The 144,179-nt window shown below is 46.7% G+C and overlaps 2 protein-coding genes across 2 annotated transcripts; both read right to left on the bottom strand.

The window, feature by feature from the left end:
- Positions 1–24,477: 24,477 nt before the first annotated feature.
- On the bottom strand, positions 24,478–34,223 carry LOC129041472 (putative zinc finger protein 735). The gene is made up of 7 exons (XM_054497042.1): positions 34,083–34,223; positions 33,756–33,937; positions 33,530–33,629; positions 31,017–31,143; positions 30,444–30,539; positions 24,794–25,538; positions 24,478–24,712 (listed from the first exon to the last, which is right to left on the bottom strand). The coding sequence occupies exons 1-7, from the start codon at positions 34,221–34,223 to the stop codon at positions 24,478–24,480; spliced, it is 1,626 nt and encodes a 541-aa protein (XP_054353017.1).
- A 30,072-nt stretch (positions 34,224–64,295) lies between these two features.
- LOC129041403 (putative uncharacterized protein FLJ44672) lies at positions 64,296–136,775 on the bottom strand. The gene is made up of 20 exons (XM_063668342.1): positions 136,472–136,775; positions 129,442–129,558; positions 123,589–123,699; positions 111,272–111,455; positions 109,867–109,925; positions 107,352–107,436; positions 88,886–89,029; positions 88,423–88,489; positions 85,552–85,609; positions 84,961–85,065; positions 79,107–79,469; positions 78,850–78,973; positions 77,386–77,478; positions 77,141–77,264; positions 76,261–76,459; positions 75,708–75,801; positions 75,334–75,398; positions 74,851–75,055; positions 69,741–69,863; positions 64,296–66,601 (listed from the first exon to the last, which is right to left on the bottom strand). The coding sequence occupies exon 20, from the start codon at positions 65,353–65,355 to the stop codon at positions 64,411–64,413; it is 945 nt and encodes a 314-aa protein (XP_063524412.1). The 5' UTR covers positions 65,356–66,601; positions 69,741–69,863; positions 74,851–75,055; positions 75,334–75,398; positions 75,708–75,801; positions 76,261–76,459; positions 77,141–77,264; positions 77,386–77,478; positions 78,850–78,973; positions 79,107–79,469; positions 84,961–85,065; positions 85,552–85,609; positions 88,423–88,489; positions 88,886–89,029; positions 107,352–107,436; positions 109,867–109,925; positions 111,272–111,455; positions 123,589–123,699; positions 129,442–129,558; positions 136,472–136,775; the 3' UTR covers positions 64,296–64,410.
- Positions 136,776–144,179: the final 7,404 nt, after the last annotated feature.

Raw genomic sequence — 144,179 nt, 5'->3', positions numbered from 1 at the left:
CATCATCTCAGCTCACTACATCTGCCTCCCAGGTCCAAGCGATTCTTGTGCCTCAGCCTCTGGAGTCGCTGGAATTACAGGTGCCAGCCACCATGCCCAGCTAACTTTTGTATTTTTAGTAGAGATGTGGTTTCACCATATTGGTCAGGCTGGTCTCCAACTCCAGACCTCAGATGATCCACCTACCTCAGCCTCCCAAAGTGCTGGGATTACAGGCATGAGCCACTGCACCTGTCCTAAATCATGTTTTTCAATACCATTAAAAAGAGCATCCATAGCCAGGTGCAGTGGCTCATGCCTGTAATCCCAGCACTTTGGGAGGTGGAGGCGGGTGGATCACAAGGTCAGAAGTTTGAGATTAGCCTGGCCAACATGGTGAAACCCCCATCTCTACTAAGAATACAAAAATTAGCCATGTGTGGTGGTACGCACATGGCTACCACCATGTGCTGGTAGTCCCAGATATTTGGGAGGCTGAGGCAGGAGAATCCCTTGAACCCAGGAGAAGGAGGTTGCAATGAGCTGAGATCTTGCCACTGCACTCCAGCCTGGGTGACAGAGCAAGACTCTCTCTCAAAAAAAAAAAAAAAATAATAATTGTCCAGGCACAGTGGCTGATGCCTATAATCCCAACACTTTGGGAAGCTGAGGTGGGAGGGTTGCTTAAGGCCAGGAGTTCAAGACCAGCCTCAGCAACAAAGTGAGAGACTCCAACTTTACCAAAAAGAGGATAAAAATTAGGTAGGTATGGTGGGCATGAGCCTCTAGTGCTAACTACTCAGACACAGGTGGGAAGGTCTCTTGAGCCCAGGAGGTTGGGGCTGTAGGGAGCCATGATCCTGCTACTGCACTGAGCTTGAATGACAGATAACTCCTAAGATGGTTAAAACAAACACATGTACAATAAACCATAAACTCACCATGTCTGGTTATTCTGATCATTAAGTCTTGAACATTTTTACCAATTGGATGCTATGAAATTTTTTAGGCCAGGCGTGGTGATTCCTCCGTGTAATCCCAGCATTTTGAGAGGCCGAGGTGGGCAGATCACTTGATGTCAGGAGTTCAAGGCCAGCCTGGTCAACATGGTGAAACTGTGTCTCTACTAAAAATACAAAAATGAGCCAGGCATGGTGGCACACACCTGTAATCTCAGCTACTTGGGAGGCTTTGACAGAAGAATTGCTTGAACCTGGAGGGCGAAGGTTGCAGTGAGCTGTGGTCAAGCCACTGCACTCCAGCCTGGGAAATGAGACTTTGTCTTAAAAAAAAGAAAAAAATACTTTAGAAGCTGCGTATGTACTCTACCTTCCAACTGAATATGTTGTCCATATCAAGGTCATCTAAATAAATGTAAATTTTGGAGATGATAAATGCTGACAATCTTCCAAAATATCCTGGGTAAGCTGTACACCCATGCTGCTAGCAGTATACTCACAAAAGCCAAAAGCTGGAAACACCCAAATATCCAACAGATGAATGGCCATATGATGGAATATTATTCTACCTTCTTTAGGAAGAAAATTCTTTTTCTTTTTTTTTGGCAGGGTCTCACTCTGTCACCCAGGCTGGAGTGCAATGGCGAGATCTCAGCTCACTGCAATCTCCACCTCTCAGGTTCAACTGATTCTTGTGCCTCAGCCTCCTCAGTAGCTGGGATTGCAGGTGTGCCCCACCATGCCCAGCTAATTTTTATATTTATTTATTTATTTATTTATTTATTTATTTATTTTGAGACAGAATTTCATTCTTTTTGCCCAGGCTGGAGTGCAATGGCACGATCTTGGCTTACCGCAACCTCCGCCTCCCGGGTTCAAGTGATTCTCCTGCCTCAGCATCCCAAGTAGCTGGGAATACAGGCGTGTGCCACCACGTCTGGCTAATTTTGTATTTTTAGTGGAGATGGGGTTTGCCATATTGGAAAGGCTGATCTCAAACTCCTGACCTCAGGTGATCCACCCGCCTTAGCCTCCCAACGTGCTGGGATTACAGGCATGAGCTACCACACGCAGATGTGTTCCACCTTTAAAAGGAACGAAATTCTGACACATGCTGCAACAAAGGTGAACCTTGAGACCATTAGGTTATGTGAAATAAGCCAGTAACAAAAAGACAAATACTGTATGATTTCCCTTGTATAAGGGACTTAGACTAGGGAAAATCAGAGACAAAACACAGAATGGTGGTTTCCAGGAGCTGGGGGAAAAAGGAAAGGGGAGTTGTTCAATGGTTATAGAGTTTAAGTTAGGGATCATAGAAAGTTCTGGAGAGGGATGATGGTGATGGTTGCACAACAATGTGAGTGTATTTAAGCTACTGAACCGTTTACTTCCAAATGGTTAGAATGGGCTGGTCCTGGTGGCTCGTGCCTGTAATCCCAGTACTTTGGAAGGCAGAGGTGGGTGGATGGATTCAGCTCACAAGTTAGAGATAAGCCTGGGGAACATGGTAAAACCCCGTCTCTACTGTAAAAATTTGACTGGTCGTGGCAGTGCAATCCTGTATTCTCAGCTACTCCGGAGGCTAAGGTGGGAGGATAACTTGAGCCAAGAAGGTGGAAGTTGAAGTGAGCCCAGATGGCACCAGTCCACTCCAGTCTGGGCAAAAGAGGCAGACCTTGTCTCAAAAAAAAAAAGGCTAGATTGGTAAATTTTATGTTATGGATAGTTTATCACAAGATAGCAGTATTGTTAAATTGAAAGAACTGACGGAGTCTCACGTTGTTGCCCAGGCTGGAATGCAGTGGCATGATCTTGGCTCACTGCAACCTCCACCTCCTGGGTTCAAGGGATTCTTGTGCCCCAACACTCCCCAGTAGCTGGTATTACAGGAGCGCACAACCACATTGGGCTAATTTTTATATTTTTAGTAGAGATGGGGTTTCACCATGCTGGCCAGGATGGTCTCAAATTCCTGACCTCATGATCCACCCGACTTGACCTCCCAAAGTGCTGGGATTAAAGGCGTGAGCCACTGTGCCCCACCAGTGCTGCCTTTTTATTAATTCCTGTACATCCTCAGTTACCAGCAAAGCCCTTTGTTACAGCAGAGTAGCCTGCCTTATGCATAGAAGGGTCTTCCGATGTTCCAGAGTATAATGATGTCCAGAAGCTTTGCCTGATCAATTCTGAGACATGGACATTCAAATTGCAATGTAAGTGAATGTGTCATAGTTTTCTTTCCAATGCACAGGGCTTCAGTATTCCACCTGGATATTTCTTGGGTCAAAGAGCTATGACGCGAGTTTTTTTTTTTTTTGAGACAGAGTTTTGCTCTGTCTCACCAAGGCTGGAGTGCAGTGGCACCATCTGGGCTCACTGTAACCTCTGCCTCCTGGGTTCAAGTGATTCTCCTGTCTTAGCCTCCTGAGTAGTTGAGACTACTAGTGTGTTCCACCACACTCGGCTAATTTTGTATTATTAGTAGAGACAGGGTTTCACCATGTTGCCCAGGCTGGTCTCAAACTCCTGACCTCAGTTGATCCATTCGCCTCAGCCTCCCAAAGTGCTGGGATTACAGACATGAGCCACCGCACCTTGCTGAGGTGAGTTCTATCTGCAACATACTTGCAGAGCATCTTCTGGGTGGCTCCACTTCAAAAATGGATAACACTTCCTTTATTTTCCCTGCTGTTGCTGTGGTTGTTGTGGCCTCATCAGTTTCCATGTCAGAGGGCGACACTCTTAGCCATGTTCATTTGTGGAATCATTAGCTCAGCTACTACAAGACAGTGGAAAGAGCTGAGGCATGGGGTGCAGGCCTATCCCTTCCTCTAACTTGCAGGGTCATCCTGGACTACTCATTTGTCATCTTCTCCACAAATCTGCTCTTCCTCCTCCATCAAGGCCTCAGTGTGTGCATCTGTGGGAGGCTAAATAATGGCCCCTGAAGAGATCAGGGCCTCATCCCTGGAGCCTGTAAATTAACTTTATTTGGAAAAAAGATCTCTGCAGATGTGATTAAGGATCTTTAGAAGAGAAGATTAGCCTGGAGTATCCAGGTGGGCTCTAGAAGATACAATTAGAAGTGTCAGTATTAGAGGCTGGGTATGATGGCTCATGCCGGTAATCCCAGCCAACATTTTGGGAGGCCGAGGTGGGCAGATCACTTGAGGCCAGGAGTTCGAGACCAGCCTGGCAAACATGGCAAAACCCTGTCTCTACTAAAAATACAAAAATTAACCCAGCGTGGTGGTGCATGCCTGTAATCCCAGCTACCTGGGAGGCTGAGGCAGACAATTGTTTGAACCTGGGAGGTGGAGGCTGAAGTGAGCCAAGATCACGCCACTGCACTCCACCCTGGGTGACAGACCAAGACTCCATCTCAAAAAAAAAAAAAAAAAAAAAAGGCTCAGTATAAAAGAGAGGGAGGGAGATCTGAGACAGACACATAGAGAAGGCAATGTGGGGAATGAGCAGAGATGCTGCTGTCCTTGAAGGCTGGGGTGATGACAGCAGCCACAAACCAAAGAAGGACAGTGGCCACCAGGGGGCAAGACATGGATTCTCCCTTGGAGCCCCGGAGGCCACGTGGCCTTGATGACACTTTGATTTTGGCTCAGTGATACTGATTCCAGACTGCTGGCCTCCTGAATTATGAGAGAGTAAATTTCTCCTAATTGAAGCCACTAAGTGTGTGGTAATTGGCAACAGCAGCCACAGGAAGCTCATACAGCATCAGGATCAAGTTACACATAGAGGAGAATCTATGAGTCCTCCATTTCTTCTCTGTCCATAGGGTCTTTTCCTCTCCTGTGGCCTCGCCAGAACTATAGCAGTCTCCCCGCAATCCCCTTTGTCTTCTTCTCCTCCCAGTCCAGCCCCCATGTTGCTGTCAGAAAAGTTTTTCTAAAATGTAGCTCTGGCCACATTAATCTGCAGTGGAAATCTGTCAGTGGCACAATAATGCCTGTAAGATGAAGCCAAACTCTTTGACCCGGCCCGAAAGGACCCCTGGTCTTCTCCCACCACTCCCCTCACACTCACCCATACACATACAGTCACTCCCCTCACAGACCCCCACAGGCACTCACTCCAACTCAAACACACAAGCAAATATTCACTCCCATATATTAACACAGAAGTTTTTTTTGTTTTTTTTTGTTTTCTGTTTTTTTTTTTGAGATGGAGTCTCGCTCTGTCACCCACACTGGAGTGCAACGGCGCGATCTGGCTCACTGCAACCTCCGCCTCCCAGGTTCAAGTAATTCTCCTGCCTCATCTTCCCAAGTAGCTGGGATTACAAGCATGCACCACCATGCCCAGCTAATTTTGTGTTTTTAGTAGAGATGGAGTTTCACCATGTTGGTCAGGCTGGTCTTGAGCTCCTGACCTCAGGTGATCCATCCACCTCGGCCTCCCAAAGTTCTGGAATTACAGGCATAAGCCATCATGCTCGACCCCATCCTTACCTTTGAAAGGACTGATTGCTGAAATCATCTCTCTGAAATTCCACATTTAAACATATTTATACTCCCAAATCATGTTTTTCAATACCGTTCAAAAGGCCATCTATAAAAATACATTTTTTTTTGAGACAGAGTTTCACCCTGTCGCCCAGGCTGGAGTGCAGTGCTGCGATCTCAGCTCACTGCAATCCCTGCCTCCTGGGTTCAAGCGATTCTCCTGCCTCAGCCTCCTGAGTAGCTAGGATTACAGGCATGTGCTACCACGCCCGGCTAATTTTTGAATTTTTAGTAGAGACGGGGTTTCACCATGTTGGCCAGGCTGATCTCAAACTCCTAACCTCAGATGATCCACCCATCTCGGCCTCCCAAAGTGCTGGGATTACAGGTGTGAGCCACCTTTGGGAAGATATCCAGTAGTGAGATTGCTGTTTGAATGGCAGTTCTGTTTTTATTTCTTTGAGAAATCTCCATAATGTTTTCTATAATGGTTGTAATAATTTACATTCCCACCAACAGTGTATAAGCATTCCCTTTTCTCTGCACCCTCACCAATATCTGTGGTTTTCTGACTTTTAATTTTATATTTATTTTTTATTTTTATAGATATGTGGATCTGATGTTGCCTAGGCGGGTCTCGAACTCCTGACCTCAAGTGATCTGCCCACCTCGGCCTCCCAAAGTGCAGAATTAGAGGTGCAAATCACCACACCTGACTGTTTTCTGACTTTTTACTAATAGCATGTGCTGGGTGCAGTGGCTCACACCTGTAATCCCTGCACTTTGGGAGGCCGAGGCAGGTGGATCACTTGAGGTCAGGAGTTTGAGACCAGCCTGGCCAACATGGTGAAACCCCATCTCTACTAAAAGGACAACATTTATCTGGGCGTGGTGGCAGGTGCCTGTAATCCCAGCTACTCAGGAGGCTGTGGCAGAAGAATCGCTTGAACCCAGGAGGCGGAAGTTGCAATGAGTCGAGATTGCACCACTGCACTCCAGCCTGGGTGACAGAGCAAGACTCCCTAATAATAATAATAATAATAATAATAGCACGTGCTGGTCTGCAGCATGACCTTAACATTGCTCCCATGGTGAGGTCGGGTCTGTGCTCCTCCCCCTTGATTTCAAGAAGGTCAGTGACTGGCAAAAGTGATTCAAGCTAGGTCATAAAAGGTGACACCATTTCTCCGTGGTCTTCCCAGGATGCTTGCTCTTTGAACCCAGCCTCCATGCCATGAGGAAGCCCAGATCACCGGGAGAGGCCACATTTTGGTGTTCCAATCAACAGTCCCAACTCAGGTTTCAGATGACAGCCAACATCAGTTTCCAGACATGGGACTGAAGATGGCTTTGCAAAGACTCCAGCCCAGCCACTGCAACAGCATGAGAGACCCCGAGTGAAAATCACCTACCTGAACCCATCAACTCCCAGAACCATGAAAAAAAAATCTTTCTTTTTTTTTTTTTTTTTTTTTTTTTTGAGAGAGAGTCTTTCTCTGTCCCCCAGGCTGGAGTGCAGTGGCGCAATCTCGGCTCACTGCAAGCTCCACCTCCCAGGTTCTCACGATTCTCCTGCCTCAGCCTCCTGAGTGGCTGGGACTACAGGAGCCGACCACCACACAGCTAATTTTTTGTATTTTTAGTAGAGACAGGGTTTCACCGTGTTAGCTAGGATGGTTTCAATCTCCTTATCTCGTGATCTGCCCGCCTCCATCTCCCAAAGTGCTGGGATTACAGGCGTGAGCCACTGTGCCTGGCCTTTTTAAAAAAATAAAAAATAAAAAAATGGAGTTTCACTCTTGTTGTCCAGGCTGGGGTGCAATGGTGTGATCTCGGCTCATGGCAATCTCCGCCTCCAAGGTTCAAGTGATTCTCCTGCCTCAGCCTCCTGAGTAGCTGCAATTACAGGCGTGTGCCACCACGCCCGGCTAATTTTGTATTTTTAAATGAGACAGGATTTCTTCATGTTGGTCAGGCTGGTCTGGAACTCCCAACCTCAGGTGATCCACCCGCCTCGGCCTCCCAAAGTGCTGAGATTAGAGGTGTGAGCCACTGCACCCAGCAAGATTGCTTTTAAGCGCCTAAAGTTTTGGGGTTATATATTATGCAGTAAGAGTAACGTAAACATCCTCCTTTCCTTCTAGCTTTTTGAATCTCTTACTCACCAAACCTAGTCTCTCTCTGAAGACCTGGTCTGCTTTAATCAATGTTTTCCCCATAGACCCAGCGAGAGGTAGGTGGAGTTATCTTCCTACTCTTCATGGCTGCTCAGAACCCACCTCCCGGGTTCTCGCCATTCTCCTGCCTCAGCCTCCTGAGTAGCTGGGACTACAGGCGCACACCACTATGCCCAGCTAATATTTTGTATTTTTAGTAGAGACTGGGTTTTGCCATGTTGGCCAGGCTGGTCTCGAACTCCTGACCTTGAGTGATCTGCCCCCCTCAGCCTTCCAAAGTGCTGGGGTTACAGGCATAAGCCACTGTGCCCTGTTAGTTTTCATAATTTTCTTTACTTCCCACTGTGGTGGGAGAACTGGCTTCAGAGAAAGCCATCCTGGACAGGTGAGGTGGCCCCACCAGGAACAGGTTTCCATCAGGTGTTTTGGAGGCAGTGATGCCCGTGCACCCTGGTGAGAAGGGGCGTGGCGTGAACATCAGGAACCAGACTTCACCCTGGAGAAGGAGAAGCCACAGGTGGGGCTGAAGAAGCAGTTCTCACAAGCGATCCTGTGGGCACTGGGGCCATACATACCATGCACCTTGGTGCACAAGTGTCAGTGTGGCTCAGAGTGGGGTGGAGGACTAAGGGTATTAAAAGCATCCAGGAATCCAGGGGAGAGCCACCGCACCCAACTTTGCTTTCACCCACAGGCTGATGCAGCCCGAGGAAATGTTACTCCACAACGACCTCAATGATACACACGGAACCTGTTTGCCAGGCCCTTGCCACAAAATGGGGGCTGCCAAGCCTTGTTAGAATGCCTGAGACTCAGAGGAAAAAATATATATATTTTTTGAGACAAGGTCTTTTTTGAGACAAGCTCCAGCCCAGGCTGGAGTGTAGTGGTATGATCATAGCTCACTGCAGCCTCTATCTCCCAGGCTCAAGCCATCCTCCTACCTCAGCCCCGCAAGTAGCCAGAACCACAGGTGCACACCACTATGCCCAGCTAAGAAAATAATTTAAACATTTAATTAGTTTGTTTATTTATTATTATTATTATTTTTTTTTTTACAGAGTCCCTCTCTGTCATCCAGGCTGGAGTGCAGTGGCACAATCTTAGCTCACAGCAACTTCTGTCTCCTGGGTTCAAGCGATTCTCCTGCCTCAGCCTCCCGCGTAGCTGGGATTACAGGCGTGTGCCACAACACCCGGATCATTTCTGTAGTTTTAGTAGAGACAGAGTTTCACCATGTTGGCCAGGCTGATCTCGAACTCCTGACCTCAGGTAATCTGCCTGCCTTGGCCTCTCAAATTGCTAGGATTATAGGCATGGGCCACTGCACTCAGCCTAATTTAAACATTTTAAAATCTTGTTTAAATTTTGAAATAAAATCTCAAGTTGGTTTTTAAAAAACTCTGTCCGGGTTGTGATGACTCACATTTGTAACTTCAGCACTTTGGGAGGCTGAGGTGGGAGGATCGCCCAGGAGTTCAAGACCAGCCTGGGCAACATAGGGATACCCAGTATCTCTAAAAATAATAATAATAATACAAAAATTAGCCAGGTGTAATGGCAGGTGTCTGTGATCCCAGCTACTTTGGAGGCTGAGGCAGAAGGATTGCTTGAGCCTGGAAGGTCAGGGTTGCAGTGAGCTGAGACTGCACAACTGCACTCCAGTCCAGGCAACAAAGTGAGACCTTGACTCAAAAAAAAAAAAAAAAAAAAGTGCTTAGTGCCACATGCTAGGAACCACAATGACGACAGATTAGAAGGTTGTTGAGTCAGGGCCCACCAAGAGCTGGTGGGGAGTCTGACTGTGGGGACCCTGCCCTTTTCCAAAAGGTGGAGGTGCAAAGAAGCTCATAAGGATCACGGCTTCTCACCCTGGCCCTGAATCCACTCACATCAGCAGCTCTCTGCACAGCCAACTGGACAGCTCACACCAATAAATTAAACCTCCTTATTTCTTGCTGGGCACAGTGGCTCACACCTGTAATCCCAGCACTTTGGAAGGCTGAAGTGAGAAGATTACTTGAGGCCAGAAGTTCAAGACCAGCCTAGGCAACATAGTGAGATCCTGCCTCTACAGAAAATTAGGTGAGAGTGGTGGCATGTGTCTGTGGTCTCAGTTACTCAGGAGGCTGAGGCAGGAGGATCTCTTGAGCTCAGGAGGCTGCAGTGAACTATTGCACTACTGCACTCTAGCCTGGAGGACAAAGCAAGACCTTGTCTCATAAAAAAAAAAAAAGAAGCAAGCCAGCAGGTCTAATCCAGACGTAAGAGGAGGGCATTGGCCAGGCACGGTGGCTCATGCCTGTGATCCCAGCACATTGGGAGGCCGAGGTTGGAGGATCACGTGAGACCAGGAGTTCAAGACCAGCCTGGCCAAATGGTGAAACCCCATCTCTACTAAAAATACAAAAATTAGCTGGGCGTTGTGGCACGCACCTGTAATCCCAGCTACTCGGGAGGCTGAGGCATAAGAATCGCTTGAACCTGGGAGATGGTGGTGGCAGTGAGCCGAGATGCCACCACTGCACTCCAGCCTGGGCAACGAAGCAAGACTCCATCTCAAAAAAAAAAAAAATACAAAAATTAGCCAGCTGTGGTGGCACATGTCTGTAATCCTGGCTAGTTGGGAGGCTGAGGCAGGAGAATTGCTTGAACCCAGGAGGTGGAAGTTGCAGTGAGCCAAGATCACACTGCTGCACTCCAGCCTGTGTGACAGAGTGAGACTCTGTCTAAAAAAATAAAATAAATTAAATTAAAAAATTTTATTAATTTGCAATTCTGAGTTTGCAAGAAGAGTGAACTGTGGTATGGTGACTAGCACACAGCATTTTAGAGTTCACAGCGTGCTCTCTGGGAAACTGTTTTAGCCAAAGTTGTGGCATCATCTCTGGCCACTCAACTTTATTCAAAAGACCTGGCTCAAAATGACTATTTATGGAAATCAACTCTAGCCTCGAAATACAAAACCAATGTAGTTCTAAAGATATTCAAAGGAAGGTAATTAAGTTTATTAAAAAGCAATGAAGGGCCAGGCACAATGTCTCAAGCCTGCAATCCCAGCACTTTAGGAGGCTGAGGCAGCAGAAGGATCAATTGAGGCCAGGAGTTTGAGAGCAGCCTGGGCAACATAGTAAGACCCTGTCTCTACAAAATAATTTTATTTTATTTTATTTTATTTTTAATTTTTGGTTTTTGTTTGTTTGTTTCATTTTGTTTTTTTGAGATGGAATTTCACTCTTGTTGCCCAGGCTGGAGTGCAGTGGTGTGATCTTAGCTCACTGAAACCTCCACCTCCTGGGTTAAAGTGATTCTCCTGCCTCAGCCTGCAAAGCAGCTGGGATTACAGGCATGCACCACCACACCTGAGCTAATTTTTTGTATTTTTAGTAGAGCCGGGTTTCACCATGTTAGCCAGGCTGGTTTAGAACTCCTGATCTCAGGTGATCTGCCTGCCTCGGCCTCCCAAAGTACTGGGATTACAGGCATGAGCCACCACCCCCAGCCCAAAATAATTTTTAAAATTAGCTGGGCTTGGTGGTGTATGCCTGTTGTCCCAGCTACTCTAGAGGCTGGGATGGGAGGATCACTTGAGGCCAGAAGTTTGAGGTTGCAGTGAGGCAGGATTGCACCACTGCTCCCCAGCATGGGTGACAGGGAGAGATTTTGTCTCTAAAATGGAAATAAAGGAAGCAAGGAAGGGCTTCTCCTCCAAACACTATGACTTCATCTTGGGCAGTTACATGATTCCAGGAAACACGGAAAACCTACCTTGAGTACCTTTTTGGATGTATGCTAATGGGAAAACAAATCTCATTAATTAACTCATAGAACGGCTAAGAGGAAAGAATCTTAGGGGATGTGTGGTTTCACTCCCTAATTTTAAACATGAGGAAATTGGGTACCAGAGATAAAGTAACTCACCAGGTAGAGAGAGAAGAGCCTCTTTTACCACAAGGGGTCTCTCATTGGAAAATGGGCAAAACTCGTTCCCTGCCTGCATTCTCCAAGATCCTAGCCCAACAAAGAATAGAAGTGTCTCCACTTCAGAGGACAACTGGTTTGTCCTTTGCCTTTTACACCCCTTTCAGCAAGCAGTATTTCTCAGCTTTGTGTTTGTGCAAACTCTTGAGTAGCACAAACTCCTGAGCTAAGAGACACTCCACTCTGTTTGCAATTGAGGGCAAAGGCTGGGATGCTTGGGCACAGCTCCAGGCTCCTTTCCCAGAAGACTGGGGTGGCAGAAAAAAAAAAGAATTTATTTTTCACACACTGAGTAGAGATGTGGCTCATCATGTAGAGGTAAATTGTTTTTTTTTTTTCTTGAGATAGAGTTTCGCTCTTGTTGCCCAGGCGGGAGTGCAGTGGCACCATCTCAGTTCACTGAAACCTCCCACTCCTGGGTTCAAGCTATTCTCCCACCTCAGCTTCTTGAGTAGCTGGGATTACAGGCACCTGCCATGACACCCAGCTAAATTTTGTATTTTTAGTAGAGAAGGGGTTTCACCATGTTGGCCAGGCTGGTCTCGAACTCCTGATCTCAGGTGATCCAGCTGCCTCGGCCTCCCAAAGTGCTGGGATTGCAAGTGTGAGCCACCGCGCTCAGCCTTAGAGTTGGTATTTTATAAAGAATAGAAGTTTACATAGCTCACAGTTTTAGATTATGGAAGTCCAAGAGCACGCCATTGACATCTGATGAGAATCAGATTTCCACATCACAAAATGGCCAAAGGCATGAGGATGACAGAAGGTGAACATAAGAGAGCTTACTTTTATAATAGACCCAATTTCCTGCCAGCTAACCCACTCTGGAAACAATGACATTCATTCATTCATGAAAGTAGATCCCTCAGAACCTAATATCTTCTTAAAGGTCTAATTTATAATTTTATAACGATGGCAGTTAAATTTCAACATGAATTTTGAAGGGGGCATTCAAACCATAGTGATGTGTTTTTATTAGATAATTAAATTATTTGATATTTTAAAAATTATTGATTTGCCATGACTTTTAATGGCAAAAACCGCAATTACTTTTGCACCAACAAAGTAATGTCTTTGTTTTTCTTTTCATGCTGTCTTTTCTTGTGTTTTCTTGGTTTTTTTTCTTTTGTTGTTATATGCTTTGATTCTCATTTCTTTTCTTTCTTTTCTTTTCTTCTCTTTTTTTTTTTTTTTTTTTGAGATAGAGTTTCACTCTCGTTTTCCAGGCTAGAGTGCAACGGTGCCAACTCAACCTCCATCTCCCAAGTTCAAGCAGTTCTCCTTCCTCAGCCTCCTGAATAGCTGGGATTACAGGCACTTGCCACCACATCGGACTAATTATGTATTTTTAGTAGAAACAGATTTTCTCCATGTTGGTCAGGCTGGTCTCAAACTCCTGGCCCCAGGTGATTTGTCCGTCTCGTCCTCCCAAAGTGCTGGGATTACAGGAATAAGCCACTGTGCCCCGCTTCTTGATTCCTTTTTCTTTTGTGTGTATACTACAAATTTTCATTTAGTTACCAAGAGACTTACATAACACATCTCATAGTTATAACACTGTAGCAATTGTACTTCGATGTATAGAAAGTCTCAACAGGTTTACTCGCTTCAATACAGGATTTATACCACACTTTACATTTTTTATATTGTGTATCTCATAATAAATTATTTAGGCTATATGTATTTTGGATACTTTTGTCTTGTAGCTTTTATCCCTAAGTTAAAAGTGATTCATGCACCACCATTACAGGTATCATTAGTATTTTACTCATTTTTCTCCACCTATACCTAAATAATGATATAATTTAATTCCAATATTTATTTTATATATAATTAATCTCACAGTATTCTAAAAATTATATTGTTTTTGCTTTGGAATATTATTTTCTTGTATTCATATGGTTTTATTGTAGATATTATATTTTGTGTAATAGCAATGATATATTAATAACATAAATAACTTTACCTAGTATCTTTTAAATACTTTAAAAGGTTCCATTTTCATTAGACTTTTACTAATTCTTCTAATGTTTTTTTTGTGGAAATTTACTACTATACATTGCATGCCAATAATTAAAAATGCCAGATTTTCATAAGTTCATAGTCATATTTGAAAACTGTAGTTATTTAAAGAATTATTTTCTGACACATCTATGCTAATATTCCATATTTTATAGGTCAACATGTTTTATTTTTGTTTTTAAGTCCATTATACTGCATTTTTTTCATACAGGTTTCTTTTGATGATTAAATTGTATTTTTGTTTTTAATGTTACATTTATGATGTGGAAGGTAATCTTCACTCTGTATTATTTGTAAAAATGTGGTGTTTAACAGGGCCAGGCATGGTGGCTCACGCCTGTAACCCCAGCACTTTGGGAGGCTGAGGCAGGCAGATCACCTGAGGTTGGGAGTTTGAGACCAGCCTGACCAACAGGCAGAAACCCCGTCTCTACTAAAAATACAAAATTAGCTGGGCGTGGTGGTGCATGCCTGTAATCCCAGCTCCTCGGGAGGCTGAGGCAAGAGAATTGCTTGAACCTGGGAGGTGGAGGTTGCAGTGAGCCAAGATCATGCCATTGCACTCCAGCCTGGGCAACGAGAGTAAATCTCCGTCTTAAGAAAAAAAAATGTGGTGTTTAACTCAAATATAAATCCCTGGGTTTCACTTGCAGCAAATTTTAAAAAACAAGTATAAGTCAGATATTTCTTATTTTTGTTTGTTTGTTTGGATACGGAGTCTCGCTCTGTCACCCAGGCTGGAGTGCAGTGGCAGGATCCAGGCTCACTGCCACCTCTGCCCCCAGGTTCAAGCAATTCTCCTGCCTCAGCCTCCTGAGTAGCTGGGACTACAGGTGCGCACCACCGCCTGGCTAATTTTTTGTATTTTTAGTACAGATGGGATTTCACCATGCTGGCCAGGCTGGTCTTGAACTCCTGACCTCATGATCCACCTGGCTCAATCTCCCAAAGTGCTGGGATTACAGGCATGAGCCACCATGGCCAGCCCCATAAGTCAGACATTTCTATTGCCTGTAAAAGTTACTTATGTGATATTTGTGTGTATAAATATTGATCCATTTTCTTTATTAATTATCTTGTTTATTTCTTTTCTCAGGTGGTTGTCAGTGTTCTATTGTCTGGATGAGTAGTCAGAAAGGCAGTCTAAAATTACTGTCTATTTATTGTTTGAATCTATGTTATTGTGTGAGAAAAACACTTGGTATTTGAAGTAAGTTTTGAAAAATGCAACTATTTTTTGAGAGTTGTAAATATTTGTGATTAAAAACATAAAATTACCATCTTAAACATTTTAAAGTTATATACTTAAGCTATATGTTTAGTACTTTTAAGTATATTTACATTATATGAAACAGATCTCTAGATAATTTTATCTTCAAAAAGTACAATCTAATTTTCAATAAACTGTCTTCTTCTCTCTTTTCCACGTCTGAAGAACATCATTTTACTTTCTGTTTTGTCTGTCTCTTTTTGGCTATCTTATTTTAGTCAACATATTTTTTCCTGTGTCTTTAATTTTAACAAATAAGTTATTCTCCTCTCAGTTCAGATTCATCAGGAAATTGAATCATATCCAGAAGAATTAAAACTAAAAGACTAATATGTTTGTTAAAGCAATGCAGGTTGTCATACTAATAAACCCTACAATTTCAAAGGCTTAGCAAAATAATACATTTTCTGCACACACCACCTTCCCCTTTGGTTCACTTCTGGTTAAGAAAACTTCTTCATGATTATTTGGAGATTAGATTTTTTCTAAATTTTCTATCCACATTCTCCTCTTTCTAAAGCCAATAGATCAAAAAAGATGCAAAGAAGACACATTTGCTTTTTATCCACACATCACTTCCAGTCACTATGCTGAGCAGAGTCAAAGTGAGCAGAGCTCAGAATAGCAGTTTTCTGGCAGGACAGCCACTTCTTGGCAAAAAATGACACAATAAAAGCATAAATCTTTCATGGAAAGCTAACATGTTTTCAGCAAATTAAGCATATGCACGAATAAAATTCTTGTGGTAAAATAAAGATTCATTTTGTTGATTATTATTGAGCTCAGGTAATAGCAAATAAAAAGGCAGCAAATATAGAGCAAAAAAATTTATTTGAAATAGAAAAAATGTGGATTAAGATATTCTGTCAATTAAAGTAAAAATATTTTTATCTCACACTAATCATCTTACCTATAGTCGTATAAAATCAAATGCTACCTTTTATTAACAATTGTACTTCATATAAGTATTCCATTTATATCACCCTTCTTCACTGTTTCAATGCCTTCTGCACTTCATATCAGTGAAAAACAGGCTGGCTGGTACCAGGAAAGGGATGTGGTGCTATTGCTACTTTAAGAGTAATGATGAAGAGCACTTGTCTGAATTGTTCCCATGTGGCAAACACTGTTACATGGTCTAAAGTAAACACATTTATTATTTTCTTCTAAATTTATTGATGAAATACAATTCTCAGCTAAGGAAGACTTGATCTCATTCAAATACATTTTGTGAAATTTGGTTGACATTTCAGTGTCTTTGACTTAAATGGCATATTGAAAATTTCTATGAATCCAAATAGAGTGTTATACATGAACAGTCTTTTATTAAAAACCTTTCTGGGTTGGGTGCAGTGGCTCATGACTGTAATCCCAGCACTTTGGGAGGCTGAGGCAGGCGGATCAACTGAGGTCGGCAGTTCGAGACCAGCCTGACCAACGTGGAGAAACCCCGTCTCTACTAAAAATACAAAATTAGCCAGGCGTGGTGGCACATGCCTGCAATCCCAGCTACTCGGAAGGCTGAGGCAGAAGTCTGACCTGAACCCGAGAGGCAGAGGTTGAGTTGAGCTGAGATCATGCCATTGCACTCCAGCCTGGGCAACAAGAGTGAAACTCCGTCTCAAAAAAAAAAAAAAAAAAAAAAAAAAAGCCTTTCTCTTAAGATTCATAAAATTTCTTCATAATATAGAAGAAATGTGTTAACTATGTTCCCAGTAATCAACTCTGAACACTGAGCATTCTCAGTTCCCAGTATTCACTCTGAGTCATTCAGAAAAATTGGTATCTCTGTAAGGAGTCAGAAAAACGTGTTTGGGGAAGGGTCACAACATTGCACATAAATGCTTTCTTCATGCACCTGTTAGGATCTTAATCTAATTGGTCTATCATTTGCATGGCTAGATAGTTACTGGATCTAGTCATACTATTTTGTGTTTTGTAGATAATGACATCTGTTACCTATAAGTTTCATACAACAATTTGCTCAGCTGAAACATGAATCTTTTGATAATTTACCTGAAATTGAGGGACTAGATTTGCAATTTCTAATCTTTCAATGTTAGAGCAAAGTAGAGAAGAGTAATGTGTGTATGTGGTATGCATTTTCTTACTTAACTATTAAAATTCTTCTCATATTGTCTTGGACACTTTAGACAGCCACCCAAAAAATATTCCCTACTGTTTTTTTTAGCCAGGATATTAGATTTCAAAAGATCAAGGACTTAATAATTGGGCTAAGCCAAAATCTTGTCATTGCTTCTTTCAAAGAGCATGGCAATTATGCCAAGACATTGAAAGATGTGGATCTGATGACTTTTATTTGATTTCAAATGTTTTTTCTAATTGTTCGCTCTAATTGTCTTATTGTGTTAATCTAAAAGAGAAACTATCTACATAACAATTTATGCATTCAAGAAATGTTCATGTTACGATGATCAAAGTTCAATATTGTATTATAGAATAGTAGAATAGTCTAAAATTAGAAAGTCAAATTATTATTAATAAATTCATTATTTTTTTCAACATTTTCTAGTGTTGAAATTAAAGAATTGGCAAGGCTTTTTCATGATAAGTTCAATTCTAGGATAGTACTCACTGGTCTGCATGGTATTTTTTTCCTTTTTTTTGGCAGGAGGGGATGGAGTTTTGCTCCTGCTGCCCAGGCTGGAGTGCAATGGCATGATCTTGGCTCACTGAAACCTTCGCCTCCAGGGTTCAAGCCAGTCTCCTGCCTCAGCCTCTTGAGTAGCTGGGATTACAGGCATGCATCACCATGCCCGGCTAATTTTATATTTTTAGTAGAGATGGGGTTTCTCCATGTTGATCAGGCTGGTCTTGAACTCACAATCTCAGGTGATCCACCCACCTCACCCTCCCAAAGTTCTAGGATAACAGGCATGAGCCACCACACCCTGCAGGTATCTATGTCATGAATTATGTAAATCCGAGTTACCAGAATGGTGCAGAAGTGCTAATGCAATCAGAATGAAAATGAATACGGCCTTGTTGGTAAACTATTGGTATCCCAGAGGCTGATCATTTACTTCAGCTGTGTAGACATTGCTTCATAATGCCAGGGAGCCCTTTCAACCAAGTTGCCTTTATTTCCCATTGATGAGGTCATGTTCTGGTCTCTGTTTTTCTTAAGCTGTCCCAGATGAGGGGTGATTATTTCTTGCATAAATGAGATCCCTTCTTTTTCCTCTGCAATGAGATCCTCCTATTCTCCTTACTGAAAGCAATATGTTGAAGGCAGAAATGGAGACAATCTACAAATATATACCTTGCCATGTGGCCACCATAAACACTTTACGACATTGCTTACCAAGAAGTTTGATTAATTTCAGGGAAGCAGGGATATTTTTCTATGATGTGCTCTTTCTCTTAAAGCACCTCCGATTAAGTTTAGCCTAATCAAGATAATCTCTCTTATGATAAAAAGGAAGCCAATACATTAGTAATATAAATACATTAATACTGTTTCGCCACAGTCACAAACATTTTGTGACGCTCAAGAGAAAAGGATTACACAGCAGGTGTGCACTGAAGTGGGAACCTGAAGGTCATCTGAGGATTTTCCCTACCCACCTGAATAGATTTCTAAAATCATCTTTCAGTTGCTTTTGCTGTCTTTCTAAGTAAACAAAGACATCATCTGCAAATAATAATTAATTGAACTGCTTTTCAATTGTGTTCATTAAAATAATTATCTTTTTCTTGCGTATATGAAGTATTTCTCATTTGTAATACACATTCATATATATACAAATATATAGCAATACAAATGTATCCATTTTCATTTTTGTTAAATTTTTAAGAATGGATGTTAAACGTAACTTCTTTTCTGTTTGAAGTGTTTTTATTGTTTTATTCAAGAGTATTATCTCTGGAGTTAAAGTTGATACTGTTTTAATACTGGCTCTGCTATTGTGAGCAAGTTATTTCTCTCTCTGGCTCTTTTCTTTTTTTTTTTTTTGTAAATTGAAAATAATAGTGACACCTTTGTTATTAAGTTACTTTGTCTATTAGTCCATTCTCACACTGCTGAAGAACACACCAAAGACTAGGTAAATTATAAAGGAAAGAGGTTTATTTGACTCACAGTTCAGCATGGCAGGGGAGGCCTCAAGAACCTTACAATAATGGCAGAAGGTGAAGGAGAAGCAGGTATCCTTTTCACTAGGTGACGGAGAGCAGGAAAAATTACCACTTATAAAACCATCCAAACTCATGAGAACTCACTCACTATCACAATAACAGCATGAGTATCATTCTGCCTCTGGCCCCTTCCAAATCTCATGCCCTTTTTATATTTCAAAACCAAACATGCTTTCCCAACAGTCCCCCAAGTCTTAACTCAAGTTAGCATTAACCCAAAAGTCTAAGTCCAAAGTCTCATCTGAGACAAGGCAAATCCCTGCTACCTGTGAGCCTGTAAATCAAAAGCAAGTTAGTAACTTCCAAGATACAATGGAGGTACAGGCATTAGATCAATTCTCCCATTACAAATGGGAGAAATTGGCCAAAACCAAAGAGCTACTGGCCCCATGCAAGTTTGAATTCCAATGGGGCAGTCATTAAGTCTTAAAGCTCTGAGATGTTCTCATTTGACTCCATGTCTCACATGTGGGCCATGCTGATGCAATGGGTGGGCCCTCATGGCCTTGGGAAGCTCCTTTATGGACTGGAATTGTGTGCCTGTGGCTTTTCTAGGTGCACGGTGCAAGCTCATGGTGAATCTGTTCTTTAGGGGTCTGGAGGATAGTGACCTTCTCACAACTCCAGTAGGCAGCTTCAGTGGGGACTCTGCATGAGGGCTCCAACCCCACACTTCCCTTCTGCATTGCCCTATCACAGGTTATCCATGAGGGCTCTGCCCCTGTAGAAGACTTCTGCCTGAACATCCAGGCATTTTTATACATCCTCTGAAATCTAGGCAGAGGTTTCTAGAGCTCAACTCTTGTCTTCTGTGCACATGCATGGCCAATACCACATGGAAGCCACCAAGGCTTGAGGATTGCACTTTCTGAAGAAAAAACCCAAGCTGTACTTTGGCCCCTTTTAGCCACAGCTGGATCTGGAGCAGCTGGGATGCAGGGCACCCAGCCCCAAGGCTTCATAAAGCAGCGGGGCCCTCCCTGGGCCTCGACCATGAAACCATTTTTTCCTCCTAGGGTTCCTGGCCTGTGATAGAAGAACCTGTCTCAGATCTTTGACATGACCTGAAGACATTTTCCCCATTGTCTTGGCTATTAACATTCAGCTTCTCTTTACTTTTGCAAATTTCTGCAGTGGCTTCAATTTCTTTCCAAAAAAATGGGGTTTTATATTCTACCTCATGGTCAGCTGCAAACTTTCCAAACTTTTATGTTCTGCTTCCATTTTAAAAATAAGTTTCTCATCTCCATCTGAGACAACCTCAGCCTGGACTTTATCATCTATATCACTATTAGCATTTGGGTCAAAAGCATTCAACAAGTCTCTAGGAAGTTCCAAACTTTCCCACATTTTTCTATTTTTTTCTGACTTCTCTAAACTGTTTCAACCTCTGCCTATTACCCAGTTCCAAAGTCACTTCCACATTTTCAATTATCTTTATAGCAGGGCCCCAAACTACCTGTATTAATTTTCTGTATTAGTTTGTTTTCACACTACTATAAAGATACTACCAGAGAATGGGTAATTTATACAGAAAGGAAGTTTAATTTACTCACAATTCTGCATTGCTGGGGAGGTCTCAGGAAACCTACAATTATGGTGGAAGGCAAAGGAGAAACAAGTACCTTCTTTACTAGGCAGCAAGAGAGAGGCAGTGCAGAAAAAAACACCACTTATAAAACCAGCAGATCCTTTGAGAACTCACTTACTATCATGAGAACAGCATGGGGGAAAATTACCCCCATATTCCAATCACCTCCCATCAAGTCCCTCCCTTGAAACATGGGGATTACTATTTGAGATAAGATTTGGGTGGGATAAAATTTTACAGTAACAAATTCAATACAAGTCACAGAATATAGATTTTTTTGAGAATCTCTGAGGTTTCCAGGTTTCTCTTTAATTATCCACCTTATTAAAATCATCCTTTTTGTTTCAATATTGTTCTTCTGTTCTGAAAATGCATACAAACTCACACACCAACACACTCACTTGCTACATAACTTTCTTATATGTATATATATATATATTTTTAATGGTGCCTTGCTCTGTCATCCTGGCTGGAGTGCAGGTCCACCACCTTGGCTCACTGCAACCTCTGCCTTCCAGGACCAAGCAATTCTCCTGCCCCAGCTTCCCTAGTCACTGGGAATACAGGCACGTACCACCACGCCCAGCTAATTTTTTGTGTTTTTAGTAGAGATGGGGTTTCACCATGTTGGCCAGGCTGGTCTTGAACTCCTGACCTCAAATTATCCACCCCATTCAGCCTCCCAAACTGCTGAGATTACAGGCATGAGCCACCGTGCCTGGCTGATATATCTTCAGAGTAATATATTTGTATATATAACTCTATGTAAATCAAAACTAAAAGTCTGTTTTTGTTTGTCAGCAGAGAGGCCACATGTACAAAAAATATACAAAACAATTTTTTAAAAATATTTAATCAAGACTCAGAAATGTATATTAATTATACTCACACAATTTTTATGACCATAAAATGACCCTATGGTTAGTAATAATTCAATTGCACATATTAAAATAAAACTGTATAATGAGATTGTAATACAAAGGATAAATACATGCTCGAGTTGAGGAATACCTCATATACGCTGCTGTGATCATTAACTAATGTATGCCTGTGTTAAAACATCTCATATATGCCATGAGTGTGTATGTACACTATCTACCCACAAAATTTTTTTAAAAATCTAAATAGGGTAAAAAAGAATACAAATTTGATCTATGAGAAAAAAATTATTCTACTTATTTGCAGTTTAAACCACTGGCAGGACAGGTGTGGTGACCCACGCCTGTAACCCCACCAATTTGGGGCACTGGGGCGGGTGGATCACCTGAGATCGGGAGTTAAAGACCAGCCTGGCCAACATGATGAAACCCCCTCTCTACTAAAAATACAAAAATTAGCCAGGGGTGGTGGAATGTGCATGTAGTCCCTGCTACTTGGCAGACTGAAGACAGGAGAATCGCTTGGACCCAGGAGGTAAAGTTTGCAGTGAGCCGACATCATGCCACTGCACTCCAGCCTAAGCAACAGAGCAAGACTCCATTTCAAAACAAACAAACAAACAACAAACACTGGCAAAAAAGAGATTACTAGAGATGTCATTCCCCTACATTAACAAATAGTATATTGTTACCATCTTTTACTTAGAACCTTAAGTAAAATGGGACCCATTAAATTTGATGACAAATGAACACTTCATTCAAAGCACAATAGTTTTAACACATTAAAAACAACTTTGTTTAATGAAAAAATTAAGTTGACAGATAATCTTTAAAAAATTTTTAAATTTATTGCATTTTATTACATAAATGTACAATTGATAAAAAACAATCTCTCCTATCTCTGATGAAACAACTGATCAAATACTTTCACAAACAATGGGAAGAGTCAACATGATGGAATCTGAGACTTGAGTTATATTATTATTTGCTTTTCAGAAGCTATTTTTTTAATAGAAGAAATAAGCATACCTCTAAGGTAATTATAAATCTCCAAAAAATCTACTTCTTTAACATGTATATGGTGTTAGCTTTGGATCTCTTTTACACTCAACACTGATTTCGTGTAATGTCTGAAGTTTCAGTGCCTTCATCTTTCTACTGTGCCTCCTCAGATGTTTATATAGACTTAATTTTTGATTTAATATATTTTCCCCATTTACTGGTTCTGCAAAAATATTTAGTATAAACTGGTGTTTTCTAAGCTGTAGGTTTTGAACAAATGTTTTTCACATTCATTACATGTTTAGACATTCTCTCCAATATAAATTCTCTAATGTTCAACAAAGTTTGAGCATCTTCTTCAGATCTTCAAATTTTTCCTTTAATATAAAATATGTACAATAAAATCTGTAATGGAAATAAAGGTACAGCAATCCTCTTTAAGTTTGTATGTTTGTCTTCAGAAGAACTAGTCTTTACTTTAAAGGCCTATATTTTCCAAAAGGTCTTTTTACAGTAATCACATTTATAATTTTTTTTTTGAGATGGAGTCTTGCTCTGTCACCCAGGCTGTAGTGTAGTGGCTCTATCTCAGCTCACTGCAACCTCTGCCTCCCTGGTTCAAGTAATTTTCCTGCCTCAGCCTGCCGAGTAGCTGGGATTACAGGTGCATGCCACCACATCTGGCTAGTTTTTCTATTTTTAGTAGAGATGGAGTTTCACCATGTTGGCCAGGCTGGTCTTGAACTCCTGACCACATGATCCACCGACCTCGGCCTCCCAAAGTGCTGGAATTATAGGCATGAGCCAACACACCTGACCTATAATCCCTTTATTAAGTATAAACTTTCTGATATTGAGTAAGATGTGACCTGATATTAATGGCTTTTCACATTCTTTGTATTTGTACAATTTTTCTCTAGTATAAATGCTTTCTTATACCATAAGGTGTGAGAATTTGTTAAAAGTTTTGCGACAATCTTCATATTTGTAGGAGTTTTCTTCAGTATAAATTATCTTACCTACCATAACGTGTGACTACCATTTAAAGTCCTTGCCACATTTAACACATTTCTAGAGTTTCTCACCAGTATGATTTCTCTTTTTTAGAAAAGTTTGAGGTGTGCTTAAATGCTCTGTCACATTTTTATGTATGCAGAGTTTCTCTCCAGTATAAAATTTTTTAGTGAGTAAGCATGGAGAACCAGTTAAAGGGTTTGCCACATTTTTTTCTACAATTGCAGGGTTTCTCTCCAATATCAATTATCTTACATTTATTCAGGTTTGAGGACTTTTTAAAGACATTACCATATTCCTTATTGTAGGGTCTCTCTTCAGTATTAATTCTCTTATGTATAATAAGGGTTCAAGACTAGTTAACAGCTTTACCACATTCTTTGCTTTTGTAGAGTTTCTCTCTAGAACGAATGATCAGATATTATGTAAGGCCTGAGATGTGCTTAAAGGTTTTGTCACTTTTTTTTATGTTTCTAGGGTCTCTCTAATATAAATTCTCTTAGGTTTTGGGAGGCTGACAAAGGTGGATCACCTGAGGTCAGGAGTTCAAGACCAGCCTGGCCAACATGGTGAAACTCTATCTCTACTAAAAATACAAAAATCAGCCAGTGTGGTGGCACATGCCTGAAATCCCAGCTATTCAGGAGGCTGAGGCAGGAGAATCGCTTGAACCAGGAAGGCAGAGGTTACAGTGAGCTGAGATCATGCCACTGCACTCCAGCCTGGGTGACACAGGGAGACTCCAACTCAAAAAAGTTTTTTTAAAATAAATTCTCCTAGGTTCATTAAGGTTTGAGGGTTGGTTAAAGGCTGTTACATTTTTTTACATTTATAAAATTTTTGTCCAATATGAATTCTCTTACCTTCAATTAAGGTTTGGAACTGGTTAAAGGCTTGGCCACATTCTCTACACTTGTAGGGTTTTTTTCTAGTATAAATTATTTTATGTATTATAAGGCCTGAGGGTGGACTTTGCCACATTATTCACATTTGTAGGGTTTCTCTCCAGTGTGAATTATCTTATGTTCAGCAAGACTTGAATGCCACTTAAAAGCTTGGTCACATTCTTCACATTTGTAGGGTTTCTCTCCAGTATGAATTCTCTTATGTTGCATAAGGGTTGAGGAGCAGTTAAAGGCTTTGCCACATTCTTCACATGTGTAGGGATTCTCTCCAGTATGAATTCTCTTATGTCTAGTCAGGTTCAAGGATAAGCTAAAGGCTTGGCCACATTCTTCACATGCATAGGGTTTCTCTCTAGTATGAATTCTCTTACGTCCAGTAAGGTTTGAGGACCAGCTAAAGGCTTTGCCACATTCCTCACATCTGCAGGGTTTCTCTCCAGTATGAATTATCTTGTGGTCAGTGAGGGTTGAGGATACGCTAAAGGCTTTGCCACACTGTTCACATTTGTAGGGTCTCTGTCCAGTATGAATTCTCTTGTGGTTAGTAAGTGCTGAGGAGCGCCTAAAGGCTTGGCCACATTCTTCACATGTGTAGGGTTTCTCTCCAGTATGAGTTCTCTTATGTCTAGTAAGGTTTGCGGACCAGCTAAAGGCTTTGCCACATTCCTCACATCTATATGGTTTCTCTCCAGTATGAATTATTTTATGTGTAGTATGGTTTGAGGAGCAGTTAAAGGATTTGCCACATTCTTTGCATTTGCAGGACTTCTCCCTAGTATGAATTACCTGATGTTGATTTAGGTGTGAAAGCATGCAAAATGATTTGCTATATTTTTTACATTTGAAATGTTTCTTTCCAGTATATCTTGTTTTATGTCTATTGGAATTTGAAAATTTACCAAAGACTTTGACATATTTATGAGTCTGAAATATTTTGTTTTGGGTAGTTGACAAACATTGGTTAACTTCATTATAACCTCCTTTGTGCACCTCACATTCACCCACACTTTTACAGCATTTTTTAAATTGTAATTTCTCATGTCCACATTTTCCATATGTTCTTGGTATTACTTTTTGGAGTGAATCTTTGATGCCCTGCTCTGGCTGAAGGTCTTGGGTGAAATGGGAACGTGTAACTGAAAGACATAAAAAGCACAAGTTACTCCACTTTCTGGACTCATATAAATGTATTCTACACATGAAATATATAAAATTATACAAGGTACATTAGCAAAATGCCATATCAAAATACCACAGGCCATAATTCCTTCATAGATGTATAAATGTAACAAAATCATAGTGATCAAAATACCTTTGTTGGAAATTTATAAATAAAGTAAGTGTGTGCATCATGTGAGCACAATGCCCAGAGCTGTATATAGAGAAAAGTCTGCTACATTTACCCAACACAGCCCTTCCTCATGCCCAGTAGAAGAACATGGTGCCTTTAATAACAACTTTAAGTCTTCTGAGCTCAAAAGTGAATGTTACAACCGCAGAAAGACTGCAGTATGATGGGCAGAAGATAGGTGTAGAATGTAGTTACTGACCATTAAGAAGAAATATGAAGAAGTCTTTTAATTGAAAAATAAATACAAATTGCAGACAAAACACATCCTGAGAACATGTTTGTGAGAATCCCAGAATCTCTATCAAAGACAATTGGTGTCATGCTATGACAGGAAGGAGCTGCATTATAAAGATCATGAAAGGTAGTTTTATGTTAGTGTCTAAATCTCAAATAAAGATTACAATGTATAGAAAACATGAGGACAACATGGTCCAATCAAAAAAATCGAAAATTTTGTAAAAGCAACTATAAAAATAAAGATGTATATCTTGATTTTTAAAATTTAAGATAATCCATATTATGCTCTATGAGAAAAATGGAAAACCAGACACCTAAATAAAATCAGAAAAATAAGAATACCAACAAAACTTGCAATAATAAAAATAAACAATGTGGAGGTAAAAAAGAATAACTGAAAAAATTTAAAAGTAAGAAAAAAGTATGTAAAAAATGAAGAAGCTAAACCAACAAACTAGGATATACACAAAAAGATTCACAACACAAATTTAAGCAAAGTTTCAAAAGTCACAAACCAGAAGATAATCTTGGGAGCTGCAAGATAAAAATGAGTTATTATTTATAAGCGTAGTCCTCTGAGACAATCAGTGAATTTGTAAACAGAAACCTTGCAGGTCAGAAAAGAACTGTGTAAAATGGTCAAAGGCTGAAAAAAATTTTCATGGTGAGAATAATAAAACAAGAAAAAATGTACTACAACATAAAGAAAAATAAAACTCTTCCATAATGAATAAATGCTGGAAAAGCATATAATCATTGCATGTGCCCTAAATAAAATGCTGAAAAGAGGTCCTTCCACTTAAAATAACATGATGAAAAATATATGTAATCATATGAAAATACATAACTTTCTGAAAAACATATGCATATACAAAAAGTAAAATTCTGTGGCATTATTGTGATGATGCAGAAAATATTTTTAGTTATTTTTTAAAATTTGAAAAATATAAGCATAAAAATAATCAAAACATAAAAAGATATAATTAGCAACATCAATAAGAAGTATAGGGTAGATATAATGAGGACAAATTTTTCTATGCAACTGAAGTCATTTTTTTACCAGTTTAAAATATACTGTTGTAACATTTAAGATGTTTTACAGAATCTCCAATGTAGCACAACAAAAAAATCTTTATAGACACACAAAAGCAAATGAGTCAATTACTAGCATGAGACAAAGATTGATATTATATAATGGTAAAATGAGTCCATTTACTAGGAATCTATAATTATTATGCCTATCTATATGTATATGCATATATAACATTAGGGCTTCAAAACATATAAAGCAAATATTGACAGAAATGAAGCAAGAAATAAAATAGCAACACAAAATTATAAACATTAAGACCTCCTTTTCAATAATAAATAAAAAATTTAAACAAAAAATCAATGAAAAAAACTGAAAACCTGAAGAATATTATATTGTGCATGAATTTATTTTGCATTGCTATAGAAAATAATCTCAGACTGGGTAATTCATAAAGAAAAAGTTTTTTTGATTCACAGTTCAGTAGACTGCACAAGAAGTATATGGCAGCATCTGCTTCTGGTGAGGATATGAGGAAGCTTACAATTATAGTGGAAGGCAAAGAAGAACCAAACATGTCACATGGTGAAAGATGATGTGAGTGTGAGGTGGAGGAGCCAGGTTCCTTTAAGTAACCAGCTCTCATGTGAATTAATGGAGTGAGAACTCTATGATTACCAAGGGGATTGTGCCAAGTCATTCATGAAGGATTTGTCTCCATGATGCAAACAGCTCTCATTAGGCCCCACATCCAACAGTGGAGATTACATTTCAACATGCGATTTGGAGGGCATCTACACCATATCACAAACCAAATAGGCTAAACAGACATGTACAGAACTCTCCAGTCAAAAGTAAGTGGATACACAATATTCTTATTTGCACCTGGTGCATTCTGTTAGAACACATAAGTCTTGGTAAATTTCAAAAGATCAGCCAGGTGCAGTGGCTCACAGGTGTAATCCCAGCAGTTTGGGAGGTCAAGGTGGAAGAATCACTTGGGGCAAGAAGTTTGATATTAGCCTTGGGAACACAGTGAGACCCTGTCTCTACAAATAATTAAAAATTAGCTGAGCATTGTGGGGTATGCCTGTACTGCCGGCCACTCAGTAGGCCAAGGTGAAAGGATTACTTGAGTCCAACAGGTTGAGGCTGCAGTGAGCCAAGACTGTGCTACTGCACTACACTCTGGGAAACAGATTGAGAAACTCTGAGTTAAAAAAAAAAAATAAGAAGAAGAGTAAAATCATACAGTATATGTTTTCTAACCCAAACTGAATAAAACTAAAAAGAAAAAAAGTAATACTGGCAAATCAAAAATACATGGAAATAAACACACCCTTCACTGTATTCTTGCACAGGGTCAAATAATTTAAATTAATTTAGTATTTTTTCTCAAGGGCCAACATATTTAAGTGATGACTTAATTTGTTAGGATGTCAATATAACCCACAGTGGTGAACAAATTTAATATAATCTGTGTCAAAATTCCAAAAGTACATTTATTCCTGAACTATTGTTTAAAATTTTTAAATTTTATTATGAACCAAATCTAGAGAAACACACATGAAAAACACAGAGGCACTATACTTCATAATTTCAAAACATAATAAAAAGCTGCAGTAACAGTAACTATGTGGTATTCACAAAAAGACAGATAAAGACATGATAGAGCAAAATAGAAAGCCCAGCAATGAACTCTTCTGTGTATGACCAAATAATCTGCCTCAAGGTTGCCATGAGCAGACAATGGAGAAAATATAATCCCTTCAACAGATAATGTTGAAAACTGGACATCTACATTGAAAAAATGAAGTTGAATGGTTTAATTGCATCACATACAAAAAATATTTTAAACAAAGTACTTAGACTAAAAAAAAAACTAAGAAACTCTTAGAAAAAGTGTATAGTGCAAAGACATGACATTGGTCTTGGCACATTTTCTTAGATATGCCATCAAATGCATGAGCAACAAAGAGGAGAACAGAAAAATTTAATTGGGCTAAACTTCAAAATTTCTGCAATCAAATAAAACATTTAATAGAGTGACAGTGTTGCCCAAGAAATCGGTGACAATATTTGAAAATCACATGTGATAAGACTTAATATTGAGAATATATAAACTACTCCTAGAAGTAGACAACAATAATTGAATTACCTGATTTAGAAATGGACAAATGAGCTGGGTGTGGTGGCTCACACATGTGATCCCAGAACTTTGGGAGGCTGAGGTGGGCAGATCACCTGAGGTCAGGAATTCGAGATCAGCTTGACCAACATGGCGAAACCCATCCCTACTATAAATACAAAATTAGCTGGGTGTGGTGGCACATCCCTGATCCCAGCTACTCAGGAGGCTGAGGCAGGAGAATCATTTGAATCCAGGAGGCAGAGGTTGCTGTGAGCTGAAATCACACCATTGCTCTTGTTGCCTGGGAAACAAGAGCCAAACTCCGTCTCAAAAAAAAAAAAAAAGAAAGAAAGAGAGAAATGGAAAAATGATTAAACTAAATTTTAATAAAAAAGATATACAAATGGGAAGAAGTATTTGAAAGGTTGCACAAAATTAATAATTTATAGAAAAATGCAAAACATAATCACAATACAAAACAAAATTACCTTACATCAATTAGGATGGCCACTATAAATTTTTTTAAAACACCAACTGTTGATGATGTAAAGAAATTGAAACCTATGTAAGTTGTTTTTTATGAGAAAAAAGATACAGCCATCATAAAAATATCATAAATGTTCTTTAAATAATTTAAAATGAAATTATTATATAATACAGCAATACCATTTATGAGTCTATATCTAAAATATGCAACACAGTAAAATGAAGACATAAAAGGTACCCTGCTTGCATATCCCCCCACAGCAAGTGGGGGGATAACCAAACCTCTAAATAAATAAATACATATAAAAAATTAAAAAATTTTTAAAAAATTTGTAAAAACTTTAAAATATATTTCAAGGCTATAGTAATAAAAACAGAATGGCATGTGCAGAAAAATGGATGACCACCAATGAAAGAGAAACTACTATTCTCACACATTTTAGACATGATGCAAAAAAAAAATTTAATGGTTTAGAGTTTTTCAAAAATATGCAGATATTAGTGTGTCCCCAAAAGCAATGGCAAAGCAGTCAGTTTGTGCAGTCCTTGATAACCTTTAAAGAAAACTTTGGCTCACACTGTGAACTTGAATAAAGATTATTGAAGCAAAAGTAGAATCCTTAGAGAATTTAACCACATGAGGCAGGAGGTGTCCCTATGTAGAAGCAAAAGAAAAAAATGACTTGAGCTTCTCAGAAACTCTTCTCATCAAAGCACAGCTCCCCAGACCACATTTTAAAGACTGGCTGCCTCCTTGATTTGTGTACCTCTCATCTGTCTGATCTGCTTCATTCACTCTCACCTACCTGGGTGTTTGGCTACCATCTCATTTCTCTTTATATGCTGGGACTCTTTATTTTGCCCCAGACAGGTGATCAAGTCTGGCTTAGAGACAGCAATACCTGTTTTATTAAGAAAAAAAGTAACATAGATCATGCTGAATTCTTTAATTGCCAAATTAGTATTATGCTTAGAGGATATAATAGAAAATTCTAGAAAATTAATATTGATCCATAATAGAACTTTCTAAATATTCAGAAAATATTTTAAATTTGTAGGTCCTTAATTTCACTACTCAGTACTACTGAATCAAAAATTGGTGGCAGCAACCGAATTCTAATGTGTGTGCAACGATATTTTATGCCATGGCATTTTTAGAATTCCCACTAACCTAGAGCAAAAGATACATAAGCTCAGGAAAGGCAAAAGTTCTGGTCAAGATAAAACATCTTGAAGAATTTGTTCTACAGCAATGAATCCCCAAGATTTTCTTAAAATTGGAGGTCTAAAATTCATTCATGCAAAGCAGAAATTACCAAAAACATCTTAGAAAAGAGAAAAGAAATATATTAGGAATTATGTATTGAAGTTATCCTCACCCAGGGAGACCAGGTTTCTGTAGTTCTCTAATATCGCATCTCTATATAAATTCTGCTGAGCACAATCCAGGCATTGCCATTCCTCCAGAGAGAATTCTATAGCTATGTCTCTGAATGTCAACAGTCCCTGGAAAACAAACAAACAAACAAAACCACTCATGAACACACAAGCACTTACCACATGGCCATAGGCAGAGATTTTTATTTGACTCAAGTTAAAAAAGAGAGTAAAAAGAAGTGGTTCTCACTTATAAGACTGACTAAAATTATTCAATAAGATAATTTTTAACACTGAAGTATTCTCTAACTCTGAGAAAAGAGGATAGCATAAGATCCACAATACCACTGTAGATTTGATACTTTTCTGGATGATACATTATAAAATTAAGGGCATCAACATGGACATGTCTTTTTCTTTTCTGTTTTTCTTTTCTTCTTTTTTTTTTTTGAGACCAAGTCTCACTCTGTTGCCCAGGCTGGAGTGCAGTGGTATGATCTTGGCTCAGTGCAACCTCCACCTTCCGAGTTTAATCGATTCTCCTGCCTCAGCCTCCTGAGTAGCTGGGACTACAGGCATGAGCCACCATGACTGGCTAATTTTTGTATTTTTAGTAGAGATGGGGTTTCTCCATGTGGACCTGGCAGGTCTTGCACTCCTCACCTCAGGTGATCCACCCACCTCAGCCTCCCAAAGTGCTGGGATGGCAGGCATGAGCTACTGCGCCTGGCTGGACATGTCTATTTTTGAGTGCTATATTTACATCATATAGAATAAGTTGTGTATATTTCTCAGATAGAACAGTCATGATGAGTTGGAAGATACCTCTCAAGTCTTTGTATGTGCAATAAACTAAAGATCTTGTGAGATTTTGTTTCAGGAGATTTCGGAGAGGAGGCAGCATGGGAGAGTCCTGCAGAGCCCTGACACACTCCACTCAGCTCCCAGGTACATGTAGGGCCCATAAGCCTCCCAGGAGACCCAAGAATGGATCTTTCTTGATCAAGAAAAGAGGCAACCCCACCCATACCCACACAGGCCCTGATGCCCACACACATCAGAGAACAAAGCTTTTGTGCCCACGGTGGGGCAAAGGGGGAATATCCCCTCCTTCCCCCTGTGGATCCCATAACACTTGCTCCTCCTGGTGCTCCACCCCCACCCCACAGGGTGCTGACTGCAACCAAAGTGCCCCATGGAAAGAACAGCCCATGGATGGAGCCCAAGAGGCGCTATGTCCCGAACGGGCCATGCTGGGTCTAAGGTGATATTTCCCAATCACAGAGTCTTTAACTTTGCCACCCACTGGCCCTGTGCTTCCATTTCCCTTGGTGGCCCAGGGTAACAATCCCACTCTGAAGGCTGGAGGACCCACGGAGGCCACCACCCTCAGTTAAATGGCTGCACTGTGAAAGGGGGTGCACAAGAGACACTCCCTGCCTTGGGTCTCTTGCCTCAGGACTGATGTGCATCAGGCCACGGCCAGCCCAGCCTGCTGGAGAGGGCTGCGTTCCCTGTGCTCTGTGTGGGGAATGGTGCTCACAGTTCTGGGTCACTACCGTTGACTCCCCCAAAACACGGGGGCAGATGTGCTCCATTATATAAGCCTTGGGTCAATCCCAGAGAATGAGCATCAAATTCACTCCTGTCTGAAGCTGGCTGCCCCAAGGCATTTGGGTTTTGGGGTGAGATAAGGGTCTGGAGTCAGCATCAAACTGTTCTGGTTTTGGAAACACATGAAGTTCTCTGTAGCTCTCTGAGGTACAGGAAATGGTGCTAGGTCTGTGCTTTAAAAAAACCTAAGAGGAGGGGGTGCCTGGGAGGAATCCTGAAGCCAAGGGTAAGGGTTTCACCTTTCCCACCTCCCCACCAGAGACATTCCACAAAGTCTCATGACAAACTCAGAATAGGCAAAAAAAAAAAAAAAAAAAAAAATGGAGGCGGGGTGCAGGAAAGTGGAGGGGAGGAAGAGGGTAATAAGAGATTACAGGGGATCATCTGGCCCAATCCTGAAACACCCCTGCCATATCATGCCCTATCAGTCCTCTCACACAGCTGAGGAATCTGAGGTCTGGAGGAGGCGCCCAGAGCCTGGACAGGCAGCTGGCAGCCTGGAACCCCTGAGGTCCAGGCAGATTCCGCCACAAGCCTGAGCCAGAGGCAGCGGGACCCCAGTTCATTCACTTGGAAATCACTCAAGTTGGCTGGGCCACTGCCCCTCCCCAGACCCTCCCCTTTCACTTATCAGGCAACAGCCTTCCTGCAAAGCTGCCAGGCTAGGGATGAGGATGCCTTGGTCCCCCTAGGAATTGGCTGTCCCCAGGGGGCAGGTGCCCGGCAGCCACCCACCAGGCCACTGCTCTCTGCTTACTGCCTGGAGCCTGGAGCACATGTGAGGAGCAGGTGGCTCACGGAGCGCTTAGCCCGGCCGCGTACTGTAGGCACTGCATTATGGGTACCATGGTACCCCTGCAGGTTGGGGTTGGCACACCCTTCCCCGGCTGACCCCACAAACCCTTCTCGAAGACCCACCACGTTCCACCTGACCTCGACAGCCAGGGGCCCCACAGCCCTGGGACATTGGCCCGCTACCCTCCTCCTTGCGTTCAGCACCCCTGGAGGGGAGACCCATTAGCTCGCCAGGTAGGAAAGCAGGGGGGGGCAGTGGTGACACTAGAGGGTGTCACCTTGTTGTGCCAAGCACTGGGGGGCTGGACATGAGCTCACACACTCACACTCACCCTCCAAAGTCCAACCTCTTGCTTTGGCCAAAGCTGGCCAGAAACTGGGGCCTGGGGACAGAGGTGATAGACATCTCCATGCCGGCTTCCTGCAGTGTCCCCACGGTTGGGTGTTGGTTCTGCCGCTGCAGGTGCCACATCAACCGCTGCACCCAGGTGGCTCCAGCCACCATCTTCAGGAACTGGGGGCAGCAAAACCGGGCACTGGCCCCACGGTGCCACTCACACCTGGCAACCACTTTCCACCCAGGCGCCCGTTCCGCCTCCTCAAAGCCTCCACCCACTGAACCCAGGCCTTTGCCTTGTGCTGGCTGAGTCTTTCTTCACCTGCTGCTCTCCAGGAGCTTTGAGGAGGCGCTGGCCACAGGGGTCACAGCCAGGCAGAGCACAATGGCGCAGGCTGAGAAGCCCAAGGCAGAGAGGGGAACTTAGCATCTTTAACTGGTGCCCTCCACTACCGGAAGCCATGCTGCCCCCCAGGCCTGTCTATGGCACCCACAGAAGGAGGGTTATGAGAAGCAGGCTGCTCATTATAACTCCAGTTCTGGGCCCCTTAGACGTGGGATAGAGGGGGACAGGCAGAGCTGGGATGTGACTGTAATGGAGATGGGTCTGTCAAGGGCTGGCTGGGAGCTCCAGCCTCCTCTCTCCTTGGTAGGGGGCCTGAGGCCCATCCGCAGCTCTCTTTGACTCCTTTTATTCTGCAGAACACCCAGACCCCAGCCTTCTCATGGGAATCATAAGAGGCATGAGGCCCAGGGTTCTTTCTGCCTCTTCCCAACCATGGTCTTTGTATTTCCCCCAAGGAGTGTCTAAATCCTCGAACAGAATTGAGGCCCAGAGATCTGTATGCTGTAGTCATTGAATTATGCCAAGGTTCTAGAAAAGTAACCACACAAAATGAAGTGCTTAATATTTCTGTGTTAAATGAATGAATCCCAACCAGAACCTTCTTAGATATCTGAGTGGGCACAGGATCCCTTTTCCAACACTCAGGGACCCTGATCTGTCTATATAACTGATGGCGACTAGCTGGAAAAAAGACCGTCACACTTTCTTTAAAATGGAAAACAGATTATTAATTTGTCTTGATGAATAAAACAGATTTGCTTTCTATGTGCTATTTTAAATACAGTGTAAAAAAGTGGCAAAGCCTTTATTGTTCACACTTTACTCAACATCAGATAATTCATACTAGAGAAACACTATACATGTAATGGATGTAGAAAGAGTTTGATTTAAAATATAAACCTTAGAAATAACCAGAATTCATACGGAATTCTTCCACAGGGAAACTTTTCAAATGCAATAAATGTGAGGAAGTATTTAAAAATCAAGACTAAATAAACATCGGAGAATTTCCATGAGAAAGTACAAAGGCACTAAAATTTTAAAACTTTACATTAAACAAGAATATCTAATATAGAGACTAATCTAAAGTCAAAACAATTAAATAATTTATTTGTATGTTTCAATGAAGCAAGGGCTTTGTATTTGGACAGGTATAATTATATTTCAAAGGATACTCATTTTGTATTGTCATTATTTGCGTTTTTTTTTTTTTTTTTTTAGAAACAACTATTATTGATGTAATTCAACTTTCAATTCGGTTGACCCTATCCCTGCATTCCTAGTGTTTATGTGAAAACATGTGACCTATTGTTGCTGCATCAGAGCTGGGAGAGGCCATTCTACATGAATTTCTCCATGGAACCTTCATGGCAAATGTAAAATTAAGAAATAAAAATAAAAATAAAACTTCCAGGCACTGTGGCTCATGCCTGTAATCCCAGAACTTTGGAAGGCCGAGTCAGGTGGATCACCTGAGGCCAGGAGTTCAAGATTAGCCTGGCCAACATAGTGAAACCTCATCTCTACTAAAAATACAAAAAATTAGCCAGACGTGGTGGCAGGCACCTGTAATCCCAGCTACTTGGGAGGCTGAGTCAGGAGAATCGCTTGAACCCAGGAGGCGGAAGTTGCAGTGAGCAGAGATTGCATCATTGCACTCCAGCCTGGGCAACAGGAGTGAAACTCTGTCTCAAAAAAAAAAAAAAAAAAAGAAGAAACAAATTTAAGGAGAGATCCTCTTTGTGGTTTACTTAAAGTCTGCATGAGGGAGGTGTTCTGGAAGTTATTCTTCTCTATTAAAGCAAGAGTGAAAAATCCTGAATTTTTGAAATAAATAACTTTACCAATCACCTCTCCTTAAAGGATAAAAAAGCTGGCCAGTCTATTAAAATACTAGTGTATTATAGTAAAAGTTTAAAGTCTTGAATATTATTCAGTGTGATAATTTTTTAAAAAATTACAGATATCAGAGAAAAGTAAAGATAACACCTCCATGAGAGATTTTTAAGTGTTTTAAATCAATGTTTCCTAAATAATTAACGTTAGTCTTTAAAAATAGAGAAAGGAAGTATCTAAGATAATTACATCAGAGAAAACATAATGCCTATTCAGTGTTTGTGACTGTATTTTGACCAAGAAGAATATAGTGGATTTTGTAATGCCTTACTTAGACTATGTGGGAACTTAGTTTTAATTAATAAACTAAATGGTTTTCAATGTTTTAACATTGATGTGCAATAAATGAAATGTTATCCTGCCACCAATGTTAAACTATTTTCTTTAATCAAGATAACAATATACTATTGAGTAACACAGTGAAATGACTTATTTAGTAATCATTTGTTCAGAGAACTTAAAACAAATAATTTGGTGACTATTGTTGTCAAAAGTTTTATTTCATTTTTTTTAAGCTTTTGGTAACTACAGGAAGATTATGCCAGTTATGATAAAGATCATATAGGAATGTGGTTGGCCAGGTACAGTGGCTCACACCTGTAATCCCAGTACTTTGGGAGGCCGAAGCAGGTGGATCAAGAGGTAAGGCGATCGAGACCTGCCTGGCCAATATGGTGAAACCCTGTCTGTACTAAAAATACAAAAATTAACCAGGCATGGTGGTGCACACCTGTAGTCCCAGCTACTTGGGATGCTGAGGCAGAAGAATCACTTCAACCCAGGAGATGGAGGTTATAGTGAGCCAAGATAATGCCACTGCACTCCACCCTGGGTGACAAAGTGAGACTCTGTCTCAAAAACAAACAAACAAACAAAAAAAGATACAGGAATGTGATTGGAAGCCATAATTTCTGAATTTTAAATTATTATTTATAAAAATTTACTGAATATTGGCTGGGCTCAGTGGCTCACGCCTGTAATCCCGGCACTTTGGGAGGCTGAGGTGGGTGGATCATGAGGTCAGGAGCTCAAGACCATCCTGGCCAAGATGGTGAAACCCTGTCTCCACTAAAGATAAAAAATATTAGCTGGGCGTGGTGGTGTGCCTGTAATCCCAGCTACTTGGGTGGCTGAGGCAGGAGAATCGCTTAAACCCATGCAGCAGAGTTTGCAGTGAGCTGAGATCACACCACTGCACCCCAGCCTGGGTGAGAGAGCACGACTCTGTCTCAAAAAAAAAAAATTCTTATCAAAAAGTGGGCAAAGGATATGAACAGACACTTCTCGAAAGAAGTCATTTATTCAGCCAACAAATATGAAAAATTGCTCATCATTACTGGCCATTAGATAAATGCAATCAAAACCACAATCAGATACCATCTCATGCCATTTAGACTGGTGATCATTAAAAAGTGAGGAAACAGCAGATGCTGGAGAGGACGTGGAGAAATAGGAATGCTTTTACATTGTTGGTGGGAGTGTAAATTAGTTCAACCATTGTGGAAGACAATGTGGCAATTCCTCAAAGATCTAGAACTAGAAATACCATTTGACCCAGCAATCCCATTACTGGGTATATACCCAAAGGATTATAAATCATTCTACTATAAAGACACATGCACTATAAAGACACATTCTACTGTAAAGACACATGCACATGTATGTTTATTGAGGCACTGTTCACAATAGCAAAGACTTGGAACCAACCCAAATGCCCAGCAATGATAGACTGGATGAAGAAAATGTGGCATATATACACAATGGAATACTAGGCAGCCATAAAAAAGAATGAGTTCATGTCTTTGCAGGGACGTGGATGAAGTTGGAAACCATCATTCTCAGTAAACTAACACAATAACAGAAAATGAAACACTGCATGTTCTCACTCATAAGTGGGAGCTGAACAATAAGAACACATGGACATAGGGAGGGGAACATCACACATTGGGGCCTGTCAGGTGGGTGGGGGGCTAGGGGAGGGATAGCATTAGGAAAAATACCTAATGTAGGTGATGGGTTGATGTGTGCAGCAAACCACCATGGCACGGGTGTACCTATGCAACAAACCTGCACATTCTTCATCCATGTCCCTGCAAAGGACATGAACTCATCCTTTTTTATGGCTGCATAGTATTTCATGGTGTGTATGTGCCACATTTTCTTTATCCAGTCTATCATTGATGGACATCTGGGTTGGCTACCATTCAGGACATAGGCATAGGCAAAGACTTCATGCCTAAAACACCAAAAGCAATGGCAACAAAAGCCAAAATTGACAAACAGGATCCAAGTATAGGTTTTAAATACCACATTCTGATCACTTAATTGAGGTGAGAGAAAAATAATGCATTAGTCCAGAGCATCAGATCAGGCAGTCAGCACTGTGGCAGATGGTGGAGACAGATTAAACATGATGATGGTGTCTTTCTTAGAGAGGTAGATGAGGCCTATTCCAAATATATGTGTGTGTGTATATATATACATATATATACACACATATATATACACATATATACACATATATATACACATATATACACACATATATACACATATATACATATACATACATCTATACATATATACATATACATATATACATATATACATATATACATATACATACATATATACATATACATATATACGTATATACATATATACATATACATGTATACGTATATACATATATACATATACATGTATACATATATACATATATACATACATATATACATATATATATGGCAGACTTATTTGAAATTTGGGGTAGAAATTGAAGTGAGCTCTCTGTAATCACTCTGAGGTCTTAGGATAGCTAGCTACAAGTGGTGTCATCACGTGAACAAATGTGACAGAGATGAGATGGGGACTTGGGAAATATAAGTTTCTTTTTCTTTTATTTTCTTTCTTTCTTTTTTTTTTTTTTGAGACGGGGTCTCGCTCTGTCACCCAGGCTGGAGTGCAGCGGTGTGATCTCGGCTCACTGCAAACTCTGCCTCCTGGGTTCAAGTGATTCTCCTGCCTCAGCCTCCTGAGTAGCTGGGATTACAGGTGTGCACCACCACGCCAGACTAATAATTGTATTTTCAGTAGAGATGGGGTTTCACCATGTTGGCCAGGCTGGTCTCAAACTCCTGACCTCAAGTTATCCACCCACCTCGGCCTCCCAAAGTGCTGGAATTATAGGTTTGAGCCACCGACCCGGCCTAAATTGAGACAGCTTCAGAATGTTAAGCAGTGATAGAGTTTGGATGAGAGTTTGGATGAGTTTCCTTGCCCAAATCTCACATTGAAATGTAATCCCCAATGTTGGTAGTGGAGCCTGGGGGGAGGTGATCGGATTGCGGGTACGGATTTCTTCTGAATAGTTTAGCACCATCCCTCCTGGTATTGTCCTCCCAATAGTGAGTGAGTTCTCAGGAGATCTTGTCATTTAAAAGTGTATAGCAGCCCCGTTGCCTGCTTTACAAGCTCCTGCTTCCCCTTCCACCATGATTTTAAGCTTCCTGAGGCCTCCCCAGAAGTAGATGCTGGTGTTTTGCTTTCTGTACAGCCTGTAGAACCGTGAGCCAATTAAACATCTTTTCTAATCAATTACCGAGTTTGAGGTGTTTCTTCATAGCAATTCAGGAACGGATTAATAGAGTTTATTTGCACAAACAGCAATTTATGAATCAGAGAGCACCAAGTTATGGTTTCTTTGGGGGCTCCAAGGAGGGTCTTGTAAAAAAAGTTTTTGTAAAGGGCATCAGAAAGAAAACCAAATTCAATATCTGATTGGTTACAGTTATATATTGCATTTGCACCCATCAGGTGGAAATGTCTTGGTCATGTAATGAGAGCTTTATTGGCAGCTTGTGCTTGGTTAAGCCTAATTTTATTTTCTCAAAGTTAGTAATTTACAAGAAATTCCTTTGATGTAGTTAGGTTTCCTTAGGAAGAATCCCAGGGCAGCATGGCCACTTCAGTGTAAGTGCCAGCTATTCAATTGTTTTAACCCTCCACAGAGGGCCTGGTTTTCCTCACATTTTTCAAATGTATGGCAAGCAAGGTCTCAAATCCATGACTGTTCTCCCAGCCTAACTGTTCTAGGCCCTGTGGAGAATTCTAACTTTCCAATTGCTTTCCCACATTCCCAAATGCCAACTGCTCTTCTCCAAATCACAACATTGTCAACTATTAGTCTTTTATTAAGTTTTAAAACAGACACAGCATTTTAATTGTTTATTTTTGTTTCACAGCATGGTGGATGGCTCTTCTAAAAATGTGTCTGTTTGTGAACATTTCACATGACAGGGAAGCAAAGGGTAATCACCTGACACTCTGCTGTAACAAGTCTTTGCGCATCTAATTTTCCCTATGCACACACACCTTACCAGAATATCTCTGGGTCGAGGTTTCTTTTTGGAACCTTTGCAGGGTGATGTGTCCTCAGCCACTGTCCTGTCTTTTCCTGGTTCTGAATATTACAACCATCTGGGGATTACCCAAGATACCCACAAGAGCCATGTCTTTTGGAGTGTCTGGTAAATATCAGTCCTTCTGTCATCTTCCAGAGGACAGTCTGAGATATTGGGTGGAGCCTCTCAGAGAGGCAGCTGGATGTCCTCATGCTGAGAGAAGTTTCCTGATATACCATTCCTCTAAAAAGCTAACTGCTTAAACATTAAAAAATAATTTTCCCTCAGCCCCAGTTTTTATTCCTCGCAGACATATTGGTGGTCAGCCAATCAGGTGCTGGTATTGAGGGGAAAAGGCGCAAATGCATCTTTCCCTCTTGTTTCTCTCACGCTTGTGAAAGGAGAATATCCCAAAGTAGAAGTAAAACCCACCCTGGTGAGGTAGTGTATGAACTTGCAAAGCCAAATACACATCAGACACACAGGGGGCAATGCATTGTCTTCTGAGAGGGTGGTGATCAAGTTCTTTAGTGAGCAGGATGTGGGGAGGAGATTCTCTCAAGTGATTGATACATGAAACCAATATGTCTGTGTTGCAGTGTGGTGATTCCTCAAGGATCTAGAACTAGAAATACCATTTGACCCAACAATGCCATTACTGGATATACACCCAAAGGATTATAAATCATGCTACTCTAAAACACATGCACACATATGTTTATTGTGGCACTATTCACAATAGCAAAGACTTGAAACCAGCCCAAATGTCCATCAATGACAGACTGGATAAAGAAAATGTGGCACATATACACCATGGAGTACTATGCAGCCATAAAAAAGGGTGAGTTCATGTCCTTTGCAGGGACATGGATGAAGCTGGAAACCATCATTCTCAGCAAACTATCACAAGGACAGAAAACCAAACACCACATGTTCTCATTTACAGGTGGGAGTTGAACAATGACAACACTAGGACACAGGGCAGGGAACATCACACACTGGGGCCTGTCAGGGAGTAGGGGGCTGGGGGAGGGATAGCATTAGGAGAAATACCTAATGTAAATGATGAGTCGATGGGTGCAGCAAACCCACATGGCACATATATACCTATGTAACAAACCTTCATGTTGTGCACATGTACCCTAGAACTTAAAGTATAATAATGAAAAAAAAATGTCTCTGTTCCAGTCAGCACCGCCTCTCCAGGTGTTCATCACCTTGAATATACTTGTTCACTTATTTCAACTTCCGCTTTTCATTAACCATATACTGTATTTCATCATTAGAGCTTGAAAGATAAAAAACACAAAGGTTTTCTAAGAGAAAAATAGGTAGATTTCAGAAAAAAATCATATTCCATTGGTTAAAAATTCTCGTGTACTGCTTTTATTTTGCAGAGTGAGTGTAGTAAGATTCTGAAGTCTGTTCTGTTTTAGCATGATTTCAGACAGAGTCGCAGGACTTGGTTTTGGGAATGCTACCTTGGAAAAGAAATAGAGAAAATGTCTCTCTCTTTATGCTGTGTAAAAATAAATACATTTCTACAAGAAAGTGTTACAGATTAACACATGAATTACAAACGTTCATGAAAATGCCAGCTACACTCTTGTGCAGGGTGGAGAATTTGTGACAGTTGGTAACTCATTTTTTTCTAGATGAATTTCTACTTCATAGGGAATATTTATATATATATGATAAAGAAGTATTTGCCACTATACATACACCTCTTTGCTCAGCTAACATATAACCTAAAGCAATGATTGTCTAGTACCAGCTTAGCCAGTAAATCGTAGATTTTTGTTGAGCTACAATGAATACAACAGTTTCATCTGTAATTTTTTCCAAGGTTATAAAAATATTTTAAGTCATGTGTTCATGGGAACAACTCACCAAGGCAAAAGCATTTTTCCAATAAAATGCATAAAGCTGTTTTCCTGAAAGCCAGGCAGATAATTAGCAGATTTCCTCCAAATGGAGTCTTCATCTAAAACAGATTGGTGGCCAAGCTTGGGGAAAAGTTTGAGAGAATTTGCCCAATGCTGGGTTTCTTCAGAGCTGTGTATAAATAGACGGGTGACCAAATATCCTAAAAGACATTGCCCTTCAACTTAGCAGCACAGGTAGTGGCCAAGAAAACCTAATATGGTTCCTTCCAACAGGTTTGCAGGGTATCTGTTTCTTCATAGAAATCTTGTTTAAAAGAAAAACTCAAATTTTATTATTGTATTTTTGTATGATTAATATTAAAACTAATTTTAAGAAAAACCTTATAAATAGGTCTATCTAATCTCAATCAACTTTGACAATAAAAGATAAGACTTCTATAAACCTTTTATAACTCTTTTAACTCTTTTCTCTTTTTTTATTCTCCTTCTCCAACTTTTTATATCCATTTAGTTTATCTCTCTTTTTTATTTTTTGAGACAGAGTCTTACTCTGTCATCCAGAATGGAGTGCAGTGCACCATCTCAGCTCACTGCAACCTCTGCTTCCTGGATTCAAGCAATTCTTCTGCTTCAGCCTCCTGAGTAGCTGGGACTACAGGCGTGTGCCACCACACCCGGCTAATTTTTTTTTTTTTTTTTTTAGTAGAAAAGGGGTTTCACCATAGTGGCCAGGCTGGTCTCAAACTCTTGGCCTCATGATCCACCTGCCTCTGCCTCCCAAAATGTTAGGATTACAGGCGTGAGCCACTGTGCCCAGTCGAGTTTATCTCATTTTCTTTGGCTTTTATTCTTTCAATTTTATGCAACCTTTAAAAATAAACTCTAAACTCACCAAAATTGCCTTTTAAGAAAAAATCACATCCTCATGTCTCCTTTTTAAAATAACTTTTTTCACCAAGAAACACATCTTATTTTCTTTGTACACTCTATGTAGAATTGTTTCTCTTCTTAACAATAGTTTTAGTTATATCTTAACCAGAATTTTAATTCTTAGTAATTTTAACTCATAGTGAAATTCTAAGAAGTAAGCAGTTTTAACTATTTTAGTCATAACTAACAATTTATGAGCACATATTTTATGATTTTTTAGAAATGTAGGATTTTAAATGGAAACATCTTTTTTTTTTTTTTTTCTTGAGACGGAGTCTTGCTCTGTTGCCCAGGCTCGAGTGCAGTGGCGCAATCTCGGCTCACTGCAACCTCCACCTCTTGGGCGGAAGTGATTCTCCTACCTCACCCTCCCGAGTAGCTGGGATTACAAGCAAGTGCCACCATGCCCAACTAATTTTTCGTATTTTTAGTAGAGATAGGGTTTCACCATGTTGGTCAGGCTGGTTTTGAACTCCTGATCTTAAGTGATCTGCCTGCTTTGGCCTCTCAAAGTGCTGGGATTATAGCCATGAGCCACTGCGCCCAGCAGGAAACATCTTTTAATGTGGAACAGGATGTATTTACTTACAGATCTAAATATCTTTTGTTTTTGTGAAATAAACCTTTAAGAAAACTTTATAAATAGGTGTATCTAATCTCAACCAACTTTGACCATACAAGATAAGATTTCTATAAACCTTTTATAACTCTTTTTCTCTTCTCTTTCTCCAAATTTTTATATCCACTTAGTTTCTCTCTCTTTTTTATTTTTAGAGACAGAGTCTCACTCTGTCGCCCAGAATGGAGTGCAGTGCACCATCTCGGCTCACTGCAACCTCCGTCTCCCAGATTATATATATAAATTTGAGATGGAGTCTCACTCTGTCACCCCAGCATGGAGTGCAGTGGCACTATCGCTGCTCACAGCAACATCCACCTCCCGGGTTCAAGCGACTTGCCTGCCTCAGCCTCCTGAGTAGCTGGGATTACAGGTTCCCACCACCACACCTGGGCAATTTTTGTATTTTCAGTAGAGATGGGGTTTCACGATGTTGGCTAGGCTGCTCTCGAACTCCTGACCTCAGGTGACCCACCCACCTCGGCCTCATTTAAGTTAATTTGATATCATGTAGATAATATACAAACACGTAGATAGACATATACATACATGTAGACATAAAATATACCTTACACATGTATGTATCTAAAAGCCCTAGAGATGCAGGAGTTCATTGTAAAAGAGTAGAGCTTCAGACCTGAGAGCAACCTGTCCACCCACAACTCTTGGGGCTCCATGAGGAAAAATAGAGGTACCCTGCCAAAGATGGAGAAGCCTCTGGTGATTTATCTGTGTTCTTCAAGGGGTCCAAGGCTGCTAGAAGTTTCCTTTAGGTTCTCTCACATGGTACCAAAAGGTTGCAAAAGGAAGATGAGATAGATAGAAGTAAACAGAAGAGTTAATTCTAGAAAAGGCAGTTTGAGAAGATTTAGGTTTCCAAAAAGCCAGTAAAGTTTTACATTATCCTTGGCAAAAATCATGTCAGCAAGAGAAGAGACAGAGGGAGCACACATAGTTAGCATGAGTTTAGGGAAAGAGGAATTGAGTTGACTGAGAAGCTTATATAAAAAAATCCACAGGCCTCAAATTAATATATACATAAATAGCCTGAATGTCAGTTATAAGTGGACTTTTGACTGTAGAGCTCTTAAATTTTTTAAAATTAAATTTTAGCCAAGTAAACAGCAAACATTACTTGTTTTTTTCTTTCTAAAGTTTACATCAAGATGAAATTTTGGAGGTGGGACATTTCTGTTTACTGGAGGTCTAGGGTAATTACTAGTTAAAGCTGTTTGTCTTTGGAAATTTTTAGTAAATGTTTTCTATCTTCCAAACCACAGTATATGGTTTTATTTATGTCAGGAGAGAAGGTTAAATGAAAAAAACAAAAGAAAACATTTCTGTCACACTCTAAATATGAACCAAAATTTTAAATTAAAGGTATACCTGAACTAGTGACTCAAAACCAACACAAATAAACATGTGTGAGACCAAATCCAAGAAATCATGCATGGCTTTAACTAAAGCTCCAAAGAGAGCACAAAAAGTGTAGCTTTTCCATGATTAAAACACCTATTAAAAACAGCTTCCTGCAAATGGGGTGCAATCTACATTTTCAGGCCACATATTCTAGTGTCTCAACTTCTCAGTTTACCATCAACCCACAAAGGCCAGTCAGAAGATGGAAAGCAATGGTCGGTAAAACAGAAGAACAAAAAATTTCTATGGGGTAGAAAAGCTTCCAAATGTGTACTCCAAAAGTCCGAGAGTTGTACAAATGATAGAAAACAAATAAATTAATCATTATAAATGTTTCTTGCCTAAGCTAGGGGTACTAACCGAGAAATAAAATTTTGAGGGTGAGTCTAAAAACCTTCAATTTTTTTTTCAATTTGATTTCAGCTGCAATGCTGTTTTGCTAATTACCTGGACGTTAACATTTCAAATACATGGTAAGGTTTACATCTTTGAGGGACTGAGAAAGGCCTGGGAAAGGTTAAAGTATATGTTGTAAATCCTGCAGCAAAGTCAAGCAGGCAATTTGAGCACGTAAAGGGTTTTCTTGAGGCGGAGAAAGAAGAGCCCTCTGAAAATGTTATGTAGTTATTATACAGGTAATAGTTATTCAGCTTGGTCTGTAACTTGTCTGTGGCTGGATATTGTTTATGGGTTATACTCTAATTCACAGTTTCTGATGTCATTTCACAATGTCTAAAAAATACGACCTATTGAATGTCTACTTTCATGAAGTTACTGACATAATTTTGAACACAAAATTTTAAAATTTTAAATATTTTTCTATGGAATTTGACAATAATATTTATGCTCTTTATACTAGCTAATAATGCTATCCATTTGTTCATATGATAACTAATCAAACTGCCTTAAATGTTAATGAACACTCTTTATGTTTACTTATTTGTTGTATATAAAAAAACAGTTTATTTTTTGACAGTTTAATGTCACCTAATATTATTTTTAATGTTTCAATTTCTCATTTACATGAATGTTTCTGTTATTTTAGTCTTACAGGTATTATTTAAACTGTCTGGGCAAATGCCTTGGAATAGTGCGTAACACATCGTGAATTCTATGTACGTGTTCAGGGCTGTTTCATCACATTTTAATCTGTCATACCCTTCTTCATTTACCCCACGAGAGGCACGAGCCGGGCCTCCACGGCCCAGCGTGAGGGAGGACCTCGGCCCGCACAGGCCAGTGTGAGGCAGGAGCTCACACCACTGGGCGGGTTGCGAGAGGCATGAGTCGGGCTGAAACAGGCCACTGTCAGGGAGGAGCTGGGCCTGTCGAGGCAGCCGGGAGGCAGGCAGGAACCTGGTCCCGGGAAGCCGCCGTGAGGCCAGGCGAGAGCCGGGCCCGGAGAGGCCCATGGGAGGCAGGAGTGGGGCCTGCAGGGGCTGATCTGCAGCCAGGCCTGCGTCTGCGCAGGCCACCAGGAGGCAGAAGGCGGGCCTGCAGAGCTTCGGCTGGAGAAAGGGCTGGGCCCACAAAGGCTGGCGGGAGCCGGGCAGGAGCTGAGCCCAGAGAGGTTGTTTGCTATGCTTGGGAGGCAGGAGTTGGGCCTGTCGATGCAGCCAGGAGGACCAGGAAGAGCTGGGCCCGGAGGGGCCGCCATGAGGGAGGCAGAGGCTGGGCCTCTAGAGGCCGACGGGAGGCAGGAGCTGGCGCTGGATGGGCCCACTCGAGGACGTGATGCGCCCGGAGAGGCCGCCGGCAGGCCGGACCTGGACATGGGGAGGCCGGCTTCACGAGTTGGGCCCCCAGGGGCCGCCGGGAGGCCCAAGTTGGGCCGAGAGGAGCACACTGGAGGAAGTCTGGGGGCCCGGACACGCCGTCAGAGTGCGAGGAGCTGAGCCCGGAGAGGCCACCGCCGAGACCTGAGCTGGGCCGGGAGAGCATGGCTTGAGGAAGATTTGGGCCGACAGAGGCCCCAGGAGCTGGGCAGGAGCTGGGTCCAAAGCGGTTGCTGTGAGGCAGGAGCCGGGCCTGTAGACGTAGCCGGGAGGAAGAGCTGGGCCTGGAGAGGACGCCGGGAGGCAGCACCAGGTTCTGGAGAGGCTGACTTGAGGAGGTGCTGGGCCTGCAGAGGCCACCAAAGGGGACAAACCGGGCCCGGGAAGGGCGTCGTGAGGAGCCAGCTGGGCCGAAAGAGACCGTCGGGAGGCAGGAGCTGGGCCTGTCGAAGCCGCAGGAAGGCAGGCGCGTTGCACTGCGGGGGGGCCGCAGGGAGGCCAAGAGCGGGGCGTGGAGACTCCAATGTGAGGCATGAGCCTGGGCCTGTCTACGGGCCCTCAGGAGGCAGGAGGCTGGGCCTGGGGAGGCCGACCGGAGGTCAAGCTCTGGGCCTGAAGAGGCCGACAAAAGTCAAACGCGGGGCCTGGGAGGGCCGCCGGGAGGCGTGAGCCGGGCTGGGCCTAAAGAGACCAATGGGAGGAAGGAGGAGCTGGGCCTGGAGAGGCCGACTGGAGGAAGTTGTGCACCTGGAGAGGCCGCCGAGAGGCAAGAGCTGGGCCGGGGGAGGCCGACTGGAGGACGACTTGGGCCCGCAGAGGCCGGCGGGAGGCAGGAGCTGGCCCTGGAGAGGCCCACTGGAGGACAACTTGGGCCTGCAGAGGCCGCCGGGAGGAAGAGCTGGGCCGGGAGCGGCCGACTGGAGCACGTTCAGGGCCTGGCAAGGATGCAAAGGAGCAAACGCCAGGCCTGGAAAGGCCGCCGTGGAGGCAGGAGCTTGGCCTACGCAGGCCACTGTGAGGCAGGAGCTGGGCCTGCAGAGGCCGCCGAAGGGCAGGAGCCTGGTCCGAGGAGGCCACAGCGAGGCAAGAGGTGGGCCTGGAGGGCCCACTGTAAGGTCGAGGCTGGGCCAGGAGAAGCTGCCAACAGGCAGGGGCTGGGCCTGGGGAGGCCACGAGAGGCACGAGCCGGGCCTCCACGGCCCAGCGTGAGGGAGGACCTCGGCCCGCATAGGCCAGTGTGAGGCAGGAACTCACACCACTGGGCGGGTTGTGAGAGGCATGAGACGGGCCAAAACAGGCCACCGTCAGGGAGGAGGTGGGCCTGTCGAGGCTGCCGGGAGGCAGGCAGGAACCTGGCCCCGGGAAGCCGCCGTGAGGCCAGGCGAGAGCTGGGCCTGGAGAGGCCCCTGGGAGGCAGGAGCGGGGCCTGCAGGGGCTGTTCACCAGCCAGGGCTGTGTCTGCACAGGCCACCGGGAGGCAGAAGGCGGGCCTGCAGTGCTTCGGCTGGAGAAAGGGCTGGGCCCACAAAGGCTGGCGGGAGCCCGGCAGGAGCTGAGCCCAGAGAGATTGTTTGCTTTGCTTGGGAGGCAGGAGTTGGGCCTGTTGACGCAGCCAGGAGGACCAGGAAGAGCTGCGCCCGGAGGGGCCGCCATGAGGGAGGCAGAGGCTGGGCCTCTAGAGGCCGACGGGAGGCAGGAGCTGGCCCTGGAGGGGCCCACTCAAGGACGTGATGCGCCCGGAGAGGCCGCCGGGAGGCCGGACCTGGGCCCGGGGAGGCCGGCTTCACGACGAGTTGGGCCCGCAGGGGCCGCCGGGAGGCCCAAACTGGGCCGAGAGGAGCCCACTGGAGGAAGTCTGGGGGCCCGGAGACGACGTCGGAGGGCGAGGAGCTGAGCCCGGAGAGGCCACCGTCGAGGACTGAGCTGGGCCGGGAGAGCGTGGCTTGAGGAAGTTTTGGGCTGACAGAGGCCGCCAGGAGCTGGGCAGGAGCTGAGTCCAAAGCGGTTGCAGTGAGGCAGATGCCGGGCCCGTAGATGCAGCCGGGAGGAAGAGCTGGGCCTGCAGAGGACACCGGGAGGCTGCAGCTGGGTCTGGAGAGGCCGACTTGAGGAGGTGCTGGGCCTGGAGAGGCCGCCAAAGGGGACAAACCGGGCCCGGGAAGGCCGTCGTGAGGAGCCAGCTGGGCCGAAAGAAGCCGTCGGGAGGCAGGAGCTGGGCCTGTCGAAGCCGCCGGAAGGCAGGCGCGTCGGACTGGGGGGGCCGCAGGGAGGCCAAGAGCGGGGCGTGGAGACTCCGCTGTGAGGCAGAGCCTGGGCCTGTCTACGGGACCTCGGGAGGCAGGAGGCTGGGCCTGGGTAGGCCGACCGGAGGTCGAGCTCTGGGCCTGAAGAGGCCGCCAAATGTCCAACGCGGGGCCTGGGAGGGCCGCCGGGAGGCGTGAGCCCGGCTGGGCCTAAAGAGGCCACTGGGAGGCAGGAGGAGCTGGGCCTGGAGAGGCCGACTGGAGGAAGTTGTGCACCTGGAGAGGCCGCCGAAAGGCAAGAGCTGGGCCGAGGGAGGCCGACTGGAGGACGACTTGGGCCCGCAGAGGCCGGCGGGAGGCAGGAGCTGGCCCTGGAGAGGCCCACTGGAGGACAACTTGGGCCTGCAGAGGCCGCCGGGAGGAAGAGCTGGGCCGGGAGAGGCCGACTGGAGCACGTTCAGGGCCTGGCGACGATGCAAAGGAGGAAACGCCAGGCCGGGAAAGGCCGCCGTGGAGGCAGGAGCTTGGCCTACGCAGGCCACTGGGAGGCAGGAGCTGGGCCTGCAAAGGCCGCCGAAGGGCAGGAGCCTGGCCCGAGGAGGCCACGGCGAGGCAAGAGGTGGGCCTGGAGGGCCCACTGCGAGGTCGAGGCTGGGCCGGGAGAGGCCGCCAACAGGCAGGGGCTGGGCCTGGGGAGGCCACGAGAGGCACGAGCCGGGCCTCCACGGCCCAGCGTGAGGGAGGACCTGGGCCCGCACAGGCCAGTGTGAGGCAGGAGCTCACACCGCTGGGCGGGTTGTGAGAGGCATGAGTCGGGCCGAAAGAGGCCACCGTCAGGGAGGAGCTGGGCCTGTCGAGGCTGCCGGGAGGCAGGCAGGAACCTGGCCCCGGGAAGCCGCCGTGAGGCCAGGCGAGAGCTGGGCCCAGAGCGGCCCGTGGGAGGCAGGAGCGGGGCCTGCAGGGGCTGTTCTCCAGCCAGGGCTGCGTCTGCGCAGGCCACCGGGAGGCAGAAGGCGGGCCTGCAGAGCTTCGGGTGGAGAAAGGGCTGGGCCCACAAAGGCTGGCAGGAGCCGGGCAGGAGCTGAGCCCAGAGAGATTGTTTGCTTTGCTTGGGAAGCAGAAGTTGGGCCTGTTGACGCAGCCAGGAGGACCAGGAAGATCTGGGCCCGGAGGGGCCGCCATGAGGGAGGCAGAGGCTGGGCCTCTAGAGGCCAACGAGAGGCAGCAGCTGGCCCTGGAGGGGCCACTCGAGGACGTGCTGCGCCCGGAGAGGCCGCCGGCAGGCCGGACATTGGCCCGGGGTGGCCGGCTTCGCGACGAGTTGGGCCCCCAGGGGCCGCCGAGAGGCCCAAGCTGGGCCGAGAGGAGCCCACTGGAGGAAGTCTGTGGGCCCGGAGACGCCGTCGGAGGGCGAGGAGCTGAGCCCGGAGAGGCCACCGTCGAGGCCTGAGCTGGGCCGGGAGAGCGTGGCTTGAGGAAGTTTTGGGCCGACAGAGGCCGCCAGGAGCTGGGCAGGAGCTGAGTCCAAAGCGGTTGCTGTGAGGCAGGAGCCGGGCCCGTGGATGCAGCCGTGAGGAAGAGCTGGGCCTGGAGAGGATGCCGGGAGGCTGCAGCTGGGTCTGGAGAGGCCGACTTGAGGAGGTGCTGGGCCTGGAGAGGCCGCCAAAGGGGACAAACCGGGCCCGGGAAGGCCGTCGTGAGGAGCCAGCTGGGCCGAAAGAGGCCGTCGGGAGGCAGGATCTGGGCCTGTCGAAGCCGCCGGAAGGCAGGCGCATCGGACTGGGGGGGGGGGGGCGCAGGGAGGCCAAGAGCGGGGCGTGGAGACTCCGCTGTGAGGCAGAGCCTGGGCCTGTCTACGTGCCCTCGGGAGGCAGGAGGCTGGGCCTGGGGAGGTCGACCGGAGATCGAGCTCTGGGCCTGAAGAGGCCGCCAAAAGTCCAACGCGGGGCCTGGGAGGGCCGCCGGGAGGCGTGAGCCGGGCTGGGCCTAAAGAGGCCACTGGGAGGCAGGAGGAGCTGGGCCTGGAGAGGCCAACTGGAGGAAGTTATGCACCTGGAGAGGCCGCTGAGAGGCAAGAGCTGGGCCGGGGGAGGCCGACTGGAGGACGACTTGGGCCCGCAGAGGCCGGCGGGAGGCAGGAGCTGGCCCTGGAGAGGCCCACTGGAGGACGACTTGGGCCTGCAGAGGCCACCAGGAGGAAGAGCTGGGCCGGGAGAGACCGACTGGAGCACGTTCAGGGCCTGGCGAGGATGCAAAGGAGCAAACGCCAGGCCTGGAAAGGCCGCCGTGGAGGCAGGAGCTTGGCCTACGCAGGCCACTGGGAGGCAGGAGCTGGGCCTGCAGAGGCCGCCGAAGGGCAGGAGCCTGGCCAGAGGAGGCCACGGCGAGGCAAGAGGTGGGCCTGGAGGGCCCACTGGGAGGTCGAGGCTGGGCCGGGAGAGGCCGCCAACAGGCAGGGGCTGGGCCTGGGGAGGCCACGAGAGGCACGAGCCGGGCCTCCACGGCCCAGCGTGAGGGAGGACCTCGGCCCGCACAGGCCAGTGTGAGGCAGGAGCTCACACTGCTGGGCGGGTTGCGAGAGGCATGAGTCGGGCCGAAACAGGCCACCATCAGGGAGGAGCTGCGCCTGTCGAGGCTGCCGGGAGGCAGGCAGGAACCTGGCCCCGGGAAGCCGCCGTGAGGCCAGGCGAGGGCTGGGCCCGGAGAGGCCCCTGGGAGGCAGGAGCGGGGCCTGCAGGGTCTGTTCTCCAGCTAGGGCTGCGTCTGCGCAGGCCACCGGGAGGCAGAAGGCGGGCCTGCAGAGCTTCGGCTGGAGAAAGGGCTGGGCCCACAAAGGCTGGCGGGAGCCGGGCAGGAGCTGAGCCCAGAGAGGTTGTTTGCTTTGCTTGGGAGGCAGGAGTTGGGCCTGTCGACGCAGCCAGGAGGACCAGGAAGAGCTGGGCCCGGAGGGGCCGCCATGAGGGAGGCAGAGGCTGGGCCTCTAGAGGACGACGGGAGGCAGGAGCTGGCCCTGGAGGGGCCCACTCGAGGACGTGCTGCACCCGGAGAGGCCGCCGGGGGGCCGGACCTGGGCCCGGGGAGGCCGGCTTCACGACGAGTTGGGCCCGCAGGGGCCGCCGGGAGGCCCAAGCTGGGCCGAGAGGAGCCCACTGGAGGAAGTCTGGGGGCCCGGAGACGCTGTCGGAGGGCGAGGAGCTGAGCCCGGAGAGGCCACCGTCGAGGCCTGAGCTGGGCCGGGAGAGCGTGGCTTGAGGAAGTTTTGGGCCGACAGAGGCCGCCAGGAGCTGGGCAGGAGCTGAGTCCAAAGCGGTTGCTGTGAGGCAGGAGCCGGGCCCGTAGACGCAGCCCGGAGGAAGAGCGGGGCCTGGAGAGGATGCCGGGAGGCTGCAGCTGGGTCTGGAGAGGCCGACTTGAGGAGGTGCTGGGCCTGGAGAGGCCGCCAAAGGGGACAAACCGGGCCCGGGAAGGCCGTCGTGAGGAGCCAGCTGGGCCGAAAGAGGCCATCGGGAGGCAGGAGCTGGGCCTGTCAAAGCCGCCGGAAGGCAGTCGCGTCGGACTCGGGGGGGGACGCAGGGAGGCCAAGAGCGGGGCGTGGAGACTCCGCTGTGAGGCAGAGCCTGGACCTGTCTACGGGCCCTCGGGAGGCAGGAGGCTGGGCCAGGGGAGGCCGACCGGAGGTCAAGCTCTGGGCCTGAAGAGGCCGCCAAAAGTCAAAAGCGGGGCCTGGGAGGGCCACCGAGATGCATGAGCCAGGCTGGGCCTAAAGAGGCCACTGGGAGTCAGGAGGAGCTGGGCCTGGAGAGGCCGACTGGAGGAAGTTGTGCACCTGGAGAGGCCGCCGAGAGGCAAGAGCTGGGCCGGGGGAGGCCGACTGGAGGACGACGTGGGCCCGCAGAGGCCGGCGGAAGGCAGGAGCTGGCCCTGGAGAGGCCCACTGGAGGACAACTTGGGCCTGCAGAGGCTGCCGGGAGGAAGAGCTGGGCCGGGAGAGGCCAACTGGAGCATGTTCAGGGCCTGGCGAGCATGCAAAGGAGCAAACGCCAGGCCTGGAAAGGCCGCCGTGGAGGCAGGAGCTTGGCCTACGCAGGCCACTGGGAGGCAGGAGCTGGGCCTGCAGAGGCCGCCGAAGGGCAAGAGCGTGGCCCGAGGCGGCCACGGCGAGGCAAGAGGTGGGCCTGGAGGGCCTACTGCGAGGTCGAGGCTGGGCCGGGAGAGGCCACCAACAGGCAGGGGCTGGGCCTGGGGAGGCCACGAGAGGCAAGAGCCAGGCCTCCACGGCCCAGCGTGAGGGAGGACCTGAGCCCGCACAGGCTAGTGTGAGGCAGGAGCTCACACCGCTGGGCGGGTTGCGAGAGGCATGTGTCGGGCCGAAACAGGCCACCGTCAGGGAGGAGCTGGGCCTGTCGAGGCTGCCGGAAGGCAGGCAGGAACCTGGCCCCGGGAAGCCGCCGTGAGGCCAGGCGAGAGCTGGGCCCGGAGAGGCCCCTGGGAGGCAGGAGCGGGGCCTGCAGGGGCTGTTCTCCAGCCAGGGCTGCGTCTGCGCAGGCCACCGGGAGGCAGAAGGCGGGCCTGCAGAGCTTCGGCTGGAGAAAGGGCTGGGCCCACAAAGGCTGGCGGGAGCCGGGCAGGAGCTGAGCCCAGAGAGGTTGTTTGCTTTTCTTGGGAGGCAGGAGTTGGGCCTGTCGACGCAGCCAGGAGGACCAGGAAGAGCTGGGCCCGGAGGGGCCGCCATGAGGGAGGCAGAGACTGGGCCTCTAGAGGCCGACGGGAGGCAGGAGCTGGCCCTGGAGGGGCCCACTCAAGGACGTGATGCGCCCGGAGAGGCCGCCGGGAGGCCGGACCTGGGCCCGGGGAGGCCGGCTTCACGACGAGTTGGGCCCCCAGGGGCCGCCGGGAGGCCCAAACTGGGCCGAGAGGAGCCCACTGGAGGAAGTCTGGGGGCCCGGAGACGACGTCGGAGGGCGAGGAGCTGAGCCCGGAGAGGCCACCGTCGAGGACTGAGCTGGGCCGGGAGAGCGTGGCTTGAGGAAGTTTTGGGCCGACAGATGCCGCCAGGAGCTGGGCAGGAGCTGAGTCCAAAGCGGTTGCTGTGAGGCAGATGCCGGGCCCGTAGATGCAGCCGGGAGGAAGAGCTGGGCCTGCAGAGGATGCCGGGAGGCTGCAGCTGGGTCTGGAGAGACCGACTTGAGGAGGTGCTGGGCCTGGAGAGGCCGCCAAAGGGGACAAACCGGGCCCGGGAAGGCCGTCGTGAGGAGCCAGCTGGGCCGAAAGAAGCCGTCGGGAGGCAGGAGCTGGGCCTGTCGAAGCCGCCGGAAGGCAGGCGCGTCGAACTGGGGGGGCCGCAGGGAGGCCAAGAGCGGGAAGTGGAGACTCCGCTGTGAGGCAGAGCCTGGGCCTGTCTACGGGACATCGGGAGGCAGGAGGCTGGGCCTGGGTAGGCCGACCGGAGGTCGAGCTCTGGGCCTGAAGAGGCCGCCAAATGTCCAACGCGGGGCCTGGGAGGGCCGCTGGGAGGCGTGAGCCGGGCTGGGCCTAAAGAGGCCACTGGGAGGCAGGAGGAGCTGGGCCTGGAGAGGCCAACTGGAGGAAGTTGTGCACCTGGAGAGGCCGCCGAGAGGCAAGAGCTGGGCCGAGGGAGGCCGACTGGAGGACGACTTGGGCCCGCAGAGGCCGGCAGGAGGCAGGAGCTGGCCCTGGAGAGGCCCACTGGAGGACAACTTGGGCCTGCAGAGGCCGCCGGGAGGAAGAGCTGGGCCGGGAGAGGCCGACTGGAGCACGTTCAGGGCCTGGCGAGGATGCAAAGGAGGAAACGCCAGGCCTGGAAAGGCCGCCGTGGAGGCGGAAGCTTGGCCTACGCAGGCCACTGGGAGGCAGGAGCTGGGCCTGCAGAGGCCGCCGAAGGGCAGGAGCCTGGCCCGAGGAGGCCACGGCGAGGCAAGAGGTGGGCCTGGAGGGCCCACTGCGAGGTCGAGGCTGGGCCGGGAGACGCCGCCAACAGGCAGGGGCTGGGCCTGGGGAGGCCACGAGAGGCACGAGCCGGGCCTCCACGGCCCAGCGTGAGGGAGGACCTGGGCCCGCACAGGCCAGTGTGAGGCAGGAGCTCACACCGCTGGGCGGGTTGCGAGAGGCATGAGTCGGGCCGAAAGAGGCCACCGTCAGGGAGGAGCTGGGCCTGTCGAGGCTGCCGGGAGGCAGGCAGGAACCTGGCCCCGGGAAGCCGCCGTGAGGCCAGGCGAGAGCTGGGCCCAGAGCGGCCCGTGGGAGGCAGGAGCGGGGCATGCAGGGGCTGTTCTCCAGCCAGGGCTGCGTCTGCACAGGCCACCGGGAGGCAGAAGGCGGGCCTGCAGAGCTTCGGGTGGAGAAAGGGCTGGGCCCACAAAGGCTGGCGGGAGCCGGGCAAGAGCTGAGCCCAGAGAGGTTGTTTGCTTTGCTTGGGAGGCAGAAGTTGGGCCTGTTGACGCAGCCAGGAGGACCAGGAAGATCTGGGCCCGGAGGGGCCGCCATGAGGGAGGCAGAGGCTGGGCCTCTAGAGGCCAACAAGAGGCAGCAGCTGGCCCTGGAGGGGCCCACTCGAGGACGTGCTGCGCCCAGAGAGGCCACCGGGAGGCCAGACCTGGGCCCGGGGAGGCCGGCTTCACGACGAGTTGGGCCCGCAGGGGCCGCCAGGAGGCCGAAGCTGGGTCGAGGGGAGCCCACTGGAAGAAGTCTGGGGTCCCGGAGACGCCGTCGGAAGGCGAGGAACTGAGCCCGGAGAGGCCACCGCCGAGGTCTGAGCTGGGCCGGGAGAGCGTGGCTTGAGGAAGTTTTGGGCCGACAGAGGCCGCCAGGAGCTGGGCAGGAGCTGAGTCCAAAGCGGTTGCTGTGAGGCAGGAGCCGGGCCCGTAGTCGCAGCCGGGAGGAAGAGCTGGTCCTGGATAGGACGCCGGGAGGCTGCAGCTGGGTCTGGAGAGGCCGACTTGAGGAGGTGCTGGGCCTGGAGAGACCGCCAAAGGTGTCAAACCAGGCCTGGGAAGGCCGTTGTGAGGAGCCAGCTGGGACGAAAGAGGCCGTCGGGAGGCAGGAGCTGGGTCTGTCGAAGCCGCAGGAAGGCAGGCGCTTCGGACTGGGGCTGTGCCGCAGGGAGGCCAAGAGTGGGGCGTGGAGACTCCGCTGTGAGGCAGAGCCTGGGCCTGACTACGGGCCCTCAGGAGGCAGGAGGCTGCGCCTGGGGAGGCCGACCGAAGGTCATGCTCTGGGCCTGAAGAGGCTGCCAAAAATCAATCGTGGGGCCTGGGAGGGCCGCCAGGAGGCGTGAGCCCGGCTGGGCCTAAAGAGGCCACTGGGAGGAAGGAGGAGCTGGGCCTGGAGAGGCCGACTGGAGGAAGTTGTGCACCTGGAGAGGCCGCCGAGAGGCAAGAGCTGGGCCGGGGGAGGCAGACTGGAGGACGACTTGGGCCCGCAGAGGCCGGCGGGAGGCAGGAGCTGGCCCTGGAGAGGCCCACTGGAGGACAACTTAGGCCTGCAGAGGCCGCCGGGAGGAAGAGCTGGGCCGGGAGAGGCCGAATGGAGCACGTTCAGGGCTTGGCGAGGATGCAAAGGAGCAAACGCCAGGCCTGGAAAGGCCGTCGTGGAGACAGGAGCTTGGCCTACGCAGGCCACTGGGAGGCAGGAGCTGGGCCTGCAGAGGCCGCCGAAGGGCAGGAGCCTCGCCCGAGGAGGCCACGGCGAGGCAAGAGGTGGGCCTGGAGGGCCTACTGCGAGGTCGAGGCTGGGCCGGGAGAGGCCGCCAACAGGCAGGGGCTGGGCCTGGGGAGGCCACGAGAGGCACGAGCCGGGCCTCCACGGCCCAGCGTGAGGGAGGACCTGGGCCCACACAGGCCAGTGTGAGGCAGGAGCTCACACTGCTGGGCGGGTTGCGAGAGGCATGAGTCGGGCCGAAACAGGCCACCGTCAGGGAGGAGCTGGGCCTGTCGAGGCTGCCGGGAGGCAGGCAGGAACCTAGTCCCGGGAAGCCGCCGTGAGGCCAGGCGAGAGCCGGGCCCGGAGACGCCCCTGGGAGGCAGGATCGGAGCCTGCACGGGCTGTTCTCCAGCCAGGGCTGCGTCTGCACAGGCCACCGGGATGCAGAAGCCGGGCCTGCAGAGCTTCGGCTGGAGAAAGGGCTGGGCCCACAAAGGCTGGCGGGAGCCGGGAAGGAGCTGAGCCCAGAGAGGTTGTTTGCTTTGCTTGGGAGGCAGGAGTTGGGCCTGTCGACGCAGCCAGGAGGACCAGGAAGAGCTGGGCCCGGAGGGGCCGCCATGAGGGAGGCAGAGTCTGGGCCTCTAGAGGACGACGGGAGGCAGGAGCTGGCCCTGGAGGGGCCCACTCGAGGACGTGCTGCGCCCGGAGAGGCCGCCGGGAGGCCGGACCTGGGCCCGGGGAGACCGGTTTCACGACAAGTTTGTCCCGCAGGGGCCGCCGGGAAGCCCAAGCTGGGCCGAGAGGAGCCCACTGGAGGAAGTCTGGGGGCCCCGAGACGCCGTCAGAGGGCGAGGAGCTAAGCCCGGAGAGGCCACCATCGAGGCCTGAGCTGGGCCGGGAGAGCGTGGCTTGAGGAAGTTTTGGGCCGAAAGAGGCCGCCAGGAGCTGGGCAGGAGCTGAGTCCAAAGCGGTTGCTGTGAGGCAGGAGCCGGGCCTGTAGACGCAGCCGGGAGGAAGAGCTGGGCCTGGGGAGGACGCCGGGAGGCTGTAGCTGGGTCTGGAGAGGCCAACTTGATGAGGTGCTGGGCCTGCAGAGGCCACCAAAGGGGACAAACCGGGCTCGGGAAGGCCGTCGTGAGGAGCCAGCTGGGCCGAAAGAGGCCGTTGGAAGGCAGGAGCTGGGCCTGTCGAAGCCGCTGAAGGCAGGCGCGTCGGACTGGGGGGGGCCGCAGGGAGGCCAAGAGCGGGGCGTGGAGACTCCGCTGTGAGGCAGAGCCTGGGCCTGACTACGGGCCCTCGGGAGGCAGGAGGCTGGGCCTGGGGAGGCCGACCGGTGATCAAGCTCTGGGCCTGAAGAGGCCGCCAAAAGTCCAACGCGGGGCCTGGGAGGGCCGCCGGGAGGCGTGAGCAGGGCTGGGCCTAAAGAGGTCACTGGGAGGCAGGAGGAGCAGGGCCTGGAGAGGCCGACTGGAGGAAGTTGTGCACCTGGAGAGGCCGCCGAGAGGCAAGAGCTGGGCCGGGGGAGGCCGACTGGAGGACGACTTGGGCCCGCAGAGGCCGGCGGGACGCAAGAGCTGGCCCAGGAGAGGCCCACTGGAGGACAACTTGGGCCTGCAGAGGCCGCCGGGAGGAAGAACTGGGCCGGGAGCGGCTGACAGGAGCACATTCAGAGCCTGGCGAGAATGCAAAGGAGGAAACGCCAGGCCTGGAAAGGCCGCCGTGGAGGCAGGAGCTTGGCCTACGTAGGCCACTGGGAGGCAGGAGCTGGGCCTGCAGAGGCCGCCGAAGGGCAGGAGCCTGGCCCGAGGAGGCCACGGCGAGGCAAGAGGTGGGCCTGGAGGGCCCACTGCGAGGTCGAGGCTGGGCCGGGAGAGGCCGCCAACAGGCAGGGTCTGGGCCTCGGGAGGCCACGAGAGGCACGAGCCGGGCCTCCACGGCCCAGCGTGAGGGAGGACTTTGGCCCGCACAGGCCAGTGTGAGGCAGGAGCTCACACCGCTGGGCGGGTTGCGAGAGGCATGAGTCGGGCCGAAAGAGGCTACCGTCAGGGAGGAGCTGGGCCTGTCGAGGCTGCCGGGAGGCAGGCAGGAACCTGGCCCTGGGAAGCAGCCATGAGGCCAGGCGAGACCCGGGCCCGGAGAGGCCCCTGGGAGGCAGGAGCGGGGCCTGCAGGTGCTGTTCTCCAGCCAGGGCTGCGTCTGCGCAGGCCACCGGGAGGCAGAAAGCGGGTCTGCAGAGCTTCAGCTGGAGAAAGGGCTGGGCCCACAAAGGCTGGCGGGAGCCGGGCAGGAGCTGAGCCCAGAGAGGTTGTTTGCTTTGCTTCGGAGGCAGGAGTTGGGCCTGTTGACGCAGCCAGGAGGACCAGGAAGAGCTGGGCCCAGAGGGGCTGCCATGAGGGAGGCAGAGGCTGGGCCTCTAGAAGCCGACAGGAGGCAGGAGCTGGCCCTGGAGCGGCCCACTCGAGGACGTGCTGCGCCCGGAGAGGCCGCAGGAAGGCCAGACCTGGGCCCGGGGAGGCCGGCATCATGACGAGTTGGGCCCTCAGGGGCCACCGGGAGGCCCAAGCTGGGCCGAGAGGAGCCCACTGGAGGAAGTCTGGGGGCCCGGAGATGCCGTCGGAGGGCAAGGAGCTGAGCCCGGAGAGGCCACCGTCGAGGCCTGAGCTGGGCCGGGAGAGCGTGGCTTGAGAAAGTTTTGGGCCGACAGAGGCCGCCAGGAGCTGGGCAGGAGCTGAGTCCAAAGCGGTTGCTGTGAGGCAGGAGCCGGGCCCGTAGACACGGCTGGGAGGAAGAGCTGGGCCTGGAGAGGACGCCGGGAGGCTGCAGCTGGGTCTGGAGAGGCCGACTTGAGGAGGTGCTGGGCCTGGAGAGGCCACCAAAGGGGACAAACCGGGCCCGGGAAGGCCATCGTGAGGAGCCAGCTGGGCCGAAAGAGGCCGTCGGGAGGCAGGAGCTGGGCCTGTCGAAGCCGCCGGAAGGCAGGCGCGTCGGACTGGCGGGGGCTGCAGGGAGGCCAAGAGCGGGGCGTGGAGACTCCGCTGTGAGGCAGAGCCTGGGCCTGTCTACGGGCCCCCGGGAGGCAGGAGGCTGGCCCTGGGGAGGCCGACCGGAGGTGAAGCTCTGGGCCTGAAGAGGCCGCCAAAAGTTCAACGCGGGGCCTGGGAGGGCCGCCGCGAGGCGTGAGCCGGGCTGGGCCTAAAGAGGTCACTGGGAGGCAGGAGGAGCTGGGCCTGGAGAGGCCGACTGGAGAAAGTTGTGCACCTGGAGAGGCCGCCGAGAGGCAAGAGCTGGGCCGGGGGAGGCCGACTGGAGGACGACTTGGGCCCGCAGAGGCCGGCGGGAGGCAGGAGCTGGCCCTGGAGAGGCCCACTGGAGGACGACTTGGGCCTGCAGAGGCCGCCGGGAGGAAGAGCTGGGCCGGGAGAGGCCGACTGGAGCACGTTCAGGGCCTGGCGAGGATGGAAAGGAGCAAACGCCAGGCCTGGAAAGGCCGCCGTGGAGGCAGGAGCTTGGCCTACGCAGGCCACTGGGAGGCAGGAGCTGGGCCTGCAGAGGCCGCCGAAGGGCAGGAGCCTGGCCGGAGGAGGCCACGGCGAGGCAACAGGTGGGCCTGGAGGGCCCACTGCGAGGTCGAGGCTGGGCCGGGTGAGGCCGCCAACAGGCAGGGGCTGGGCCTGGGGAGGCCACGAGAGGCATGAGCTCGGCCTCCACAGCCCAGCGTAAGGGAGGACCTCGGCCCACACAGGCCAGTGTGGGGCAGGAGCTCACACCGCTGGGCGGGTTGCGAGAGGCATGAGTCGGGCCGAAACAGGCCACCATCAGGGAGGAGTTGGGCCTGTCGAGGCTGCCGGGAGGCAGGCAGGAACCTGGCCCCGGGAAGCCGCCGTGAGGCCAGGCGAGATCCGGGCCCGGAGAGGCCCCTGGGAGGCAGGAGCGGGGCCTGCAGGGGCTGTTCTCCAGCCAGGGCTGCGTCTGCGCAGGCCACCGGGAGGCAGAAGGCGGGCCTGCAGAGCTTCGGCTGGAGAAAGGGCTGGGCCCACAAAGGCTGGCGGGAGCCGGGCAGGAGCTGAGCTCAAAGAGGTTGTTTGCTTTTCGTGGGAGGCAGGAGTTGGGCCTGTCGACGCAGCCAGGAGGACCAGGAAGAGTTGGGCCCGGAGGGGCCGCCATGAGGGAGGTAGAGGCTCGGCCTCTAGAGGCCGACGGGAGGCAGGAGCTGGCCCTGGAGGGGCCCACTCGAGGACGTGCTGCGCCCGGAGAGGCCGCCGGGAGGCTGGACCTGGGCCCAGGGAGGCCGGCTTCACGACGAGTTGGCCCCACAGGGGTCGTCGCGAAGCCCAAGCTGGGCCAAGAGGAGCCCAATGGAGGAAGTCTGGGGGACCGGAGACGCCGTCGGAGGGCGAGGAGCTGAGCCCGGAGAGGCCACCGTCGAGGGCTGAGCTGGGCTGGGAGACCTTGGCTTGAGGAAATTTTGGGCCGACAAAGGCCGCCAGGAGCTGGGCAGGAGCTGAGTCCAAAGAGGCTGCTGTGAGGCAGGAGCCGGGCCCATAGACGCAGCCGGGTGGAAGAGATGGGCCTGGAGAGGACGCCGGGAGGCTGCAGCTGGGTCTGGAGAGGCCAACTTGAGGAGTTACTGCGCCTGGAGAGGCCGCCAAAAGGGACAAACTGGGCCTGGAACGGCCGCCATGAGGAATGAGCTGGGCCTGAAGAGGCCATCGGGAGGCAGAAGCTGGGCCTGTCGAGGTCTCTGGGAGGCAGGGTGGAACTTGGCCCTGGGAAGCCGCTGTGAGGCGAGAGCTGTGTCTGAGAAGTCCCTGGGAGGCAAAAGCGGGGTCTGTAGGTGTTGTTCGGCAGCCAGAGTTGCATCCGTTCAGGCCCCCTGTAGGTATAAGTTGGGCCTACAGAGGTTTGGCGGAAGAAAAGTTTGTTCCTGCAGATCCTTGTCTTGAGAAAGGCTTGTGCCTACAAAGGCTGGCATTATCGGGGTAGTATCTTAGCCCAGAGACGTCTGCTGTGAGGTGGTAGGTTGGCTTGTTGATGCAAACACGAGAAACACGTGGGCCTGGAGAGGTCGCCACGCACAAGAAAGAGTCTTGGCCTCTAGATGCCGACGGGATTCAGGAGCTGGTACCGGATGGGCCCACTTGAGAACATGTTGCACCTGGAGAGGCTGCCGGGAGGCTGGATCTTGGCGTGGAGAGGCGGACTTCAGGACGCTTTGGGCCAGCAGAGGCTGTCGAGATGCCCAATCTGGGATTAGAGAAGCCGAATGGATGAAGTTTGAGGGCCTGAAGACCCGCATTGGAGGGCAGGAGCTGAGTCTGGCGAGGCCTCCGTGAGGCATGAGGTGGGCCGGGAAAGCTTTGTTTGAGGAAGTTTTGGGCCTACAATGACTGCTAGGAGCTGAGTAGGAGCTGAGTCTGAAGAGGGTGCTGTGAGGCAGCAGTTGTGCCTGTAGATGCAGCTAGGGGGAACAGCTGGGCCTGGAGAAGAGGCCGGGAGGCTCCAGCTGGGTCTGGAGAGGCCTACTTGAGGAGGTTCTGGTCGTGGAGAGGCCGCCAAAAGGGACAAAGTGGGCCTGGAAAGGCCCTTGTGAGGAGTGAGCTGGGTCTAAAGCGGCCATCAAGAGGCAGGAGCTGGTCCTGGAGAGGCTGATTTGAGGAAGTTTTGCTCCTGGAGAGGTCACTGAGAGGCAAGAGCTCCTCCTGGAGAGACGGACTTCAGGAAAATTTGGGCCTGCAGCCGCCACGTGGATGCAGGAGGCTAGCCCTGTAGAAGCTGAGATGAGCACCACTATTTCAGCCTGCAGAGGTCGCTGGAAGGAAGAGCTTCGCCTGTAGAGATCGACTGGAGGAAGTTCAGGGCCAGTAGAGGATGCAAAGAAGCCAACGCTACGCTTGTACAGGCCGCCGTGAGGCATGAGGTTGCCCTACAGAGGCCACTGGGATGGAGGGGCTGAGCCTGTAGAGGCTGACTTCAGGGCGATTTGGGCTGCAGAGGCTGTTCAGAGGAAGAGCGTGGCCTGGACATGCCGACTACAGGAAGCTGTGGGCCTGGAGCGGATGTCAAAAAGCAAAGGCCGCCGAGAGGCCTGAGCCTGGCCTATAGAGGACATTGGGAGGGAGGAGCTGGACCTGTAGAGGCTCCTGAAAAGCAGGAGTTTGGCCTCAGGAGGCCACGATGAGGCAAGTGGTGGGCCTGGAGGGTCCACTGTGAGGTAGAGTGTAGGCCTGTGTATGCCGATGTGAGGCAAGAATTGGGCTGGGAGGAGCCGTCTTTGGACAATTTGGGCCTGCAGAGGCTGCCAGGAGGCAAGAGCTGTGCCTGGAGATTCCGCCTTTTCACATGAGCTGGGCCTAAAGGGGCCATTGTGAAGCAGCACCTGGACTTGTCGTTGACTGCTGGGAGGCAGGCAGATTTGTGGCCTGGGTAGGCCGCCATGAGGCAAATGCTCAGTTTTCGGAGGATGCCGTGATGCAGGCAGAAACTCAGCTTTCAGAAGCTGCCGTGAGGGAATATTTGGTCCTGTCGAGGCTGCCGGGAGCCTGAAGGTGGGCCTGGAAAGCTTGACTTTAAGAATTCTGTGGCCTACAGAGGCTGCCAGCAACTTGGCAGGAGTTGGGCCAAAAGAGGTTGTTGTGAGGCAGGAAATGGGCCCATTGACGCAGCCGGGAGGATGAGCTCATCCTGGAGATGCCAAATTGAGGACATTCTGGAGAGGCTGCAAAAGGCAAAGGCTGTGCCTGGAAAAGTCACCATGGGGCATAAGCTTGGCCTAAAGAGGCCTTTCAGAGGCAGGAGCTGGGCCTGTAGAGGTTGCTGAAAGGCAGCTGCTTGTTCTGAGGATGCTACAGTGAGACACGAGCTGGATCTGAAGGTTCCACTGTGAGGCAGAGGCTGCGCCTGTAGAGGCCAACAGAAGGTAGGAGCTAGGCCTGAAATGGCTGATTTGAGTAAGTTTGCAGCTCTGAGAGTCCACAGGAGGCAGGAACTGGGCCTGGATAGGCGACGACAGGCATGAGTTGGGTCTAAACAGCCCAGTGTGAGGGAGGACGTGTGCCTGTTGAGGCTGCTGCCAGGCAGGCAGAAACTTGGCCTGGGGCAGCTGCCATGAGGCAAGAGCTGGGCCTGGAGAGGCTCCTGGGATGCAAGAGCAGGCCCTGCAAAGATTGTTCTCAAGTCAAAGTTGGGCCTGAACATGCCACTGGGAAGCAAGTAGGCCTGGAGAGTTTGACTTGAGGAAGTTTTGGGCCTACCGCAGCTGCCATGAGCTGTGCAGGAACTGGGCCAAAAGAGGTTGTTGTGAGGCAGCAGACTCAGCCACGAGGAAGAGCTGAGCCTAGAGAAGCCACCCTGAGGCAGAGGCTGGGCCTGTAGAGGCCAATAGGAGGCAGGAACTGAGCCTGCAGAGGCCAACTTAAGGAGCCTTTGGGCCTTCAGAGGCTGCCAGGAGGCAGTAGCTGGGACTAGAGAGGCTGAATTAAGGAAGTTTTAGGCCTGGAGATGACATCCCAGGGAAGGAGCTGGGCCTGGAGAGGCCACCATGAGGCATGAGCTGGGTGTAGAGGCCAGTGTGAGATAGGACCTGGGCCTGTCCAGGCTGCTGGGAGACAGGCAGGAACCTGACCAGGGGAAGGTTGCCATGAGACAAAAGTTGGGCCTGGTAAGGCCCTTGTGACTCATAAGCTTGGCCTAAGAAGGCCACCGAGTGGCAGGAGCTGGGTGTGTAGAGGCTGCTGAAAGACAGGAGCTTGGCTTGGGGGGGGCGCCGCAGTGAGGCAGATATTGGGCCTGAAGAATCTGCTGTGAGGCCGATGGGAGGCAGGAGCTGGGCCTGGAGAGGCCACCAAGATGCAGGAGCTGGGCCTGGAGAGGCTGCCAATAAGCATGAGCTGGGCCTAAAGAAGCCAGTGTGAGGCAAGAGATTAGCCTGGAGAGGCCAACTTGAGGAAGATTTTGGCCTGGAAAGCCTGTCAGGGACAGGAGCTGGGCCTGGAGAGGCCACCGTGAGGCATGAGCTGGGCCCAATGACAACAATGTGAGGCAGGAACTGGGCCTGTCGAGGCTGCTGGAAGGCAGGCAGGAACTTGGCCGGGGATGATCTCCGTGAGGCAAGAGCTGAGCCTGGAGAGGCCACTGTCACGCAGGAGCTGGCCCTGTTCAGGCCACCGGGAGACAGAAGTGTGTGCTGGAGAACTTGATGTGAGGAAGTTTTGGGCCTACAAAGGCCACCAGGAGCTGAGCAGGAGCTGAGTGGAAACACATTGTTGTGAGGCAGGAGGTGGGCCTGGAGATGCAGCCAGGAGGAAGAGCTGGGCCTGGAGAGGCCCACTTGAGGAAGTTCTGGGCCTGGAGAGGCTGCCAAAAGGCAAAAGCTGGGCCGGAATGGCCACTGTGAGGCATAAGCTTGGTCTAGAGAGGTCATTGGGAGGCAAGAGCTGGGCCTGTAGAGGCTGCTGAAAGGCAGCAGATTGGCATGGGGGGCTGCGGTGAGGCAGAGGCTGGGCCTGGAGAGTCTGCTGTGAGGCAGAGGTTGAGCCTGTAGAGGCAGGAGTTGGACCTGGAATGGCAGACTTGAGAACGTTCTTGGTCTGGAGAAGCCACCAGGATGCAGGAGCTAGGCCTGGAGAGGCCACCGAGAGGCATGAGCCATGCCTAAAGAGGCCAGTGTTAGGCAGGAGCTCTGCCTGAAGAGGCCGACTTGAAGTTTTGGGCATGGACAGCCTGTTGGGGGGCAGGAGCTGGGCCTGGAGAAGCCACCGTGAGGCATAAGCTGGCACTAATGACGTTAGTGTGAGGCAGGATCTGGGCCTATCAAGGCTGCCAGGAGGCAGGTAGGAAACTGTTCAGCGAAGACCTCCGTGAGGCAAAAGCTGGGCCTGGAGAGTCTGCTGGGAGGTAACAGCTGGCCCTGGAGAGGCCATTGTCACGCAGGAGCTGGGCCTGGAGAGGCCATTTTCACGCAGGAGCTGGGCCTGTCCAGGACATTGAGAGGCAGAAAGTGGGCCTGGAAAGCTTGACTTGAGGCAGTTTTGGGCCTACAAAGGCCACTAGGAGCTGGGCAGGAGCTGAGCCAAAAGAGGTTGTTGTGAGGCAGAAGTTGGGCCTCCAGGCACAGCCAGAAGAAAGAGCTCGGCTTGTAGAGGCCACCTGGAGGCAGCAGCTGGGCCTGGGAGACTGACAGAAGGCAGGAGCTGGGCCTTGAGGGGCCGACTTGTGGACATTTTGGGCCTGGATAGGCCACCCAGAGGCAGGAGCTGGGACTAAACAGGCTGTTTTAACGCAGGAGCTGGGCTTGTACAGGCTGCCGGGAGGCAGAAGGTGAGCCTCAAGACACCACTGTAAAACAGGAGCTGGGTCTTGGAGGGTGGCTGTGAGGCAAAAGCTGGCCCTTGGGAGGCTGATGAGAGGCAGGAGCCGGGCCTGGTGAGGTCAATTTGAGAAAGTTCTGGGCCTGGAGAGAAGGCTGGGAGGCAGGAGCTGGGCCTAAAGAGGCCGTTGTAATGATGGAGCCACGCCTGTGGAGGCTGCCGTGAGGCAGTAGCCTCATCTGCAGAGACTGTCGTGAGGTAGGGTATGGGACTAAATAGGACATTGGGTGCCATGAGCTTGGTCTGTAGAGGCTGACTGGAGAAAGTTCTAGGCCTGAAGAGGCTGCTGGGAGGCAGGAGCTGGGCCAAAAGAGTCAAACACATTACATTTATTAGGTACTTTATTTCCCCTATTATGTTGTAAGATATAATGAAATCATAGAATTCACCATAATGTAGCATCAGTGGCTGTGTTAAGCCTGTTTTCCTGTGACTAGATGGTCCCATCCTCTGAGCATGATGGGAGAAAGTGACAGATCATCAGGCATTAGATTCTCATAGGGACAGCGCAACCTAGATCTCTCACATGCACGGTTCACAAATAGGGTGTGAGCTCCTATGAGAATCTAATGCTGCTGCTGACCTGAGAGAAGGCGGAGCTCAGGCAGAAATGTGAACAAAGGGGAGTGGCTGTAAATACAGATGAAGCTTCCCTCACTCGACACCACTCACCTCCTGCTGTGTGGCTCCTTACAGCTCCATGGCTCAGGGGTTGGGGACCCCTGCTCAAGTGCATCCAAAAGGACCCTTCCCACACCACTCTTCATAGTGGTCAAGTGCAGCAACCACTTAACTCCCAAGGCATGTGCCTCAGCTGGCATTTCATCACAATCAACAGTAAGTGGTAGCTTGAGTCATTGTGAGGTCACTTCCTGGAAATCACCAGCATCCCATTTCCCATTGGCAAGGAGCTCAGCACTGCCCCTTGGATAACCAAACCTATGCCCAAATCCCATCTGTGTGGGTTTATCTCCTGGGACCCTTCCTAGCATATTAGTCAGAGTCCAATCAGGAGACATAAACCACTCAAAAGTTTAAAGTGGTAAAATTTAATACAGAGAATTATTCATTATAACGGGGAACAGCACAATGAGAGATTGGCTAGCACAAACTAAAGAGAACTCTAGAAAATAAAAGACTAGTACAGGCCAGACATCACGGCTCATGCCTGAAATTCCAGCAATTTCAGAAGCCAACGCAGGAGGATTGCTTGAGGCCAGGAGCTAGAGACCGGCCTGGACAGCACAGCAAGACCCTGTCTCTATCCAAAAAAAGAAAAAAATTAGCTGGGAGTGCTGGTGCACACTTGCAGTCCCAGCTACTCGGGAAGCTGACATGGGAGGGTAGTTTGAGCATGGGAGGTCAAGGCTGCGGTGAGTCATGATTATGCCATTACAGTCATCAAGCCTGGGTGACACAGCAAGACCCTGTCTCAAAGAACAAAACAACAACAACCATTTACAGACAGAAAGGAAATAGAGCTAATAAGCTAAGGAAAGATGTTAAAATGTGACAAATAAAGTAACATGAGGTCTTTTATCTATTTAAAACAATGAAAAAAACTTATTAAATTATAATACCCTGTGCTGGCAGAGGTGCAGTGAAATGGACACTTTCTTGTATTATGAGGGGTGTTTTAAGTAGTACATAGCCTTCCAGGGTAAAGCTTGGCAATTTTTTAAAATAATAAAGACAGGGTCTCACCTTACTGCCTCCTCCAACTCTTGGCCTCAAGCAATTGTCCTGTCTTAGCCTCCAAAGGGCTGGGATTATAGCTGGGAGGCACCCAAAACCTTGTCAGTTTACATCAAGGGCAAATAGAATGTCCATTCACCATGACTCACAGTAATCTTACTTCTGGAAATACCTTAGGGAGGCAATTCAATCTAAACAAAAGGTCAACTGTACAAACTCAAGTGAAAATCTAGGAGTGATTGAAGACAGAGTAGTTAAGTGAAATAAGAAACAGTTATAAGAAACTAAACTATGATATTTATAGGCATCTAGTAAAAGGTCACTTCATGTTAGCTGCTACTTTTTTGAGACGGAGTGTCACTCTGTCACTCAGGCTGGAGTGCAGAGGCCTGATCATGACTCACTACAATCTCAGCTTCCCTGAGCTCAGGCGATCTTCCCACCTCAGCCTCCCAAGTAGCTGGGACTACAGGAACACGTCACCACACTAGGCTAATTCATGTATTTTTCTGTAGGGATGGTGACTCCCTTTGTTTCCGAGACCTGTCTCAAACGCTTGACCTCAAGCCATCCTCCTGCCTCAGCCTCCCAAAGTATTGTGATTAATGGTGTGAGCAACCACACTTGGCCAGCTGCTACTTTTATCAATATTATTATTCCACCCTATTAAAAATTATTTGTCATTACAAATTATTATTTTAAAGGCTACAGAACAGTATGTGTCCTACAGCATAATTGTAAAACCACATACAGTTGTCCCTTGGTATACAGAGAGAATTCGTTCCAGCCACCTATCTCTGCATATATCAAAATCTATGCATACTCACATTTCGCAGTCATCCCTCTGGAACCCACATACAGAAAAAGTCCAAATATGAGTTGGGCATAGAGGCAAGCACCTATAGTCTCAGCCACTTGGGAGGCTGAGGTGGGAGGATTGCTTGAGCCTGGAAGGTTGAGACTACAGCACCACCACACTCCAGCCTGGACAACCAAGCAAGACCTTGTCTTGGGGGGGGGGGGAAACAGGTTAGAAATTATCTAATGAGGTTTGTTGGGTAAAACTCCATATAAGCAAAATATATATTAATGAAGCAAATCATGATAAATTAGTACAACGGACTTTTTGGAGTCTCTGACAATAAAGGTAAGAAAAATGCAAAACACAGAGATAGATGGTAAAAAAAAAGAAATTAGGGAAGCATTCTATATGTCTAATAAGAAGATGCTAGCCATGTTTGTGCAGCAGCAGTATGTCGCAATACGACATACCTTGGAGAAAAGTTAACCGATGAGGAAGTTGATAAAAATGATCAGAGAAGCAAAATACTGATAGCGATAGTCAATAAACCACGAAGAATTTCCATAAGTGATGTCAGCAAAGTGGGAATATTGTACAGTGTGTGTTGAAGTTCTTATACAACAGTTTATTTGCCTTTTTTTTTTGTGAGGAACATATATACTACAAGTTCTTCTTGCTGTCGAAAGAATATGTGTGAATAAGTTATTTGAACTTACTCTTCTGTTTTTCTACTTTTCCTGCCATCATCCCACAGCCTTTAGACATTTTTTACCTTTTTAGAAAATTGAACAAGCGCTTGTTGTCATGGTTCATACCTCTAGGATGGGAGGCAGGGGTGGAAGGGTCACCTGAGGCCAGGAGTTTGACACCAGCCTGGCCAATAAAGTGAGACCCCATGTCTACAAAACAATTTAAAAATTAGCCAGGTGTCATCATGTATACCTACAGTCCCAGCTACTCAGGAGGCTGAGGCAGGAGGATCCTTAGCCCAGGAGTTCAAAGCTGCAGTGAGCTGTGATGGCACCACTGTACTCCAGCCTGAGTGACAGGGTGAGATCCCATCTCCTAAAAGAAAAGAGAAAAAAAGAAAATAGATTAAGTAGCAAGTTCCATGTGCCTTACTTTGAATATTTCTAAACTAGAAGTTCTCAATCTTTTGGGGTCTAGCATCCTTTTACATTTTTTAACTTTATTGAAGATCTCTAAGACTTTTTCTTTATATAAATATATTAAAATTAGAAAATATAACTAAATTTTAAAAATATTATTACATATTAATAAAACCATTACATGTTGATATAATACAAATTTTTAAAAATATTTAATATTCATTACATATTAATAATAAAATCATTACATGTTAATACTCTTTTTTTTTTTTGGAGATGGAGTCTCGCTATTTCACCCAGGCTGGAGTGAAGTGGCGCGATCTCGGCTCACTGCAACCTCCATCCCCAGGCTCAAGTGATTCTCCTGCCTCTGCCTCTCAAGTAGCTGGGCAGGTGCCCACCACCATGCCCGGCTAACTTTTGTGTTTTTTCAGTAGAAACGGGGTTTCACCATGTTGGCCAGGCTGGTCTCGAACTCTTGACCTCAGGTGATCCATCCCCTTTGGTCTCCCAAAGTGCCAGGATTACAGGCATGAGCCACTGCACCCACCCCAATTAATACATTTTTAAAAACACTGATTAGTCAGGCAACAACACTGGGCAGCGGTCTCCTCATTCCCGGAAGTACAAACCCCACTGCACGGCTCTGAGGTTGCAAGGGCTGCAGAGACAAAAGGCTCTAACTTGAGATTTCATTATTTTATTTGTATTTCTGTTTGTACTGTGAGACAGGTCGTGCTCTGTCACCCAGACTGGAGTGCAGTTGTGTACTTACAGCTCACTGCAGCCACAATCTCCTGGGCTCAAGCCATCTTGCTGTCTCAGCTCCCCAGTAGCTGGTACTACAGTTGAGTGCTACCATACCTGGCTATTTTTTAAATTTTTTGTAGAGTGAGGGGTCTTGCTATATTGCCCAAGCTGGCCTCAAACTCCTGACCTCAAGAGATCTGCCCACCTCAGCCACCTGAGTAGCTGGGACTACAAGTATACATCACCATGCCTAGCTACATTTATTTTATTAAATTTTGAAAAACATTTTTGTAGAGAAGAGGTCTTACTATGTTGCCCACGCTGGTCTTGAACTCCTGCCCTTAAAAGATACTCCCATCTCTGCTTCCCAAACAGCTGGGACTAGAGGCATGAGCCACTGCACTAGAATGAAGAGATTTCTTTAATCTAGCATCCCATACTTGGTAGGATTGAGAAAGGCAGTAGTGTTTTTTAAAATTACTTAATAATTCAGTAAGAATCAAACTCAACCTTGACCCCTGCCTTCTCTCACACCCCACATCTAGTCTGTCAGGAAATCCTGTTGACTGTCTTCAACACGTACTGAAGATCCCCACCCAGCAACTCCCTGGCCTCCTCCCCTACTTCTCTCCTCTGACCATCTCTCACCACCACCAAGACCCTGGTCAAGACCACTAACATCTCCTGCCTGATGTTGACACAGCTTGGCCCCCATGCTTCTACCCACATCTTCCCACAGCCTTTCTCAACTCAGCAGCCAGAGAATGCTTTTATATCAGGAGACAGATCACGTCGCCTCTCTGCTCAGAACCCTCCCACAGTTCCCATCTCAGTCAGAGTAAAAGCCAAAAACCCCCAGCAATAACCTCCCAGGGCTTATGTGATATGTATTGATCCCTTCCCCTAATTCTCTCCCTCTATCCTTCTGCTCCACTGGCCTCCTTCCAGAGCCTTAGACACACCTCAGACACTTTATTCTGTTTTTCTGCCTATAATCCTCTTCCCTCAGCACCTTGGCCAACTCCTTCCCCTCCTTCAAGTCTTTGCTCAATTTTCACTTAGGAGGCCACCCCTGACCATTCTATTTAACACTGCCATCTGTCCCCATGCCCACCATGCTCATGTCTTCTCTTTTTTTCTTCTTTCAGTCCCTCTCTCTTTCACAAGATCTCACTCTGTCACCAAGGCTGGAGTGCAGTGGTGCAATCGCAGCTCACTGTAACCTCAAATTCCCAGGCTCAAGCGGTCCTCCCACTTCAGCCTCCCTAGTAGCTGGGACTACAGGTGTATGCTATCATCCCTGGCTCATTTTTCTTATTTTATTATTTATTTTATTTTATTTATTTTATTTTTTATATATTTTATTTTATTTTATTTATATATTTTATTTTATTTTATTTTAAATTTTGAGACAGAGTTTCACTCTTCTTGCCCAGGCTGGAGTGCAATGGTGCAATCCCAGCTTTACTGCAACTTCCACCTCCTGGATCCAAGTGATTCTCCTGCCTCAGCCTCCCAATAGCAGGGATTACAGGTGCTTGTCACCATCCCTGGCTAATTTTTGTATTTCCAGTACAGACAAGGTTTTGCAATGTTGGCCAGGCTGGTCTCGAACTCCTGACCTCAGGTGATTCACCCACCTCGGCCTCCCAAAGTGCTGAAATTTCAGGCATGAGCCACCGTGCCCAGCCAATTCTTTTATTTTTCATAGAGACAAGGTCTCACCATGTTGCCCAGGCTGGTCTTGAACTCCTGGCCTCAAGTGATCCTCTTGTCTAAATTCCTGAAGGGCTGGGATTGCTGGCATTAGCCACCATGACTGGCTTCATGTTCATTTCTTCTTGCTGCTGCAACAGTTTGCAGTTTCTTACATTTAGTGGCTTAAAACACCACAAATCTACCATTTACAGTTCTGGGGGCCAGAAGCCCAAAATAGGTCTATTAAGGCTAAAGTCAAGGTGTCAGCAGGCTGCATTCCCTCTGGAGACTCTAAAGTGTTCCCTTAGCTTTTCCAGCTTCTAGAAGCCACCCACATTCCTTGGATCACGGCCCTTCACTCCATCTTCAAAGCTAGAAGTGAAGCATCTTCAAATCTCCCTCTCTGACTTCTGCTTCCATCACCACATCTCCTGCTCCAATTCTAACTCTCCTACCCTCTTTCTTTCATAAAGATCCTTGTGATTGCTGGGCATGGTGGCTCCCACCCATAATCCCAACACTGGGAGGTCAAGGCAGGAGAAACACTTGAAGCACAAAGTTCAAAACTAGCCTGAACAACATAGTGAGACCCCACCTCTAGAAAAAAATTAAAATAAATATTAGCCAGACATGGTGGTGTGCACCTGTAGTCCCAGCTACTTGAGAAGCTGAGGTGAGAAGATCACTTTAGCCCAGGAGTTTGAGATCGGCCTGGGTGACATAACTTAAATCTCATCTCTATGAAAATGAGCTGGGCATCAGTGACATGCATGTGTAGTCCCAGCTACTTGGGAGGCTGAGGAGGGAGAATGGCTTGATCTCAGGAGGTCAAAGCTATAGTGAGCTATGATCACATCACTGCACCCCAGTCTGGATGACACAGGGAGATTCTGTCTCAAAAAAAGAAAATAAATACATATTTAATCTCTGTCCCTGGTTCCTGGCACAGAGCTTCTAAAGCTCTTACAAAGACCTCAGTGATAGACATGATAGGAGCGTCTTTTGTTTTTAATATTTAGTCTTGGTCCCAGGTTTCTAATACAACAGCCTCTAAGAACTTTGGGGGCAACCACATGATTAGAGGCTTGGAACTTTCAGCCTCATGCACTGAACTCCAGGAGGAAGAGGGGCTGAAGACTGTCTTAAATCACCAGTAGCCAAAGATTTTATCAATCATGCTTCCATAATAAAGCCTCCATAAACACCCTGAATGGGGTTTGCAGAGCTTCTGGGGTTGCTGAACACAGGAGATGCTGGGAAGGTGGCATGTTCAACAGAGGGCATGGGAGCTCTGTGCCCCTCCTAACTTACCTTGCCCTGGGCATCTTTCTTTTCTTTTGAGACAGGGTCTGGCTCTTTTGTCCAGGCTGGAGTGCAGTGGCACAATCTCAGCTCACAGCAACCTAAGCCTCCCCAGTCCCCAGCTCAAGGCATCCTCTTGGCTCACCTTCCTTGGTAGCTGGAATAATAGGTGCACAACACTGCACCCGGGTATTTATTTTTATTTTTCTAACTTTTTGTAGAGATGGGTTTTCACCATGTTGCCCAGGCTGATCTCAAACTCCTGAGTTTAAGTAATCCTCCCACCTCAGCCTCCCAAAGTGCTGGAATTACAGACATGAGCTACCACATCCGGGAAGTACGTCTCTTTCACTGGCTGTTTCTGAGATGTATCCTTTACAATAAACCAGTAATAGGAAATGAACTGGCCAGATACAGTGGCTCACATCTGTAATCCTAGCACTTTAAGAGGATCACTTGAGCCCAGGAATTTGTGGCCAGCCTGGGCAACACAACAAGACCCCATCTCTACAAAAAATAAAAGAAATTGGCCAGATGTGGTGATGCAGGCATGTAGTCTCAGCTACTAGGGAGGCTGAGGTGGGAGGACCACTGGAGCCCAGGCAGTTGATGCTGCAGTGAGCTATGACTGCACCATTGCACACCAACCTGTGCAACAAAATGAGAACCTGTCTCTCAGAAGAAAATAAACTGTTTTTCCGAGTTCTGTAAACCATTCTAGCAAATTATTAAACCCAAGAAGAGGGTCATGGGAACCCCTGATTTGTAACAGGTTGGACAAAAGTACAGGTGACAACCCAGGACTTGCCATTTGCATCTGAAGTGAGGATAGTCTTGTGGGACTAAGCCCCTAACCTCTGGGGTCTGTGCTAACTCCAGGTAGTGTCAGAATAAAATTGTGGGATACCCAGTTAATATCCAGAACACTGGAGAACTTGGTGTACAAACTCCACACACACGTTCAGTCAAAAGTGCGTGAGTAGAGACAAACACAGGCTTTTCTGTCACCTGTCTACCTGCTTAACTGCATAGGAGAGGCAATACGTGGTGCTCATGAACAAAGCAAGCGTTAAAGTCAGACCAGACCCAACATTTGACTCAGTCTTAACATCCAGGTGAGCCTGGGCAAATCATTCATTATTCCTAAGTCTTCATCACTTCATTCATAAAATGGGGATAACTGTGGCACCTACCTGTGATTTTGTGAGAATTAATGAGATATTATTACGCTTGGTGTTATTGTGATCATTATACCTATTCCAAATTATTTGACAAGGACAGGGATGGATGATAACATCAAAACATTAGAAACTGTAGTGAGGTCTCTCAGGCAAAATTCCATACAATCAAATTTATTGTCGCTGCAAAGCATTACTGCCACACTTAATTCACCATTTCCTGAAAAAAAAATGTGCCAGCTTCATTGTTCAGGTCATTACAGTGCTGGTTTCCCTGCCTGGGCAGCTCACTCCATCCCATCCCAGCCCTTTCCCCATCCCTCCACCTCCCCCCTTCCCTCCCCATTCTCATACAACTCTTCCTCATCTTTCAGGACTTGGTTTCAAAGGTCACCTTAACTGGAAGCTTCTCTCACCCTCCAGAAGAGCTTCCCATTGCACTTGATGCATGCACTATTATTTGATCATTTTTGAGTTATATTCCAAGTCTTTTTGTACCTGAATAACATGTTGCCCAGTCAGTCTCTCTTCCTGGACTCTGAAGTCTTTCATGGTAGATCCAGCTGGAAGTTGACAAAAAGACATTCTTTTGAAATAGAACGATGACACAGACAGACATAAGTTCTTAAATGTTTTAAATGGTATGTGAAACTTTAACAAAATTCAAAGGCTTCTGGGGAACATTTAGGAGGGAAAGTTACTGGGAATGTCATAAAGGATTAATTTGTATTTTATTTTATTTTATTTTTTGAGACAGAGTCTCATTCTGTCACCTAGGTTAAAGTGCAGTGGTGCAATCAGGGCTCACTGCAGCCTCGACCACCTGGGCTCAGGTAATCTCATTTAATTTTTATTTGGTTTAAAAAACTCACGTGTTGGTTGAGCGTGGTGGCTTATGCCTGTAATCTCAACACCCTGGGAGGCTGAGAGAGGTATATTACTGGAGGCCAGCAGTTTGAGATCAGCCTGGAAAACATATTAAGGCCCTGTCTCTACCAAAAAATAACAGAGTGAATGTGTGGAAGGCAATTTTTCCACAGACTGGGGGTGAAGGAAATGATTTCAGGATGTTTCAAATGCATTACACATATTGTGCACTTTATTTCTATTATTATTACATTGTAATATATAATAAAATAATTTTACAACTCACTACAATGTAGAATCAGTGGGATTGCTGAGCTTGTTTTCCTGCAACTAGACTGTCCATCTGGGGTGATGGGAGACAGTGACAGATCATCAGGCATTAGATTCTCATAAGGAGCACGAAACCTAGATCCCTCACATACACATAACAGGGTTCATGCTCCTAGGAGAGTCTAATGCTGCTGCTGATCTGACAGGACATGATGCTTAGGTGGTCATGCAAGTGATGGGAGGGCTAGAAATACAGACGAAGTTTCCCCTCACTTGCCTACTGCTCACCTCCGGCTCTGTGGCCCTGTGGTTGGAGACCCGTGCTCAAGTGCATCCGAAAGTATCCATCCCATGCCATTCTTCAGAGTCATCTTTACTGCCACAGTGGTCAAGTGTAGCACTCCTAAGCTCGCAGGGCCTATGGCTCAGCTGGCATTTCATCACAATCAACAGTAAGTGGTAGCTTGAGTCATTGTGAGGTCACTTCCTGGAAATGACCAGCATCCCATGTCCCACTGGAAAGGAGCTGAGCACTGCTCCTTGGATAACCAAACCTATGCCCAAATCCCATCTGTGTGCATCTATCTCCCGGGATCCTTCCTATTATCAATTCTGTATTCGTAGGAGTCCAATCAGGAGACACAAGCCACTCAAAAGTTTAAACTAGAATGAGGAAAGTGGCTCACACTTGTAATCCCAGCATTTTGGGAGGCCAAGGTGGGTGGATCGCTTTGAGCTCAGGAGTTTGAGACCAGCCTGGGAAACATTGTGAAACCCCATCTACAAAAAACACAAAAACTAGCCAGATGTGGTGGCATATATCTGTAATCTCACCTACTCAGGAAGCTGAGGCAGGAGAACTGCTTGAGCCTGGCAGGTGGAGGTTACAGTGAGCAGAGATTGTGCCACTGCACTCCAGCCTGGGTGATAGCGTGAGACCCGATTTCAAAAAAAGAAAAAGAAGAAGAAGAAAAACAATATATGTAAATTTAGTATAAAAAGTATTAATTTTGGCCAGGTGCAGTGGCTCACGTCTGTAATCCCAGCACATTGGGAGGTAGAGGTAGGCAGATCACCTGAGGTCAGGAGTTCGAGACCAGCCTGACCAACATGGAGAAACCCCGTTTCTACTAAAAATATAAAATTAGCCAGGCGTGATGGCACATACCTGTAAATCCCAGCTACTTGGGAGGCTGAGGCAGGAAAATCGCTTGAACCCTGCAGGTGGATGTTGTGGTGAGCCGAGATCACGCCATTTCACTTCAGCCTGGGCAACAAGAGCTACACTCCATCTCAAAAAAAAAAAAAATTAATTTTAACAGAGGATCAGCATACTGAGGGACACACTAGCACAAATTAAAGACAACTCTAGAGAATACACAACTAGCAGAGACCAGGCATGGTGACTCAAACCTGTAATCCCAGCTACTTGGGAAGCCTAGGCAGGAGGATCGCTTGAGGCCAGGAGTTGGAGACCAGTCTGACAAACATAGTGAGACCCTGTGTCTACCAAGAAAAGAAAAAAATTAGCCAGGTGTGGTGGTGGTGCACACCTGTAGTTCCAGCTACTTGGGAGTCAAGGTTGGGAGGATCCCTTGAGCCTGGAAGTCTAGGCTACAGTGAGCCAAGATCCTGCCACTGCACTCCAGCCTGGGCAACAGAGACCCTGTCTTAGAAATAAGATAAGATAAGATAAGACAAGATGGGATGAGGTAAGATGAGATAAAATAAAATAAAATAAAAGTGTTTATCCCCCTATGGGAATCTCCTCCGGCCCTCTCTGGAACCTCACTTGTCAGTTCTTCCTCCCACTTCCCTGTATCTTTAACCTATCCCCCGCTTTTAGCTCCTTCCCACCATCATTTAAATTACTCAAACTTCTTCTATTTTAAAAACCTCTCCCTAAACTCAGTGTGTCCCCTGCTTTAGGTCTCCAGCATACCCACTGAGCCATCTGCTCCCCCTGGTGCCTTCTCCACACAGCAGCCTGAGCCATGTCTCTAATCCATTAATCTCGTCACGTTACTCCCCCATTTACATCACTTCTCCTTGTCTCGGGGATTAAGTCCAAACTCCTTAAAAGCCCCTGCTCTGCCCTGCCTTGCAAGGCAGCCTCACTGCTTGCCCTTCTCCATTTTACTTGCTGTAGAGTCCAACTGAGCCTCATCTGCCCCCTGAATTGGGAATTAGATTCTCATAAGGAGTTGAATCCTGAATCCACATTCTTTCCCCTCTGGGAGTCTCTGAAGTAGGTGATGCCCTCTGCTTAGAGTACACTTCCCCTTAAATCTCTACTCTCTTCCTGGCTAGCTTTGGCTCCTGTCACTTGTCCACTTTGGCATGACCTCCTCCTGGAAGCCTTCCTTGACTCTCCAGATTCTCAGGAGCATGGGAGGTGAAGTGCTCCTCCCATGAATGGATGGAGATTAGCGAGTATGTGTTATTCATGCTTAATTCACTAGTGCTTAGCTGAGTGCCTGGCACAAAACAGTTACTGTGGTGGCCAAAGTAATGACCCCCCCCACCAATTGCTCATGTCCTATATTACAATGCACAAATACATAGGAAGGGGGAATTAAGAGTGCAGATGAAATTAATGTTGCTAATCAGCTGACCTTAAAACAAGATTATCCTTGAGTATCTAAAAGAGCCCATGTAATTACAAGTGCTCTTTAAATGTGGAAGAGGGAGGCAGAAAGTTAAGAACCAGAGATGGTGGGCACAATGGTTTATACCTGTAATACCAATACTTTGGGAGGCCAAGGCAGGAAATTCCCTTGAGTGCAGGAGTTCAAGGCCAGCCCTGGCAACATAGTGAGAGGCCCCATCTCTACCAAAAAAATAATAATAATAATCACCGTGTGTCACAGTGCTTACCTGTAGTCCCAGCTACTGGGAAGGTTGAAGTGGTAGGATCGCTTGAGCCTGGGAGTTTGAGGCTACAATGAGCCATGATAGGACCACTGAACTCCATCCTGAGTGACACAGCAAGGTCCTGTTTCTAAAGAAAAAAAAGGACATTGGAATCAGGATCCCCTCCATCCTAAGGTGCCTACAATGCATCTCTCTCTGCAAACGAGTAAACATCATCCTCCAACTCCTCACAGAGTGGAGCAGCAGGAAAACTCCCTCACCTCATTTCTGTGCAGTTTGGGAGGCCTGGACAGCCCAATAACCAGCTCCTTGCTGATGACGCGATCGGGAAATGGCTGGAGTTGAGCTAAGGAGAATTTGGATCCTTCTTTCTTTTGGTTCTCAAGAGGCAGGGTAGGGGTCAGGCATGGTGGCTCATACGTGTAATCCTTGCACTTTGGGAGGTCAAGGTGAGAGGATCGCTTGAGGCCAGGAGCTCAAGATCAGCCTGGGCAACATAGCAAGACCCGGGTGGCATGCACCTGTGGTCCCCACTACTTGGTAGGATGAGATGGGAGGATTGATCACTGAATCCCAGCAGTTTCAGGCTACCATCAGCCATGATCACACCACTGCACTCCAGCCTGTGTGATAGAAACAGACCATGTCTCAAAAAGTAAAAAAAAAAAAAAAAAAAAAGAGAGACTATAGGCAGGCACCACCACACCACCACATCTGGCTAATTTTTAAATATTCTGCAGAGATGAGGTCTTGCTAGGTTGCCAAGGCTGGTCTAAAACTCCTGGCATCAGGCTGGGCATGAGGGCTCATGCCTGTAATCCCAGCACTTTGGGAGGCCAAGGCAGGCAGATCACCTGAGGTCAGGAGTTTGAGACCAGCCTGACCAACATGGTGAAACCCCATCTGTACTAAAAGTGCAAAAACTAGCTGGGCAGTAGTGGCATGTGCCTGTAATCTCAGCTACTCGGGAGGCTGAGGCAGAAGAATCACTTGAACCTGGGAGGCGGAGGCTGCAGTGAGCCGAGATCGCACCACTGCACTCCACCCTGGGTGACAGAGTGAGACCGTCTCAAAAAATAAAAAAAAATACAAAGAAAGAAAAACAAAAACAAACAAAAAAAACTCCCAGCATCAAGAGATCTTCCTATCTCACCCTCCCAATGCCCTGGGATTATAATTTTTGTTTAGAATAATTGAAGACACTTGTTCTTACACTGCTTTAAGGTATAAAGGAAAAAAAAAAAGACAATAACAAATGTTGGTGAAGGCCGGGCACAGTGGCTCAGCCTGTAATTCCAGAATTTTGGGAGGCTGAGGTGGGCAGATCACTTGAGGCCAGAAGTACGAGACCAGCCTAGCCAACATGGTAAAACCCCATTACTACAAAAAAATATGAAAATTAGCCAGGCATGGTGGTGTGTACCTATAATTCCCAGCTACTCAGGATGCTGACATGAGAGAATCACTTGTGCCTGGGAGGTCAAGGCTATAGTGCACTGTGATGGCATTACTGTGCTACAGCCTGAGACACAGAGCAAGCCCCTGTCTAGAAAAAAAAAATGTCAGTGAAGACGTGGAGGAATTGGAACCCACATACATTACTGGTGGGAACATAAAATCATGTAACCAATTTGTTTGGGTATTTCTTTTCCTGTCATTTTAATTGGATTTTTCAAAAAATCAAGACAGGGTCTCACTATCTAGCCTAGGCTGGTCTTGAACTCATGGGCTCAAGCCACCTCCCAACTGAGCCTCCTGAGTAGCTGGGATTACAGGTGTGAGCCATTGCACCTAACTGGTATAGCCACTTTAGAAAACAGTCTGGCAGTGTCTCAAAATGCTAAGTGTACAGTCATCATATAATGCAACAATTTCACTCCTAGGCATATATCCCAGAGAAATAAAAATATATGTCCACACAAAAACTTGTACAGCAATCTTCATAGCACCATTATTCATAATGGCCAATACATGGAAAAAACCCAAATGTCCACCAACTGATGAACAGATAAACAAAATGCAGTGTGTCTCTAACATAGAATATTATTCAGACATAGAAGGAATGAAATATTGATACACACTATTACATAAAGGAACTTTGAAAACATTGTGCTAAGAGGGGAAAAAAAGCCACAAAAGACCACATATTATACAATTCTATTTGTCCAGGTTAGGCAAATCTATAGTGACAAAAAATCAATCAATGGTTGCCTAACGCTGGCAGCCAAGGCAGGTGGGGGGAGTAGGAGGTAGTGGCTAAGGGGTGCGGATTTCTCCTTTCATATAGGGTAATGAAAGATTCTAAAAGTGACTGTGGTGATTGACGTACAGCTCTGGGAATATTCTAAAACCTACTGAATTGCAGATTTCAATAAATAAAGTGAATGGTATGTGAATTGTATTTTAATAAAGCTATTATTTTAAATAATAATAATAAGGGGCTGGGCACAGGTGGTCATGCCTGCATGTAATCCCAGCTCTTTGGGAGGCTGAGGCAGGAAGATCACTTGAGGTCAGAAGTTTGAGCCCAGTCTGAGCAACCTAGAAAGATCCCGTCTCTATGATAAAAAAATAAAAAAAATTAGCTGGGCATGGTGGCACACGTCTGTAGTCCCAGCTACCTGGGAGACTGACATGGGAGGATTACCTGAGCCCAGGAGTTTGAAGCTACAGTGACCCATGATCATGTCACTGTACTGCAGCCTGGGTAACAGAGCAAGACCCTGTCTCTAAAAAGGAAAGAAAAGAAATGCAAGTTTTTATCACTTCGTGAGTGTAGCCAAGTTGGTGGAGAAATAGACAAGAATAAAAGGGCATTGAATAATGAGGGTGAGTGGCTGGTTAGGCTCAGTTGCCAGCTAATCAGCTTCTAAAAAATTCATTAGTAAAGTTACAGCTCTGGGGATAGCCATGCAGTCAAAGAATGAATGCTAAGTTCATTACAAATGCTCATGGTCTTTCTTTACATGCCTCCTAGTGAAAAATTCCTAAGTGTCTGAATAGGAAGTCTGCAATGATAGCAGCTATTTATTAAAGACTACAAAAAAGAAATGGATGCCACGCATGGTGGCTCACGCCTGTAATCTCTACACTTGGGGAGGCCTAGGCAGGCAGTTCACCCGAGGTCAAGAGCTCGAGACCCGCCTGGCCAACATGGTGAAACCCTGTCTCTACTAAAAATACAAAAATTAGCTGGGTGTGGTAGCATGTGGCTGTAATCCCAGCTACTCGGGAGGCTGAGGCAGGAGAATTGGTTGAGCCCAGCAGGAGGAGGTTGCAGTGAGCCAAAATCATGCCATCGCACTCCAGCCTGGGCGACAAAAGCAAGACTCTGTCAAAAAAAAAAAAAAAAAAAGAAATGGCATCTTTTTCAAGAATGACATAGTTTCATGATAAAAAAAGTTCTAATTTTGCATTTTGATTTGATTTAGCCAATATGACACCAATCTTGGATAAAGTGCAAACAACGCAATTTCATTTTCTCATTAATCAAAACTGATTTGGTAGTCTAATATCAATTCTGATCTTTTAAAAAACTGATCAGATAAAAAAAATTATGGAATGATGGAGCCAATAAGATGTTACAATTTCTTTTAAGAAGAATTTCAAAACCCACACATATCTGAGATGAGCAAGTATGAGGAAACATATTTGATTACTATATTTAAAAATAAACTGATTATGTATCCAACAGCAACTGGAAAGAGGTCTCCTCATCCACAGCCACACAAACCCAATCACACAGCTCTGCGGTTGCAAGGACTGCATAGCCTAGAAAGGACTGGTCTGACTTCAGATTTCATTTCATTTGTATTTGTATTTTGAAACAGGGTCCCACTCTGTCACCTAGGCTGGAGTGCAGTGGTATAATCATAGCTCACTACAGCCTTCACCAACTGGGCTCAAGAGATGCTCCTGCCTCAGCTGCCCCAGCACCTGGGAATACAGGCAAGTAACACCATGTCACGCTATTATTTTTTTAATTTTTGTAAAGAGAGAAGTCTTGCTATATTGCCCAAGCTGGCCTCAAACTCCTAGCTTCAAGAGATCTGCCTACCTCAGCCTCCTGAGTAACTGAGGCCACAGGTACACACCACCATGTCCAGCTATATTTATTTTATTAAATTTATTTTTGTAGAGAGGAGGTCTTGCTATGTTGCCCAGGCTGCTCTCGAACTCATGGCCTTAAAACATACTCCCATCTCTGCCTCTCAAGCTGTTGGAACTATAGGTGTGAGACACTGCATCTGGCCTGACTTGAGATTTCTTTTATCTTGCATCCTTTACTTAGTAGGACTGGGAAAGGTAGCAGTGTTTTTTTTTTAATTACTTAATAATTCAATTAGAATCAAACTCAAGCTTGACTCCTGCCTTCTCTCGCAGTTCATATCCAGTCTGTCAGGAAATCCTATTGACTGACTTTAACACGTATCCGGGCTCTGACCATCTCTCACCACCACCATGACCCTGGTCAGGACCTCTACCATCTCCCACCTGGATGTTGCCACAGCTTGGCCCCCCATGCTTCTACCCAAATCTTCCCACAGTCTTTCTCAACTCAGCAGCCAGGGGGTGCTTTTAAATCAGGAGACAGATCATGTTGCCTCTCTGCTCAGAACCACCACGCAGTTCCCATTTTAGTCAGAGGAAAAGCCAAAGCCCCAGCAATGGCCTCCCAGGGCTTACATGATCTGTACTGATCCCAGCCCAGCAACTCCCTGGCTCCTCCCCTACTTCTCTCCCTCTATCTCTTTGCTCCACTGGCCTCCTTCCAGAGCCTCAGACACACCAGGCAGTTTCCTCCCAATGCCTTTATCCGTTGATTCAGCCTACAATGCTCTTCCCTCAGCACCTCAGCCAGCTCCATCCCCTGCTTCAAACTTTTGCTCAATTTTCACTTATAAGGCCAACCCTGACCACTCTACTTAACATTGCCATCTGTTCCCATTCCCAACATGCTCATTTTTTTCTTTCTTTTTGAAACAGAGTCTTGCTCTATTGCCCAGGATAAAGTACAGTGGTGCAGTCACAGCTCACAGCAACCTCAACCTCTCAGGCTTAAACAATCCTCCTGCCTTGGCCTCCCTAGGAGCTGAGACACCTGGCTAATTTTTTTTTCAATTTTTTTTTTTTTTTTTTTTTTTTTTTGAGACAGAGTCTCGCTGTCACCCAGGCTGGAGTACAGTGACGCAATCTCGGTTCACTGAAACTTCCGCCTCCTGGGTTCAAATGATTCTCCTGCCTCAGCCTCCTGAGTAGCTGGGACTACATACAGGTGCCCGCCACCATGCCCAGCTAATTTTTGTTTTTTTAGTAGAGACCGGGTTTCACCACGTTGTTCAGGTTGGTCTTGAACCCCTGAACTCAAGCGATCCACCACCTTGGCCTCCCAAAGTTCTGGGATTACAGGCTGAGACACTGCATCTGGCCCCAACCACATTTTTTGAGGCTTGGAACTTTCAGCCTCACTCGCTGAACTCCAGGAGGCAAAAGGGGCTGGAGATTGACTTAACGACCAATGGCCAATGATTTTATCATGCTTCCATGAAAACCCTAAACAATACGGTTTGGAGAGCTTCCGGGTTGCTGAACACAAGGAGGTGGTGGGAGGGTAGTGTGCCCAACAGAGGCATGGAAGTGCCCCTTCCCACTTACCTTACCCTGTGCATCTCTTTCATTGGCTGATCCTGAGATGCAGCCTTTACATTGAGCCAGTAATAGAAAATAAACTGGCCAGATGTGGTCGCTCATGCCAATAATCCCAGCACTTTCCCAGATCTTTTTACCTTGACCTCCAAAGTGGCTGGGACAATAGGCATGCATTAGTGTACCATCATACCTGGTTATTTTTTTTATTTTCAGTAGAGATAAGGTCTCACCATGTTTCCCAGGCTTGTTTCAAACTTCTGGGCTCAAGCAATCCTTTTGCCTCAGCATCTCAAAGTGCTGGGGTTACAGGTGTGGGCCATGGCCCAGCCTGGAACCATGCTACTTGTATAGTCTGCAGAACTGTAAGCCAAATAAACCTTTTTCCTTTATAAACCACCCAGCCTCAAGTGTTTCCTTATAGCAATGGAAAATGGACTAATACAGGAATTGTATGTCAACACTTACCAGACTGTGATGAGCACAATGACAGAAGTATAGAGTGGGAATGAAATGCTCCCAAGGGGCTTCTTGTTGCATCACAGAGAGTGGGGTGAGACATCTCAGCTGCGGCTAAAGATGAGCAAAGATGAGAATGAAAGAGTGATGATGGGAGTAGGGAGAGGGTTTCCTGAAGGACCAGTAAAGTCCCGGAAGGAAACTGACATTCCGTGTGGCTGGAGGGTAGGTGAATTCAACTGTCATTGCAATTCAGCAACCCGCACATTTAAGTTTGTGTTTGATTTTCAATAACATCAGCCCTGCGGATACAAGAAATAAGGAATTGTGTTTGCGCTATCATGGAAGCTCTCTGGATCTTAGACCGTGACTTATGCTGAGAGGTAGACTTGAGCTTTTTGTTTTTCTCTCTGTAAGTGCTCAAGTGCAGCGGTCCCCAATTTTTTTGGCACCAGGGACCGGTTTTGTGGAAGACAATTTTTCCACAGACTGGGTGCAGCAGGTCAGTTTTGGAATATTTCAAGTAAATTACATTTATTGTGTACTTTATTTCTATTATTATTACATTGTAGTATATAATGAAATAATCATGTAACTCACCATAATGTAGAATCAGTGGGAGTCCTGAGCTTGTTTTTCTGCAACTAGACGGTCCCATCTGGGGGTGATGTGAGACAGTGATAGATTACCAGGTATTAGATTCTCATAAGAACAGAGCAAGGTAGATCCCTCACATGCACAGTTCACAATAGGATTCACGCTCCTATGAGAATCTAAAGCTGCCGCTGATCTGACAGGAGGCAGAGATCAGGCAGTAATGTGGGGAGTGCCTGTAAATACAGTTCAAGCTTCACTCACCCACCCGCTGCTCACCTCCTGCTGTGTGGCCCAATACAGGCCTGTGACCCAGGGATTAGGGGCCCCTGCTCAAGTGCATCCAAAAAGGCCCTTCCCACACCAGTCTTCATAGTGGTCAAGTGCAGCAACTACTTAGCTCCCAAGGTATGTGCCTCAGCTGGCAATTCATCACAATTAACAGTAAGTGGTAGCTTGAGTCATTGTGAGGTCACTTCCTGGAAATGACCAGCATCCCATATCCCACTGGCAAGGAGCTCAGCACTGCCCCTTGGATAACCAAACCTATGCCCAAATCCCATCTGTGTGGGTCTATCTCGTGGTACCCTTCCTAGCATCAATTCTTTATTTGTAGGAGTCCAATCAGGAGACACAAACCACTCGAAAATTTAAAGTGGTAAAATTCAAAATAAAAAAGTATTAATTATAACAGGGCAACAGCATAATGAGAGATTGGCTACCAAAAAACAAAGAGAAGGCTAGAGAACATAGGACCAACGGAGGCCAGGTATTGTAGCTCCTGCTTATAATTCCAGCAATTTCAGAAGCCAAGGCAGGAGGATTGCTTGAGGCCAGGAGTTTGAAACCCGCCTGGGAAGCACAGTGAGGCCCTGTCTTTAAAAAAAAAAAAACAAAAAAAAACACGAAAACAAAAAACCTCCAACTCAAAAACAAATAATAAAAATAAACAAACAAATAAAATAAAAAATAAAAAATTTAGCTTTGCATGCTGTTGTACGTCTGTAGTCCCAGCTCCTTGGGAAGCTGAGGTGGGAGTATTGCTTGATCCCAGGAGTTTGACACTACAGCGAGCCATGATCACACCACTGCACTGCAGCCTGAGTAACAGAGCAAGACCCTGTATCTACAAAGGAAAGAAAAGAAATGCAAGTTTTTATCATTTTGTGAGAGTAATAAAGTTTGAGGAGAAACAGAGAAGAACAAAAGAGCACTGAATGGTGAGGGTGGGTAGCTGGTTAGGCTCAGTTCCTAGCTAAGTGGCTTCTGAAAAATTCTTTAATAAAATCATAGCTCTGGGGGTCAGTCATGCAGTCAAATGATGAATGCTAAATCCATTACAAATGCCCATCATCTTTCTTTACATGCCTTCTAGTGAAAAATTCCTAACTGCCTAAATAGCAAGTGGTCTGAAATCACAGCAGTTGTTTATGAAAGAAATAACATCTCAGCCAGGTGCGGTGGCTCATGCCTGTAATCCCAGTACTTTGGGAAGCCAAGGCGGGCAGATCACCTGATGTCAGGAGTTGGAGAACAGCCTGGCCAACATGGCGAAACCCCTGCCTCTACTCAAAATACAAAAAATTAGCTGGGTATGGTGGCGGGCACCTTAATCTCAGCTACTCAAAAGGCTGAGGCAGGAGAATCGCTTGAACCTGGGAGGCGGAGGTTGCAGTGAGCCGAGGTCACACCACTGCACTCCAGCCTAGGCAACAAGAGCAAAACTCCATCTCAGAAAGAAAAAAAAAATCTAAATTTTTAAAAACCGTGAGTCAAATATTATTTTCCTCCTCCCATTTTACAGGTGTGCAACCTAAATAACAGAGAATTGAAGCAATTTTCCTAAGTGGCAGAGTGCAGATTTAAACCCTATCACTTTGGCCTCAGAATTTGTGCCTTATATTATTTTATTATTTTAAAATTCATCTTTTTAAAACCAAGAGACTTATGCAAAATTGTGCTAGGATTCAAAAAAATCCTCTTGCTTTTCCTGACCATGGGTGCAGGCAGGGCTCATGCAGCATTTTCTTTACTTATTTATGTCCAGCTTGGATGGAGACATGATGACAGGAGCTCCCTCCATCACCGTGCACCAGAAAGAAAAGTGAAGAGAAGCACAGTGAAGCCAGTCTTACCATGTTTGAGCAACTGAACCAATGTCAGCCTCAGCCTACCAGCACAATTACTTTTCTGTGAGAAAAACAGGCATCTCCCTATTTGGAAAATCACAGCTGGCTGCAGTAGTAAAGAATCCACAAGTTATTCCTGGTAACACTATTCCTACAGCCCTAACCTGTCTCAAAAAAAAAAAAAATGATCCTAATGCAGTTATTTCCTTTTGCATTCATGAGGAGAGGGAAGAAATACCCATATTTGATGGTTGGCTGGGAACTGTCTTTGGTATTGTATGAAGTATTTTAATATTGTAAACATGAAAAGATGAGAATCCTGGAGACCCTGTGGGCTTGGAGAAAAGGAAGTACATTAGAGGGTGTTGTAGGAAATATTTTCATTCCAGGCACTGCTGTTAAACTACCCCTAAACTTTCTTTCCTTAGAAGAACAGAAAAAACAAAAGAGCACAAAAGATCAAGAAACATTCCAGGTGACCCTCTCCACTCTCATTTGTTGTAATAAAGGAAAAGCATTTTGGAGATTTTCTTGAGTGCAGTTTATGATGTGATCCAAGTTATTTATTTTCTGCTAATGATTTTCAAAATTTGAATTAAAAACTTTCAGAAATTTAGCTTTATCAAAGGCAGCTATTCACATGTAAAACTAGTTTGGTTAACTTCATCTGTATGAACACATAGCTAGTGAATTGGCATAACTATTAAACTGAAGAATCAACAGAAACATGCCAATGACTGGCCCTTACCTTCCACAGTGACCTCAATTTCAGGAAGCTTTTCATTACTCTCAGGACTTCATGGTCTTTTGGGGGACTGAAAGTTGTAAAATAAGCACAGAATTACTTTAGTGTATTGTAGGAAAAAAAATACAAAAGGAGATGTTTTATAAGAGTAGAGTATTAAACTTCATACAGTTTGACTCTTTTCAAAGAAACCTGCAGAATTAAACTTGTAGTGTAATCCTCCAAAGGCGGCTCAAAAAAGCCATAGAAACATGAATAAAGTAGGATTGCAAATGTGACATTTCCAGTGAAATTTTTTTTTTAAAAAGAAAAAGAGGTCCATTAAATAAAATACCTTAAAAAGCTAAGAAACTAACTGCAAGTCCCACAAAAATATTGGCCAATGATTCTCTATGATTTTATAAAATGCTGATAAAGAATGTCTTAAGGTAGTGAAATATAACAGGAAGTACATGTAATCTCTTACCTTTAGTGTGGCAAGTAGGAAATAATTAGTTCAAGCCAAGAAAGAATACCAAGAAATGTTACAGTAGCCAGTACAATGGTGGTCTAACAGCTAGTAAAACAGTCCTGATGAGAGTTTTTTCCAAAAGGAGTTCGCAGAGTCACCCTGTAATGTAACAATAATTCCTATCATTGTGGACAAAAACCCTGACTTTTCCTTCCCATGACTGGCAAGTAATTGTATGAAGAATAAATTACTTCTTTCATGAAAAAGAAAATTAACACTAGTGTATTTTCTTCAGCCAGTAAAATTCTGCAGAAACATAGATATAGTAAGAAACTCAATCATCACATCAGGCCGGGTATGGTGGCTCATGCCTGTAATCCCAGCACATTGAAAGGTCGAGGTGGGTGGGTCACTTGAGTTCAGGAGTTCAAGACCAGCCTGACCAACTTGGTGAAACTCCATCTCTACTAAAAACACAAAAATTAGCCAGGCATGGTGGCACATTCCTGTAATCCCAGCTACTCAGGAGGCTGAGGCAGGAGAATCACCTGAACCCAGGAGGCGGAGGTTGCAGTGAGTGGAGATCACACCACTGGACTCTAGCCTGGGCTACGAGAGTAAAACTCTGCCTCAAAAAAAAAAGAAAAGAAAAGAAACTCAATCATCAATATTTAGTCACTCTTAAGATTGACCCAGGAGTAACAGAGAAGATAAAACCCAGCAAATTAGACTTCATTCAAGTACTTAGGTGTACTGTGAGCCACCATGGTGCCTCTAAACACCATGGAGGCAGTGGTCACTATTCTTGCACTGATGAAGATGGCTGTGGACAGCACGGGGAACTTCAGGGGCAATGGAGAGTGCCAGGACTGCAGCTCAGAGCCAGGCTTTTCCATGAAGGACTTATAGCCACACTTGTCACCTCTAGCTAGAAAAACATTTTAGTAGAAATGTCATTTTATTGTTTTAATTCCAGAAATGACTTCAGTGGCAAATAGAACTTACTTTTTTACTGTTGTTGTTGTTGTTGAGGCAGAGTCTCACTCTGTTGCCCAGGCTGGAGTGCAGTGCTGTGATCTCAGTTCATAGCAGCCTCTGCCTCCCAGCTTCAAGTGATTCTCCTGCTTCAGCCTCCCGAGTAGCTGGGATTACAGGTGCCAGCCACCATGCCTGGCTAATGTTTTGTATTTTTAGTAGAGATGGGGTTTCACCATGTTGGCCAGGCTGGTCTCGAACTCCTTACCTCAGGTGATTCACTCACCTCAGCCTCCCAAAGTGCTGGGATTACAGGCATGAGCCACCACACCCAGCTTAGAACTTACTTTTTAACAACAAACTTCATTTTATTACTCCCATGGATGATTCTTTCAAGTCATGGAATTCCAAACCACGTAGGGCTTTGAAAGGGAATCCCGTCTGGCAAGCCTTCTACATATAGGAACTCGGGGTTTGATTCAAACGCAGAATATGGTACTTTTACTGCCTCAGCGAGCCCAACAGCTTGAGCTGAAAGTGCAAGAGAACGGTTTGTGGAAGATAAAATTTGACACAGACATTCTTTTATTTGTATCTGCATTCTCGAGTACATTATGGACAAGTTCCCTACAATCGAGCAATATCCACTTCATATTGAAGGCGTTTTGCTTAGGCTATTTGGCAAATCTGAAGAACAAGCCTAAAAGATAAGCACTTTTAAAAGATACATTTAACACTTCTTTTTTTGAGAAGGAGTCTTGCTCTGTTGTCCAGGCTGGAGTGCAGTGGCATGATCTCAGCTCACTGTAATCTCCACCTCCCGGATTCAAGTGATCCTCCGGCCTCAGCCTCCCCAGTAGCTGGGACTACAGGCACACACCACCATGCCTAATTTTTTCTATTTTTAGTAAGCGGGGGTTTCACCATGTTAGCCAGGATGGTCTTGATCTCCTGACCTTGTGATCTGCCTGCCCTGGCCTCCCAAAGTGCTGGGATTACAGGCGTGAGCCACTGCACCAGGCCCATTTTTAACACTTTCAATCAAAAGCAGAGTTATGTTATTAGTCAAAATGACCTCTGTGTTCTAAGCAGAAATGACTGAAGGCCATTCTCCACACAGCAGTGGTCCCTGGTAGCCTTTCCATTCTCATCAAGAGGCAGGGTAGCTGTGCAAAGACAGGTGGTTTCTATGATGCAACTAAGCAGCGCTCAGTAAGTTCGAGTCATCAGACACAGAGTAGTCAGGATTTCTGATAAGGAAAGGAAACGTCAACATCAGGTACTGAGATAATGGACAGGAACGCCCTGGGAATGCTGTGAGTGCTCCCCACTCCTTGCTTCCTTCTCCATGAGGGACACACCCAATCAACTGAAACACACTTTCTTGCTGAGCCTCCTCAGAATCATTCGAGACAGCACTACAGGAAACCGCTGTCAATAAATCTAAGTATTTGCCACACGTGTGTTAGCCAGATTAGAAATACAGACAGCAGAATGACACTTACCCAACGCCTCCCTTCCTCTCCCATTCTGACACATGAGAAAGCTGAATCCGAGAGAAATGAAGTCGTCTGCTTGGTTTCAATAGCAAATGTAGTAGTAGAAATAAACCAAAGCCTGGCTTCTGGGACCTTCTGTTTTTAGGTCCTCAACTTCTGTAATTCATTCAGACATGACCCTTCATTGATATGTTACTAAAGACACACTGTAGGGGAAGGGACTATGAGTCCCTTCATGTTCATATGAAAGAGTGAGACTTTTGTCTCCAAAAAATAAATAATACAAAAATGTTTCAATTTAAAAAAAAAGTATGATGGTCTTTGGCAATGTTTAAATAAAAAATAAGAGTATCCCCTTCAAATAAGCTGACACTAACACATAATAACCAGGGTCACAGAATCACAAGGCCAGTGAGATTAAAAAGTACCCCTGTGATTCTGTGACAGATACACCACCAGGAAAACTTCCTGTTCCTGTCCTCAACAAATCCACAGCAACATAATGTCAGCAAGTGCCTCCCCTACTTCCAGGCAGCCACAGGGAAAGGGGAGAGCAAAGAAACCACTCTCTGTGTCACTGATAAGTGAGGCTCACTGGGAAACATGAGGCATGAGGGGCATCCAAAGGTAGGTGACAATTTCAGTGTCTCCCCTTTGTCTTCCTGCTTCAGATATCATCTGCATCTTCTGCTCTTTTCATGATAAGGAAGGAGGCAGCAATAGCATGTCTACTGTGAAAAGGTGGAACTACTCATTAGGCATCATGGAACTTATTGTAGAAGTTTAGACAATCCTGGGAAGCTTTCAGACCTGGTCTCCTAACATGTACATCTAAGTCTGCTAAGGCTCTTGAAGAGGCAGTAGACTGTGAACCTCCAGGAGTTAACACAGGTTTTCTAGGGTCTTCACACTGCTAAGTACAGTCATGGCAACTCCTTCATTTCCTTTTTAAACAAGTGTTTTCCCAATTATCCCTTTAAAATTGGGCAGTTTAGGCCGGGCACGGTGGCTCACCCCTGTAATCCCAGCACTTTGGGAGGCCAAGGCGGGTGGATCACTTGAGGTCAGGAGTTTGAGACCAGCCTGGCTGACATAGTAAAACGCCATCTCTACTAAAAAATACAATAATTAGCTGGGTGTGGTGGTAGACACCTGTAATCCCAGCTGCTCAGAAGGCTGAGGCATGAGAATCCCTTGAGCCTAGGAGGCAGAAGTTGCAGTGAGCTGAGATTGTGCCACTGTATTCCAGCCTGGGTGACAGAGTAAGGCTCCATCTCAAAAAAGAAATTGGGCAGTTTTGCGCCTCTGATATAGCAAGTGAGTGTGCACAGTGATTAGTAGTGATGAGCTAATAAACATTAACTAGGCCATGGTGGTTTTTTAAAACCGTGATTGGCTGGGCGAGGTGGCTCATGCCTGAAATCCCAGCACTTTGCGAGGCTGAGGCAGGTGGATCACGAAGTCAGGCGATCAAGACCAGCCTGGCCACGTGGTAAAACCTCATCTCTACGAGAAATACAAACTTAGCCAGGAATGATGGTGAGCTCCTGCAATCCCAGCTACCCAGGAGGCTGAAGCAGAATGTCTGGAACCCGCGAGGCAGAGGCTGCCAGTGATCGGAGATCACACTACTGCATTAGAGCCTGGGTGACAGAGCGAGACTCTGTCTCAAGAAAAAAAAGGAAAAACTGATAAAACACGTGGGCCCCTAAAATTTGAAAGTTATATGCAAGACTGGGTTAAAATATGTTTAAAACACATCTTCTAAAAAATGTATGAACAGCGCAGGTGTGACAATATGCTAAAAAAAATCTATGAGGAGTGTGGAAGAGCAAGACAGTGGTCCCCCTTCCCTGCTCCCTTTACAGTTTGATTTCATCCTTGGCTTTTCATAATGGACTTTTGTAAAGAGGGTAGATTTGCATCCAGGTCTAGGATTACAACTATAGGTTTCTGTTTGTTTGTTGAGATAGAGTCTCACTCTACTGCCCAGGCTGGAATGTAGTGGTGCAATCCTGGCTCACTGTAACCTCCGCCTCCTGGGCTTACGTGATTCTCCTGCCTCAGCTACATGCCCAGCTAATTTATGAATTTTTTGTAGAGATGGATTTTCACCATGTTGGCCAGGCTAGTCTTGAACCCCTGACCTCAAGTGGTCCACCTGCCTCAGACTCTCAAAGTCCCGGGATTACAAGCATAAGCCACTGCCCCCAGCCTGGGTTACAACTATTTTAAGACCACTTTCAGCAGAAGTGTAGCCTCAACTAGATAAATGCAAACATGTTGGCTCATGCCTGTAATCCCAGCACTTTGTTTGTTTTTTTGAGCTGGAGTCTTGCTCTGTTGCCCAGGCTGGAGTGCAGTGGCGTGATCCCGGCTCACTGCAACCTCTGCCTCCTGGGTTCAAGTGATTCACCTGCCTTAACCTCCTGAGTAGCTGGGACTACAGGAATACGCTACTACGCCTGGCTATTTTTTTGTATTTTTAGTAGAGATGAGGTTTCACCATGTTGCCCAGGCTGGTGTCGAACTCCTGAGCTCAGGCGATCTGCCTGCCTCAGCCTCCCAATGTGCTGGTATTACAGGCTCACCACACCCAGCAATTCCAGCACTTTGGAAAGCCAAGGTAAGAAGATCACTTGAGCCCAGGAATTCGAGACTAGCCTGGGCAACATAGGGAAACACTGCCTCTACAAAAATTAAAAAATTAGCTGGGCTTGGTGGCATGTACCTATGATCCCACTTACTTGGGGAGGCTGAGGTGGGAGGATCACTTGAGCCCAGAAGGTTGAGGCTGCAGTGAGCTATGATTGTGCCATTGGACTCCAGCCCAGACAACAAGATGAGACCTTGTCTCTTAAAAAATAAAAAGATAAATGCAAATGTGAATCACCTACAGAGTTAAAAGGCCACAAATGTTCCAATGTTAGCAGGGAGCCTAGAAGAAGCCTCCACAGCTGCCCCAGTCAACCCAACTAAGAGAAAGAGGTTTAGGTAAGGCAAGCCTTCATTTAAGCCCATCAGGTTCTGCAGAAAAAATATTCCACGGTCATGGGATGACCTGACTGACTGATGCAAACTGTCCACACAGCTAGTTGACCTTTGCCTCCTCCCTAGATCCAAGATGTACTGGAAATGAATGCCACATGAGATCTATCCCTGCCCTCCTTATCACACACCCTTTCTAGGAGAGCCCACACTAGCTGATGACTCTGGAATTCTGGTTACCATGAATCTAGATATCATGTCACTGAGCTCTGTCTTTCCAACTACCTTTTAGACATGTCTACCTGGATGTCCTGAGCATCTTATGTCCAAAGATTAATTCCTTCTCCCTGACAACATGTTCTTTGTTTCTCCACTTTCCCTGTCTCAGTTAATGACACTGCCATGCACCAAGATACCTGAACCAGAAACCTGAAGGGCATCCTACACTCCTCCTTCTGCCCTCCTCCTATTTCTATTCACTGTGTTAACAATAAGCTGTCCTGATATTTTACCTCCTAAATACTCTCAAAAACTCACTTTCCCTTCATATTCACTGGCACCCCCTATTCAGCATCTCATCACTCATTCAACAATATTTAATGAGTATGAAGCATAGCTAGGTGTTTTAAAACAGAATAAAAACAGTGTGATCTTTGTTTTCTGATGGCTAAACATCTAGTTTTTTCTTTTTTTTTTTTTCCTGAGATGAAGTCTTGCTGTGTTGCCTAGGCTGGAGTACAGTGTCTTGATTTCAGCTCACTGCAGCTTTTGCCTTCCAGATTCAAGCAATTCTCCTGCCTCAGCCTCCCAAGTAGCTGGGATTACAGGTACACATTGCCACGCCCAGCTAATTTTTCTATTTTTAGTAGAGATGAGATTTTACCATGTTGGCCAGGCTGGTCTCAAACTTCTGACCTTATGATCCGTCAACCTCAGCCCCCCAAAGTGCTAGGATTACATGAGTAAGCCACCACACCCGGCTAAAATCTAGTTATTTCTTATATGAACTATTCAGGTATACTCTTGACTCTTACTTGCAATTCATTCCCTAAACAATATCCAGAGTGTCTCCTCCTCACAACTTAAATTAGATCATTTAATTCAGAAGTCAGTAAACTTTTTCTATAAAAACCAGATAGTATTTTAGGTTTCTGGGCCATATGTTCTCTGTTGAAACTACTCAACTCTGCTCTTGTAACACTAAAAACAGCCGTGGACAATATGTAAACCCATGGGTGAGACTGTGTTCCAATATGGTTTATTCGTTAAAATAGGCAGCAGGCCAGATTTGACCCATGGGCCGTAGTTTGTCGACCCCTGATTTAATCACAATGCTTCTTACTCCACTGGAATTCATCCAGATTCCTTTCCATGGCCTAGAAGGTCCATCCTCATCTGAATATTACTTGCTCCTCCAGGGTCTACTATGCTCCAGCCACCCTGACCATCTTTATGGCGCTTCAACACTATGCCAAGTCTGTTAACATCTCAGGTCCCTGCCCTTGATATTCTACCCAGCAGGACCAGACCAGATCTTGACCAGATCTTCTTCGAGCTGCCTCAGCTCAAATGTCACCTCCTCAGAGAGGTCTTCACTGCCCACCCCAATAGGTCAGTACCCATTCCAACGCCCATAACTCCCATAGCTCTTTTTATTTTCTTCAAATTACTTATCACCATCTGAAAAAATATCATTTGTTGCATGTACATAGCCTGCTTCCCCACCACCACACCACCACTAGAATGGAAGCTCCCCGAGAACAGAGACTGACTTACTCATTCTCCCTTAGTTCCCAGGACCTAGATATGTGCCTGGAACTTAGCAGGGGCTCAAAAAATATCTGTTATCTGAACTGTTATTGCCTCTCATCTCACTCCCTTCAACTCACTGGTGTCTTCACTATCACTAGTCACCTTTCAAAAATACAAATGGGGCCAAACATGGTGGCTCACACCTGTAATTGCAGCACCTTGGGAGCCCGAGGCAGGAGAATCACCTGAACCCAGGAGGGTGAGGCTGCAGTGAGCCATGATCATGCGACTGCAGTCCAGCCTGGGAAACAGAGTAAGATCCTGCCTCAAAAAAAAAAAAAAATTAGCAGTGTGTGGTGGTGCACACCTGTAGTCCCTGCTACTTGAGTGACTGAGGGAAGAGAATCACTGAGCCCAGGAGTCTGAGATTACAGTGAGCTATGACTGCACCACTGCATTTATGCCTGGGCAACAGAACAAGACTCTGTCTCAAAAAAAGAAAAAAGTGCGCAGGGAGCAGGGGCTCATGCCTGTAATTCCAGCACTTTAGTAGGCCAAGGCGGGTAGATCACCTAACATCAGGAGTTTGAGACCAGCCTGGCCAACACAGTGAAACCCCATCTCTACCAAAAATACAAAAATTAGCTAAACATGGTGGTACATGCCCGTAGTCCCAGGTACTTCAGAGTCTGAGGCAGGAGCATCGCTCCAACTCAGGAGGCGGAGATTGCAGTGAGCCGAGACTGTGTCACTGCACTCCAGCCTGGGTGACAGAGTGAGACACCATCTCAAAAGAAAAAGTAAAATACAAATGAATCATTGAATCGTGTCACTCTCCTGCTTAAAACATTTCCATGGCTTCCCACTGGCTTTAAGATACAAATGCAAATTATGTGGCAAGATCACTATAGCTCTTATCACACCTTCCCACACTCTCCCAGTAGTAGACTCTGAGCTCTAAGTGGCAAGGACCAACTCCTGTTTATCTTTTTATCTCAGGTGATCAGGACAGTACCAGGAACACTGTTGGTGTTCCATGAATACAGAATGAAATCAATCAACAGTAGTACAACAACTACCACAAAGCACAAATCTAATGCAATAACTCAGTAAGTACCCAATTTTAAGGAAATGAAGCAAGATTTTGCACAACACTCGTTTTCTTTTCATTTTTTTTCCCCAAGACACAGTCTTGCTCTGCCACCCAGGCTGGAGCGCAGTGACGCAATCTCACTGTATTTTTAGTACAGACAAGGTTTCACCATGTTGGCCAGGGTGGTCTTGAACTCCTGACCCGGTGGCCTGCCTGCCTCAGCCTCCCAAAGTGCTGGGATTACAGGTGTAAGCCACCACACTTGGCCTCTTTCTTTTCTTTGGAAGCTATTTGGGTGGGGGCTATGCTTATAACTCTGGATTTGACTTTGGATTTTGCCACCAAGATTTTACCTGGCAGGCAGTACTTATCACTTTCTATAAGAATGAAGGGAGGAGGCACGAAGATAAGTCATACAAATCTATTTCCCATGATCAGCTCTGGTAAAAGGGTTAGGAAAAGAGACATAACACGGAGGCTAAAATGCAACTTAGGGATTCTCCATAGATTCCAAGTGTCTACATTCTCCTTGTCATCTATTAGCAAAGAAAACCCAATGCTGGCTGGTTTGCTGTATAAAATAATCTAAGAGATTCAGGATGATCTCATCAATAGAATGTAAATTGTTCCTTCTAGAACAATTTCCATTAGCCCTTTGAAATCCTTCAACATTCATTAATGCCAAAGAGTTTTCACCTAATTTAATCTGATGGGTATGTGACCAGAGTCTTTCTAGGGAATACAGACTCCCAAACTGTTCAGATAGAAAGCAAGGAGGGAATTTATTACTCAAAATCAAAGGGAAATAAAAAGAGGTCAACCTAGAATGTCATTATTCTTGCTTGGTAGGGAGGGGAATGGATTCCAGAGTCATTCCATGACGTTTACATGACCTCCTTATTAGCATCTAAAAGCTTCCAGTGTTGGATGCAACAAGCTATGTTCTCTTCTAATGTAATAAAATCTGCTTCAGCAAAGCTTATGCAAAGCCATCCCCAGACTGCAGAAATAATAGGCTATAAATTACTGGATCTCCCATTTGATATAATGAAGTATAAGCATGGTCCTGCGTGACCGTTAACCTAAGCCCAGGTAGGACCTTGTTTACTAGAGTATTAGGCATGGGTTGGGGCAATGATTCTAACCAGAGAAACTGGCTTCAGTGAGGGCAGGTTTGCAATCCAAGGCATGGTATGCATAGGACTGGTGAAATTCAGGGTGATTGAAGCAAAAGCTTCAGAACAAGAAAGACCACATCTGGGGGTAGAGCACAAAACTCTCATGAGATCAATCTTTTTAAGAGTGAGGCAGAGCTACATAGCAGTTTTAGGAGATCTGTTGGTGCCCAGCAAGAGCTCCATACTGGCTGTAAGCACGGATGCATGCTGTAGTCTCAGGAGAGGAGGTTCACAAAAGTAATTCAGACCAACAGCCCAAACTGTGTTCTCTACTAAAAGGAATCAAGGCTCCCTACAGAAATGGCTGACTTCTTGTATGGTGCAGTATACAGATCATGGAACATCTTTTATGCTAGAAAGCAATGAAGCCATCAAAGTCCAAAAAGATCACATCAAAAAGACATGAGAGTCAACTTGAAGAGATAATTATTAACCTAAATGAGACGATGTATGCATCCAAAACAATTAATAAATAATAACTGCAATGGTCTAAAATACATCAAATGCAAACAATAATCTATGAGTTCACAATGATATTCAGGAAAAAAACTATTGGTCACTAGAGTAGAGGTTACTACGTCACTAACTCATTACTCTGAAAAGTGACTTAAAATAGGAGGTAGGGTGGAGAATTTGGTATGTATCCAGTTTTTCCTGTACCGACAAATTTTTAGGGAGATTGAATAAGATGAAACAAATCTGGCAAAATGGAGATAACTGTTTAATCTGGGGATTGGATACATGGAGGTTCATCTTATTTCTTTTGTGTATATTTGAACCCCCTCCCAAAAAAAGCACAAGACAGAATGTGAGCTAAGCAGCTTAGGGTTTAGGAAAGGCTTCTGCCTACAAGAGACACTAGGATATGAGGGGTAGTTTTAGCCCTGATAAGCTGAGCCAACTGGAGGTATATAGACAGGTGCTAAATTGCAGAGGTATCATGTTGCCCAACACTTGATCAAATCCTAGATCCTAGGTCTGCTTGGTAGCATGTTTCCTAGGTGATGGATCTGAGGCTACCTATAGAACTTCCTTTGCAGTCATAATTGGCTCAGAAACTACAAAACGGCTTGGTCTTGAAAATGGAGCCATCTTTGTCCATTTCATGCTGCTATAAAAGAATGCCACAGACTGCATAATTTACAAAAAGGAATGAATGAATGAAGGAAGGAAGGAGAGAGAAAGGAAGAAAAAAGGAAGGAGGGGAAAGGGAAGGGGAAGGGAAAGGGAAACGAAGGAAGGGAAGGAGAAAAGGAGGGAAGGAGGAAAGGAGGGATGGAGGGAACGGAGAGAAGGGAAGGGGAGGGAGGGGAGGGAGGGGAAGGAAAAGAATGGAGAAAGGAAAGGAAAGGAAGAAATTTATTTTGTACAGTTCTGGAGGCTAGGAAGTCCTAGGTTGAAAGGCCTGCATCTGGTGACGGTCTTCTTGCTGCATCATCCCATGGCAGGACAAGAGAGTGGGAGAAAACAAAAGGGACTCAACTCTGTTACAATAAGCCCACTCCTGTGATTACTAAACTATTACCACAATAACATTAATTCATTCATGAGGGCTCTCTTTATTAGGCCCCACATCCCAACTGTTGCATTGAGGATTGAGTTTCCAACACATAAACTTCCAACACATTTAAACCATAGCAGAGCCCTTATGTAAATTCAACCAAGAGGAGCTGGGAAAATCAAAGGCATGAGAAAGACAGCAAAGTCTAGCAGAGAAGTATGTGCAGGTTAAGGAAAAAAGTCACAATGAATCCTGTAGTGCAGACTACTTTGTACAAAACACCTAAAAATGATCTCATTAACTCCCCCAACTCACCTGCACCCACATCTAAAAAGCCACACACATGGATCACGAGGTCAGGAGATCGAGACCATCCTGGCTAACACAGTGAAATCCCGTCTCTACTAAAAATACAAAAAATTAGCCAGGCACGGTGGCGAGCGCCTGTAGTCCCAGCTACTCAGGAGTCTGAGGCAGGAGAATGGCATGAACCCGGGAGGCAGAGCTTGCAGTGAGCTGAGATCATGCCACTGCACTCCAGCCTGGGCGACAGAGTGAGACTCTGTCTCAAAAAAAAAAAAAAAAAGAGCCATACACAGCACCACCAAAGGCAGCATTCTCCTCAAAACATGAGCTGTGAGAATCCAGACAGACACCCAACCTCAACAGCTCCAGAACAGCCCCAAGACAGCTCCTCCCTAACCACCACTCAAGTAACCAGCTGGGAAAGTATTCAGAAAACCCAAATCCTGACACACCACTACCAAACAACTTAAAACAGCAAAGAACAACCCATTTAAATAGCAATGCCAGCTGCCAGGAACAGTAGGGACAATGAGTAGAAGAAAAGCAGACCTCTTGGGGTCCACCAAGACCCGGTCTCTCAGCGTCAGCACTTTCAAATGCAGAATCCATTCATCTCTGAGGCCTGTGGTGCTTGAGTCATGTTGTCCTCAAAGATAAATGAGCAGGCAAGCTGGCTAGAAAACCACTCAAGGTATTACTCTTTAAAGAATCTTCATAGGGTCAAAGAGGAATGGGTCTACACGCTATGTGTATTTCCCACAGATTCTGAGGATGATGTCAGTATCCCTTTGCAGATGTGTTTAATACTTTGCAGTCATTTGTATTCCTGCCACTGAGCGCCAGTGCTTTTCTAATTTGAACACATTCCAGCTCACGCTGACCCCAGCTCCATGGATCTGGTTACCATTAGCCAAGACCGTCATCCATACTGTACCTTTTAAAGAGTCCTAAAAACAGCTCTTCCCCTACTCTTCAAAGACAAGTAAAAATGTCTGCCAAAGAAATGGGGAAAAAAGATTCAGAGACAGAATACAATTAACATACTATCAAGAGAGCAAAAAGTGAAGGGAGAAGAGAAACTAGGAAAATCATATGTGACCTCACACCTATTTCCAAAGCTGGGCTACTATCCTTTTGCTTGTGTCTAAATAAGGCACCAATTTTAAGCTGCTACTGGAAAAAAGGAAAAGAGAAAGAAAGAAGCAGGTCCAGGCCAGGTCCAGTGGCTCACTCCGGTACTCCCAGCACTTTGGGAGGTCGAGGCGGGTGGATCACCCAAGGTCAGGAGATCGAGACTAGTCTGGCCCACATGGTAAAACCCCGACTCTACTAAAAATACCAAAAAAAAAAAAAAAAAAAATTAGCCAGGCGTGGTGGTGCATGCCTATAATCTCAGCTACTCGGCAGGCTGAGGCAGAATCGCTTGAACTCGGGAGGCAGAGGTTGCAGTGAGCTGAGGTTGCACCACTGCACTCCAGCCTGGGCAACAAGGGTGAAACTCCATCTCAAAAAAAAAAAAAAAAAAGAAAGAAGGTGGTCCAAATCTTACAGTAAAACTTTTAGCATAGAAAATATGCTATGGTGAGAATTCCATTCCCTGGTTACTTACCCCATAGGCTGAAGAGCTGCCTCTGCCTCTAAGGATCAGGGCACTCTGTGTTTGATGGCAGAACCTAAGTCAGAATCCAGCACAATCCCTGACAAGTGACAACATCAGGGTGAGTTATCCTGACCTTGGCATTGCTTCTCCAGCTCTCCGATTAAAAAAATACATATAAGAACCAAGGAAGAGATCCCTCCTTGCCACCTCAGTTGTTTGAAATTAGCTACTCAAGATCCATTTTGTCGAGATCAACAGCTCCCATGAGAGACTGTGAGGCAGATCTGATCACTCAGAGGGCTAAAGGCAACCTTATAAAACCTGATGATGTGAAAGGAGGATGTAGCTGCTGCTCAGAAACTCCACTAGTCCATCTTGGAAAGAAAGAATCTATAAACAGAGTAATTCCCAGTTTCCAATTCTAGGCCTTACAGTTTTGCTGGGTGTCTCTAAGCTTTTTTTTTTTTGGAGATAGTCTCACTCTATCCACCAGGCTGGAGTGCAGTGGTGCAATCTCCACTCACTGCAAACTCCACCTGCTGGGTTCAAGCAATTATCATGCCTCAGCCCCCTGAGTAGTTACCCACCACCACACCTGACTGATTTTTGGGTTTTTTTTTTTTTTTTGAGACAGAGTCTCGCTCTGTCGCCCAGGCTGGAGTGCAGTGGCACAATCTCGGCTCACTGCAAGCTCCGCCTCCCAGGCTCATGCCATTCTCCTGCCTCAGCCTCCCAAGTAGCTGGGACTACAGGCACCCGCTACCACACCCAGATAATTTTTTTGTATTTTTAGTAGAGATGGGGTTTCACCATGTTAGCCAGGATGGTCTTGATCTCCTGACCTCGTGATCTGCCCACCTCAGCCTTCCAAAGTGCTAGGATTACAGGCGTGAGCCACCGCGCCCGGCCTGACTTTTTTATTTTTAATAGAGGTAGGGTTTCACCATGTTGGCCAGGCTGGTCTTGAACTTCTGACCTCTGGTGATCCACCTGCCTCGGCCTCCCAAAGTGCTGGGATTACAGGCGTGAGCCACCGCACTGAGCCTTCTGCTCTTTCTTATTTTGCCCACCTAATGTAAGAAAACTAAGCTAAAATAAATTTTATAACCAAACCAAAATTAAGTTCTCTAGGTGGTATGGCTACTATACTCAGCAGACTTCAACTTCCCTTGACCCAAAAATGGCTATCTACAAGTCACCATCCTCAGAGTACATTTCAGATGCAAACTAGAATACATCGGTGTACAGTATGAAAGTCCAGAGTCTTTGCTTGAGTAAAACTAGACGCAGCAAAACCGTGGGTTTCGTGCATGATTCGTATTGTAAGAGAGGTCATGGGGAGTAGAATTAAATATGACACCTTCAGCCGGGTGCAGTGGCTCATGCCTGTAATCCCAATACTTTGGGAGACCAAGGTGGGCAGATCACCTGAGGTCAGGGGTTCCAGACCAGCCAGGCCAACATGGTGAAACCCTGTCTCTACTAAAAATACAAAAATTATCCAGGTGTGGTGGCAGGCACCTGTGATCTCAGCTACTTGGGAAGCTGAGGCAAGAGAATCACTGAAACCTGGGAGACAGAGTTTGCAGTGAGCCAAAATCGTGCCACTGCACTCCAGCCTGGGTGACAGAGCAAAACTCTTGTTTCAAAACAAACAAACAAACAAACAAAAACAAATATGACACCTCTTGACTTACGACCAAAGTTCCTTCTAAACTCAGTTTGGGGCACCATATATCACAAACCAGATGGCAAGAAATTAAATAAATTTTGGTCTTTTTCATGCCATCTCAATTAATTACATCTTGGTCAATTCACAAACATGTTTCAGCAAATGCTGGAGGAGTTTTTCTCTCTTTAGGAGTCCTCTTTCACTTTACCTGCTTAACAAAAGACCACACACACTTAGAAAGAGGATGAAAACAGGGCAGCTTCAGGACATGCTGCACAGGGAAAACTGACTATCCCAAAAAGAGGGCTCTACACCCCCCTGACAACTCCACAATAGACTGGCTACACACAAATGCCTGAAGGAAGTTTATCAAGAAAATGAACAGTTGACTAGGCACAGTGGCTCATGACTGTAATCCCAACACTTCGGGAAGCTGAGACGGGTGGATCACCTGAGGTTGGGAGTTTGAGACCAACATGGAGAAACCCTGTCTCTACTAAAAATACAAAAAATCAGCTGGGCGTGGTGGCACATGCCTGTAATCTAAGCTACTTGGGAGGATGAGGTAGAAGAATCTCTTGAACCTGGGAGGCGGAGGTTGCAGTGAGCTGAGATCGCACCATTGCATTCCAGTGTGGGCAACAAGAGTGAAACTCCATCTCAAAAAAGAAAACAAAGAAAAGAAAATGAAGAGTTGGTAAGATCAAGACTTCTGGCCCAAAGGGCCTGCAGCTGTTCTGACCATTTATCAAAAAATCTTAATTTAAATGGAGACACACTGGACTGTGACATGCAATACAAGAATTAAAGCAGCAAAGGGTCTTGATTTGGGTTTCCTTTCCACCCTACACAGCTCCAGTGAATGGAGGTGTGAGCATGCCTGTGGTGCTCCCGACACATCTGGGGTAGTTCCCATTGACAGTGGTCAACCTTTGGGATTTTCTACACATTGCAGGGTCATCGTCCATCTATGCTAAACTAGAATGTCCAGATAAAAGCTCCTGTTTAGAGACTGGAGAGAAAATTGTCAAACCTGAAAGCCCATGAACTATCTCAGTCTAGGGAGAACACATGTAGGAAAGACTACAGAATCTGATGTCAGAAGCCTAATTTCAGGTTGACCCATACACCTTTATGATTGTGAGTAATTAACTTACTTTTCAAGGCTCTGTTATTCTCTCATCAATGAGAAAAGTGGACCAAATACTCTCCCAGATCCCTTCCAATCTTAACATCCTCTGACTTTATGATTAAAGGCTGCAGTGGCTCATGCCTATAATCCCAGCACTTTGGGAGGCTGAGGTGGGCAAATCACCTGAGGTGGGGAGTTTAAGACCAGCCTGACCAACATGAAGAGACGCTGTCTCTACTAAAAATACAGAATTAGCCAGGTGTGGTGGTGCATGCCTGTAATCCCAGCTACTTGGGAGGCTGAGGCAGGAGAATTGCTTCAACCTGGGAGGCAGATGTTGTGGTTAGCCGAGATCATACCATTGCATTCCAGCCTGAGCAACAAGAACAAAACTCTGCCTCAAAAGAAAAAAAAAAAAAAAAAAGTGATACTAATAAAGCTAAAACTGTGGCTTAACCCCAATAGGAGCCTGCTGGGATTATGCTAAGCAAAAACTATTCCACACAGAGCCACTCTGACCATGCTCCTCCCTACACCAGCTATCATACAGATATGCACCACTGGTATGAGAACTCCCTTCTACAGAGGACACTGACTGATTCAATAATAGGCTGATTTAGTCATTCAACCAAAAAATATTTGCTGAGCACCTTTCTAGGTATTTAGGTATACAAGAGAACAAAACAGACAAAATCCCTTCCCTCATGGAGCTTACGTTTTAGAGAAAGAGGAAGAGGAGTCAGATATCAAATAGGAAATATGAGTTGAGGATATATTTTATGCAGAGCAGCCTGGAGTCCCTTGATAAGGTGACTTCTGAGCAAAAATCCAAAGCACTGCAGAGTGAGCCATGCAGACACTAGGGGAAGAATGTTCCAGGCAGAGGGAACAGCAAGGCCCAGAGACAGGACAGGGTCAAGCATGCCTGGCATGTTAAAGGAAACACCATGAGCTCAGTGTTTATGCAGAGGAGTAAGAGCAGGAGAGTAGCAGGAAGCAGTGAGACAGGTCGTAGGGGCCAGATCATGTAGAAAACAAAGCCACTCGAGAGTTTGAACAGACAGGTAAACATGTTCTGAATTCCACTGTAAAAGGATTGTTCTAGCTGTTGTACTTAGAGTAGACTGGGAGGGCGGGGTGGCTCAAGCCTGTAATCCCAACATCTGAGAGGCCGAGGCAAGTGGATCACTCGAGGCCAGGACTTCAAGATCAGCCTGGCCAACATGGCGAAACTCTGTCTTTACTAAAAATACAAAAAATTAGCCAGGCCTGGTGGCTCATGCCTGTAATCTCAGCTACTAGGGAGGCTGAGGCAGGAGAATCACTTGAACCCAGGAGGTGGAGGCTGCAGTGAGCCAAGATCAAAACATTGCACTCCAGCCTTGGTGACAAAGCAAGACTCCGTCTTAAATTAAAAAAAAAAAAAAGAGAGAGAGAGTAGACTGAAAGAGGCAAGCATGGAAACAAGGAAACCAGTTAGGAGACTACGGAGATAATCCAGGTGACAGATGATGGCAGATGGGTCCAGGGTGGCAGCAGTGAGGAGTGAAGAGGGACAGACTCTGGGATATATTCTGAAGTTGAATCAACTGGACACTGGAGGACAGGATGATCTTGGAAAATCTTGGGACTACTGCAGAATGGAATGAAGCCAAATGGCACTAAATTCCAACATATACTGTGAAATCCTGGGATCAGGGATTTGTTCACCTCTGTCACCTACTGTCCCACCCAGTACTTGGCACATAATGGGGATATAAAAATCTTCAATTCTTGAATGAATAAATGTAGAACTGAATATTTTACAAAGCCAAAAACCCTGAAATTTGATAGGTCACTAGGAGACCAAAAAGCATCTGGTACTAGATATATTTTACTAACAATGGATCCCCTCCCCTGAGTAAATCTATTTCTCTTTTTTCTTTTTTTTTTTTGAGACAGGGTCTTGCTCTGTCACCCAGGCTGGCAGTGGTACAATGTTAGCTCACTGCAACCTCTGCCTCCCAAGATCAAGCAATTCTCGTGCCTCAGCCTCCTCAGTAGGTGGGACTACAGGAACCCACCACCATCCCCAGATAATTTTTTTTGTGTGTATTTTAGTAGAGATGGGGTTTCACCATGTTGCTGAGGGTTGTCTCAAACCCCTGAGCTCAGGCAATCCACCTACTTTGGCCTCCCAAAGTGCTAGGATTACAGGCATGAGCTACCACACTCAGCCTGAATCTCCTTCTTTTTATAAAAAAAATTCCCTTTATAACTTATTTCACAGTAGTAAGCAATGAAGCTGATGAACAACTTCACATAAATACAGTTGAAAATCTGAACAACTTGGCCATTTCCCTGAGAGGCCAGATGTAGTCAACAAACCTCATACCACCTCAGTAACTTCCAACTAAAATACAGGAATAAATGTTACACAAGTAGTAAGCTCATGTTCTTATAAATAGTAAATCATGTGCCAGGCACCGTGGTTCACACCTGTAATCCCAGCACTTTGGGAGGCTGAGGCAGGTGGGTCATCTGAGGTCAGGAGTTCAAGACCAGCCTGGCCAACATGGTGAAACCCCACCTCTACCAAAAACTACAAAAATTAGCTGCATATGGTGGTGCGTGCCTGTAGTCCTAACTACTTGGGAGGCTGAAGCATGAGAATCCCTTGAACCTGGGAGGCAGAGGTTGCAGAGAGCCGAGATCATGCCACTGCACTTCAACCTGGGCAACAGGGCGAGACTCTGTCTCAAAAATAAAATAAAATAAAAATAAAGGCATATACGATGTCACTTACATGGACAGGTGTTCAGGGCTTGTGTGGAGGAGTTATGGATGAGGACGAAAGTCGACTTGGAGACAATGGAGGCTAACTGGAGTTACTGGATGAAGAAAGGAGGGAAAGAGAGAAAAGGAAAAGGGTAAAGGGAGTGGAAAATTCGCCTCAGTGTAGAGGTCATCTCTGATTGCTGACAAAGGAAAATGTTGGAGAAGGTCTGAAAATATTGCTAAAGGTTGGTAGTTTCAGAAAATCTTGTAATATTTCCTTCACTTTAAAAGAAAACTCAGCTCAAAGGTTTAGTAGCAGTTGTTTCTTTTCCCCCATGGATTTCAGAGTAGTTGAACCATTCAGCCACAGAAAATAACTCCAGTATCAACCCCATTGGAGTACTACCAATAAAGACATGGGACTCTCCTCCTCTGAGGTCGAGCGCTTCATTCACTTGCTGCTCAGCCTCCTCTTCTGCCCATCCTCACCTCCTTTTCTGGCATCTGTTCCTCCCATGGAGGACTTCACAGCCTCCTCACAGAGCCAGGTGCCACCTCCCACTCTTCGAGGCTCCATCACCTGCCTGGCTCCACTGCCTTCTCACGTGTGACCTCTACCTTTCACCAAGCTGAGGACACAGTGCACCCATGGTGTGTTTAAGGAGACAGTTCTGATGGCCACAAAATTCTGTCATGTGGTCTGTGATTTGAATTGTCCTGTCCAAAGACTAATGCATGGTCCACGGTCAGGCCAAGTAAGGTTATGTTAAAATGACAAACCAGCAAGTACCTTTAATTCCTTCCAAGATCTTTTATGAGTGGGAGAAAGTCGAGTGCTGTTAGTGATGGCAAGAGTGGAGATTCTCCTTCTGGTGACACCTGCTGCACTCTGGTGACGATGGCAGGTCCAGCACTGCTCCAGCACCAAATCCTTGCAGTGTCTTCTATGGCACTTGCACATTCTTTATGTAATACAGGCTTCACATTCACGGTTTCTGTAATCACTGTCACATCTGCCCCTAATGAAAGCGGTGACTGTACTCCTCACAACCTTGAATTTGAGCTTTGTCTTCAGAAATGAAGTTTTCTACAGGTTTCATCATCTTCAGACCAATGCAAACTGAAGATCTACCTCCAGTAATATTTTTATTTCTCTATTACTTCCCTTAGCAAAAAATGTGTAACTTCCAATCTTAAATTCTTCACCAATGCTTTGATACTTTGGCTAAATCAAAAGCATACTGAGGGCATGGTGTGGTGGTTCACACCTGTACTCTCAGCACTTTGGGAGGCCGAGGTGAGCGGATCACAAGGTCAGGAGTTTGAGACCAGCCTGGCCAACATGGTGAAATCCCATTTCTTCTAAAAATACAAAAATTGGCCAGCCATGGTGGCATGCACCTGTAATCCCAGCTACTCAGGAGGCTGAGACAGAAGAATTGCTTGAACCCGGGAGGCGAAGGTTGCAGTGAGACAAAATCATGCCACTGCACTCCAGCCTGGGAGACAAAGCGAGACTCCATCTCAAAAACAAAACAAAACAAAACAAACAAACAAAAAAACCCGTGCTTAACCTATGAGTTAAGCACTGAGTTTTGTCTTCTCCACTGCAGAACTCCTGGACAAGGATAATTTTCTTACCCTACTACAGAATTTCTCAACCACTTTCCATGCCATAATCCACAAAAAATCTATTTGGCACACTGACTGACCTTAAGTAATTGCCCCCAGGTACTGTGAGAGCTGAAGGAGCAGTATTTCAGGACACACCCATTAACCCAACTTGAGAACATTTATTCACCTTAGTATTCATGAGAATGATTAACTGCACAAATTTGTAAACACCTAATACATACACATAATTCATACTTGATTCCCAACACTTATTTCCTGACAATACAAAACTTCATACTAAATGGCCATTTATTAGTTCTTGGCAACATAAGTTCCTAAGGTAGTGGATGATCTACAAATTGTGGCCAATTACTCTGACAATGCACAATGGCAAACAAAAAGATGGGAAAGAAAGAAAGGTACACTTACAGCTCTAATAAAGAAACTAGGCCGGGCACGGTGGCTCATGCCTGTAATCCTAACACTTTGGAAGGCTGAGGTGGGCGGATCACTTGAGGACAGGGGTCCAAGACCAGCCTGGCCAACATGGCAAAACCCCATCTCTACCAAAAATACAAAATTTAGTTGGGCATGGTGGCATGCACCTGGAATCCCAGCTACTCGGAAAGCTGAGGCAGGAGAATTGCTTGAGCCTGGTTGCAGTGAACCTAGATCACACCACTGCACTCCAGCCTGGGTGACAGAGTGAGACTCTGTATCAAAAAAAGGAAGAAAGAAAAAAAAAAGCTTGGGTTACCCCTACACTGCATCTGTTCATATTGATAAATCACAGAGTGCCTATATTGAGCTTCTGCAAAAGATTTCTTGGGGAGGTGAAGGAAGGAGCAGTTCCATCATTTTAAAACATTAATTTTTAAAAGCTTCAAGATTAATCTGTGCTTTTAAAAAGGATTTCACAACTATCTTACCTGTTGTATTTGTTCTTGGCTGAGTGACTTCAGTTGTATTGTGAGTAAGAAGTTCTGGTCTGTAAAAAGAGTTGATATTAATATTATAATAAAACATTTAGAAGATATTTACAGGTCTTTCTCACACAGCTTTGCACTGCTAACTATTATTATTTAAGAAAGAGTCTCATTCTGTCATCCAGGCTGGAGTGCAGTGGCACAATCCTGACTCACTGCAACCTCTGCCTCCCATGTTCAAGCTATTCTCCTGCCTCAGCCTCCCAAGTAGCTGGGACCGCAAGTTTGCACCACCACACCTGGCTAATTTTTGTATTTTTAGTAGACACAGGGTTTTGCCATGTTGGCCAGGCTGGTCTTCAACTCCTGACCTCAGGTAAACCACCCACCTCAGCCTCCCAAAGGGCTGGGATTACAAGCATGAGCCACTGCACCTGGCCAGTTTTTAAACATAATCCATTTTGCCTTCATTTTACAGTGAAAAAAAATCATTTTGGTGACTTGAATTTTGAAAATAGCAATTTTCAGACATTCAGGTGAAACCACTGGATGTCTCCAAAGTCATCTTTTTTGTAAGATAAATATGCAAAAGTCACTTTTCCCCCAAACCAGCTCAATTATATTTCTGAATCTTAAGATGAACTGTCCCACAGCACAGCCAGAAGGTGCTTGCTGTATCATCTTAAACCTTTCCTCTCCCTTATAACTCAGTACCAACGAATATACACAGATGCACAACCTCAATCAGTAAGCAAGACTCTACCCACTTCAACATTCCTTCCACGAACAGAGAGAGGCCTTCTCTTCCTACCCCCAACACTCAAACTACCCATGTGTTTCCATTCAAAATCAAGCCAGAATAACTCTTCTAAAGGGCAGATCCAAATTATTTTAAGAGGAAACTGCTATGAGACCATTTAATGACTGCCACTGCTTCTGTAGGAGCCAAGGCCTTCCTCTGGCCACAAAAGTCTATCTAAGCAATCCCACCACAACCACATGGCACTCCTCACTCCACAAAGAATGTGTAATGTATGTGAAGATGTGAGAGGTGTGAGCATATTTGACTCCTCTCTGCCTTTACTCATATTTGAAACACACTGCCTCCCTTCTGGATGCACAAGTGACTGATCTGGGTGTGCCATCCTTGCCTTCTCCCCAAAAAATGTTCAATAAATCTTCATTGCATTTTTCTTAGTATTAAGCCTCCCAAGGACAGGGTTCTTGCTAGACCCAAATTTGCACATCTGATGCTTATACTAAATAAATGTTTGTTCAATAAATGAATCTAAATGTTAATTTTAATATAAAGAAGTCACGATGAAAGGGGAACAAAAGGCCCATCTTTGTCAAATTAATCTCTCCTTAGGGAAGACAATGAATTTGTTTCTGCAGATTATCATCTTACCTCTTCATAACAAATTTAATTCGACTGCCCTCTTGAAAGATGTTTTCCAGCCTTGGGATTCCATACCATGAGGGTCTTCTGAAAGGAATGTTTTCTGGTAGTCCTTCCACATTCAGATCATTCACATGTGCTTCAAATTTTTGGTACGATACAGCCTTGGCTTCAGTGCTCCCCAAGGCTTCAGCTGAACACAACCAAAACAATTCAGAAGATTATGTTTGTGTTGAAATCAGATTTTAGTACATTCCAAAGCAAGGTGCAGGTCAATTTTTTTTTAATTGGAAAAACTCTAGAAACATATTTACTAACTATTGAAACAGACTTAAAGCAAAGGCAAGTATAAATGACCCATCATTAGACAGATCAACGAGACAGAAAATTAACAAGGATATTAAGGACTTGAACTCAGTTCTGGACAAAGCAGACCTAATAGACATCTACAGAACTCTCCACCCAAATCCACAGAATATACATTCTTCTCAGCACCTCATCGCACTTATTCTAAAATTGATCACATAATTGGAAGTAAATGCAAATGCAAAAAAACAGAAATAATAACAGTCTCTCAGACCACAGTGCAATTAAATTAGAACTCAGGATTAAGAAACTCACTCAAAACCACACAACTACATGGCAACTGAACAACCTGCTCCTGAATGACTAGAGGGTAAATAACAAAATTAAGGCAGAAATAAAGACTTTCTTCAAAACCAATGAGAACAAAGACATAACATACCAGAATCTCTGGGACACATTTAAAGCAGTGTTTAGAGAGAAATTTATAACACTCAAGGCCCATAAGAGAAAGCAGGAAAGATTTAAAATTGACACCCTAACATCAAAATTAAAAAAACTAGAGAAGCAAGAGGAAACAAATTCAAAAACTAACAGAAGACAAGAAATAACTAAGATCAGGGCAGAACTGAAGGAGATAGAGACAAGAAAAACCCTTCAAAAATTCAATGAATCCAGGAGCTGATTTTTTGAAAAGATCAACAAAATAGGTAGACTGCTAGCCAGACTAACAAAAAGAGACAAGAATCAAACAGACACAATAAAAAATGATAAAGGTGTTATTACCACTGATCCCACAGAAATACAAACTACCATCAGGGAATACTATAAACACCTCTATGCAACTAAACTAGAAAATCTAGAAGAAACAGATAAATTCCTGGGCACATACACCCTCCCAAGTCTAAAGCGGGAAGAAGTCAAATCCCTGAATAGACCAATAACAAGTCCCGAAATTGAGGCAGTAATTAATAAGCCTATCAACCAAAAGTAGTCCAGGACCAGACAGATTCACAGCCACATTCTAACAGAAGTACAAAGTGGAGCTGGTACCATTCCTTCTGAAACTATTCTAAACAATAGAAAAAGAGGGACTCTTCCCTAACTCATTTTATGAGGCCAGCGTCACCCAGATAAAACCCGGTAGAGACACAACAAAAAAGAAAATTTCAGGCCAATATCCCTGATGAACATCGATGCAAAAATCCTCAATAAAATACTGACAAACCAAATCCAGCAACACATCAAAAAGCTTATCCACCACGATCAAGTCAGCTTCATACCTGGGATGCAAGGCTGGTTCAACATACACAAATGAATAAACGTAATCCATCACATAAACAGAACCAGTGATAAGAACCACATGATTATCTCAATAGATGCAGAAAAGGCCTTCGAAAAATTTCAACACCACTTCACGCTAAAAACTCTCAATAAACTAGATATTGATGAAACATATCTCAAAATAATAAGAGCTGTTTATGACAAACCCACAGCCAATATCACGCCAAATGGGCAAAGTCTGGAAGCATTCCCTTTGAAAACTGGCACAAGACAAGGAGGCCCTCTCTCACCACCCCTATTCAACATAGCATTAGAAGTTCTGGCCAGGGTAATCAGGCAAGAGAAAGAAATCAAGGGTATTCAAATAGGAAGAGCGGAAGTCAAATTTCTGTTTCCAGATGACATGATTGTGTATTTAGAAAACCCCATCGTCTCAGTCCCAAATCTCCTTAAGCTGATAAGCAACTTCAGCAAAGTCTCAGGATACAAAATCAATGGGCATCCCTACACAACAACAAAAGACAAACAGAGAGCCAAATCATGAGTGAACTCCCATTCACAACTGCTACAAAGAGAATAAAATGCCTAGGAATACAACTTACAAGGGATGTGAAGGACCTCTTCAAGGAGAACTACAAACCACTGCTCAAGGAAATAAGAGAGGACACAAATAAATGAAACAACATTCCATGCGCATGGATAGGAAGAATCAATATTGTGAAAATGGCCATACTGCCCAAAGTAATTTATACATTCAATGCTATCCCTATCAAGCTACCATTGACTTTCTTCACAGAATTGGGAAAAACTACTTTAAATTTCATATGGAACCAAAAAAGAGCCCACAGAGCCAAGACAATCCTAAGCAAAAAGCACAAAGCTAGAAGTATCAGGCTACCTGACTTCAAACTATGCTACAAGGCTACAGTAACCGAAACAGCATGGTATTGGTACCAAAACAGATATATAGACCAATGGAACAGAATAGAGGCCTCAGAAATAAAACCACACATCTACAACCATCTGATCTTTGACAACCCTGACAAAAACAAGAAATGGGGAAAGGATTCCCTATTTAATAAATGGTGTTGGGAAAACTGCTTGAGCCATATGCAGAAACTGAAACTGGACCCCTTCCTTACACCTTCTACAAACATTAACTTAAGATGGATTAAAGACTTAAACATAAGACCTAAAGCCCTAAAAACCCTAGAAGAAAACCTAGGCAATATCATTTAGGGCATAGGCATGGGCAAAGACTTCATGACTAAAACACCAAAAGCAATGGCAACAAAAGCCAAAACTGACAAATCAGATCTAACTAAAACTAAAGACCTTCTGCACAGCAAAAGGAACTGTCATCAGAGTGAACAAGCGAACTACAGAATGGGAGAAAATTTGTGCAATCTATCCATCTAATAAAGGGCTAATTTCCAGAATCTACAAAGAACCTAAACAAATTTACAAGAAAAAAAAATCAAGTGTTGAGATATGAACAGACACTTCTCAAAAGAAGACATTTATGCAGCTAAAGAACATACCAAAAAAAGGCTTATCATCACCGGTCATTAGAGAAATGCAAATAAAAACCACCCCAGTTAGAATGGCGATCATTAAAAAGTCAGTAAACAGCAGATGCTGGAGGGGATGTGGAGAAATAGGAATGCTTTTACACTATTTTTTGGGAGTGTAAATTAGTTCAACCATTGTAGAAGACAGTGTAGCAATTCCTCAAGGATCTAGAACCAGAAATGCCATTTGATCCAGCAATCCCATTACTGGGCATACACCTAAAGGATTATAAATCATTCTACTATAAAGACACCTGCACAAGTATGTTCATTGTGGCACTATTCACAGTAGCAAAAACTTGGAACTAACCCAAAAGTTCATCAATGATAGACTGGATAAAGAAAATGTGGCACATATACACCATGGAATACTAGCCAGGTGTAAAAAAGGATGGGTTCATGTCCTTTGCAGGAATATGGATGAAGCTGGAAACCATCATTCTTAGCAGACTAAAGAAGAGAAAACCAAAAACTGCATGTTCTCACTCATAAGTGGGAGTTGAACAATGAGAACACATGGACACAGGGAGTGGAGTATCTCACATCGGGGCCTGTCAGAGGGTGGAGGGCTAAAGAAGGGATAGCATTAGGAGAAATACCTAATGTAGATGAGGGGTTGATGGGTGCAGCAAACCACCATGGCATGTGTATAGCTAGGTAACAAAACTGCACATTCTGCACATATACCTCAGAACTTAAAAGTATAATAAAAATAATAATAATCACAAAATGCTGCCCCCAATACAAGGCCACAATTTAATTAGAGCCTATAAAACAGGACAAACAAAAATGTCACTCTGTTTCCTTCACTCCACAACTTGTATGCGTGGCTTACAATGCATTTACTTTAATATCAGTCTTGATAAACTCTGGGGCAGAAAACCAGGGGTAACCCACCTAATCCTTTCATGAAATGTCTAACATGGCCTCAAGTGTGTGGGATCTTTCTCAAGCCCCCATGCTTCAGTGCCATTTGCTGATAGCCCTTCCCCATGAGTGAAGAAGCTGTGTCACTAGTTGAACACTAGGTACAAGAGAGCATGAGAATCATGCTTGCAGCTGTAGTTAGCTGGGGAGCTAGTGGACGGCACTGCTCCATGATTGTACATTCTGAGTTCTCCCATTTTAATGATAACTGTATATGTTTTCTATCTCTGAAGATTCTAGCATTTTTACATATCAGAATCCCAAGGCTGATAAATATTTAAAAAATTAAAATAATAATAATAATAAAAATAGCCAGGCACAGTGGCTCATGCCTGTAATCCTAACACTTTGGGAGGCCAATGTGGGCGGATCACAAGGTCAGGAGATCGAGACCATCCTGGCTAACATGGTGAAACCCCATCTCTCCTAAAAATACAAAAAATTAGCCAGGTGTGGTGGTGGATGCCTGTAGTCCCAGCTACTTGGGAGGCTGAGGCAGGAGAATGGTGTGAACCTGGGAGGCAGAGCTAGCAGTGAGCAGAGATCATGCCACTGCACTCCAGTCTGGTTGACAGAGTGAGACTCCATCTCAAAAATAAATAAATAAATAACAATAAATGACCCATCATTAACAGCCAGATTTTGGCAAATTTAACTGTCCTGGTCCCAAGACAATCTTAATAACTCTAAGATCTTAAAAGACTAAACACTATTTTTCAATATCCTGAGAAAGAGAAAGAAAATCATTATAGACAATAAAGAATACAACCTAAATACTATTTGCTTTTTCTTTTTTCTTTTTTTTTTTTTTTGAGACGGAGTCTTGCTTTTTCACCCAGGCTGGAGTGCAGTAGCATGATCTCGGTTCATTTCAACCTCCGCCTCCTGGGTTCAAGTGATTCTCCTGCCACAGCCTCCTGAGTAGCTAAGATTACAGGTGCCTGCCACCACGCCTGGCTAAAATTTTTGTACTTTTCAGTAGAGTTGGGGTTTCACCATGTTGGCCAGGCTGGTCTCAAACTCCTGACCTCAAGCGATCCACCCACCTCAGCCTCCCAAAGTGCTGGGATTACAGGCATGAGCCACTGCACCTGGCCTGCAAATACTATTTGGAAGCAGCCTTTTGCTACTAACTGCTCATGACCGTAATAACCCTCCTCCATCGGCTGCTGCAAACTGGCATTTCAGGCTAAACTTTCATCTACACAGGAACAACAAGATCAATCTTCTTTACCCCTTCAACCTTGTGAGCATGCTATTAAAAAAAAAAATTTGCACAAAGAATTAATGGAATGGGAAATTTAAAAAGTAAGCAGAGGCCTGTTTAGATTACAAGAAGCATAACAACCAAAGTTAGCACATGAAGATTGTTTGGATCCAGATTTAAAGCAAAATTTTTCAGATAATAAGAAAATGAGATACTGTTCAGGTAAGAGTGAGGAAACTTGGCTAGGTGCAGTGGCTCACACCTGTAACCCCAGCACTTTGGGAGGCCGAGGTGGGAGGATCACCTGACGTCAGGAGTTCAAGACCAGCCTGGCCAATATGGTGAAACCCCATCTCTACTAAAAATACAAAAATTAGCCAGGTGTGGTGGCGTGCGCCTGTAATCCCAGCTACTCAGGAGGCTGAGGCAGGAGAATTGTTGGAGCATAGGGGGCAGAGGCTGCAGTGAGCCGAGATTACACCATTGCACTCCAGCCTGGGCGACAGTGCAAGACTCTTTCTCAAAAAAAAAAAAAAAGAAAGAAAAGGGTGAGGAAACTCAACTAAGGGCTGCATATGAGCTGATACCAAAAAATCATTGTTCATTTTGTCAGATGTGATGAGATAGTGGCTGTGTAGGAATACATAAATGCTGTTCGGGGATGCACACTGAACAGATAAAATGATGTGATGACTGATTTGCTTTACAATATTCCCACAAAGGGAGGTAAAAGAACAGAAGAACAAAATGTGGGACAATCTTAAAGATCACAGAAATTGAGGAATGGGTATTTTAGTAGTCATTGTACTATTTTCTCTACTTCTGAATAGGTATAAAAATTGTAATTTAAAAATGTAAACTAAAACAGCCAGGCGCAGTGACTCATACCTGTAATCCCAGCACTTTGGGAGGCCAAGACAGGTGGATCACATGAGTCAGGAGTTTGAGACCAGCCTGGTCAACATGGTGAAAGCCTGTCTCTGCCAAAAATACAAAAAAACAAAAAAAATCAGCCAGGTATGGTGGCAGGCACCTGTAGTCCCAGCTACTCAGGAGGCTGAGGCAAGAGAATCACTTGAACCCAGGAGGTGGAGGCTGAAGTGAGCTGAGATTTTGCCACTGCACTCCAACCTGGGCGACAGAGTGAGAATCCACCTCAAAAAAAAAAAAAGAAAGAAAAAAGTATAAATGAATTGACTAATCCCTGCTCTGAAGCCACATCCAAACAGAACTCTAAAAAAAAGATTCAAGCAATTTACATGGCGCTGTTTATATACACCTCTCCCTCACACCTCTGTAACATTTAAATATTTTGCAACATGATGGGTGGGAGTGGCTCAAAGCTGGACATGCTGGCATGTGCCTGTAGCCCCAGCTACTTAGGAGACTGAGGAGACTGAGGCAGGAGGATAACTTGAGCACAGGAGTTCTAGTCCAGCCCAGACAACATAACAAGACCCTGTTTCTTTTTTTTTTTTTTTGAGATGGAGTTTGACTCTTGTTGCCCAGGCTGGAGTGCAATGGTGCAATCTCGGCTCACTGCAAACTCTGCCTCCTGGGTTCAAGTTATTCTCCTGCCTCAGCCTCCCTAATACCTGGGATTACAGTCACACACCACCACACCCAGCTAATTTTATATTTTTAGCAGAGATGGGGTTTCTCTATGCTGGTCAGGCTGGTCTTGAACTCCCGACCTCAGGTGATCTGCCTTCCAAAATGCTGGGATTACAGGCATGGGCCACCACATCAGGTCAATCCTGTTTCTTTAGAAAGAAAGGTTGGGGAGCTGTCAGGGAGCTCACTGATGAATTATTTTGGCAATATCAACAATTGCTATCAAAACACAACTATAAAATCCAAAATTATACCTATTCCCAGATCTTTCTCCTTACTTCCAAACTCATTTATTCAACTGTCTCCTCCACCTCCACACCTCAACTTAAATGTCAACTCAAAATAAATTAATAATTAATTTCTGTGTTCTTAGATTGGCTTTCCTCTAACATCTCAAGACTTGTCTTAAATTCTTACTTAATGTTATTAGCACCAAATCTGAAGGACTCTAGTACAGAGACTCTTTGATATAAGAAACGTGTTTTTGAGAAACCACACAAAATGAAATAATTATTATAGCTGTAAAAACAAATATGCCCATAAACAAAAAACAGTAAAGGATTAAAGGCTTTCAGTCACACTAGAGAGTGATGTTAAATTAAATTATTCTGTTAATTCAAGAAAATATATAAACCTAATTCCAACGAATTTGCTATAAAATAAAAAAGAACGAATTGTTGAAGTTGAGAGTGAAAAAAGTGGAAGTTTTAGAAAGAGGTGAGGCCAACTGCAGAATGTGCTCATTACATATCACCAAGGCTGCCCCAATCACATCCCCTACCTCCCCATCCCCTTATTCTACTTAATTCTACCCCAGATCTTAACACCTTACACTGTAAATATCTCCTACTTACTACACGTTTCCCCACCAGATTGAATGCTCCAGAATGTATGGGGCAGTTCCCCCGCACCTCACTCACAGGTGCCAAATGACTGCAGGATTATGAGGCTGGAAGTAGTAAATATTTCCTCAATACTTGCAGTGGTTCACAGCAATGAAAAATCTAAGATTTCCTCTCTCCCTTTCAGGAACCTTAAAGAAAGCAGCAATACTGTCAGAGGCATCTGAAAGAGAGCAACTCGATCTTAAATAGGAGCTGGGTAAAATGAGGCTGAGACCTACTGAGCTGCATTCCCAGATGGTTAAGACTTTCTAAGTCACAGGGTGAGGGAGGTCAGCACAATATACACGTCATAAAGACCTTGCTGATAAAATGGGTTGCAGTAAAAAAGCCAGCCAAAACCAAGATAACCATGAGAGTGACCTCTGCTCGTCCTCACTGCGATACTCCCATCAACTCCATGGCAGTTTACAAATGCCATGGCAATGTCAGAAAGTTGTTCTGTATGGTCTAAAAGGTGAACCATAAAATTAATCCACTCCTGGCCGTGTGCAGTGGCTCTCACCTGTAATCTCAGCACTCTGGGAGGCCAAGGCGGGTGGATCACCTGAGGTCAGGAGTTTAAGACTAGCCAGGCCAACAAGGTGAAACCCTGTCTCTACAAGAAATACAAAAAAAATTAGTTGGGTGTGGTGGTACATGCCTGTGATCCCAGCTATTCAGGAGGCTGAGGAAGGAGAATCACTTGAACCCAGGAGGCAGGGGTTGCAGTGAGCCGAGATCACACCAGTGTACTCCAGCCTGGACTCCATCTCAAAAAAAAAAAAAAAACCACAGTATGAGAGGCTGGGCATTGTGGTTCATGCCTACAATCCAAGCATGTTGGGAAGCTGAGGTAGGTGGATCACCTGAGGTCACAAGTTCGAGACCAGCCTGACCAACATGGTGAAACCCCATCTCTACTAAAAATACAAAAATTAGCTGGGCATAGTGGCAGGTGCCAGTAATCCCACCGACTTGGGAGGCTGAGGCAGGACAACCACTTGAACCTGGGAGGTGGAGGTTTCAGTGATCTGAGACCACACCACTGCACTACAGCCTGTGTAACATGAGCAAAACTCTGTCTCAAAAACAGAACAGTAAGAGAAAACTGAAGCTGAGTCCTACCCATTGTATTTACTTTCCTAAATAAAACATTATAAAAAACATTACTCAGTAATATAATTTAGTTGAAGGGGAAAAAAACAGACTTATCAAATTTTTTTGCAAAAAAGCTGATCCATCACTTTCCATCATTTAGTGATTCTGGCATACCATATTCCTTCCCCATCAAAATCACAGGAACACAAGTTTTCTCAATCTAATGGGTTTAATAACTTGGGTTATTAAATATTATTATAAAGTAGGCAGTATTTTTCTTTCCTGTGACTATTTTTTTTTTTTTTGAGATGCAGTCTCGTTCTGTCACACACGCTGGAGTGCAGTGGCACGATCTCGGCTCACTGCAAGCTCCGCCTCCCGGGTTCATGCCATTCTCCGGCCTCAGTCTCCTGAGTAGCTGGGACTACAGGCGCCCGCCACCACGCCCGGCTAATTTTTTGTATTTTTAGTAGAGACAGGGTTTCACCGTGTTAGCCAGGAGGGTCTCAATCTCCTGACCTAGTGCTCCACCCGCCTCAGCCTCCCAAAGTGCTGGGATTACAGGCATGAGCCACCGCACCTGGCACCTGTGACTTATATTATTTCTAAGATCCAGAATGTATTTATTACCGAAACAATGCTGACATACACTGCACAAAAAAAGAACCAGACATTCATTAAAGCTAGGAAAAAGCAGAACTCAGTGTGTTCAAGAACCACTAGCAGGCAGGACAGGTTGTCTCATGCCCGTAATGCCAGTACTTTGGGAGGCTGAGGTGGGCAGATCACCTGAGGTCAGGAGTTCCAGACCAGCCTGGCCAACATGGTGAAACCCAAACTCTACTGCAAATAAAAAATTAGGCAGGTGTGGTGGCAGGTGCCTGTAATCCCAGCTATTCGGGAGGCTGAAGCAGAGAGAATTGCTTGAACCCAGGAGGTGGAGCTTGCAGTGAGCTGAGATCACACCACTGAACTCCAGTATGGGCAACAGAGGAAAACTCCACCTCAAAAAAAAAAAAAAGAGAACAGCAAACAGCTAGCAGGTGCCATTTGCTATGGGGAGACTAGGGATATGATCTTGCTGGCAATCCTTCCATTTTAGTAAATCTAAACAGTGTGATCCCATTCTTTTTTGTCTGCACTCCATTCTAGAGCCAAAACAAGAAAATCAATCATATTTCTATTTCTTTCAAAACACACTTAACAATTAAGAGATGATACGCATGGCTCCATGCTCTAAAAGGAACCTTCTTATGTCCTGGGTATCGTGGACATTTGATGAATGCTTGTTCAGTTGGCTAGTGTAGACTTCAATAATAAACTGTTCAGTGCATAATGTCAGATAAATCTTGCATCTGAAAAGCAGGACAAATATTGTTCTTTTAGTTCTGTCTACCCATAAATGCAACACTTACATGTATTTATAATGGGTTAATAAAAAGAAAATGAGTTTATTGTTCAAGAGAGTATTAGAATTTTGACAACATGAATTCTCCTGTCCTGGAAAATTAATTAAAATTATTTAATTTTAAATAATTAAAAGAGGGATATTATTTCATGTGAAAGGTACCATTAAAAAAATCATTGTTAAGCATTAAATAATTATTTCACATAATCTTCTAATCTGACTTAAGACTGCAGACCTACTGCCTGAAGCTGGTTTATCAAGTTGTAAGTCTTCACGTGTTGAATTCATAAGTTCATGTCTGAAGGGTGAGAATACTTAATATTCACTAGGCAATATTCAGCAAAGTAATATTCACTGGTGCATATTTTACATTTCATTACCAAGGGTGGCTTTGAAAAAAAAAAAAGACAGGCTGGCCATGGTGGCTCATGCCTGTAATCCCAACACTTTGGAAGGCTGAGGCAGACAGATCATGAAGTCAGGAATTCAAGACCAGCCTGGCCAACAAGGTGAAACCCTGTCTCTACTAAACATACAAAAATTATCCAGGCGTTGTGGCAGGTGCCTGTCATCCCAGCAACTCAGGAGGCTGAGCTAGGAGAATCACTTGAACCTGGGAGGCAGAGATTGCCGTGAGCCAGGATCACACCATTGCACTCCAGCATGGGTGACAACAGCAAAACCCCAGCTGAAAAAAAAAAAAAAAAAAAGAAAAAGAAATAGAAATATCCCATTACTTTAAGGCAATGTAGATACAGCCAGAATTTCTACAGAAGTCTGAACCACATTATAAAGCCAGAAAAACATACTAGCTAATATTATTTAATACATATAGCACTAAATGGAAGAGGTAATATTTTCTTTTACTCCTTTTTTTTTTTTGAGACAGACTCTTGCCCTATCACCCAGGATGGAGTGCAGTGGCAGAATCTCGGCTCACTGCAATGTCCGCCTCTTGGGTCCAAGCAATTCTTCTGTCTCAGCCTCCTGAGTAGCCGGGACTATAGGCACCCGACACCATACCTGACTAATTTATATATTTTTGTAGAGATGGGGTTTCATCGTATTGGTCAGGCTGGTCTTGAACTCCTGACCTCAGGAGCTCCGTCCACCTCAGCCTCCCAAAGTGCTGGGATTACAGGCGTGAGCCACCATGCCTGGCCGGAAAAGGTAATATTTTCCAAACATATACATTAGCGTAACCTTATTGGACTTATAAAAATAACTTTTTTTAGTAACAGAAGCAGAAGATTCTCCTGAACTGCATCATTTCAGCTAACATTTATTTACTTAAGATTAAAATAATATAACAGCTATAAAAAGTCAAGAGGTAGCCAGGCACAGTGGCTCATGCCTGTAACCCAAATACTTTGGGAGGCCGAGGCAGGTGAATCACCTGAGGCCAGGACATTGAGACCAGCCGGGCCAACATGGTGAAACCCCATCTCTACTAAAAATACAAAAATTAGCTAGGCATGGTGGCAATCACCTGTAGTCCCAGCTACTAGGGAGGCTGTGATGGGACAATCACTTGAACCTGAGTGGTGGAGGTTGCAGTGAGCTATGATTGCACCACTGCACTCCAGCCTGGGTGACAGAGCAAGACTCTGTTTCAAAGAAAAAGTCAAGAGCACGGAGAGTATTAAATTCAGACATAACCAATGGTGTATCATCAGAACAGCTCCATTTTTTTTGCTATCATTATACGTTAAGGTCAATTAGCTAAACACGAATATTTGTACTAAAGTTTTAAGTGTACCATATAACACATTATTGCTGACTTAGGTTTAATGTCCTTTGCCGTACAATATACCTGAATATCATACTTATATATCACAACAAAAGTATCTTTCCCTAAGGCAATTACCATTAATACTGCTTTAAAGTTATAAAATGTGGGCTGAGGTGCGGCTCACACCTGTAATCCCAGCACTTTGGGAGTCCGAGGCAGGCAGATCACAACGTCAAGAGATCAAGACCATCCTGGCTAACACGGTGAAACCCCGTCTCTACTGAAGTACAAAAAGTACCTGGGCGTGGTGATGCACCCCTGTAGTCCCAGCTACTTGGGAGGCTGAGGCAGGAGAATTTCTTGAATCTGGGAGGCAGAGGTTGTGGTGAGCTGAGATTGCAACTCCAGCCTAAACAACAAGTAGGAAAGTTTGTCTCAAAAAAATATATATATATAAAATGTGAGAATTGTTTTTATAATTTTACAACACCTGAGCAATACTGTCTTTAAACTAAATAATCTAATAAATCACCATCACAACAAAAGCCCCACAAGATAATCTGTTTCACCTTATAAAAAGCACTGACATTTAGTGTGTGGTAATCTGTTGCAGCAGCCACAGGAAACTAGTATTGTACTGAAGCCTCAACACCCACATGAAGGGGCTGGGCATGGTGGCTCATGCCTGTAAGCCCAGCACTTTGTGAGGCCCAGGTGGGTGGATCACTTGAGGTCAGGAATTCGAGACCAGCCTTGCCAACATGGTGAAACCCCGTCTCTAAAAATTACAAAAATTAGCTGGGTGTGGTGACACATGCCTATAATCTCAGCTACTCAGGAGGCTGAGACATGGAAACTGTTTGAACCCAGGGTGAGGCGGAGGTTGCAGTGAGCCAAGATTGTGCCACTGCACGCCAGCCTGGGTGACAGAGTGAGGCTCCATCTCAACAACAACAAAACAAAACAAAACAAAATAAAACAAAACAAAACCCCACCTGAAGAAGGTTTCCGTTCTGTCAACAGTCCCCCACCCAACCTCTCAGAAGCACACAGTCTTTTGCTGTGGGCCATGGAGAGGAAGACGGAAGCGCCTCCTCATTGTAGAGGCCTACCCAGGAGAAACTCAAGGGAAGGCACTCCCAGGCCGGTCCTTCTGCCAAGGCCATTTTCTTTTTTTTTTTTTTTTTCTTGGGGTGGGGGGGCACAATTTCACTCTGTCTCCCAAACTGCAATGCAGTGGCACAATCTCAGGTCACTTCAACCTCTGCCTCCCCAGTTCAAGTAATTCTCCTGCTTCAGCCTCCCGAGTAGCTGGGATTACAGGAACATAGAATGTCTAGCTAATTTTTGTATTTTTAGCAGAAATGGGGTTTTGCCATGTTGCCCAGGCTGGACTCAATCTCATCGCCTCAAGTGATCCACCTATCTCAGCCTCCCAAAGGGCTGAGGAGTGAGCCACCGCACGCAGCACTCACCAAGGCCTTTGGTGGCAGGCTTTTTCCAGGTGACCACTCCTTATCTGGTCTGGTTCTGCCCCACTCTCCCTCTAACCACGTTGGAATCCCTCCCTACTTTTCAGTAGAGGAGAGTGTGTACCCCAATCTCAGCTTGGTATGATTCAGATCTGCATGTACCTCATTAAACCTGGCTGATCCTCAAGCCCTGGAGAAAAAAAGGTCTCTCTGTGAGTATGATACAGGACAGGTCTGTCCCCAGGACCCTGGGAGAGGGAAGCCCAATGTCCCACCAGGTTGGCAGCGCTGGGGAAGGGAAAGTGTTATGGTAGCCCCAAGACTAAAAAGAGACAGCAGAGGGAGCAGGACATCACTCCCATAGAACTCATGCCACTGCCTGAGCGAGGTGAGGGAGGAGTGCACCTGAGTGACGTGAGGGGGCAGAGAGGCGTGGTTCCAGGGCAGCTCTCACCCTTACTTCCTGCCATGTTACTCTGATCCCCTGCAGGTGAGCCTGCCCACTTTTGGCTTAGGGCTGCTTCTGGGGCCTGTGCTCAAACGCAGCCCCCCATGGCCATGGCTCCAGGAGTGGGGCAGAGCAGGGAGGAGTCCTAGATAGAGGAGAGGCTGGGGCAGGAGGGAGTGGGCCTCAAACTCCAGGAGGGGGCCCTTCTCATAGGTCCTCTTTTCCGGCCTCTCTTTCCTTACCCCTGGGCTGATCACCTGGGGAAGAACTGAGGCAAGCTTTCTCATCCTCAGGTCTGAGAGGTTCAATTACCGGGCCCAAGTAGCTGGGATTACATGCATGCACCACCACGCCTGGCTAATTTTGCATTTTTAGTAGAGACAGGGTTTCTCCATGTTGGTCAGGCTGGTCTCGAACTCCTGACCTCAGTTGATCCACCCACCTCTGCCTCCCAAAGTGCTGGGACTACAGGTGCGAGCCACTGAGACTGGCCAAGAAATCCTTTTCTAAAAATGAGCTGGGCTCGGTGGCTCATGCCTATAATCCCAGCATTTTGGGAGGCCAAGGTGGGTGGATCACTTGAGGTCAGGAGTTTGAGACCAGCCTGGGCAACATGATGTAACCCCATCTCTACTAAAATAAATAAATAAATAAATTAGCCAGGTGTGATGGTGGCCACCTGTAATCCCAGCATCTCAGGAGGCTGAGACAGGAGAATCACTTGAAACTGGGAGGCGGTGGTTGCAGTGAGCAGAGATCATGCTACTGCCCTCCAGTCTAGGTGACAACAGTGAGACTCCATCGCAAACAAAAACAAAAAACCAGATTCCATCTCAAAATAAATAAATAAAACAAAAAATGTGGTATGGCAATGAAAATAATTACTGTGTTAAAGACAGTTTCGTAGAAAATAAAAGACCACTCAGATACAATAAGCTGTCTTTTTAGATGAGTATACTTGTTATTCTTATTTTACAGCTAAAGAAACTGGCTCAGAGAATGTTACTTGATTGGACCATGTTGCATTTCTGGACGGTGCAGCTGAGATCAGACTTTGTGTGTAAATCCACTAGCCTACCAGGGTGCTTCTCATAAAGGTAAGAAATGTAAATTTGGCCTAATATACAAAGTTGCCAGGGCAGCACTGGGTCAATTCTACATACAGTACTTCTATATTCATCAAGAGAAACCTTAAGGGAAGGTGAAAATGCTTCTAGAAGGCAACTGGACACCAGCGCCCTGGCTTGCTGCCTTTGGGCTCTTCCTCTAAGGCCAACAGTGACCTGAAATTACCAACTGTTTCAATCAAGTGGACAAAATGGTACCAAAGTCGTCAACATCAGACAAATTCACTTGAGGACTTATCTATGTGCTTTGAAAGACAAAACTGCTTTTGTAAAGGATACTGTATTTTAGAAAAACAAAATCATATTAACAACTAATAACACTGTAAAATGCTGATGTGTTGAATGCTACTTTAGAAAAACATGTTCAAATCCAGGAAAAAAATTTCTGATAGAAAACTACATAATTGGCTGGGCACCATGGCTCACGCCTGTAATCCCAGCACTTTGGGAGGCTGAGGCGGGTGGATGATGAGGTCAGGAGTTCAAGACCAGCCTGACCAACATAGTGAAACTCCATCTCTACTAAAAATATAAAAAATTAGCCAGGCATGGTGGCGTGTGCCTATAATTCCCGGCTACTCAGGCAGGCAGAAGAATCGCTTGAACCCAGAAGGCAAAGGTTGCAGTGAGCAGGTGAGCCAAGATCACACGACTGCATTCCATCCTATGTGACAGAACAAGACTCTTGTCTCAAGAAAAAAAAAAAAAGAAAAGAAAAGAAAACTACGTATCAATTATCTAGCTAGCTAGCTAACTACCTAGAGAAATGGTTTCATTCTATTGCTCAGGATGGAGAGCAGCAGGATGATTATAGCTCACTGCAGCCTTGAGCTCCTGGCCGCAAGTGATCCTCCTGCCTTAGCCTCCTAAGTAGCTGTGGCCACAGGTGGACAGTTACACCTGGCTTTTTGTTGGTTTTTTGTTGTTGTTGTTGGTTTTTGTACAGAAAGGGTTGCACTACATAGCCTGGGCTGGTCTCAAACTTTAGTCTCGATGTGTCACCCAGGCTGGGGTGCTTGGTGTGATCTCTGCTCACGGCAACCTCCACTTCCCAGTTCTAGTGATTCTCCAGTATCAGCCTCCCGAGCACCTGGGACTACAGGCATGTGCCACCACACCCGGCTAATTTTTTTATTTTTTGTAGAGACTGAGTTTCTCCATGTTGGCCAGGCTAGTCTCGAACTCCTGACCTCAGGTGACCCACCCACCTCGGCCTCCCAAAGTGCTGGGATTACAGGCGTGAGCCACCATGTGGGGCCAAACACTTTCTTACATTATTAAACAGCATAACCCAGGTGGGGCACGGTGGCTCATGCCTGCAATCCCGACAAGTCTGAAGGCCAAAGTGAGAATATCAGTGAACCCAGGAGTTTGAAACCGGCCTGGGCAACATAGCGAGAGCCCCATCTCTACAAAAAATACAAAAATCAGGCTAGGCGTGCACCACACCCAGCTAATTTTTGTACCTTTTGTAGAGATGGGGTTTCATCCTGCTGCCCAGGCGGGTCTCGAACTTCTGAGCCCAAGCCATCCTCCCACCTCGGCCTCCCAAAATGCTGGGATAACTGGGCCCAACCAGCCTCATGTTTTCTTTAAGCAGTCCCTCCCTGTTGCACACTTGGATAGTTTCCTTTTTTACTTTTTTAGACAGGGGTTACCTCAGTCTCGCAGGCTGGAGTGCTGTGGTGGGGTCATAGCTCACTGGAGCCTTGAACCGGGGTTCAAGTAGCTGGGAAGCTGAGGTGAGACTAAAGAGATGGGGTCGCGCCAGGTTAACAGGCTGCTCTTGGCCTGAAAGGATCCTCCTGTCTCGGCCGCCACTGGACACAGTTTCCTATTTTTGACAGACATACACACTGTGCTGGGTGGGAGTTTGTCAACTACCCTTCTCCAGCCAGCAATACACAAGACCTGGAGAGGAGGTGGTGGTTACCAGGCTCCACTGTCAGAAGACTGACCATCTCCAGGCACTACACCGCCCCTGTGACGTCGCGGAATGCCAGCTCACAGGACTTTTGGAAAGGGCGCCTCTGAGACGTCAACGAAGGCGCGCCCCTATGGCGTCACAGAGGACCGACCCTCACACGCAGCCAATCGGAAGTGAAGGCGGGGCTGCTCAGCCTTCCTGGAGCGCGCATACATGGGGGAGTGGCCACAAGAATTACAATTTACACCATCATCCTCTGAGATTTGGGGATGATGGATGAATAAATACAGGCACAGACAGGTGATCTGCCCAGAGCTGATGAGTAACAAACCTGCTCTCAGGCCGTGTGACTCCTAGATTAGTACTCTTCTTTTTTTTTTTTTTTTGGAGAGAAAGTCTCACTCAGTTGCCCAGGCTGGAGTGCGGTGACACAATCTCGGCTCACGGCAACCTCCACCTCCTGGGTTCAAGTGATTCTCCTGCCTCAGCCTCCCGAGTAGCTGGGACTACAGGCGCCTGCCACCACACACATCTAATTTTTGTATTTTTATTGGAGACAGGGTTTCACCATGTTAGCCAGGCTTCTCTCAAACTCCTAACCTCAGGCGGTCCTCCCGCCTCAGCCTCCCAAAGTGCTGGGATTACACGTGTGAGCCACTGTGCTTGGCTGCTTTTTTTTTTTTTTTCTAAATAGAGATGGTTAGCAAGATGTGGTGGCACAAACCTATTGTCCCTCCTACTAGTGAGACTGAGGTGGGAGGATCACTTGAGCCTAGGAGGCAGAGACTGTAGTGAGTCAAGATCATACCACTGCATGCCAACCTGGATGACAGGGTGAGACCCTGTTTAAAAAATAAAAAAGATATGGGGTCTTGCTATGTTGCCTAGGCTGATCTTGAACTCAGCCTCAAGCAATCCTCCGGCCTCAGCCTCCCAAAGTGCTGGGAGTACAGACATGAGCCGTTGCACCTACCCCTGGGAACTTTTTGCTGGGAGAGGTTTCTCTTATCTGTCCTGGCTTCGGGAGGGCAGGACCGCAAACCAAGGGTTTCTTCAAGTGGACAGCACTTTGGGAATGAAAGTGGGGTCAGTACTTGGTGTGCAGCAGAGGTGGCTGTAGCCTACAGGGCCTGCTGGAGCCTAGGACAGCACTTCATGGGGAAAGCTTGGGCCTTACCTGCCCAGGATCTCATTGGGCTAATAATTGTCATGGAAGTCCTGTGCGGAAAGAGAGTCCGGCAGTGCCTTGTCCCGGGTCATGCTCAGATCCTCAGCAAGGGAACTCCGGGTGGCTCTGAGAATGGAACACAAAGAAGCTGTCAGCCCTCCCGCCCCAGGGGATGTTCTCCTTGGGGCCTGGAACTGTTTCTCACTCATCCTTGCATCTCCTGGCACCACACTGGCCTACAGTGAATGTTCCAAATAAACGTTTGTGAATTGAGGCCGGGCATGGTGCCTCACACCTATAATCCCAGCACTGTGGGAGGCTGAGGCGGACAGATCACTTGAGACCAGGATTTTGAGCCCAGCCTGACCAACATGGTGAAACCCCATCTCTACTAAAAATACAAAAATTAGCCGGACGTGGTGGCACACGCTTGTAGTCCCAGCTACTTCAGACGCTGAGGCAGGAGAATTGCTTGAACCTCGAAGGCAGAGGTTGCAGTGAGCGGAGATCGCGTCACTGCACTCCAACCTGGGAGACACGGCAAGACTCCAGCTCATAAAAGAAAAAAAAGCTTCTTTGTAGAGATTGGGGTCTTGCTCTGTTACCCAGGCTGGAGTGCAGTGGAACAATCATAGCTTGCTGCCGCTACTGCTGCCTCAACCTCCTGGGCTCAAGCTATCCTCACACACTAGCCTCCTGAGTAGCTGGGACTAAAGTATCCCCCAGGCTTGAGTGCAGTGGTGTAATCTCGGCTCTCTGCAACCTCCACCTCCCAGGTTCAAGCTATTCTCCTGCCTCAGCCTCCCAAGTAGCTGGAATTATAGGCACCTGCAACCATGCCCGGCTAATTTTTTGTATTTTTAGTAGAGACAGGGTTTCACCATGTTGGCCAGGCTGGTGTCGAACTCCTGACCTCAGGTGATCTGCCCGCCTCAGTCTCCCAAGGAGAAGAAACTGTTGGTCTCATAAGTGTCCTTCAGCTGTACCGAAATGGAAATGGCTAGTTCATCTCAAGTAGCAGGGGAGCCCAGGCAGGGGCAGCTGGGGCACGGGGGTCAGGGACCGAGGCTGCTGTCGGCTAACTTCAAAAGCTGACAGGGGAATCAGGAGGGTGCTCAAAGGATGTCAACCCGGGTGTGGGCAGGCCCAGGATTACAGGTGTGAGCCACTGTGCTTGGCCACTTTTTTTTTTTTTTAGTAGAGATGGTTAGCAAGATGTGGTGACACACACCTGTTGTCCCTCCTACTAGGGAGGCTGAGGTGGGAGGATCACTTGAGCCTAGGAGGCAGAGACTGTAGTGAGTCAAGATCATACCACTGCATGCTGACATGGATGACAGGGTGAAACCATGTCTAAAACATAAAAAAGATATGGGGTCTTGCTATGTTGCCCAGGCTGATCTTGAACTCAGCCTCAAGCAACTTTATTATTATTATTGTTATTATTTTTAGAGACAGGGTCTCACAGTCTCACCCACGCTGGAATGCAAAGTGCAATCACAGCTCACTGCATCCTCAAACTACTGGGCTTGAGTGATGCTCCTGCCTCAGCCTCCTGAGTGGCTGGGATTACAGGCATGCACCAGCACGCCTGGCGCATTTAGCCCAGGGACATCAAACCCCCATCCCCTCACCTGCAACCATCCCTGCCTGGGACCCCTTCTGTCAAAGCAGTGAGGGTCCAGCTGGGAGCCTTGAGCCTGGGTGGTTCTAACTGGCTGAGTGGTGGGGCCACATTCCCTGGCTTGGGCTGTCAGGGCACAATCAGAGGGGGTCATACCACTGTGGGGCTTGGGGCCCTCACTCACTGATGTTGGGGTGCCCTGAGACCTTGTGCAGGATGTCAACCTCCTTCAGTGTGGCTTCTCGCAGCTCCTGCACCTCCTCGGGGGTGAAGCTGCCTCCACTGGTGATGCTGACCTTCACAGCATGCTCCTGGCTCGTGGGCTTGTGGATGCAGCACCTGACCACAATGCTAACGCCCCTGGGAGTGCCAAGGACAGATGGCCTCAGGGGCCCTCACCCCACGGGGAGTCCCAGATTCAAGGCTGCAGCAGAGATGTCCTGCCCTTATCTAGAGATTTACACTTTCCCTCAACTTCCTCTGAGCTTTTGGGGATTGTGGATGAATAAATACAGGCACAGACAGGTGATCTGCCCAGAGCTGATCAGTAAGAAGCCTGCTCTCAGGCTGTGTGACTCCTAGTTAAGTGATTTTTTTTTTTTTTTGGAGAGAAAGTCTCACTCAGTTGCCCAGGCTGCATTGCAGTGGCATGATCTCGGCCCATGCAACCTCCACCTCCCGTGTTCAAGTGATTCTCCTGCCTCAGCCTCCCGAGTAGCTGGGACTACAGACGCCTGCCACCACACGCACCTAATTTTTTTATTTTTACTGGAGATGGGGTTTTACCATGTTAGCCAGGCTGGTCTCAAACTCCTAACCTCAGGCGGTCCTCCCGCCTCAGCCTCCCAAAGTGCTGGGATTACAGGTGTGAGCCACTGTGCTTGGCCACTTTTTTTTTTTTAATAGAGATGGTTAGCAAGATGTGGTGACACACACCTGTTGTCCCTCCTACTAGGGAGGCTGAGGTGGGAGGATCACTTGAGCTTAGGAGGCAGAGACTGTAGTGAGTCAAGATCATACCACTGCACGCCAACCTGGATGACAGGGTGAGACCATGTCTAAAAAATAAAAAAGATATGGGGTCTTGCTATGTTGCCCAGGCTGATCTTGAACTCAGCCTCAAGGAATACTCCCACCTCAGTCTCCCAAAGTGCTGGGAGTACAGGCATGAGCCATTGTACCTGTCCATGGGAGCGGTTCTTAAGCACACTGAATTCTGCTTTTTCCTGGCTTTAATGAATGTCTAGTTCTTCCTTTTTAGGTGCAGTGTATGTCAGCATTGTTTCAGTAATAAATGCATTCCAGATCTTAGAAATAATATTAGTCACAGGTGCCAGGCGCAGTGGCTCACACCTGTAATCCCAACACTTTGGAAGGCTGAGGCAGACAGATCATGAAGTCAGGAGTTCAAGACCAGCCTGGCCAACATGGTGAAACCCTGTCTCTACTAAACATACAAAAATTAGCCAGGTATTGTGGCAGATGCCTGTCATCCCAGCTACTCAGGAGGCTGAGCTACAAGAATCACTCGAACCTGGGAGGCAGAGATTGCAGTGAGCCAGGATCACACCATTACACTCCAGCATGGGCGACAAGAGCAAAACTCCAGCTGAAGAAAAAAAACAAAAGAAATATCCCATTACTTTAAGGCAATGTAGATACAGCCAGAATTTCTACACAAATCTGAACCATATTATAAAGCCAGAAAAACATACCAGCTAATATTATTTAATACATATAGCATTAAATGGAAGAGGTAATATTTTCTTTTACTTTTTTTTTTTTTTTTTTTTGAGATGGAGTCTCACCCTATCACCCAGGATGGAGTGCAGTGGCAGGATCTTGGCTCACTGCAACCTCGACCTGCCAGGTCCAAGCAATTCTCTCGTCTCAGCCTCCCAAGTAGCTGGGACTACAGGCACCAGCCACCACACCCAACTAATTTTTGTATTTTTGTAGAGACAGGGTTTCACCATATTGGTCAGTCTGGTCTTGAACTTCTGACCTCAGGTGATCCGTCCACCTCAGCCTCCCAAAGTGCTGGGATTACAGGCGTGAGCCACCGTGCCTGGCCGGAAAAGGTAATATTTTCTAAACATATAGATTAGTGTAACCTTATTGGACTTATAAAAATAACTTTTTTTAGTAACAGAAGCAGAAGATTCTCCTGAACTGTATCATTTCAGCTAACATTTATTTACTTAAGATTAAAATAATATAACAAGTATAAAAAGTCAAGAGGCACCCAGGCGCAGTGGCTCATGCCTGTAACCCACTTTGGGAGGCCAAGACAGGTGAATCACCTGAGGTCAGGACTTTGAGACCAGCCGGGCCAACATGGTGAAACCCCGTCTCTACTAAAAATACAAAAATTAGCCAGGCATGGTGGTAATCACCTGTAGTCCCAGCTGCTAGGGAGGCTGTGATGGGAGGATCAACCTGAGTGGTGAACGCTGCAGTGAGCTATGATTGCACCACTGCACTCCAGCCTAGGTGACAGAGCAAGACTCTGTTTCAGTGAAAAAAATGAAAAAGTCAAGAGCATGGAGAGTATTAAATTCAGGCATAACCAATGGTGTATCATCAGAACAGCTCCATTTTTTTGCCATCATTATGTGTTAAGGTCAATTTGCTAAACACGAATATCTGTACTAAAGTTTTAAGTGTACCATATAATACATTATTGCTCACTTAGGTTTAATATCCTTTGCTGTACAATATACTTGACTATAATACTTACATATCACAACAAAAGTATCTTTCCCTAAGGCAATTATCATTAATACTGCTTTAAAGTTATAAAATGTGGGCTGAGGGGTGGCTCACACCTGTAATCCCAGCACTTTGGGAGTCCGAGGCAGGCAGATCACAACGTCAAGAGATCAAGACCATCCTGGCCAACATGGTGAAACCCCGTCTCTACTAAAGTACAAAAATTACCTGGGCATGGTGATGCACCCCTGTAGTCCCAGATACTTGGGAGGCTGAGGCAGGAGAATCTCTTGAATCGGGGAGGCAGAGGTTGCGGTGAGCTGAGATTGCAACTCCGGCCTGAACAACAAGTGCAAAACTTTGTCTCAAGAAAAAAATATGAAATGTGAAGATTGTTTTTATAATTTTACAACACCTGAGCATTACTGTCTTTAAACTAATCTAATAAATCACCATCACAACAAAAGCCCCACAAGATAATCTGTTTCACCTTATAAAAAGCACTGACATTTAGTGTGTGGTAATTTGTTGCAGCAGCCACGGGAAACTAATATTGTACTGAAGCCTCAAAACCCACCTGAAGGGGCTGGGCATGGTGGCTCATGCCTGTAAGCCCAGCACTTTGTGAGGCCCAGGTGGGTGGATCACTTGAGGTCAGGAATTCGAGACCAGCCTTGCCAACATGATGAAACCCGGTCTCTAAAAAAAATACAAAAATTAGCTGGGTGTGGTGGCACATACCTATAATCTCAGCTACTCAGGAGGCTGAGACATGGAAACTGTTTGAACCCAGGGTGGGGCGGAGTTTGCAGTGAGCCAAGATTGTCCCACTGCACCCCAGCCTGGGTGACAGAGTGAGGCTCCATCTCAACAACAACAACAAAAACCCCACCTGAAGAAGGTTTCCAGTTCTGTCAACAGTCCCCCACCCAACCCCCCTTAGAAGCACACAGTCCTTTGCTGTGGGCCATGGAAAGGAAGAAGGAAGCACCTCCTCATGGCAGAGGCCTACCCAGGGGAAATGAGGAAAGGCACTGCCAGGCAGGTCCTTCTGCCAAGGCCATTTTCTTTTCTTTTCTTTTTTTTTTTTTGGAGACACAATTTCACTCTGTCTCCCAGACTGGAGTGCAGTGGCACAATGTCGGCTCACTTTGACCTCTGCCTCCCCAGTTCAAGTGATTCTCCTGCCTCAGCCTCCAGAGTAACAGGGATTACAGGAGCATAGCATGCCTAGCTAATTTTTGTATTTTTAGCAGAGATGGGGTTTTGCCATGTTGCCCAGGCTGGATTCAAACTCCTCACCTCAAGTGATCCACCTATCTCAGCCTCCCAAAGGGCTGAGGAGTGAGCCACCGCACGCAGCACTCACCAAGGCCTTTGATGGCAGGCTTTTTCCAGGTGACCACTCCTTGTCTGGTCTTGTTCTGCCCCACTCTCCCTCTAACCACGTTGGAATCCCTCCCTACTTTTCAGTAGAGGAGAGTGTGTACCCCAATCTCAGCTTGGTATGATTCAGAACTGCATTTAACTCATGAAACCTGGCTGATCCTCAAGCCCTGGAGAAAAAAAGGGTCTCTCTGTGGCTATGATACAGGACAGGTCTGTCCCCAGGACCCTGGGAGAGGAAAGCCCAATGTCCCACCAGGTTGGCAGGACTGCGGAAGGGAAAGTGTTATGGTAGCCCCAAGACTAAAAAGAGGCAGCAGAGGGAGCAGGACATCACTCCCATAGAACTCATGATGCTGCTGCCTGAGTGAGGTGAGGGAGGAGTGCACCCGAGTGACGTGAGGGGGCAGAGAGGCGCGGTTCCAGGGCGGCTTTCACCCTTACTTCCTGCCATGTTACTCTGATCCCCTGCAGGTGAGCCTGCCCACTTTTGGCTTAGGGCTGCTGCTGGGGCCTGTACTCAAACACAGCCCCTCATGGCCATGGCTCCAGGAGTGGGGCAGAGCAGGGAGTGGGACAGAGGAGAGGCCGGGGCAGGAGGGAGTGGGCCTCAAACTCCAGGAGGGGGCCCTTCTCGTGGGTCCTCTTTTCCGGCCTCTCCTTCCTTACCCCTGGGCTGATCACCTGGGGAAGAACTGAGGCAAGCTTTCTCATCCTCAGGTCTGAGGGGTTCAATTACTGGGCCCAAGTAGCTGGGATTACAACCATGCAACACCACACCTGGTGAATTTTGCATTTTTAGTAGAGACAGGGTTTCTCCATATTGGTCAGGCTGGTCTCGAACTCCTGACCTCAGCTGATCCACCCACCTCTGCCTCCCAAAGTGCTGGGATTACAGGCGTGAGCCACCACGCCAGGCGGAACACATTATTTTATTAAATAGCATAACCCAGGTGGGACACGGTGACTCACGCCTGTAATCTCTACAAGTCTAAAGGCCCAGGTGAGAATATCAGTGAACCCAGGAGTTTGAGACCGGCCTGGGCAAAATAGCGAGACCCCCATCTCTACAAAAAAACACAAAAATCAGGCCAGGTGTGCACCACGCCCAGCTAATTTGTGTACCTTTTCTAGAGATGGGGTTTCATCCTGCTGCCCAGGCGGGTCTCGAACTCCCGAGCCCAAGCCATCCTCCCACCTCGGCCTCCCAAAGTGCTGGGATAACTGGGCCCAACCAGCCTCATGTTTTCTTTAAGCAGTCCCTCCCTGTTGCACACTTGGATAGTTTCCTTTTTTACTTTTTTAGACAGTGGTTACCTCAGTCTCGCAGGCTGGAGTGCTGTGGTGGGGTCATAGCTCACTGGAGCCTTGAACCTCGGGGTTCAAGTAGCTGGGCAGCTGAGGTGAGACTAAAGAGATGGGGTCGCGCCTGAAAGGATCCTCTCGCCTCCGCCGCCACCGGACACTGTTTCCTTTTTTTGACGCACATACACACTGTACTGGGTGGGAGTTTGTCAACTACCCTTCTCCAGCCAGCAATACACAGGACCTGGAAAGGAGGTCGCGGTTACCAGGCTCCACTGTGAGGAGACTGACCAGCTCCAGGTATTACATCGCGTCTGTGACGTCGCAGAAGGCGCGCGTCTGTGACGTCGCAGAAGGCGCGCGTCTGTGACGTCGCAGAAGGCGCGCGTCTGTGACGTCGCAGAAGGCGCGCGTCTGTGACGTCGCGGAAAGCCAGCCTGTATGACGTTGCAGAAGGCGCGCCTCTGAGCCCTCACCGAAGTCGCGCCCTAAGACGTCACTGAGGGCGCGCCCCTATGGCGTCACAGAGTACCGACCGCCACGCGCAGTCAATTGGAACTGGAGGCGGGGCTGCTGGGGCTTCCTGGAGCGCGCATGCGCCCGCGAGCTGCACAAGGTTAACACTTTCACCCATCTCCCTCTGTGCTTTTGGAGATGGTGGATGAATAAATACAGGCAAAGACAGGTGATTTGCCCAGAGCTGATGACTAACAAGCCTGCTCTCAGGCTTGTGGCTCCTAGTTTAGTGCTGTTTTTTTTTGTTGTTTTTTTTTGTTTGTTTGTTGAGAGAAAGTCTCACTCTGTCACCCAGGCTGGAGTGCGGTGGCATGATCTCCCCTTACTGCAACCTCCGCCTCCTGGGTTCAAGCGATTCTCCTGCCTCGGCCTCCCGAGTAGCTGCAACTACAGGTGCCTGCCACCACAGACATGTAATTTTTGTATTTTTATTGGAGACAGGGTTTCACCATGTTGTCTAGGCTAGTCTGAAACTGCTGACCTCAGGTGATCCTCCTGCCTCAGCCTCCCAAAGTGCTGAGATTACAGGTGTGAACCACTGCGATGGGCCGCTTTTTTTTTTTTTTTTTTTTGATAGAGATGGTTAGCCAGATGTGGTGGCACACACCTGTTGTCCCTCCTACTAGGGAGGCTGAGGTGGGAGGATCACCTGAGCCTAGGAGGCAGAGACTGTAGTGAGTCAAGATCATACCACTGCATGCCAACCTGGAGGCAGGAGTATTGCCTGAGGCCAGGAGTTTGAGCCAGTCTCGGCAGCATAATGAGATTCCGTCTCTATAAAAAATAAAATTTAGCCAAGTGTGGTAGCGTGCACCTGTGGTCCCAGCTACTCGGAAAGCCAAGGCGAGGATTGCTTGAGTCCTGGAGGTTGAGGCTGCAGTGAGCTATAATTGCGCCATTCCAGCCTGGGAGACAGGGTGAGATTCTGTCTCAAAAAAAGAAAAAATAATAATAAAACTGTGGGGGAAGGATACTCAGATCCCCTACTGGAAGCAAGCCTTCCTCATTCCATCATATTCTGCTCATCCTCCAAAGCTCGGCTCAGGGGCCTGCCTCTCCACAAAACTTCCTAGCCCTCGGCCCCCTTCCTTCCTGTTTCCGCAGCACTGATATCACCTTGTCCTGCCCAACTATGTAGCGTGCAGGCCTCCATCTTCTACCTGACTGCAGAACCAGAGAGCTCTGGTGCTATCTGGTTCCACGTGTCCCCACTGGCACCTCGCCTGGAATGTTGTCTGCACCGACCAGTGCTAACAATGGAAATAGCAGGCATGCCTGACCACGTGCTGAGGCTCAGTGTGCAGCACTGGTCAGCTATGATTTCATCTCAGCCTCTAGCATCCCGCTGGGGTAGCTTAATAATCCCTGGATTTCACAGATGGAAAATGTTAGGAAAGTCTCTAAGCCCCCATGGAAGGTCCCAGAGCCTAAATTCAAACACAAGTGGAACATTCCTCTGCTTCACTGTGATCTGGTGTGAATTTTAACCTAAGGTCCTGGCATTTAAGAGCTGGAAGGCACCACGGAGGTGGAGAGCTCAGCCCTGTCATTGGATGGAAGCTGAGAACCCGGTGAGATTCTCACTGGGACTTTTGCAGGGAGTTGGGGGGAATTCTGAAGGTGGTACAGATGTTCTGACCCCAAGACCGTCTCCTCCAGCTGGACCACACACTTGTTTCCTGCTCCTACACCTGTCCATCCTACCCCTTGGATTCTGGGTGTACAGAGGAGTGGGCACATGCTAAGGTCAGCCCTGGGTTAGCCTCATGGACAAGGTGGGCCTGGAGCAGGAACCCCCACCTGATAGAAGACAGCTGAAGTGTGTCCGTACACACTTGCTGTGGGCATCACTTGCACATAGGTGCAGCCTTTGCTCTGGGAAACCACTTTAAATGACTTGATGGCCTCACCATGGTGGAGACATGGCTTGACTCCGGAGAGACTCCATCGTAGATAAATATTTGAGTAAAAGTTTTCATGTTAGAATAGCATCTGCATGCAAATGACAGGCAATGGGTGGGTGCAGTGGCTCACACCTGTAATCCTAGCTACTTGACAGGCAGAGGCAAGAGGATCACTTGAGCCCAGGAGTTTGAGACCAGCCTGGACGACATGGTAAGACCCCATCTCTAAAAAACAAAACAAAAAAAATGTTTAAATTAGCAGGACATGGTAGTCCCTGTAGAGAAAGCTACTCAGGAAGCTGAGGCGAGAGGATTGCTTGAGCCCAGGAGTTGAAGGCAGTAGTGCGCTATGATTGTGCCACTGCATTCCAGCCTGGGCAACAGAGCCAGACCCCATCTCCATCTCTTTTTTTGGAGACGGAATCTGGCTCGTCCCCCAGGTGGAGTGCAGTGGTGAGATCTAGGTTCACTGCAACCTCCACCTCCCAGGTTCAAGCAATTCTCCTGCCTCAGCCTCGGGAGTAGCTGGGATTACAAGTGCCCACCACCATGCCTAGCTAATGTCTGTATTTTTAGTAGAGACGGGGTTTCACCATGTTGGCCAGGCTGGTCATGAACTCCTGACCTCAAGTGACGCACTCGCCTTGGCCTCCCAAAGTGCTGGGATTGCAGGCATGAGCCACTGCGCCTGGCCCAGACCCCATCTCTTTAAAACAAAAAAGTACATGAGGTAAATGGGGAAAACGCCTGTGAGACAAGACCAAAACCTGCAGTGGCTGCTAAATGTCAGTACGATGAGCCCAGAATTCTCCTACATCCCAGTGGTCAGGGAGGACCACTGAGCTGTGTGTCTTCTGTGATTCTCCCCTGGCTCTGAGCCCTTTGCACCTGCACCTCACAGCGCCACTCAGATCCCTGGGGGTAAAGTGCAGCGGGAGATGGTGGCCAGTTGTAGTCTGATAGGATAAAAGCCACGGGAGAGTTCTGAAATTCTCTTTTTCTCCCGAGTATGTATTTCTGCATCTTTACGGAGCCTCGTCAATGCTTTTTAAACCTACCCTGGGATTTGAACCAGTGCCCATAGATACAGAAGTCTTGTCAGGTCAGCCAGGTGCGGCTACTGAGGCAGCATCTCTCCCTAGCCCCACACCCACAGGTTCAGAAGGGAAACGCTTCCCCCGAGTGGCTTATGAGACCCAGTACTTCTAGTTTCACTTGTTTAAAAACACCATACACAAGAAAAAGGCTGTCAAAACACAAGCAGTGTTTGAAACGAAGCTTTGTAGGTCCCCCTGCACTACCACCGTCATGGGCAGCATAGCAGATGAGTTCAGGGACACCAGCTAAAATGTGTGCAAGAGAAACCAGGGCTCATGGCAGACATGTGTGTCTCTGTTTTGTTGACCAACTTCTGCTAGAATTCATAGCCATCTAGCCTATGTATTGGATTTTTATTTCTGTGACATCTGCATCTTTTAAAAATATCAGTTAGGGCCAAGGTGGGTGGATCACTTGAGGTCAGGAGTTCAAGACTAACCTGGCCAACATGGCCAAACCCTGTCTACCAAAAATATAAAAATTAGCTGGGCATGGTGGTGTGTGCCTGTAATCCTAGCTACTTGGGAGGCTGAGGCAGGAGAATCACTTGAACTGGGAGCCAGAGGCTGCAGTGAGCCGAGATCGTGCTTCTGCACTCTAGCCTGGGTGACAGAGCGAGACTCCAAATCAAAAATAATAATAATAATTAAAAAAATCAGTCAGTAGCCAAGCACCATGGCATATACCTGTAGTCCCAGCCACTTGGGAGGCTGCAGGATCACTTAAGTTCAGGAGTTCAAGACCAGCCTGGGCAACATAGCAAGCCCTAATCTCTACAAAAAATAAAAAATTAGCAGGGCATGGTGGCACATGCCTGTAGTCCCAGCTCCTCGGGAGGCAGGAGGATTTCTTGAGCCTAGGAGTTCAAAGCAAACCTGGGCGACATAGTGAGATTCCATTTCAAAAATATGTATCAGTAGGTTAATCCAGACATTGTCACATGGGCCAAGCGACCAAAGTCACATCTTAGAGTTGTGGACGGTGTAATCAGATGACTGTGACTGCAGTCACAGAAGGTCAGGGTAGAAAGAGGCTTGAAGAGAGGCACACTTCTTCTAGCCAGAGCTTTCCTACTGAGCTCCTTAAAGCTCAGGGGAAAGTGGGATGGGGTGGGGGGGGGCGACCTAAATCCAACCCCCTCCCATCTTCAACCAGAGCGACCCCATTTGTACCTGCTCAGCAGTATCGTGCATCCATGTAAAATTTTATTTGAAAATGGTCTTCTGCAATTAAAACTACAAAAAAAGATTGAAAGTGGCCAACTTAAACTCCACTCTGTTTCTTTTTTGATTTGGGAGACTGGTGTGCATAGAAGGGAAGTGTCAGCTAATGAGACTATAACCTCACCACAGATGCCTGCCCATGGCTGGTGGAGCTCCCAAGGCCTGGGCCACACCCTATGTGCCCTGTGCCAAGCCAGTGGAGGGGGGGGTGTGTTCAGCACGTGTTTGTAAGATAAAGAAAAACATGCTTCCCAATTGGCCATATTACCCAGAGGGCAATATTGATTTAGATCTTATTTCAGCTTGGCTAGAGAGGCTCAGGTACCAGTGAGCAGAAGTCTGGCCATTGTGGTGGATTCTGGAAGATAATGTGCCATACTATTAGCAGGGGTGCAATTTGGGGTGTGAGACCACCAGAGCTTTGATTCCCCCCGCCACACTTGTATTATTTGGAGTTGTTTTGTTGTTGTTCATGGTAATGACCTATGATTAGACAACAATCTAGTTCCATTTGCAATAGGGAATAATAAGTCTGTGACACTTACAGCCTCTAGACCTGGGGAACCTCTGGCCACCCCGAGGGGGCCCTGGTCATCCTGCTGCTGGTCATGTCCAGCTCCGGGTGGCTGGCTAGGTGGCCTGGGTGGGAGGTCCACTCTTTGTCTTTATAAAAAGAAGGGCTTGGGCCAGGCATGGTGGCTCATGCCTGTAATCCCAGCACTTTGGGAGGCCAAGGCAGGCAGATCACCTGAGGTCAGGAGTTCAAGATCAGCCTGACCAACATAGCAAAACCCCGTCTTTACTAAAACATACAAAAGTTAGCCAGGCGTGTGGTGGGTTCCTGTAATCCGAACTACTCGGGAGGCTGAGGCAGGAGAATTGCTTGAACCTGGGAGGCAGAGGTTGCAGTGAGCCGAGATTGCACCACTGCACTCCAGCCTGGGCAACAGAGTGAGACTCCATCTCATAAATAAACAAATAAATAAATAAGATAACAAGGTGTGCTGGAGACGGCCACAGGCCTGTGGCAGCCACGCCATCAGGGAAATGGAGTCAGAGAGAGCTGCATCTGCTCTGATAGGGAGGTGGGTGTGTGCAGAATCCTCTGGGGGTGGCTCAGGCCTCCCAGGGGAGCACTTACCTTTTTATTTCCTAGTATGTCACAGCTGCTGATGCAGGAATAAAGCAAAGTGCCTGCCACTCTACGCGACTGCCGTTTGTTCATTCATTCATGTATTCGTTCTTCCTTTACACATGCATGGCAGATTAACAAAAGGGCCTCCACAACCTAGCCGCGTGGTGTCCATGGGTTTTTAGCCTCTCTGAGCAGGTTTGACAGGGCTGCTTTTTCCTCTCCCTAACTCCCTAACTTCCTCTCCCTAACCTCCCGATGCAGACTGGGACATTCTCAGGCTGTGTTTGAGCCACCCCTTCATCCTCTGTGCTTTTCCCTGGCATCCTCAGCTCCCCTCTCCCCATCATGGTGCTCCTGGGCTGTTCCCAGAGCTCCTATTACTCTCTGTGTCCTCCCAACCCCAAACCCGTCCAGCTCTGTATCCACCTGCCCAGCTGCCATTCATGCTGCAGATGTAGCACTCCCAGAGCCCATCTGTCTCCACTCACTCAGGCATCCTACCTCCTACCCCCGGTGGTGGCCGCAGTGCCCACTGGGCCACCCCAGCCAAGCCCAAGAATAGCCACATGGGAGCCCTTCCTCCATCTGCCCTTCCTCATTCACACATTACCACATCTTGCCAATTTCATCTCCTGAGGACCTCATCTTCCATCATTCTCTCCCCATCATACCACGGTTGCCCCCTTTATTTCTCTCCTAGACCTCAGCTGGCATTACTTGGACAGTCATTTCTTTGGAACCTCCTGGCCAGCTTTGCACACATTTAACTAGACTAAGATTTGAGACCAGACATGGTGGCTTATGCCTCTAATCCCAACACTTTGGGAGGCCAAGGCAGGCAGATCCCCTGAGGTTAGGAGTTTGAGACCTACCTGGGCAACATGGTAAAACCTCGTCTCTACTAAAAATACAAAAATTAGCCAGGTGTGGTGGCACACACCTGTAATCCCACCTACTCGGGAGGCTGAGGCAGGAGAATTGAACCTGGGAGGAGGAGGCTGCAGTGAGCCAAGATCACGCCACCACACTCCAGCCTGGGCAACAGAGTGAGACTCCGTCTCAAACAACAACAACAACAAAAAAGAAGATTTGAGCTCCCTTCTCAGATCCGTGCCTCTTGACCTAGGCTGAAGGCTTCTACTCTCTCCGGTGTCACCTTCAGGAACCTGCTTGTTACTTCCCTCCTAAGAATGTTCCAGAAGGTCTTGGTTTATCTTCTGGAGGGCATTCAAGAACTCAGAGTCATCTCCCATGTCTAGAAGAGAAATATTAAGGCCAGGCATGGTGGCTCACACCTGTAATTTCAGTACTTTGGAAGGCTGAGGCAGGAGGATCACTTGAGCCCCAGAGTTCAAGACCAGCTTGGGCAACATAGCAAGATCTCATCTCAAAAAAAAAAAAAAAAATTAGCCAGGCATGGTGGCACATGCCTGTAGTCTCAGCTACTTAGAAGGCTGAGACGGGAGGATCATTTGAGCCCAGGAAGTCAAGTGCAGTGAGCTGCGATCGTGCCACTGCACTCCAGCCTGGGCAACAGAACAAGATCCTGTCTCAAAATTTAAAAAGGGAGAGAGAAACAGAAACACGGCAGCTTGGAAACCTGGCTGGGGGTGATTGTGGGGAACTGCTGCTGACGGGCTCTCAGGCACACCCCCCACTCCAGCCATTTTGCCTGGCTGCCTTAGGAACCCTCCTCCTACTCTTCTGAGAGTCCCCTCCAGGCAGTCATGGCTCACTTATCCCTGCCACATGAACTCCAGAAAGGATTCTTGGTAGAAACCCACAGAAACTGTTCCCAGTCACAAAGCATGCCAGGTGCATCCTGTTCTTTCTGTCACTTAAAA

Source organism: Pongo pygmaeus, chromosome 6 (genome assembly GCF_028885625.2).
Source record: "Pongo pygmaeus isolate AG05252 chromosome 6, NHGRI_mPonPyg2-v2.0_pri, whole genome shotgun sequence".
In the NCBI taxonomy this organism is placed as follows: domain Eukaryota; kingdom Metazoa; phylum Chordata; class Mammalia; order Primates; family Hominidae; genus Pongo; species Pongo pygmaeus.
This window is presented reverse-complemented; position numbering and strand designations above follow the sequence as displayed.

Bases quoted from the DNA above. Each gene is read 5' to 3' on its own strand.
- LOC129041472 (XM_054497042.1), bottom strand. From the start codon at position 34,223: ATGGCTTCCGGTAGTGGAGGGCACCAGTTAAAGATGCTAAGTTCCCCT. The intron at 31,144-33,529 runs GTTTGTGGGGTC...TTTGTTTTCCAG, and splicing joins GTGGTGGGTCTTCGAGAAGG to GGACTGTTGACATTCAGAGA. The intron at 25,539-30,443 runs GTAGGTGAGAGT...TATGTCTTTCAG, and splicing joins GATGGTAGCCAAACACCCAG to TTACACGTTCCCATTTCACC.
- LOC129041403 (XM_063668342.1), bottom strand. From the start codon at position 65,355: ATGACCTCTCTAGACCAAGCTTATGCCTCACAGTGGCCATTCCGGCCC.